The sequence below is a fragment of the Hirundo rustica genome, chromosome 5, assembly GCF_015227805.2.
Source record: "Hirundo rustica isolate bHirRus1 chromosome 5, bHirRus1.pri.v3, whole genome shotgun sequence".
Taxonomy (NCBI): Eukaryota; Metazoa; Chordata; class Aves; order Passeriformes; family Hirundinidae; genus Hirundo; species Hirundo rustica.
Window position 1 is genome coordinate 946,931 of NC_053454.1, and position 138,149 is coordinate 1,085,079.

General features: G+C 58.6%; 7 protein-coding genes across 8 annotated transcripts in view; 3 read left to right on the top strand and 4 right to left on the bottom strand.

Annotated features, from left to right (window-relative positions):
• Positions 1 to 349: 349 nt before the first annotated feature.
• Positions 350 to 7,959, top strand: SMYD5 (SMYD family member 5). The gene is made up of 13 exons (XM_040065224.1): positions 350 to 446; positions 616 to 724; positions 1,211 to 1,350; positions 1,551 to 1,672; positions 2,262 to 2,331; positions 2,484 to 2,588; positions 3,017 to 3,079; positions 3,250 to 3,320; positions 4,336 to 4,442; positions 4,661 to 4,717; positions 4,982 to 5,076; positions 5,699 to 5,769; positions 6,267 to 7,959. The coding sequence occupies exons 1-13, from the start codon at positions 381 to 383 to the stop codon at positions 6,403 to 6,405; spliced, it is 1,215 nt and encodes a 404-aa protein (XP_039921158.1). The 5' UTR covers positions 350 to 380; the 3' UTR covers positions 6,406 to 7,959.
• PRADC1 (protease associated domain containing 1) lies at positions 7,957 to 10,964 on the bottom strand. Of its 2 annotated transcripts, none has more exons than XM_040065226.1 (5): positions 10,919 to 10,964; positions 9,815 to 9,915; positions 9,418 to 9,527; positions 8,691 to 8,858; positions 7,957 to 8,480 (listed from the first exon to the last, which is right to left on the bottom strand). In XM_040065226.1, exons 1-5 carry the CDS (start codon positions 10,947 to 10,949, stop codon positions 8,360 to 8,362), a joined length of 531 nt encoding a protein of 176 aa, XP_039921160.1. In that variant the 5' UTR covers positions 10,950 to 10,964; the 3' UTR covers positions 7,957 to 8,359. The 2 variants fall into 2 exon arrangements, with proteins under 2 accessions (XP_039921160.1, XP_039921159.1); XM_040065225.2 differs by lacking the exon at positions 10,919 to 10,964 and adding an exon at positions 10,807 to 10,885.
• Positions 10,965 to 11,016: 52 nt separating this feature from the next.
• On the top strand, positions 11,017 to 28,840 carry CCT7 (chaperonin containing TCP1 subunit 7). The gene is made up of 12 exons (XM_040065222.2): positions 11,017 to 11,142; positions 13,701 to 13,854; positions 15,717 to 15,823; positions 17,734 to 17,859; positions 18,363 to 18,415; positions 19,811 to 19,982; positions 20,967 to 21,131; positions 21,885 to 22,073; positions 22,569 to 22,666; positions 23,314 to 23,446; positions 25,732 to 25,938; positions 28,090 to 28,840. Exons 1-12 carry the CDS (start codon positions 11,137 to 11,139, stop codon positions 28,309 to 28,311), a joined length of 1,632 nt encoding a protein of 543 aa, XP_039921156.1. The 5' UTR covers positions 11,017 to 11,136; the 3' UTR covers positions 28,312 to 28,840.
• Positions 28,841 to 32,804: 3,964 nt separating this feature from the next.
• On the bottom strand, positions 32,805 to 34,935 carry LOC120753196 (uncharacterized). Its single transcript, XM_040065223.2, has 2 exons — positions 34,798 to 34,935; positions 32,805 to 34,417 (listed from the first exon to the last, which is right to left on the bottom strand). Exons 1-2 carry the CDS (start codon positions 34,933 to 34,935, stop codon positions 32,936 to 32,938), a joined length of 1,620 nt encoding a protein of 539 aa, XP_039921157.1. The 3' UTR covers positions 32,805 to 32,935.
• A 1,917-nt stretch (positions 34,936 to 36,852) lies between these two features.
• Positions 36,853 to 58,457, bottom strand: FBXO41 (F-box protein 41). Its single transcript, XM_040065227.1, has 12 exons — positions 57,723 to 58,457; positions 50,819 to 51,047; positions 49,280 to 49,359; positions 48,872 to 49,177; positions 48,515 to 48,749; positions 47,329 to 47,444; positions 46,957 to 47,109; positions 44,490 to 44,585; positions 42,095 to 42,213; positions 41,023 to 41,181; positions 39,405 to 39,520; positions 36,853 to 36,987 (listed from the first exon to the last, which is right to left on the bottom strand). Exons 1-12 carry the CDS (start codon positions 58,442 to 58,444, stop codon positions 36,925 to 36,927), a joined length of 2,394 nt encoding a protein of 797 aa, XP_039921161.1. The 5' UTR covers positions 58,445 to 58,457; the 3' UTR covers positions 36,853 to 36,924.
• A 10,611-nt stretch (positions 58,458 to 69,068) lies between these two features.
• Positions 69,069 to 70,981, bottom strand: EGR4 (early growth response 4). Its single transcript, XM_040065185.2, has 2 exons — positions 70,843 to 70,981; positions 69,069 to 70,553 (listed from the first exon to the last, which is right to left on the bottom strand). The coding sequence occupies exons 1-2, from the start codon at positions 70,979 to 70,981 to the stop codon at positions 69,229 to 69,231; spliced, it is 1,464 nt and encodes a 487-aa protein (XP_039921119.1). The 3' UTR covers positions 69,069 to 69,228.
• Positions 70,982 to 116,449: 45,468 nt separating this feature from the next.
• Positions 116,450 to 138,149, top strand: part of ALMS1 (ALMS1 centrosome and basal body associated protein) — a 60,500-nt gene continuing 38,800 nt past the window's right edge. Inside the window, exons 1-2 of the mRNA XM_058420620.1 lie at positions 116,450 to 116,569; positions 137,346 to 137,529. Of these exons, the coding sequence (XP_058276603.1) occupies positions 116,519 to 116,569; positions 137,346 to 137,529 (235 nt within the window). The 5' untranslated portion in view covers positions 116,450 to 116,518. The remainder of the gene's footprint in view (positions 116,570 to 137,345; positions 137,530 to 138,149) is intronic.

A 138,149-nucleotide genomic window follows, 5' to 3' on the forward strand; every position in this document is an offset into this window, starting at 1 on the left:
CTGTGACGGCCATTCCTCTACCATTAAATAATAATAATTGTCGGGGGGGGGGGGGGGGGAGACAGCAAACTCTTGTACAGTTTGGGGCGGCAGCGGGAGCGCCCCGGCCCCGTTTTGGGGTGTTTTGGGGTGTTTGTTTTGGGGTGTTTTGGCGGTGTTGGCAGACGCGGGCGGGGGGCTGCGGAAGGGGGGCTAAGATGGCCGCCGGCCCCCCAGCCCCGCGGCTGAGGGGGGCGATGGCGAGCGCGGGGCTCTGAGGGACGCAGGGGGCCGGGGCGGAGGAGGAGGAAGAAGAGGAGAAGAAGGAGGAGGAGGAGGAGGAGGAGGAAGAGGAAGAGGCGCTGCCCGGCGGGTCAGGGCGGGGAAGTCGCCGCCCGAAGATGGCGGCCGCGGCGGGGCCACACGCCGGGGCTGCGGCGGAGGCGCGGTTCATCAGCAGCGCCAAGGTGAGCAGCCCGCGGTCTCCCCTCCGTGAGGGTCCCTCCCTTTCCACCCAGCCTGGGGGGCAGAGGGAGCAGAAGCCCGCAGGGTTCCCTCGGGATCGCGGGATTCCCTCAGCTCCCGGGTATGACTCGGCTTCGGGCGCGTCCCTGACCCGCGGTTGTCCCCCGGCAGGGAAAGGGCTTGTTCGCCACCAAAAACATCCGCAAAGGGGAAACTATCTTCGTGGAGAGGCCGGTGGTGTCATCGCAGTTCCTCTGGAATGCCCTGTACAACTACCGAGGTGAGCGGCTGGCGCTGGTGGCGTGTCCCCAGCCCTGTCGCCTGTCCCGGTGCGGTGACCGCGGGACCCCAGAGGAGCTGCCCGCTACCGAGGGAAGGGTTTGGCGTTGTCTTAGCGCTTCTGTAAAGGCGGCCCTGCCGCCTTTTCTGCCTCTGCACTGAACTGTTGATGAGTTCAGGTGACATCTGAGGGATGGTGACTTCCGTCAGCTCTGGAGCAATGCGCCAGGTGCCACCATGGAATCTTGGAATGGGTTGGGTTGGAAGGGGCCTTAAAGATGATATTCTACCTCTCCCATGGGCAAGGGCACTTTGTCCTAGCCCACACTGCTCCAAGCCCCATGCTCTTGTTCCTCTCTGGTGTTGGTACCAGCTGTTGCCTTGCTGTGGGTTCTGGCCCTTTTCACTTCCAAAGGCTTTCCTGTGGCATCCATCCATCCATCCATCCATGATCCCTCCACCCACCGCCCTTGCTGTCTCCCCACAGCCTGTGATCACTGCCTGCGGGCGCTGGAGACGGCGGAGGAGAACGCCCAGCGCCTGCTGGGGAAGAGCTCCCTGGTGCTGCCTCACCCGGAGCAGTGCAGCATCCGGAAAGACCTGCACCAGCAGTGTCCCCGCTGCCAGGTACGGCACTGCCAGGAGGCACCGTGCTCTTCTGGGCATCATCGAGCCCTTTCCATCCAGCCAGGCTCTTGTGCTGTGCGCCTTTCCATGCTGTGGCCCAAAGAGCCAGGGCTCTGCTGCTCGGGGAGGGGGCACGGCTGGATCTAGCAGCCCCTTTTCCTGCTGCCACGGCCCGTGCCAGCGCTGTCCCCTCGCTCTAGGTGACGTACTGCAGTGCAGAATGCAGGCAGGCAGCTCTGGAGCAGTACCACCAGGTCCTCTGCCTCGGCCCGTCCCGGGATGACCCCACGCACCCCCTCAACAAGCTGCAGGAGGCCTGGAGGTAGGGCCTGACCTGCCTGCTGCTCCAGGGGCAAGGGAGGGGCCTCTCCTGAGCTGGCTCCTCGCTTTACATCCCTGCACGGGGTGGATGGAGGGTGGGGATGGCCGTGGGACGCTGCCCAGCTCTTCCTCCTGGTTGGGTGTTGTGATGTTGGCAGCCCAAGGGTTTGGACACACAGCTGAGCGCTCCTTATTTTTCTCCTACTAAAGAGCTGTAAAGCGCTGAGCTGCACATCCCTGAGCTGCTCCTGCAGGTCTCCAGTCGCTGGGAGATCCTCCTCGTAGCATCCCATGGGTTCCTGCTTTAAAAAAATAGTCCTGGAGGGGATAAGCAACATCCCTGACCCAAATGTTGTCCCAAGCCCCCCAAACAGGGTGAACAGGACAGAAGGGGATTGTTTGTATGGTTGGAGCAGGAGGGTGGGTGCAGGTTTCTTTCCACTGGACCCCCACATGGCGATGCTGTGCTTCAGTGTGATGGATCAGTGCAGGCCTGACCACAGCTATGGCAGCTGCCTCTGCCTCCCTCCAGCTTTTCATTGCTGTGTCAGCTCTGACCTGCCCATCTCTTCCCTGTTTGAATCCTACAGAAACATGCATTACCCTCCAGAGACCTCCAGCATCATGCTGATGGCCAGGATGGTGGCCACCGTCAAACAGGTACAGTGGGTGGTTTTGTTATCCTGCTGTGGAAGTTATTCCCAAGGCTCTGTTTCCTTGGCCTGGCTTTCTCAGCATTTATTCTGCCAATCCTCCCTCTCTCTGGGGAGGAAAGGTGTTGGTGCAATGCCTCTGCCCCATTCTTTTGTCAGGCTAAAGACAAGGAGTGGTGGATCAAGGCCTTCTCCCAGTTCTGCAGCAAGACAGCAAATGAAGAAGAGGAGATTGTGCACAAGCTGCTGGGGGACAAATTTAAGGTAAGACCCAGCAGCTCTTGAATCTTTGAGCCTTCCTTCCCCTGCCTGTGTCTGTGAGCCCACAGATGCAAAAGCCTCATTACTGCGGGAGTAAGAAACACTGGAAACTCCATGCCTGGAGGGAGGGCAGTGAGGAAATGGTAGCTTAGAGGGTTTTGGCCTTGTGATGCTTTCATGGGATATGCTGCTCCTTCCTGTGGGGGAGATGCTCCTGCTGTGGGCTGGGACAGCGTGATATTTAGCTGCTGAGTAGGTGGCTTTTGCTGCTAAAATGAGTGGATTCCGTGGCAGCGAGGGCAGCAGCCTCCAGCCGTGCAGGGCAGGCCGGGGAGGCCGAGTCCTTCCGGAGCCTCTGGCCTGTGCTGGGCTCAGCCTCAGCCCGGGGCTGGCACCCACAGCCCCCTGAGCATGCTGCTGTGTCCTGCCAGGGCCAGCTGGAGCTGCTGCGGGTGCTCTTCACCGAAGCCCTGTATGACGAGTATCTCAGCAGGGTGAGTGGATCTGCCTCCCCGATAGCCCAGGAGCATTGCTCGGGGCTTCCCCTGGGACTCTGCTGTTCCTGGCTTCCCCCAAAGCTCCCTGTGGCCTTTGAAGCGTTGCAGGGCGAGGTGCTCCTGCAGACTGGCCTGGACTCAGTTCCTTTGTCCTCTCCCTCCTGCAGTGGTTCACTCCAGAAGGCTTTCGATCCCTCTTTGCCCTCGTGGGGACCAATGGCCAAGGCATAGGAACCAGGTAATAGGGCTGTGTGGGTGCTCCTGCAGAGCCATGCAGGTGAGGAATGTGAATGGCTGGGTTTGAGACGTGGGGAGGGAGAGGCAGACTTCAAAACTTCGTCCTGGCTGTGTCCAACCAGCCCTTTCACATCCCTCTGCCAGACCTTGGCTGCTCAGAGCCAACTTGGACCCCTCTGCGAGGTCCCACCGTGTGCTGACAGCACTGTGGGGCTGTGACAGTGTCCCACTGCCCCCTGACAGCACTGTGGGGCTGTGACAGTGTCCCACTGCCCCCTGACAGCACTGGGGGGCTGTGACAGTGTCCCACTGCCCCCCAATAGCACTGTGGGGCTGTGACAGTGTCCCACTGCCCCCTGACAGCACTGTGGGGCTGTGACAGTGTCCCACTGCCCCCTGACAGCACTGTGGGGCTGTGACAGTGTCCCACTGCCCCCTGACAGCACTGTGGGGCTGTGACAGTGTCCCACTGCCCCCTGACAGCACTGTGGGGCTGTGACAGTGTCCCACTGCCCCCTGACAGCACTGTGGGGCTGTGACAGTGTCCCACTGCTCCATAATAGCACTGTGGGGCTGTGACAGTGTCCCACTGCCCCCTGACAGCACTGTGGGGCTGTGACAGTGTCCCACTGCTCCCCAGTAGCACTGTGGGGCTGTGACAGTGTCCCACTGCTCCCCAGTAGCACTGTGGGGCTGTGACAGTGTCCCACTGCTCCCCAATAGCACTGTGGGGCTGTGACAGTGTCCCACTGCCCCCAATAGCACTGTGGGGCTGTGACAGTGTCCCACTGCTCCATAATAGCACTGTGGGGCTGTGACAGTGTCCCACTGCTCCCCAGTAGCACTGTGGGGCTGTGACAGTGTCCCACTGCTCCCCAGTAGCACTGTGGGGCTGTGACAGTGTCCCACTGCTCCCTGATAGCACTGTGGGGCTGTGAGAGTGTCCCACTGCCCCCTGACAGCCCCGTGTCCCCTGTTTCCCTGTCCCCTGTGACAGTGTCCCCGTTTCCCCCCAGCTCCCTGAGCCAGTGGGTGCACGCGTGCGATGCTCTGGATCTGCCCATGCTGCAGCGGGAGGAGCTGGACGCCTTCATCGACCAGCTCTACAAGGACATTGAGAAGGGTGAGGCTGTGTGGCGCTGCAGGGACAGCCCAGGGAGCCTCAGGGTGTGAGTCTTTGTCCTCCATCCCCTCGCAGTGGGAGGAAAAGCCTCTTGGGAAGTCACCCTGCAGCACCCGGCCCTGGAGCGGGGCTGGCTGTGGGTGTTCCGTGCTGGTGGTCATTCCTGGGTGCTCGTGTGTGGACCGTGCCAAGCTGTAACGCCTCTCTCTGTGCTGCAGAGTCGGGAGAGTTCCTCAACTGCGAGGGATCGGGGCTCTACGTGCTGCAGAGCTGCTGTAAGTAACACGGGGACTGGGAGGAAAACCGGTGAGGAAGGAAGTGTCCTGTGCTAGGCTGGCTCACCTCTTCCTCTGAAGAAAGGGGTTTCTGCTTGCCATCTGTGGGGTGGGATGGGGTGGATGTGATGGGTACTGCTCTCTCAGTGTTCCCTGGCACCTTGCCTAGCTGTGGAATGGCCAGTCCTGCCTTGGATGCACTCAAATGTGGTGTGGTCCCAGGAGCCGCTCAGGCACGCAGCAAAGAGATTGTATTGCCCGTAGGTAACCACAGCTGCATCCCCAATGCTGAGACATCCTTCCCAGAAAACAACTTCCTCCTGCATCTCACTGCCCTGGAGGACATCGAAGCAGGAGAGGTGAGACAGCAGGGCCTGGGTGGACCTGAGGTGACATCACAGCTTGGCATCATCCCTGTGTCCCCTACATCCTCCATGGACCCAAAACCTCCCATGTCCTGCCTCGTCTTGACACAGGAATTCAATTCCCATCCCATCTAGGGGCTGCCAGACCCTGTGTTTCTGCCTCATTCTCAGAGGGGCTGGGACAAATCCTGCTGCCAGAACCCATGTTTCTGCCTCATTCTCAGAGGGGCTGAGACAAATCCTGCTGCCAGACCCCATGTTTCTGCCTGATTCTGAGAGGGACTGGGACAAATGCTGCTGCCAGACCCTGTGTTTCTGCCTGATTCTGAGAGGGACTGGGACAAATGCTGCTGCCAGACCCTGTGTTTCTGCCTGATTCTGAGAGGGACTGGGACAAATCCTGCTGTCAGACCCCATGTTTCTGCCTCATTCTCAGAGGGGCTGTGACAAATCCTGCTTCCAGACCCCGTGTTTCTGCCTGATTCTGAGGGACTAGAAAAAATCCTGCTGTCAGACCCCATGTTTCTGCCTGATTCTGAGAGGGACTGGGACAAATCTACTGCTTTGGGATTGTGGGGAGCGATTCTGAGCCCAACCCATTTGTGTTTGCTCACAGGAAATCTGCATCAGTTACTTAGATTGCTGTCAGAGGGAGCGGAGCAGACACAGCCGCAACAAGATACTCAGGTAGGGGCTGCCTGGAGGGACCTGGGGGGAGCTCACACCCCTTACACCCCAAACAGTCCGTGAGAAAGCATTCCCCACCCCTGTGTGCACAGGCTGCTGTGAACTTCAGTGAGCTCGTGGCAGAGGATGTGTGCAGCACTCGGTGCTTCTGCTGATCTGAGCTCCTTTTAATGTGTTGTAGCCTCAGGGACCAAGGATTTGGGTTCCCCCCTCTTTGCAGGCTTACGCCTGCAGACCCTTCCTTTTCCTTCTCTGTCCCTCAAGGGTAGAGGTTCCTGCTGGGGGTCACTGTCCCCCTGTGGGGCTGAGAAATCCCCCTCTCCACCCGGGGTACCCCTACCCTGCCTGTGCCAGCAGGGTGGAACCCCCAAACTCCTCTGGCTCTGACACATTCGGCCCCCTCCTGGCCGCTCTCTTCCCGAGCCCCTGCGCAGCAGCAGTGTGGGATTGTACCAGCCTCCACAGCTTCCCCGTGTCTCCTGCCTGCCCCCTGCCAGGGAGAACTACTTGTTCACCTGCTCGTGTCCCAAGTGCCTCGCGCAAGCCGACGACGCCGACGTGACGTCGGACGAAGAGGAGGAGGGCGAAGGAGAGACGGACGACGCGGAGCTGGAGGATGAGATGACCGATGTGTGATCGCGGCCCCGGGCGAGAGGACAGGGAAGGGATGGGACGGGAAGGGAAGGGCCTGGAGGTTCCTCCAAGAGGCAGCAGCAGCTTTAATACTAGAACAGGGTTGTGTTGTGGGGTCGGGGAGGTGCCGGAGCGGGACAGCCGGGAGCCGGAGGCAGGCCCTGCTCCCGCCCGTCCGTGTTGTCCCTGTGTGTGCGTGTGTGTGTGTGTCAGGCTGTCCCTGTCCCCCCTGTGAGGACAAGCTGTGAGCCAGTGGCCCTCCATCATATCCCAGTTCCCAGCAGGGCTGGCTGGTGCTTGCAGGAGAGGCTGGAGCAGAGTGGGATCCAGGCAGCCCCTGGGCCACCACGCTGGTCAGCTTTGAGGTCGCTGTGCTGGGTCTGTGCAGGCTGTGGATGCAGGGGAGCTTGTCCTTCCCACCCTGCAGGGACGAGGGGAACGTGTGCGTGTGTGTCTGTGTCTGTGCACGAGGGAACTATTTAATGTCTATATTAGCACTGTCTACACACTATGGAGCTGGGGCCCTTGTATATCCTCCATTCCATGCCTTGGCCAGCAGTGAGGGGCAGGAGGATCTTGCAGGGTGATCGTCTCGGAGCGTGGCGCAGAGCTCGAGTCCAGCAGGGAGAGCAGAGCTGACCCTGCAGGCACCTTCCCAGCTCAGCCCCTCCTGCCCGTGACACAGAGCCCCGGGCAGCGACTGCAGGACCCCATGGGGATGGGGAACGGCCAGGAGCTGACGTGGGCAGCGGTGGCATCCCAAACCCAGGGGACACGTCGGGTTTTGCAGGGAGGGAGTTGTGCCTCCCTCCTCCTGTGCAGGAGCGGCCGTGCCCGAGGATGCAGCACGTGCTGGGTGGTTCCCTGCACCCAGTGTTCCCACACGGAGATGTGCCAGTGCCACAGTGGCACCACGGGATGTCCCCTTGTCATCCATCCCACGCTGCCACCCTCCAGGCCACGCCCCGCGGCGCTGTCCCTGCGTGCAGCCCGCGTGGCTGGAGGGACAGCACGGCCCCGAGTGAGGGATGGGTGACAGGTCAGGGACGCACCCGGGGTTCTTCCCTTCCTCCGTGGATTTTGGGGAGCTGTTTTCCTGCCGCCGTGTCCGTGGCAGCTGGATTGTGGGACCGAGGGTGGCACACGTGTGACGCCGCCATCGCCGCCAGCCCTGCCTCCCGCTGCTTGTCCCCGGCCGTCCCGGGGCCACATCCCCTTCAGTGTTCGTAATAAACCGAGACTGGTGACAGCTGGGGACCTGTGCTTTGTACTGCTGGGTGCTGAGTGCAGAGAGGGCTGTGACACCCCGGGGCTGGGCCTCTGGGGACACGGGTCTGGGGCTGAGGGAACCGGCACCTGTGCAAGTGTGGGCTCTCGATCTGTGACCAGCCCAGCCTTGGGGACACGTGCTGGGGGCTGTGCTGTCCCCTGAGGCTCTGACTGAGCCCTGCCCCAGCTGCAGGAGGTACTTGGAGAATTTTACTAGGAAAAATATTTGGGGATGAGATTCAACCCTTCATCCGCTGACTGCTGGAAATAAAAGAGAAACTCACCTTTCTCTAAAACTTAATCAGACTTCATTAGCTCAGACAAAAATATACAGACATCGAGTGAGCCCTGCTGGTACAGACCAAGCCTGTATCGCTCTCCCCCCCATCCCTGCCAGTCCTGCATCCCCTCAAATCAGCAGCACAAGGTCAAATGTTTCCTGGGAAGTGCTGGCCTGCCCTGGCCCTCACCTCCCTCCCACACAGTCACGGCTCAGTGCCAGGCTCAAGGTTCCCCCTGGCATTGGTGCTTGCCCTTGGCCACACACCGGTGCCAGCAGAAAGATCTCCCTGTCGCCGAATCCAGCGGGATCTCCGGAGCACGTTAGGATCCTTTCCTCAAACCTGGTCCTTAGGGCAAGACCCTGGGATGCACCAGGAAGTCCTGGATCCGCCACAGCCTTTTGTTGCTACCAGAAGGTCCAGGGGGGCTGCATCATCTCGTAGGTGGGAATGCTGGTGACGTTGACAGGAATGGAGATGACGGCCCAGGGGAGCCCGTGCTGCTCCAGGGAGCGCCTGATCATGTACCTGGAGGGATGGAGGGGTGACAGGTGTCACCAAGCCGCCAGGGCTGCGCGAGCGGAGCCAGACCGAGCGCAAACCCAGCTCCAACTCTGCCCACTGACCAGCAATGAATCCATGCAAAGCCCGGCTCCCACAGCCTGGCACCTCCCGCTGCTGTCACCGGGCTCTTCCCGTGAGCTGTCCCGCCCCTGGGGAGGCAGCCTGGGCACGTACCCGTCCCTGCCCAGCAGGAAGAGCGCGGGGATGTCGGCCGTGCGCCGGGAGCTGTCCTGGATCATCTCGATGTAGAAGCTGTCATTGTCGTAGGCGTTGTCGGCGATGATCACGGCCCGCCCGCCGTGCTCCTGGATCACTCGTGTCTTGGACAGGAAGGAGCAGCCCCTGTGGCACACAGGGACCGCACCGTCACCAACCTGTGGTGGCCACGGGTGGCTCCAAAGCCGGCACGTGCCAGAGCTTGCCCGGAGACACCCAAAGTAGGGATCGTCTCTGATTCCACACCTCCTCCAAACCCTGCTCCTCAAGCCACCCACACTCCTAAAAAAACATCAAATAAAATCTTGGAATGGTTCGGGTTGGAAGAGACTAAAGATCATCCAGTTCCACCCCCTGCTGTGGCAGGGACACTTTCCACTAACCCAGGGTGCTCCAAGCCCTGTCCAGCCTGACCTTGGAGATCTCCAGGGATATGAGGCATCCAGAATTTCTTTGGGCAGCCTCACCACTCTCACACTGTCTAATCTGAACCTACTCTCTTTCAATATGAACCCTTTAACTCAGGCTAAAAAAAACCAAGATGCAATTCTCCAGGGTAGGAACACCCTCACGTTCTCCTGGTTTATCTATGTGAGGAAAGCCACGGGAAGATTGTGGAGATGTGGCCAGGGCTCCCCTCCTGCCCAGCAGGGTCCCCCAGCAGCTCCCGTGATGCCAGACCTACCCTCTCTCCACCAAGGCGATCTGGTCCTGGATGAAGACCCCATTGTTCAGCTCTCCGCAGGCCTCCGGAGGATCCGCCGGGACCAGGTGGATCTGGTCGTACCTTGTGTTCTCCGGGGAGACAGGCAGGGGTGAGCCAGGGGGACTGGAGCTGCTGCCCCTCCCCAGCCCCCCGCTCGTCCCTGTGGGGGCTGGTCTGGGGGAGATTTTGGGCTCTCGGGGACGCTCAGAGCCAGCCCTGGGGCCAACCCCGCCTCTGGAATGCTGCTGAGGTCAAGGATGCTTGTGGAAGAGCAATGAGCTCTGTTTTAATCAAAGCCCCAAATCGCTGAGTCCCACCGAGGAGCAATATTGGGATGGAGGGACCCAAAGCGACAAATCCAGTCTTTAACACTTACAAACACGCCACCGAAATCCTTGGCTGGGGTGGCAGTGAAGATGTAGCGGATGTCCCCGGGGCTCAGCACTTGGAAGTACAAATATTCATGGATGCGTAAACCTGGGGGTGGAAGGACAGAGATGAGAGGCAAGGGAAACCAAAGGCAAAATCCCAGAAAAAAGGGGCAAAGTCTCAGTAATCACCCCTGAACCGAGGGGGAGGGAACATGCCCTTCAGCAATGCCAAATCCTGGCTGGGCCCAGCACACAAAACGCCCCCAAGGTTTTGGGGTGTTCCAAGGGCAGATGTGGCAGTTCCCAGGGGCTGAGAGGGGATGGCGGTGGGAAAAAGGGGATTGGGGTGCTCGGGGGGAAAATGCTGCTGGACCACGGAGGGGAGAGGGGCGATAGGGAACAGAGGGGAAACACACAGCATCACAAGGCACCGAGGGAAAACGCGCTCGGATTAGGATGCAGCAGGAAATGCAAGGGAGCTGGGGCGCAGTGATGCGAAATGTGCCGGGATCAAGGGTCCGGAGGGGAAATCCAAGGGGCTCAGACTGCACCGAGAGGAAACGCTGCTGGATTGGGCTGCTGGGTGGGGAAATGCAACGAGGTCGAGGTGCACCGAGGGAATTGCACCAGGATTGAGATGCAGGAGGGGAAATGCACCCACGCTGGATGCAGGAAAGGAAATGCATCCGGATTGGGGTGCAGGAGGGGAAATACACCCGGATCGGGACGTAGGAGGAGAAACGCAATTATGTGGGGGAGCACCGAGGGGAAATGCCCCCGTTCCCCGATACGGGTACAAGACGGGAAATACACCGGGATAGGGACACAGGAGGGGAACAGCAACGGGGCCGGGGTGCCGGGAGAGGAAATACACCGGGATCGCGGTGCTCCAAGCGGCCGGCCCGGGATGCCGGGGGTGTGTGCGTGGTCCGGGTGCGGGGTCCGGGTCGTTCCAGCCGCTGTCCCCGCTCCGTCCCTCCCTCCGTCCCTCACTCACCGCGGCCCGGGCAGCAGCAGACGCAGAGCCAGAGCCAGAGCCAGAGCAGCATGGCTGCGCCCCGCCCCGCCCTCCGCCCCGCCCCTCGCTCCCCATTGGCCGGTGCTCTTACCGCGCTCCTTCTTACTCGTCCGCGCCGCCATCAATCACGTGCGGGCAGCTCGCTGTCAGCTCGGCGTCCGCTGCCAAATACTGCTCTATCACATTTCCCCGCTCTGAGCGCCCTCTTCCCTCCCTGCCAGATTGTGCTCCGGCCCCCGGCCCGCCCCCGGGAAGGTTCTGGGCGTGCGCGGTGCATTGTGGGGTGGCCGGGAGCGAGCAGCCGCCGCAATGATGGTGAGTGCCCGCGGCCCCGCCGCCATCCGCCGCCATCCGCCGCCGTCCCCGCGTCCCGCCACCCTGCACGGGCCCCGGGGCTCTGCCCGACCCGCAGGGACCGCGTGTGGCGGGGTCACGGCGGGCCGGGCCGCGGGGATGGAGCCGCCCCGGCGCGCCGGCCTGGCGGTAGCCGGGCTGTGCCGGGCCGGGCTGTGCCGGGGCCGGGATGGGAGGGATGGGAGCGGGCAGCCCGGAGCTCCATCCCGCGGCCTCCGCCCGGCCCGGCACGGCTCTGGTTCCCGCGGCCGTACGGCCCCGGGTTCCCGCTCTCCCCGGCTCCGAGCCCCGCGGTGATGCGGGCGGTGGATGTGTCTCCACCCTGATTTCCCTGGGGATAGATAAGCGGTTCCTTTTGCCTTGAGATTCCCGCTCTGCTGGGTGTGGAGGAAAGCTGGACGGTTTTTTCCGTTAAAATCTTTCCAGGTTTCAGGGATCACGGAACAGGCAGGGCTGGAGATCAGTCAGCTCAATCCCCCTGCCCGGGCAGGGTCACCTGGAGCAGGTGACACAGGAACGTGTCCGGGTGGGTTTGGGATGTCTCCAGGCAAGGGGACACTCCAGGCCCTCCCTGTGCAGCTGTCCCAGGGCTCTGTCACCCTCCAGGGAAAGAAATTCTTCCTCATCTTGAGGTGGAATTTCCTGTGTTTTAATTTATGTCCTGTTACTGGGCACGACCAGAAAGAGTCTGGCACCAAACTGTCGGCACCGCCTTGGAGAGATTTGTATGGATTGATGGGATCCCCTCTCAGCCTTCCCTTCTCCAGCCTAACCAGGCACAGCTCCTGCTGTCTCTCCTCGTAGGAGAGGTGCTGCAGACCCCAACGATGTTCTTTGGACCTGTCCCTGAACCCTCTCCAGTAGCTCCTGTGACCCCTCAGTGCAGCAAGCACTGAATTTTATTGTTTCTTCAGTTATTCAGTTTATTCAGTTTAATTCTGCTCTGTGCCTGCCAGCAGCTGTTCCACACCGGCGCGTCCCAAATTTTGGCTGGGTTTGGGCTTTGCCTGTGAGAATGGTTTGGGTGGGAAGGGACCTTAAACCCCCCCCAGTGCCACCCCTGCCATGGGCAGGGACACTTCCCACTAATCCCAGGCTGCTCCTGCCCTGTCCAGCCTGGCCTTGGATGCTTCCAGGGATGGGGCAGCCACAGCTGCTCTGGTGCCATCAGCACCCAGACTGGTTTGGTTCCTCAGAGTTTCTGTAATTCCTGCGTGTTCTGGCTCCTCCAGGCCAGAATCAGAGTCAGCTCCTCGGTGGGCAGTGCTGCCCCAAAGAGCCCCCGTGGTTTTTGGGACAGTCACTGTGAGCTCCCTGAGCCCGTGGTGGGAGCAGCTGTGTGAATTCCTGGAGCAGTGGGAGGTGGAAAGCAGCCGGGCTGTGCGGAGCAGAGGATTTACCAATCTGGATATTTTACCAATTTACCAATACCAATCTGCATTTTTTACCAATTTACCAATACCAATCTGCATTTACCAGTTTACTGATACCGATCTGCATTTTTTACCAATACTAGTCTCTATTTTTTACCAATTTACCAATACCAGTCTGGATTTTTTTACCAATTTACCAATACCAAACTGCATTTTTACCAATTTACCAATACCAATCTGCATTTTTTACCTATTCACCAATGCCAATCTGTATCTTTTACAATTTCCCTATACCAATCTGCATTTTTTACCAATACCAATCTGCATTTTTTGCCAATTTACCGATACCAATCTACATTTACCAATTTACCAGTACCAATCTGTATTTTTTACCAATTTACCAATACCAATCTGCATTTACCAATTTACTGATACCGATCTGCATTTTTTACTAATACTAGTCTCCAATTTTTACCAATTTACCAATACCAGTCTGGATTTTTTTACCAATTTGCCAATACCAAACTGCATTTTTACCAATTTACCAATACCAATCTGCATTTTTTACCAATTTTCCAATACTGATCTGTATCTTTTACCAATTTACCGATAGTAATCTGTATTTACCAATTTACCGATACCAATCTGCATTTTTTACCTATTCACCAATACCAATCTGTATCTTTTACAATTTCCCTATACCAATCTGAGTTTTTTACCAATACCAATCTGCGTTTTTTACCAATTTACCGATACCAATCTGATTTTTTACCAATTTACCGATACCAACCTGCATGTTTTACCAATTTACTGATACCAATCTGCATTTTTTACCAATTTCCCAATACTAATTTGTATTTTTTACCAATTTCCTGATACTAGTCTGCATTTTTTTACCAATTTACCGATACCAATCTGATTTTTTACCAATTTACTGATACCAATCTGCATTTTTTACCAATTTCCCAATACTAATTTGTATTTTTTACCAATTTACCGATACCAGTCTGCATTTTTTTACCAATTTACTGATACCAATCTGCATTTTCGGCCTCGTTCTTGCCCCGCTCCGCCCTCCTGCTCCGTCAGGGCTTTGCTGCGGGTTCTGGTGCTGGGTCTGACGGCGCTGCTGCCCTCTCCCCGCAGCCCACTCCGGTTATCCTGCTGAAGGAGGGCACGGACACGTCGCAGGGCATCCCGCAGCTGGTCAGCAACATCAACGCGTGCCAGGTGATCGCCGAGGCCGTGCGCACCACGCTGGGCCCGCGCGGCATGGACAAGCTCATCGTGGACGATCGGGGTAATCCGGCAATAAAAACCCCGGCGGTTCCGCGCTCCGGTGCCTTCCTTGGCTCACCGGAACGGCGCCTTTCCTGCCGTGACTGTGCCCTGGGGTTCCTCCTGTGCTGCCCAGGCAGAGTGGACAGGAACGGCGCCTTTCCCAGTGTGACTGTGCCCTGGGGTTCCTCCTGTGCTGCCCTGGCAGAGTGGGCAGGAACGGCGCCTTTCCCACAGTGACTGGGCGCTGGGGTTCCTCCTGTGCTCCCCTGGCAGAGTGGGCAGGAACGGCGCCTTTCCCACAGTGACTGTGCCCTGGGGTTCCTCCTGTGCTGCCCTGGCAGAGTGGGCAGGAACGGCGCCTTTCCCAGTGTGACTGTGCCCTGGGGTTCCTCCTGTGCTGCCCTGGCAGAGTGGGCAGGAACGGCGCCTTTCCCGCAGTGACTGTGCCCTGGGGTTCCTCCTGTGCTGCCCTGGCAGAGTGGGCAGGAACGGCGCCTTTCCCAGTGTGACTGTGCCCTGGGGTTCCTCCTGTGCTGCCCTGGCAGAGTGGGCAGGAACGGCGCCTTTCCCAGTGTGACTGTGCCCTGGGGTTCCTCCTGTGCTGCCGTGGCAGAGTGGGCAGGAACGGCGCCTTTCCCACAGTGACTGTGCCCTGGGATTCCTCCTGTGCTGCCCTGGCAGAGTGGGCAGGAACGGCGCCTTTCCCAGTGTGACTGGGCGCTGGGGTTCCTCCTGTGCTGCCCTGGAGGAGTGGGTGGTTAAGATTAGAGACGGGATTAAAGGTTGGAAGAGCAAGGACTAAGTAGATACATTTTGTTTTCTAGTGGTATATGGTTCCTTACAGAAAAGTATAAAATAGTGATGAGCCCCGTGGGTTAATTTCACACAGTGAGTCAGATATCATCTGGGACTTTGGGCATCTTTTCCATAAATATAAATACAAAGCTAATACATTAGTAATAATAAAATTATAATAACGCATCACTACAACATGTTATTGACATCATTATTCTATTAATATACTAATGTAAATATAGTTAAAAATATTAATAGTAACCCAGCATTTGCGTGTAAGCGCATTTCCGCAGCCTCAGCCTGTGCCTGCCTCTCCCAGCAGCTGCTCACTTCTGTCTGGGTGTTTTTCAGCTGAACACTTCGGTGTTTTTACCCCTGTAAAGGACAATTGCCACTCCAGCCTGAGGGTTCCCTGTTTGCTCCCCTGGGCACATGCAGGATCCGTGGGGTTGGATGTATCACTGTAAGTCTGTGCCAGGCAGGAGAAGCAGAGAGTCCTGAACCTCTCCTCAAGTATTTTTGGTCATCTCTGTTGCTAAATGAGGCTCCTGCTACCTGTGGAGTTACTCAGCAGTTGTGGCTGAGCGTGAGGTCAGTGGATGTTCCTGGCTGAATTTTAATCTTTTTTTTGGAGTGTGATTTAGAGATGAGCTTTGATCTCACTCTGAAAAGACTTGTATGAAGTCACCAAACTAATTATTTATTGTTTTTGTTACTGAAAGCTTAGTATTGTCTTTTATGTAGTTTTTACAAATAGGAGCTGTAATAAATCCTTGTTCAAAAGGATTTAAATTTACCTAATAACTAATACAATTTCTAGGCTCTCTTTTCATGAGAGTCTCTGACCAGAATATGGTTCTATTTGTCCAAGGAGTATGTTGAGAAGAGGGAAATGAATTCCAAACCTTTGTTGGTGTGGGAAGTTTTTCTGCTCTCAGATGGACTTCACTGAACCTGCTCCGATGGGCTGAGAGGACTCTGGTGGAGCAGAGGAACCTGCCGAGATCTCCCGAGAGCCCCCAGAGACAGGGCTCTACCCCGGTGCTGTGCAGCTGCCCTTAACTTCCTTTTCTCCATCAACCCCAGGCAAAGCCACCATCTCCAACGACGGGGCCACCATCCTGAAGCTGCTGGACGTTGTCCATCCGGCCGCCAAGACCTTGGTGGACATCGCCAAATCCCAGGACGCAGAGGTGGGAGGGGATCCTGGGGCTGTGACACGGAGCAGCCTGCTGCCCCTGCTGCCCTGGGCTTTGTGTTAACTGCTGGCAGTCGCTCCTGGGGTGCTGGCATTTACTCTGCCTGCTCTGGAGCCAGGCTGGGAGAGCTGGGAATGTTCCCCTGGAGAAGGGAAAAATCCAGGGAATCCTCAGAGTCCCCAAAGGGGCTCCAGGAGAGCTGGAGAGGGGCTGGGGACAAGGGCTGGAGGGACAGGACACAGGGAATGGCTTCCAGTGCCAGAGAATAGGGATGGATGGGATACTGGGATACAGGAATTCCTGGCTGGGAGGGTGGGCAGGCCCTGGCACAGGGTGCCCAGAGCAGCTGTGGATCCCTGGAGTGTCCCAGGTCAGGCTGTGGATCCCTGGAGGTGTCCCAGGCCAGGCTGAGGATCCCCTGGATCCCTTAGAGGTGTCCCAGGCCAGGCTGTGGATCCCCTGGATCCCTGGAGGTGTCCCAGGCCAGGCTGTGGATCCCTGGAGGTGCCCCAGGCCAGGCTGTGGATCCCCTGGATCCCTGGAGGTGTCCCAGGCCAGGCTGTGGATCCCTGGAGGTGCCCCAGGCCAGGCTGTGGATCCCTGGAGGTGCCCCAGGCCAGGCTGTGGATCCCCTGGATCCCTGGAGGTGCCCCAGACGAGGCTGTGGATCCCTGGAGGTGTCCCAGGCCAGGCTGTGGATCCCCTGGATCCCTGGTGGTGTCCGAGGCCAGGCTCTGGATCCCTGGAGTGTCCCAGGCCAGGCTGTGGATCCCTGGAGGTGTCCCAGGCCAGGCTGTGGATCCCTGGAGGTGTCCCAGGCCAGGCTGTGGATCCCTGGAGTGTCCCAGGCCAGGCTGTGGATCCCTGGCAGTGCCCCAGGCCAGGCTGTGGATCCCTGGATCCCTGGCAGTGTCCCAGGCCAGGTTGGACACTGGGGCTGGGAGCAGCCTGGGGTGGTGGAAGGTGTCCCTGCCTGTGGCAGAGGGTGGCACTGGATGGGCTTTGAGGTCCCTTCCCACCCAAACCACTCCGAACCACTGAGGAATTCTGCTCCAAATCCGTGAGCAGAGGAAATCCCAGGCTCTGGTTTCCCTGGAAGCTCTGCAGCGGTTTTGCAGCTGCTCTCAGGTGGTGTCTGCAGTGTGGGGGTGACACACAGCGGGGGTGACACACAGCGGGGGTGACACACAGTGGGGGTGATGCAGTGGGGGTGACACAGTGGGGGTGACACACAGTGGGGTTGACACACAGTGAGGGTGACACAGTGGGGGTGACACACAGTGGGGGTGACACAGTGGGTGTTACCTGGACACGCAAAGCAATCACATGTAGACAAGAAATTTCGCAGGGCAGAGGTTCCTCAGTCCCAGCTCAATGCTGAGTCAGGGCAGAGAGAGAGCCTCCTTGTTTATTTCTTACTTTTTATACATTTGTGGGTCTGGCTGAAGATTGGCTTTTGGAGTTCTCACCCCTCAGCCTCAGTGGCCAGACCAGCTGTCAGTTACAATTGTTTTCAGGTTAGAAATGTGCAAACAAAGGACAGAGAATGAAAAACAAAGTATTTGTTTATGTTACATCTGTGAGAAAAAGGTAGAAACTGCTCCTGATATTGTACAGTAGCTAAGAGGTCTGACTCCATTTTATGAAAATTCAAAAGGCTTTAAAAATCTCAGAAAAACCAGGGTGACACACAGTGGGGGTGACACAGTGGGGGTCACACAGTGGGGGTCCGACGCAGTGGGGGTGACACACAGCAGGGGTGACACAGCGGGGGTGACACAGTGGGGGTGACACAGTGGGGGTGACACACAGTGGGGGTGACACACAGTGGGGGTGACACACAGTGGGGGTGACACAGTGGGGTTGACACACAGTGGGGGTGACGCTGTCCCCTGTCCGTGCAGGTGGGTGATGGCACCACGTCCGTGACCCTGCTGGCAGCCGAGTTCCTGAAGCAGGTGAAGCCCTACGTGGAGGAGGGGCTCCATCCCCAGATCATCATCCGCGCCTTCCGCACGGCCACGCAGCTGGTGAGGCACGGCAGGGCCCCTGGGGTGGCTCTGTGCCAGGGAATGGGCGTGGGGAGCGCCAGCAGCCACCTCCTGCTGCCTCCCTGCCAGCAGCAGTGCCTCTCCTGGGGCCAGGGCCCGCTGCTGCCAGTCCACATCTCCGCAGCGCTGTCCCTTCCTTCGGGTTTTTTCCCCAAGGAGGAATAAATGGAAAACTCGTTTTCCGTTCTCCTGTTCTCTGCTCCCCCTTAGTAAACCGTGTGTCCCTGTTGGTCCCGTGGAGCTGATTTTTGGAGGTTTGCTGCTCAGCAGCCCTTTGATTCCCAGGATCTCTGCTGAACACAAACAGCAGAGCGGCTCCTCCCACTCCTCATATATTGGTGCATTCCTTGGAATTGCTGCGCTGGCAGGGGTGGAACAACTTAACCACTTGAAACTTCAGCGCTGTCGAAGCAGAGAGCAAAAGATAAAATACAAAGAGAGAGGAGCATAAATCATTAATGCAGCTGTTGCCTTTCTGCCAGGCTGTGAACAAGATCAAGGAAATCGCTGTCTCCGTGAAGAAGGAGGATAAAGAGTGAGTTTCCCGTGGAGGTGACCTGGTTGTGTTCTGGGCTCTGGCTGAGGGGGCTGGAGCTGCAGCCCCACGCTGGGGTTATTCCCAGTTTCCCTGGAATTCCCTGCTGCTCCAGGGGCGGTGCTGTGCTCCCACCTGGCTGCAGGGGATGATGCAGGCCAGTGTCTCCCAGTGCTCATGGGGGAAGCTGGGCACCAAAATGAGTGGCCTGATTTCTTCCTTGCAGCGGTGGAGTCTTGGAGCTCTTGCTGCAGTCAGTGGCAGTGTTAAATCTCAGCACTTCCCTGAGGATCAGATCCCTTTTTAGCTGTCACACAGCAGGGTAGATAGCTCATAGCAGTGATCCCTTCAGCTGAGGTGAGAATCCCGGAGTTCCTTTTCTCCCTGGATTTTAAACATGTGTCTTCTGCACCTTGCTGATGCCTGCAGTCAGTTTGAATTATTTCAGCTGCGTAAGCATCTTGAATAAACCAAAACGGGTCCTCCGAAGCAAATGCTGGAGAAAAACCCAGATGTGGTGCTGTGATGGGAAATAGGGTGGCTCCCGTGGGGGATAGAGCCTGGCAGCTGCACCCACATCTCCCTGGTGTCTGTCCCCCGCTCTGCTGCGTGTGCAGTGCCTCAGTTAGTACTTGAGCAGATGTGCTGCCTTTCGAGGGTTTCAGGAACGTCCTCCTGCCTTGGGATGAAGGAGAGCACCTGCTCTGTTCCGCTTTTATGTGCATAAAAGCTGATCAGCCTTGTCAGTGCTGCGCTGGAGCTTGAGCTCTAAAAAGGAGACCGGGATTTGTCAGTCTGGGATTTGTGCCTTGTTCTCCCCACTGACAGGAGGGAGCTGAACTTTGCCTCTATCAGAGAGGATTTTGGACCCCTCATGACAAGACAGACCCTGAGGGGCTGGAGCATGTCCAGGGAAGGGAAGAGAGCTGGGAAAGGGGCTGGAGAATTCCTGAGGGAGCTGGGAAAGGGGCTGGAGAACTCCTGAGGGAGCTGGGAAGGGGCTGAGCCTGGAGAAAAGGAGGCTCAGTGGGACCTTGTGGCTCTGCACCAGTCCCTGACAGGAGGGGACAGCCGGGGGGAATTTGGGATCTTATCCCAGGGAACAGGGACAGGAGGAGAGGGAACGGCCTCAGCCTGGGCCAGGGGAGCTCAGGGTGGATTTTGGGAATTTCCTTCACTGCCCAGGGAGGTTTGGAGTCTCCATCCCTGGGGGGATTTCAGAGCCCTGTGCGTGTGGCACTTGGGGACAGGGGTCAGTGGTGGCCCTGGCAGTGCTGGACTCAATCTTACAGGTATTTTCCAGCCTAAACCCGTGACTAATAAAGCCACATAGGGATTTTGAAGCTTGTGAAAAATCTGGCAGGTGACCAAAGCTTTGTTTTTCCTTTCCTGCAGTGAGCAGAGGAGTCTCCTGGAAAAGTGTGCAGCCACAGCCCTGAGCTCCAAGCTCATCTCCCAGAGCAAGGAGTTCTTCTCCAAGATGGTTGTGGATGCTGTGATGATGTTGGATGACTTGCTGCAGCTCAAGATGATCGGGATAAAGAAGGTGCAAGGAGGAGCTTTGGAAGTAAGTGTTGGAGGGATGGGAGACAGGGATGCCAGCTCTGGTGGTGGCTTGGCTCTAGCAGAAGTGCAGCCTGTGGGGAATTCCCAAAGTGGAACAAAGCTGTTGGTGTGAGGAGGAAGTTTGGCAGGTAGGGCTGGGTTTCTTTTCCATAGGTCGAGTTTCTGGTTTTTGAGCTAAATTCACTCTTCACCTCACTGCAGCAAAAGCTGTAACTGATAAAATTCCATTTATCTCCCCACAGTTTTTTGTTGGTTTTTTTGTTTGTTTGTTTGGTTTTTTTTTTGTGGGATCCAAAAGTCCTGGTTGAATGTAGGATTACTGGGTTGGGAAAAATGCAAGGAAAACCTCATGAAGCTGATTTAGTGGTGGGCAGGGCGGGTGGGATGTGTGGTTTGTGCCACAGTGCTGGAAAACCTGTGTGTCTGGGAGTGCGCCTGGATATATGGTAGGGAATTGTTCCTGGCTGTGGGACAGCCCCTGTGGAGAGGGAGATTCACATCCCGATTTCAGCCAGGGAATGGTGTTGAACAGAAAATCCGGGAGGTGGTGATGGAACTTGGAAAGACAAACCAGAGCAAAAACCAGCCCCCAGTGGGGCTGTGGGTGAGAAATACCCAAAAGTTCAAAGGGAAGTAAAGGGAAAGAGATCAGGGAGTGAACTGATTGCTCCTCTCCTTGATCTTCAGGCTGCGTGAGGAGTTTTGAGGGGTAGAGAAGAAGCTGCTTTTGTGAGCTGAAAGAAATCCTTGCTGCTTATTTCCTCCAGAAGTGGGTTAATCAAAGGAGACAGTGCTGGGAAGGCTTTGTAAAGGAGACCTCTGGAAGCAGGGAGGGAAGGCTTTGTAAAGGAGGCCTCTGGAAGCAGGGAGGGAAGGCTTTGTAAAGGAGGCCTCTGGAAGCAGGGAGTGTCCCGTGGGAGTTGTTATTTTAACCCTGTGCAGAAAACCTTGGGGGCTGAGCCTGAGGCCAATCCCCGTGTTCCAGGACTCACAGCTGGTGGCTGGAGTTGCCTTTAAGAAAACCTTCTCCTACGCTGGGTTTGAGATGCAGCCCAAGAAGTACCAGTCCCCCAAAATCGCCCTGCTCAACGTGGAGCTGGAGCTCAAAGCTGAGAAGGACAACGCCGAGGTCAGAGTCAACACGGTGGAGGTGAGAGCCACAGGGGAGCCTGGCCTGCTTCCTCACCCCTGGGACACCTGGGGCTGCTCATCCCGGGCTAGGGAGGAGATGGGAGCGCTGGGCATGTTCCCCTGCAGAAGGGAAAAATCCAGGGAATCCTCCGAGTCCCTCAAGGGGCTCCAGGAGAGCTGGAGAGGGGCTGGGGACAAGGGCTGGAGGGACAGGACACAGGGAATGGCTTCCAGTGGGAAAGGGGAGATTGGGCTGGGATCTTGGGCAGGAATTCCTGTCTGGGAGGGTGGGGAGGGGCTGGGAATTCTGGAATTCCCGGATTTGCTGTGGCTGCCCCTGGATCCCTGGCAGTGCCCAAGGTGAGGTTGGATGCTGGAGCACCCTGGGGTAGTGGAAGCGTCCCTGCTCATGGCACTGGATGTCCCTTCCCACCCAAACCGTTCCCTGATCAATGAGTTTGCCTTCTGCCCGTCCTCCACCTTTGGAAAAGCCCGCTGGGTTGTGCTGCCCCGTGGGAGCGTGGCTGCGGCGGTCACGGCGGGCTCAGCGCGCGTTTGTGAGCTGTCCCTATCCCCAGCTGTGCCGAGCCAGCGGCTCTGGGCTGATTGCCTTAGGCCTAGCTGCTGCCCTGAGGCACAGCTTATCCAGCAGCGCTGCGGGAGCGGGCAGTGCCGCGGGACCCCCGGCTGCAGCGCTGGCGGCGGCTCCGTGCCAGGGCTGCACGTGGGGCATCCCCTGCCGCAGCAACACCCGTCCCCGTCTCCTGGCCAGGATTACCAGGCCATCGTGGATGCGGAGTGGAACATCCTGTACGACAAACTGGACAAAATCCACAAGTCGGGAGCCAAGGTGGTGCTGTCCAAGCTCCCCATCGGCGACGTGGCCACGCAGTACTTCGCGGACAGGGACATGTTCTGTGCCGGCCGCGTGCCGGAGGAGGATCTCAAGAGGACCATGATGGTGAGCGCCCCTGGACCTGGAGCAAAACCTTTGTGCTCAGTCCTGACACCTCAGGCTGGGCGTTCCCAAACAGCTGCTCGCTGATCTCGCTGCTCCTTGCGAGGATTTGGAAGTTCCGAGTTGGAAGTTTCCGTGTTTGAAGCTTCATCCTCGGTGGGATGAACACGCTGACAGCCCGGTGTTGCGTGTCGAGGTCTGATCAGTGCATCAGCAGGGGTTTCTTTTCCTGAGTTCTTCCCTGTTCCATCATGAGTGTTTTATTCCTTTGTGTGTCTCCTGGACTCTGAGCCTGTGAGTCAGCACCTCGACGCTGCATAATCTCATTTTGCTGCCTGGTGTCCATGAGAGGGGAGGGAAGCAGAAGGGTTTTCCTGAATCTGCAGGATGGGTTTGCGCCAGCTCAGCAGCTGGGCTGTCCCTGAGGCGTGGATCCTGCCGGGAGGTTGCTGTGGGTTGTCAGCGCTGGTAATTCCGTGTTTTCTCCCTTTCCTGCAGGCCTGTGGGGGATCCATCCAGACCAGCGTCAATGCCCTGTCCGATGATGTGCTGGGCCACTGTGAGCTCTTTGAGGAGACCCAGATTGGGGGAGAGAGGTAAAAGCACCAGCTGCAAACCTGTAGTGCTGTGCAGGCGCCCTCATAACAGGTGGGAAAGCTGGGGTCAAAGCCTTGGCAGGGTCAGCATCTCTGAAACTGTTGAAATGGAAACAAGGTTGTTACAAAATGTATATTTTATTATAGCCAGAGGCTGCTTTTTGAGGCTGAGGGAGGGGACAGGAGCAAGATTTCATTGAGGTCCTACCTCTTGTAAATGCTTTTAAAACTCCATGTTTATGTGTCCTGTAAAAAGCACGGTGGTGCTGTTGCGTTTGTAATGGAAGCCCACCACGTTTTGGGGTTGATTGTGGCACCTCTGATGTTCCAGCTTCGCACTTCCCTGTGGGTGCAGGTGAAGCTGGGGACGATGCCCCGGGGTCTTTCCTGATGCTGGAGGAGCAGTGCTGTCTGGGGCTGGCTGCTGCCCTCTGCTCCTGCCAGCTGCAGGCTGGGAGCACCAGTGCGGTGTCAATCCTTGGCACCAGGAAGGGAACGGATTTTCCTGGCTCAGCTGGAATTGTCCCTTCTGCGTTCCCTGGCTCTGCTCCTCGGCCCAGGACCCGCTGGGGTTGTGAGGGTGGGAGCAGAGCCCGTCCAGCCTGCCCAGCAGCAGCTTCTCCATCCCCACACGCTCTCTCTGGCAGGTACAACCTGTTCACGGGCTGCCCCAAGGCCAAGACGTGCACCATCATCCTGCGCGGGGGCGCGGAGCAGTTCATGGAGGAGACGGAGCGCTCCCTGCACGACGCCATCATGATCGTCAGGAGAGCCATCAAGGTGAGCCCCGGCGCTGCCAGGGCACTGCCAGGGCGCTGCCAGAGCTGCTGGGAGCCTCCTCACACACCGGGGCCCGGCTGAGGGCTCTGTGCCCATGGGCACAGCTCGTGGATTCGCCCGAGTGCGGGTGCTTGGCGTGCCTTCGGCAGCGTTTCCAGCTGCTCTGCGGGCACGCCGGGGGCTTGCTGCGCTTCTGTACCCCTGGACCTCCTGCTTGCTCCATCCTCCAGCCCTAAGGGAGCCATCTCCTGGCTGTGCTGGGTGGATCTTCAGGGGGTTGAGCAGCAGAGTGATGGCACTTGTGTGTCCATGCCCATAAAGCACTTGACCTCTCCCTTGGTGCCCATCTGAGGGTGTGACAGTCCCCTGGCTCTGAGGGCAGCCTGGGGGCGCCGAGAGCAGTCCAGGGCCTCTCTGGATGTGTGTTTGGTCCTGGGTGACGCTGCCAGGCTCTGGCTGTTTGTGGGTTACACAGAAACCTGTCACTGTAGGAATGGCTTCTGGTTCAGGGCAGCTCTGGGGCTGCACGTCCTGAGGCGCTGGGGAGAAGCACGTCAGGATTTTTGGAGCTGTTGCTTTTAGTAGGAACGTCCTGATCTCTCTCCTGAAAAAAAACAGCAGAACTGAGCTGCAAGGTGCTGCTGCCAATATCTTTAATTCTGGAGGCTTTTTGGAAGTGAGGGAAGTTTCCCTGGCCCGAGCTGGCTGTGAGCTGCCATCCCTCCCTTTGGGTGGGTGTAGTGTCCTCAAACCCCCTGGGCTCAGCTGCTGGAGCTGCCCTTGGAAGTTCTTGGCATGTCCTTGCCTTTGCCAGCTGTAGCAGTGAGCTTTTTAGGAGCGGAGCTGTCACCTAGATCCCCATAAGCAGTGGAAAAGCCCCTGGGAGGAGTTCAGGCAAAGCAGCCAAGCTCACACATGCACACACACCACGGCTGAGCTCAGCCAGGAGAGGCAGGGAGGCCCTTGGTGTGAGATCTGCTCCAGCAGCGTTTATTCCAGGCACTGAAGGGAGATCAGGAGCAAAGACCAGGCCACGTGGTGGGCACAGGGTTACATATGGGGCCAGCAGCCAGTGACGTGGGGACACGGGGACAGGACAGGGGGCAGTGACCTGGGGACACGGGGACAGGACAGGGGGCAGTGACGTGGGGACACGGGGACAGGACAGGGGGCAGTGACCTTTGGGAAGAGCAGGGACAGTATCAGGGACAGGACAGGGGTCAGTAGGACCTGTAGGAAGAGCAGGGACAGTGCTGGGGACAGGACAGGGGACATTGACCTGTGGGAAGAACAGGGACAGTTTTAGGGACAGGACAGGAGACAGTGACCTTTGGGAAGAGCAGGGACAGGACAGGGGACAGTGACCTTTGGGAAGAGCAGGGACAGGACAGGGGACAGTGACCTGTGGGAAGAACGGGATCAGCCACCCGGGGTGCCACCACCAACAAGGAAGCAAGGAGAGGAGAAACCACGGGAACCAGGGGCGTGGGGAGGGGAGAGACTGGGCAGAGCACAGTTTGCACAGCACCCTGGGGGAGGTCCTGTGTCCCAGGCTAGGCAGGGGAGGCTCCGAGACCTGTCCTTCCAAGGCCACACCCTGGGAATTGTCTCCAGGGGTTCCCGGTTCAGCAGCAGCCAGGGCAGTGGGTTGGAGGAGGGTTCCAGGGTCAGCAGCAGCAGGTTGCAGCGGGCCGGCAGCGCTGCAGCAGCCAGGACAGGGTTGCAGCGGGCTGGCAGCGCTGCAGCAGCCAGGACAGCGGGTTGCAGTGGGGGCTGGCAGCACTGCAGCAGCCAGGACAGAGGGTTGCAGCGAGCTGGCAGCGCTGCAGCAGCCAGGACAGCGGGTTGCAGCGGGCCGGCAGCACTGCAGCAGCCAGGACAGAGGGTTACAGCAGGCTGGCAGCGCTGCAGCAGCCAGGACAGCGGGTTGCAGTGGGGGCTGGCAGCACTGCAGCAGCCAGGACAGAGGGTTGCAGCGAGCTGGCAGCGCTGCAGCAGCCAGGACAGGGTTGCAGCGGGCTGGCAGCGCTGCAGCAGCCAGGACAGGGTTGCAGCAGGCTGGCAGCGCTGCAGCAGGTTGCAGTGGGCCGGCAGCGCTGCGGCAGGTTGCAGCGAGCTGGCAGCACTGCAGCAGGTTGCAGCGAGCTGGCAGCGCTGCAGCAGCCAGGACAGGGTTGCAGTGGGCTGGCAGCGCTGCAGCAGCCAGTGCAGCGGGTTACAGCGAGCTGGCAGCACTGCAGCAGGTTGCAGCGGGCCGGCAGCGCTGCAGCTCCCCGTCCCCGCAGAACGACTCGGTGGTGGCGGGCGGCGGCGCCATCGAGATGGAGCTCTCCAGGTTCCTGCGGGATTACTCCCGCACCATCCCGGGCAAGCAGCAGCTGCTGATCGGCGCCTACGCCAAGGCCCTGGAGATCATCCCCCGGCAGCTCTGCGACAACGCCGGCTTCGACGCCACCAACATCCTCAACAAGCTGCGGGCCAAGCACGCCCAGGTAGGGCCCAGGCTCCCCTTTAGGGCTCCGGTTTGGGTCCCTTTTTGGGGTCACCCCTTCGCCTCTAAAGGTTCCTTTCCAGGGCTCCTCTGTCACCGAGACACACAAAGGGGTCACACGCAGACAAGAGATTTTCGCAGGGCAGGGGTCCTTCCGATCCAGCTCAAACTGAGACTGGCGGAGAGAGAGCCTCTTTGTTTATTTCTTACTTTTTATCCATTTGTGGGTCTAGCAGAAGATTGGCTTCTGGGGTTTTTCACCCCTCAGCCAAGTGGCTAAACCAGCTGTCAGTTACAGTTGTTTTCAGGTTAGAAATATGCAAACAAAGGACAGAGAATGAAAAACAAAGGATTTGTTTATGTTACAACTGTGGGAAAAAGGTAGAACTACTCTTAGTATTGTATAGTAATTAAAAAGATCTGACTCCATTTATGAAAATCAAAAAGGCTAAAAAACTCAGAAAAACCAGGGTAACACTCCTCCTCCCCTTTTTTGGGGTCCTCCCCTCAATTTTGGGGGTCCGTTTTTGGGCTCCCTTTTATGTGTGCCGTCCTCCGAATTTGGGATCCCTTCTTTGGGTGTTCCCTCCACCAGTTTTGGGGTCCCTTCTTTGGGGTACTCCTCCCTTTTTTGGGGTCCCTTTTTTGGGGTACTCCTCCTTTTTTGGGATCCCTTCTTTGGGTGTCGTCCCCCAGATTTGGGATCCGGTTTTTTGGGTGTCTTTTCCCCAATTTTGGGGTGGTTTTTGGGGTCTCCACTCACCTTTCGGGGCCCTGGTTTGGGATCGCTTTTTATGCCCCCCCCCTTTTTCTGGGATCCCATTTTTGGGGTGTCTTCCCCCAGTTCTGGGCCCATTTTGGGGGTCGCCACTCACCTTTTGGGATCCCTTTTTAGGGTGGCACACCAGGGCAGAGCCAGTGTGGGTGATTCCTGTCTCCTGTGTGTCCTGGAGCCTGTCCCAGCTGGGGTGTCCTGGTTTAGGACAAATTTGGGAGGAAACCTCTGAACCGGGGTCCCTCTAGAAAGCAAATTCAAGCAGCTCCTCCCCCAGCTGGTCCAGGAAGAATTTCCTTAGAGACAACTGGGAAAAAAACCTGTTTATTCAACGAAGTGCCCACAAGCACAAAGAGAACAAACAGTACCAAACAAAGCCTCTCACCTTCCTGAAGAGAGATGGCAAAATGGAGAAGGTCCTTGCTGTGGGTTGTAGCTCAGCTCGCTCGGTCTGTGTCCACCAGTGCTGGGAAATGCTCTCCTGGGCCTCAGTGGGCTGCAGGGGGGAGCTCCTGGTGTTTTTCTGGGTTTTTCAGTCCAGAGCAGGTTTAAAGTTCTGACAAAAAGGAAAAAATCAGTCCAGAGAGCTTCTCTGCCTCAGCTGGCTGAAACCCAACTAAAAAGCGGAGGAGAGCTCTGTCCAGCTGTCTGTCCAGGAGCAGAATGCAGAGCAGCGAGTGCAGTTCCTGCAGACGAACCCCACGGTTCTGCTCTCCCCCTGTGTGCTCTCAGAGCCAGTCTGAAAGGTGCAGAACTCAACATCCAGCACAAACAGAGCAGGCACTGGGGGATCCAGGCATCACAGAGTCGCCCCAGGGCACGGTGGCACCCTGGGTGTCTGTTCCCCATCGCCTGGGGGCCCGGCTCGGGTTGCTGTAGGTGGAAGGGAGCTTCCACCCCTGTGTGTCCCCAGGGGTGGATGTGGCACTGATCCCTGTGTCCCCAGGGGTGGATGTGGCACTGATCCCTGTGTCCCCAGGGGTGGATGTGGCACTGATCCCTGTCCCCTGTGTGTCCCCAGGGTGGATGTGGCACTGATCCCTGTGTCCCCAGGGCGGGATGTGGCACTGATCCCTGTGTCCCCAGGGTGGATGTGGCACTGATCCCTGTGTCCTGTGTGTCCCCAGGGGTGGATGTGGCACTGATCCCTGTGTCCTGTGTGTCCCCAGGGGTGGATGTGGCACTGATCCCTGTGTCCCCAGGGGTGGATGTGGCACTGATCCCTGTGTCCCCAGGGCGGGATGTGGCACTGATCCCTGTCCCCAGGGGTGGATGTGGCACTGATCCCTGTCTCTGTGTCCCCAGGGCGGGATGTGGCACTGATCCCTGTGTCCCCAGGGCGGGATGTGGCACTGATCCCTGTCTCTGTGTCCCCAGGGCGGGATGTGGTACGGCGTGGATGTCACCAACGAGGACATCGCGGACAATTTCTCGGCGTGCGTGTGGGAGCCGGCCGTGGTGCGCATCAACGCGCTGACGGCGGCCTCGGAGGCGGCGTGCCTGATCGTGTCCGTGGACGAGACCATCCGCAACCCCCGCTCCAGCGTGGACGCCGCTCCCGCGCGGGGCCGCGCCCGCGCCCGGCCCCACAACCACTGACGGAACCCTGCCGCGATCGGCGGCTGCTCAGCGCGCGGGCCCCGGGCCGGCTTCAGTCAGAGGCGGCTCCTGGCCCTGCAGCCACGGCCCCTGCCCTGCCCTGCCCTGCCCCCTGGGCTGGCCTGGGCACTCCCTTGCCTTCCCTCCAGGGCATTCCCTTCCCTTTGGGTGGGAATTCCCTTCCCTTCGGGCTGGGATTCCCTTCTCCCCCTTCCTTCGGGATCATTCACTTCCCTCCGGGGGATTCCCTTCTCCCCCTTCCCTCGGGATCATTCCCTTCCCTTCGGGCTGGGATTCCCTTCTCCCCCTTCCTTCGGGATCATTCCCTTCCCTTCGGGCTGGGATTCCCTTCTCCCCCTTCCCTCGGGATCATTCCCTTCTCCCCCTTCCCTCGGGAGCCTCCTCCCCTCCAGGCCGGAGCCAGCGCAGGGAAGGGGTTTGTGGCCTATTTATACTGGTTTGGTTTTTGTCCTGCTGGGCACTTTGAACCCAGGCTCCAGCACAATAAAACGAGTTTGTCTCGGGGGCACGTTGGCCTTTCCTCTGTTCTCTGCTTCACTCTGCACGGTGAGAGCTCAGCTGGAACAGAAATGAACCTTCCAGGCTGGTTTTGGTGGGATCTCAGGGCTGGAACAGAAATGAACCTTCCAGGCTGGTTTTTGGTGAAATCTCAGGGCTGAAACAGAAATGAACCTTTCAGACTGGTGAGATTTCAGGACTGGAACAGAAATGAACCTCCCAGGCTGGTTTTTGGTGAGATCTCAGCTGGAACAGAAATGAACCTTCCAGCCTGGTTTTTGGTGAGAGCTCAGCCGGAACAGAAATGAACCTTCCAGGCTGGTTTTGGTGAGAGCTCAGGTGGAACAGAAATGAACCTTCCAGGCTGGTTTTGGTGAGAGCTCAGGTGGAACAGAAATGAACCTTCCAGGCTGGTTTTGGTGAGATCTCATCTGGAACAGAAATGAACCTTCCAGGCTGGTTTTGGTGAGATCTCATCTGGAACAGAAATGAACCTTCCAGGCTGGTTTTGGTGGGATCTCAGGACTGGAACAGAAAGGAACCTTCCAGGCTGGTTTTTGCCATTTCAAAGCTGCTGGAGGGCAGGGCACACTCCAGGCACAGCCCAGGAGCGATTCTAGGATGGAGAACCTCTGTGAGTGCTTGGAGCTCAGATATTGCTCAGTGACATTTTAACTGGCTTGTGCTCAATGGGGCATTTTCATTTTCCACTTTGCTTCGTGGAAGGAGGTTCAGGGCAGCAGCTGTGACAGCTCCAAGGATGCATCCAGGCGTTTGGGGGGGACTCAGACAGGAAAAGGGCCCTGGGAGAGCACGGGGAGATGCTTCTGGGGGTTACAAGGGTGGAGGGAGGACAGTGAAAGATGCAGAATCCTGGGCTGGGTTGGGTTAGAAGGAACCACCAGGATCATCCAGGGACACCTCCCGCTGTGCCAGGCTGCTCCAAACCCCAACGTCCAGCCTGGCCCTGGACACTTTGGGAACCCAGGGGCAGCCACAGCTTCTCTGGGACCCTCAGTGCTGCCCCCGGGTCCCACTCGGTCCCCGTGTCCCGCTTCGTCCCAGCGCCCCGGGATGCCAGGCCAGTGGAGCCCACGGACCCGCAGAGGGAGGCAGGAGGACGCTCCCAGTAAGCCCCGAACACCAGCTGGTCTCACTGGTGTGGGCGCAGCGAGAGTGAAAACCCAGCTCGATCTCCAGAGTCTTTATTCAACACCGAGTCATAAAATAGCTCTTTACACGCTTCGCCGCTGGGGGTTTGTTTCTCTGTAATTCTTTTAGGTACACATTGTTTACACTTGCCAAAGTTTCAAAGCAACAACATCAAAGTGCGTCTACAGGTGAGAGTTCCAACCAAAGTGCTAAAAACACGGACTCCTGGCCGGAGCTGGGCGCTGCTCCCACCGAGCCCCGGATCCTCCCCTGCCCCAGCCAGCCCCTCCCGGGACAGCATCTGCGGCAGATCCCGCTCCTGGGACAGCATCTGCGGCAGATCCCGCTCCTGGGACAGCATCTGCGGCAGATCTCACTCCTGGGACAACATCTCCAGCAGATCTCACTCCTGGGACAACATCTGCGGCAGATCCCGCTCCTGGGACAACATCTGCGGCAGATCCTGCTCCTGGGACAACATCTGCGGCAGATCCCGCTCCTGGGACAACATCTGCGGCAGATCCCGCTCCTGGGACAACATCTGCGGCAGATCTCACTCCTAGGACAACATCTGCGGCAGATCCCGCTCCTGGGACAACATCTGCAGCAGATCCCGCTCCTGGGACAACATCTCCAGCAGATCTCACTCCTAGGACAACATCTGCGGCAGATCCCGCTCCTGGGACAACATCTCCAGCAGATCTCACTCCTAGGACAACATCTGCGGCAGATCCCGCTCCTGGGACAACATCTCCAGCAGATCTCACTCCTAGGACAACATCTCCAGCAGATCCCGCTCCTGGGACAACATCTCCAGCAGATCTCACTCCTAGGACAACATCTGCGGCAGATCTCACTCCTGGGACAACATCTGCGGCAGATCCCGCTCCTGGGACAACATCTGCAGCAGATCTCACTCCTGGGACAACATCTGCGGCAGATCTCACTCCTAGGACAACATCTCCAGCAGATCTCACTCCTAGGACAACATCTCCAGCAGATCCCGCTCCTGGGACAACATCTCCAGCAGATCTCACTCCTAGGACAACATCTGCGGCAGATCCTGCTCCTGGGACAACATCTGCGGCAGATCCCGCGCCTGGGACAACATCTGCGGCAGATCCCGCTCCTGGGACAACATCTGCAGCAGATCTCACTCCTGGGACAACATCTGCGGCAGATCTCACTCCTAGGACAACATCTGCAGCAGATCTCACTCCTAGGACAACATCTGCGGCAGATCCCGCTCCTGGGACAACATCTCCAGCAGATCTCACTCCGAGCACCCGGTTTAGCATCGAGGGACCGCGGGATGGGGGGAAAAAAAAGGGATGTTTGGTTCTCCAGACACTGGCACATCGCTGCGGAAAGACTAAAATAGACCTAAATTTATATAGAGTTAAAAAAATAACTTGGGAGGCCACGGGAACCTCTGGGGAGGGGAGGTCGCTGCCCCTCGGGCTCCGCTGCCGGAGCCGCCGCCGCCCTCCAGGGCTGCAGGGAATGATTCCAGTTCCTGGATTTATATATCTCTATTCTCTGCGCTGATTATCTCCTCTGATTATCTCGAAGCAACTGTGCATCACCCCTCGGCTTCCCAAAAACTGCCCCACACCATTGCACCCACTTGTCCCCGGCCCCAACCTGCCTCGTTCCCCTCCGCGGGGGCTCAATCCCGAGGCTGAATTAGAAAATTCCTTTTTTTTTTTTTTTCCCCCCTTGCTTCTGGGCAGTTTTCCCTCCTCGCTGCCGCAGCAGCTTTTCCTCGGTGCTCTCCCACCCTCCCCAGGGGTTATTGTGCCTCCCGCTGCAGGGGAAGGTCCCTCTCCACCTCCCAACACCCTGCATTGCTTCCGTCACAACAAACCATCCCTGCTTCCCAAAATCTCCCGGCTCCCTGGGATTGGTTTTTCACCTTTTAAAGCACTTTCTCATTTGGCACCAACTCCCAAGCGCTTTTGCTCCACCCCAACCTGCAGTTTCTCACCCCAAACTGAGGCTGAAGCCTTGCTCCAGCTCCCGGGCTGGGGCCTCCCCTAAAACAAAACATTTGTTAACCACTTGAGGAGCCATTACCGACACTTCTGGGGTCATTTTTTTTGTTCTGTTTTCCCTAAATCCAGGCTCTTTGGGAAGATCCAGACAAATCCCCGCCGTGGCTGTGCCCTTGGTGGCAGCAGGGACCAGGACAGGGCAAGAAGAGGGACAAAGGTTTCAAATCCTCCAGCCAGCCTGGGGGTTCCCGTTTCCCTCAGTCCCTGAGCCCCAAGGCAGAGGGATGAGGCAGGAGCTGATCCCCAGAGCGTTCCCGGCTCCCGGAAATCCAACACGAGGGACACACAAAACCGGGGGTTTGGGATAGCTTTGGTCCCCGAGCTGGCTTTGGTGATGTTGCTCCTCCTGAAATCCCTGACCAGCACCCAAACTCAGGTGAAGGGGAACGCTGGGAATGTCGGCCACGGGGAAGCTTTGGGAAAACTCGTCAGAAAAGGAATAAACCTCCCCCAAACCGGTCCTGCAGGAGCCAGGCTCGGAAGCAGCGTCCATCCATCGCCGTGACCCCAGTCCGTGGATTTTACCGGGGATTGTCATCACAGAGCCCCCCCCGGCACTTCTCATAATGGGCTGCGGGATTTGAAGGCTTTCCCAGGAAATTTGGTGTTTCTGTGTGTTTCCATCACGTCCAGAGGAAATGGAATCCACGGCCGTGGGCAGGATCCAGCTGACATTTCACAGCCCTTAATGAGCTCGTTAATAAGCCGGGCAATTAGGAGCCACCAGGAGGGCTCTCATTCCCACCACCCCTGTCACTGTGCCAGCGCCTTCATCCCAGCTGAGGAGGAGGAGGAGGAGGAGGAGGAGGAGGAAGGGATCCGTTCAAGCCCACGCAAAACAGGGAGAAACCCCCACTTCCCACCTTCTGATCCTTGAACCCGCCCAAGGCCTTGTGTCCTCAGAGGATTTTTGTGTAAACGTGGCTGTGCCGAGCTGGATTTTTCGGGGATGCTCTCAGGGGAGGCGACGGTGTGATCTGGTCTTGGGGATGCACCGAAGCACCGAATCTGGGCGAGGATCCCGCCGTGACCTCCAAACACCGAATCCAGGTGAGGATCCCGCTGTGACCTCCAAACGCTGAATCTGGGCGAGGATCCCGCCGTGACCTCCAAACACTGAATCCAGGTGAGGATCCCACCGTGACCTCCAAACACGTGAGGATCCCACCGTGACCTCCAAACGCTGAATCCAGGTGAGGATCCCGCCGTGACCTCCAAACACTGAATCCAGGTGAGGATCCCGCCGTGACCTCCAAACACCGAATCCAGCTGAGGATCCCGCCGTGACCTCCAAACACCGAATCCAGGTGAGGATCCCGCTGTGACCTCCAAACACCGAATCCAGGCGAGGATCCCACCGTGACCTCCAAACACCGAATCCAGGTGAGGATCCTGCCGTGACCTCCAAACACCGAATCCAGGTGAGGATCCCACTGTGACCTCCAAACGCTGAATCCAGGCGAGGATCTCACCGTGACCTCCAAACGCTGAATCCAGGTGAGGATCCCACTGTGACCTCCAAACACTGAATCCAGGTGAGGATCCCCCCGTGACCTCCAAACGCCGAATCCAGGTGAGGATCCCGCCGTGACCTCCAAACGCCGGATCCAGGTGAGGATCCCGCTGTGACCTCCAAACACTGAATCCAGGTGAGGATCCTGCCGTGACCTCCAAACGCCGAATCCAGGTGAGGATCCCACCGTGACCTCCAAACGCCGAATCCAGGTGAGGATCCCACCGTGACCTCCAAACGCTGAATCCAGGTGAGGATCCTGCCGTGACCTCCAAACACCAAATCCAGGTGAGGATCCCGCCGTGACCTCCAAACACCGAATCCAGGTGAGGATCCCGCCGTGACCTCCAAACACTGAATCCAGGTGAGGATCCCGCTGTGACCTCCAAACACTGAATGCAGGTGAGGATCCCACTGTGACCTCCAAACGCTGAATCCAGGTGAGGATCCCGCCGTGACCTCCAAACACCGAATCCAGGTGAGGATCCCGCCGTGACCTCCAAACACCGAATCCAGGTGAGGATCCCGCCGTGACCTCCAAACACTGAATCCAGGTGAGGATCCCGCTGTGACCTCCAAACACTGAATGCAGGTGAGGATCCCACTGTGACCTCCAAACGCTGAATCCAGGTGAGGATCCCGCCGTGACCTCCAAACGCCGAATCCAGGTGAGGATCCCACTGTGACCTCCAAACGCCGAATCCAGGTGAGGATCCCACTGTGACCTCCAAACACTGAATCCAGGTGAGGATCCCGCTGTGACCTCCAAACGCTGAATCCAGGTGAGGATCCCACCGTGACCTCCAAACACGTGAGGATCCCACCGTGACCTCCAAACACTGAATCCAGGCGAGGATCCCACCGTGACCTCCAAACGCCGAATCCAGGTGAGGATCCCGCCGTGACCTCCAAACGCCGGATCCAGGTGAGGATCCCGCCGTGACCTCCAAACACTGAATCCAGGCGAGGATCCCACCGTGACCTCCAAACGCCGAATCCAGGTGAGGATCCCACCGTGACCTCCAAACACCGAATCCAGGTGAGGATCCCGCCATGACCTCCAAACGCCGAATCCAGGTGAGGATCCCGCTGTGACCTCCAAACACTGAATCCAGGTGAGGATCCCGCCGTGACCTCCAAACGCCGGATCCAGGTGAGGATCCCGCCGTGACCTCCAAACGCTGAATCCAGGTGAGGATCCCGCCGTGACCTCCAAACACCGAATCCAGGCGAGGATCCCGCCGTGACCTCCAAACGCCGGTGGCAGGGGAGGGGTGGGGACGTCACGGCGTCACCCGCGCTCCAACGCCGACACGCGTGGCCAGCGACCCCGCCGGTGCACAAGGCTTCTCTGAGAGTCCTCAGCACCTCCTCCTCTCTTTCCATCACCTCATCCTCGCCCTCCCCACGGCCCCGAGGAGCCGGGAGAGGATCCAGGCACCGGCAAACCCGGATCAGCCACCCCCAGGCTCGGGCCGTGACTCCGGGCCACGAGAGTCTTTAAGCGTAGAGTGTACAAACATGCTGAGTATATAATTTCCCTTTAAAATCTCATTTTTCCTTCTTCTCTTTATAGAAATAAATACGAGCTTTGTTTCTGTTCTTAGTTTCCGAGGGAATTCCGCGGGTCCCTGCGCTGCGGTGGTGACGTCTCCGCTGGGCCCGGATGCTGCTGGATGGGCCCGGGCGGTTCCCGGTGGCTTTGCTGGGTGGTTTTTTGCTGGTCGGGGCATCCCTGGCTCCTCGTGGCCCCGGATCGGGAGCGTCCCAGGCTCCCCGGGGTGGAGGTAAAGCCACGCTGGGCACGGCAGGGCGCTGCTGCCGGGGAGCTCATCCCTGGGGACGTGCTGGCAGTTTCTCGCGGGCATTTTGGGGCTCCCACGTTTTGTGCGTTCGGGGCCTTCTCCTGGAAAGCTGCGCGGGAGCTGCCCAGGGCGGCTGTGGGCACAAATCCCTGCCCCTGTTTAGAGCAGACAGCGCAGGCGGCACCGAGGGCGGGCCAAGCCGGGGTCGGAGACGCAGGAGCCGCCTCCGGAGCCCCACCGGCCTCAGGGGTGATTTTCCCTCCTCCGGGAGCAGCCCCAGTCGAGGTCAGCAGCTCCTGTGCCGTGGATGAGGGCTGTGGTGCTGGGTCCGCAGCCCGGCCCCTCCTGGGAGGACGCTCCAGGCGAGCCCCTCGCCCCGGGGACGCGCTCTGGGAGCGTCCCCTCACAGCCACGCCGGCACCAAAGCCTCCAGCGCTGGCCCAGGGAAGAGGGGAAAGCCCCAAACCCACTTCGCCAGCTGCCTCCTCTCCGCTCAGCCCCGGGGCACGGGGTGGGCTGTGGGCACGGCCGGGCTGTGCCCGCTGCTGGCAGTGCTCTGATGGGTGTCCCCAATCCCAGGGGCACCTCCGGGTGCCTTCTCCCCGGGGTGGAGACGCCTGACCCTGCCGGATGCCTTTCCAAAGCCTTTTCCTATGGAAAAAAAAAGAGGATATTTTGGGGATGATGACGTCCTTGCAGGCAGAGGGGCGCTCGGAAGAAAAATCAGGCTTAGAAAATGGTGGCTGTGGATAAAGGACAGCCAGGGCTGTTGGTTGGTGCTTTGCCCGGGATCATCTCAGGATAATCTGGCCAGGGTTTCTCCTCCAGGCTGCTCGGGGAGGCGGTGGGATGGCAATCGAGGCTGTCCCGTGGCAGTGCCTCTCTCCACACGGGACGAACCGCCCCAGATGGAGTCAGGAGCGTGACCCGTGGCTCCTGGTGGATGAGGATTTTGGAGATGGTTTATTGCCTTGGCAGGAGGGTTTTGGTGGAGGGGGAGTGAGGCTGGAGACCCCCGGAAGAGCGCCCGTCTCTCCTGGCGTCCTGCGGCTCCCGAATCCCCCGAGGTGCAGCTCTGCTCTGGGCTTGTGCTCTGGTGGCTGCTGGTTTCTGGGAGCGCTTCCCCAGGCTCTGTCAAATCCCCGACGGAAAACGAGCAGAAACCCTCGGGGAACGCCGGGCCCTGGGCAGGAACAGCCCCTTCCCACCCCACCTCCATCACGCCCCGGAGAGGCCGAGCCCAGCGCTCTGCCAGGAGCCCCACGATCCCCCAAAACGGAGTTCGACGGAAAAGCCGTCCCCAAACGCGGATCCTCGGCCAGGAGCGGCCGCGGGGGTTCGAAGCCGTCTTCCCTCCTGGGAAGGAGCTCGGCCCTGGCCCTCGGGGCAGCCAGAAAACGTCCTTGAGTAGCACCTTCTCGCCCGCCAGCGGCCCCGGGGCCGCCCCAAGGCCTGGGGAGTTTGGGGTTCCTTGTGCACGAGCGGGGATCCCGGCCCACGCCGGGTTTGGTCTCGGGGGCCTCGGCTCCGCCGGGCAGGGCAGGGAGTGTGCTTTGGGTTCCCTGAAGGGCTAACAGCCTCCTTCCACCTTGATGTGTAAAATCTTGGAGAAGCCGGGTCTTTTCCTCAGGGCCTGGAAGGGGAGAAGGTGGTGGGGCTGGGGGGGAGCCAGCAGGGCCGTGGGGAGAGGGAGGGGAAGGGGGAACGCCTCAAATCCCTGTGGGGAGAGGGAGGGGAAGGGGGAACGCCTCAAATCCCTGTGGGGAGAGGGAGGAGAAGGGGGAACGCCTCAAATCCCTGTTTGGGGAAAGAAAAGGGTGATGGAGGAACAGGGGGAACGCCTCAAATCCCTGTGGGGAGAGGGAGGAACAGGGGGAACACCTCAAATCCCTGTGGGGAGAGGGAGGAACAGGGGAATCCCTCAAATCCCTGTGGGGAGAGGGAGGAACAGGGGAATGCCTCAAATCCCTGTGGGGAGAGGGAGGGGAAGGGGGAACACCTCAAATCCTTGTCGGGAGAGGGAGGAACAGGGGAATCCCTCAAATCCCTGTGGGGAGAGGGAGGGGAAGGGGGAACGCCTCAAATCCCTGTTTGGGGAGAGGGAGGAACAGGGGGAATGCCTCAAATCCCTGTGGGGAGAGGGAGGAACAGGGGGAACGCCTCAAATCCCTGTGGGGAGAGGGAGGAACAGGGGGAACACCTCAAATCCCTGTGGGGAGAGGGAGGGGAAGGGGGAACGCCTCAAATCCCTGTGGGGAGAGGGAGGAACAGGGGAATCCCTCAAATCCCTGTGGGGAGAGGGAGGAACAGGGGAATCCCTCAAATCCCTGTGGGGAGAGGGAGGGGAACAGGGAACACCTCAAATCCCTGTTTGGGGAGAGAGAGGAACAGGGGGAACACCTCAAATCCCTGTTTGGGGAGAGGGAGGAACAGGGGGAACACCTCAAATCCCTGTGGGGAGAGGGAGGAACAGGGGGAACGCCTCAAATCCCTGTGGGGAGAGGGAGGAACAGGGGGAACGCCTCAAATCCCTGTGGGGAGAGGGAGGAACAGGGGGAACGCCTCAAATCCCTGTGGGGAGAGGGAGGAACAGGGGGAACGCCTCAAATCCCTGTGGGGAGAGGGAGGAACAGGGGAACACCTCAAATCCCAGTGGGGAGAGGGAGGGGAAGGGGGAACGCCTCAAATCCCTGTGGGGAGAGGGAGGGGAAGGGGGAACGCCTCAAATCCCTGTGGGGAGAGGGAGGAACAGGGGGAATGCCTCAAATCCCTGTTTGGGGAGAGGGAGGAACAGGGGAATCCCTCAAATCCCTGTGGGGAGAGGGAGGAACAGGGGGAACACCTCAAATCCCTGTGGGGAGAGGGAGGAACAGGGGGAACGCCTCAAATCCCTGTGGGGAGAGGGAGGGGAAGGGGGAACACCTCAAATCCCTGTGGGGAGAGGGAGGAACAGGGGGAACGCCTCAAATCCCTGTTTGGGGAGAGGGAGGGGAAGGGGGAACGCCTCAAATCCCTGTTTGGAGAAAGAAAAGGGTGAGGGAGGAACAGGGGGAACACCTCAAATCCTTGTCAGGAGAGGGAGGAACAGGGGAATCCCTCAAATCCCTGTGGGGAGAGGGAGGAACAGGGGGAACGCCTCAAATCCCTTGGGGAGAGGGAGGGGAAGGGGGAATCCTTCAAATCCCTGTTTGGGGAAAGAAAAGGGTGATGGAGGAACAGGGAGAACACCTCAAATCCCTGTGGGGAGAGGGAGGAACAGGAGAATGCCTCAAATCCCTGCCAGGGGAAAGAAAAGGGTGAGGGAGGAACAAGGGAATCCCTGCCGTGGGAAGGACATGGGGCAAGGGAAAGAGAGGGGGGAACACCTCAAACCCCTGGGAAGGGTGTGGGGTGAGGCGGGGAGAAGGGAATCCCTGCCACGGGAAGGACACAGGGCACGGGAAGGAGTTTGGTGGGGGAGGATATCTCCAATCTCCGCCTCAGGGAAGACACAGGGGGAGGAAGGGAGAAGGGGGAACATCATCCCAGATCCCTGCTCCAGGAAGGAGAGAGGCAAGGGAGGGAGAGGGAGAACATTTCCGATCCCTGCCACGGAAGGACACGGGATGGAGGGAGAGAAGGGAGAGGAGGAACATTTCTGATCCCTGCCATGGAAGGACACAGGATGGAGGGAGAGGAGGAACATTTCTGATCCCTCACATGGAAGGACACAGGATGGAGGGAGAGGAGGAACATTTCTGATCCCTCACATGGAAGGGCACAGGATGGAGGGAGAGGGGGAACATTTCTGATCCCTGCCATGGGAAGGACACAGGATGGAGGGAGAGGGGGAACATTTCTGATCCCTGCCATGGAAGGACACAGGATGGAGGGAGAGGAGGAACATTTCCGATCCCTGCCACGGAAGGACACGGGATGGAGGGAGAGAAGGAGCATTTCTGATCCCTGCAATGGAAGGACACAGGGTGGAGGGAGAGGAGGAACATTTCTGATCCCCGACACGTCACAGGGCTGGTGACACTCGTGTTAGCTGGGATTGAGGCCCCTTACCTGGAGTTTGTTCACCATTTCTTCAAACATCTTCCTGGCTTCGGGGCTGTGGGGCTCCTTGAAGTAGTCCACAATCCCCACCTGCACCACGATGGATTTCAGGTTCCGGCACACACCTGGGGGCACAGGCACCACCTGGATCTGCACACCTGGCCACACGCAGCCCCCCACGGCCGGCAGGGGCCCCAGAGCCCACCCCGTGCTGCTCAAGGCCTTCTGTGCGTGGGGCACCCGGCCAAGGCCTCTGCGGGGAGCACCAGGGGCCGTGAGGTGACCCCAGTCCCCAACTGCTGTCCTCCTGGGGAGGAGGATTCCCTCCCTAGGGAACCCCTGGCGCTGCCACCCAGAGCGGTGGGATCCCAGCGAGTGCCACCGCGGTCACCCGAGCTGTGAGCACCAGGACAGAGCCTCCCGAGGCCGTGAACCTCCTGCCCTGGCAGTGACTGCAGCAAGCCCCGGGCTCAGGTGTGTCACAAACCTCGGGTGTGTCACAAACCTCAGGTGTGCCACAAACCTCAGGTGTGTCACAAACCTCAAATGTGCCACAAACCTCAGGTGTATCACAAACCTCAGGTGTGTCACAGACCTCGGGTGTGCCACAAACCTCAAATGTGTCACCAACCTCGGGTGTGTCACAAACCTTGGGTGTATCACAAACCTCAGGTGTGCCACAAACCTCAGGTGTATCACAAACCTCAGGTGTGTCACAAACCTCAGGTGTATCACAAACCTCAGGTGTGTCACAAACCTCGGGTGTGCCACAAACCTCGGGTGTGCCACAAACCTCGGGTGTGCCACAAACCTCAAATGTGTCACCAACCTCGGGTGTGTCACCAACCTCGGGTGTGTCACAAACCTCAGGTGTGTCACAAACCTCAGGTGTGTCACAAACATCAGGTGTGTCACAAACCTCAGGTGTGTCACCAACCTCAGGTGTGTCACCAACCTCAGGTGTGTCACAAACCTCGGGTGTGTCACAAACCTCACCTGTGTCACACACCTCACCTGTGTCACACACCTCAGCTCTGTCACACACCTCAGCTCTATCACACACCTCAGGTGTCACACACCTCAGGTGTCACACACCTCAGGTGTGTCACAAACCTCGGGTGTGTCACAAACCTCAAATATGCCACAAACCTCAGGTGTGTCACACACCTCACCTGTGTCACACACATTACCTGTGTCACACACCTCAGGTGTCACACACCTCAGCTGTGTCACACACATTACCTGTGTCTGTGTCATACACATTACCTGTGTCACACACATTACCTGTGTCACACACCTCACCTGTGTCACACACCTCAGCTCTGTCACACACCTCACCTGTGTCACACACCTCACCTGTGTCACACACCTCACCTGTGTCACACACCTCAGCTCTGTCACACACCTCAGGTGTCACACCCCCATCGAGGCCCCCGGGGCACACGGAGTGAACGTCTCCATCCTCTCAAGGGCACCGAGAGCAGCCCTCCCGGCCCGTCCCTGCTGGGGGACGCTGGATCCCCCCCTGACACCCTCCCCCGAGCTCCCGCGCCGCGGCCGGGGCCGCCAGAACGTTCCGGATCGGGGCGCAGCGTGCGCGGCCGGCGGCCCCGGAGCCGTCACTCACTGTTGAAGTGCAGCAGGGCTTTGGGGGTCACCGGGGTGGACGTGAGCACCAGCATCTCCAGCCCCTTCAGCCCCTCCCGACACACCTCGGCGGCCACCTCCTGGTTGATCTCGGCCACGTGGTCCAGCTCCAGCACCTGCAGCCTCATGCAGTTCCGGGCTGCGGGGACAGCGGCTCCTGTCAGCGCCCCGGGGCCGGGCCCGGCACGGGGAGGGGGCTGGGGGCACCCAGGGGTGCGGCTGTGGGGGTCCTGGTTCGGGGACAGGGGGCTCCTCCGCGGAGATCCCCACGGAGCATCCCCCTGCCTACGGCAGGGCGTCTCCTTGTCCACGGGAGAGGGAGGGAGGGGCTGCCCGGGGAGGGCTGGGGTCCCCACCCGTCCCTGGAGGTGTCGGGGAATGCCTGGGGGTGGCACTCAGTGCTCTGGGCTGGGGACAAGGTGGGCATGGGCACAGGGTGCACTCGGGGTCCCCAGAGATCGTTCCCAAGCCCAGTGATCCCATCTGTGACCCCGAGTGCTGGTGACAGTGTGGCCATTGGTGACAGGGTGCACTCGGGGTCCCCAGAGGCCCTTCCCAGGCCCAGTGCCCTGCTCTGTGACCCTGTGACACCGTGACCCCCAAGTGCTGGTGACAATGTGACCACTGGTGACAGGGTGCACTCGGTGTCCCCAGAGATCCTTCCCAAGCCCAGTGCCCTGCTCTGTGACCCTGTGACACCGTGACCCCAAGTGCTGGTGACAGTGTGGCCATTGGGCACAGGGTGCACTCGGTGTCCCCAGAGGCCCTTCCCAAGCCCAGTGATCCCATTTGTGACCCCATGATTGGTGACAGCGCGCACTCGGTGTCCCCAGATGCCCTCCCCAGGCCCCGTGCCCGCCCCGTGCCCCCGTGGCTCTGAGTGTTGGTGACAGTGTGGCCATTGGGCACAGGGTGCACTCGGTGTCCCCAGATGCCCTCCCCAGGCCCCGTGATCCCATTTGTGACCCCATGATTGGTGACAGGGTGCACTCGGTGTCCCCAGATGCCCTCCCCAGGCCCCCTGCCCGCCCCGTGGCCCCAGCAGTGCCTACCCAGGGACGCCAGGCCCTGCACGCCGCAGCCGGCCCCTCCGACGCCCAGCGCCCGCAGGTGGGGCCAGCAGCGCCCGATCATCTGCAGGCAGCGGTTGCTGAAGCGCGTCGGCTGCTGGCTGGGGACAGCAGGGACAAGAGCTGGGGGTGGCGCGGTCCCTCGGCCCCCCAGGCGCCCCTGAGAGGGCGTGGGGCTGGAGCTCTCCCCCCCCCAGCCTGGGGACCACCCCGGGGTGTCCCCACGTGAGCAGCACCCGGCGCCGTGCTGCGCTGGGACAGCTCCGAGTGCCCGGTGCCCAAAACCTTGTCCAGAGCAGCTGGGGCTGCCCCTGGATCCCTGGCAGTGCCCCAGCTTGGACACTGGGGCTGGAGCAGCCTGGGACAGTGGGAGGTGTCCCTGCCACGGCAGGGGGGGCACTGGGTGGGGTTTAAGGTTTCTTCCAACACAAACCGTTCCAGGATTCTGTGATTCCAACCCTGGAGACCCAAATCAGGCCCTGGATCAAAGCAGCAGCAGGGCCTGGAGCTCTGGCTCAGGAGCCAGGTGCCATGTGCTGCTCCCCCAGGGCAGACAGGAGCCACCAGGCCCTGACACCGCTGGGTGACATCGCCTGGGCACTGACACCGCTGGGTGACATCCCCATGGCACTGACACTGGTCTGTCCTGCTGGGTGACATCCCCTGGGCACTGACACTGCTGGGTGACATCCCTGGGCACTGACACCAGCCTCTCCAGCTGGGTGACATCCCTGGGTACTGACACTGGTCTGTCCTGCTGGGTGACATCCCCTGGGCACTGACACCGCTGGGTGACATCCCCTGGGCACTGACACCAACATCCCCTGGGCACTGACACCAACATCCCTGGGCACTGACACCAGCCTCTCCAGCTGGGTGACATCCCTGGGCACTGACACTGCTGGGTGATATCCCCTGGGCACTGACACCAGCCTCTCCAGCTGGGTGACATCCCTGGGCACTGACACTGCTGGGTGACATCCCCATGGCACTGACACCGACATCCCCTGGGCACTGACACCAGCTGGGTGACACCCCCTGGGCACTGACACTGACATTCCCTGGGCACTGACACCAGCCCCTCCTGCTGGGTGACATCCCCGGGCACTGACACTGGTCTATCATGCAAGTGACATCCCCTGGGCACTGACACTGCTCTGTCCTGCTGGGTGACATCGCCTGGGCACTGGCACTGACATCCCCATGGCACTGACACCAACATCCCTGGGCACTGACACTGGTCTGGCATGCAAGTGACATCCCCTGGGCACTGACACCGCTGGGTGACATCCCTGGGCACTGACACCGCTGGGTGATATCCCCTGGGCACTGACACTGGTCTGTCCTGCTGGGTGACATCGCCTGGGCACTGACCCTGACACCCCTGGGCACTGACACCAGCCCCTCCAGCTGGGTGACATCCCTGGGCACTGGCACTGACATCCCTGGGCACTGACCCTGACCTCCCCTGGGCACTGACACCAACATCCCTGGGCACTGACACCCCTGGGCACTGACACCCCTGGGCACTGACATCCCTGGGCACTGACATCCCACAGACTCTGACATCCCATGAACTCTGACATCCCACGGACTCTGACATCCCATGGACTCTGACATCCCATGAACTCTGACATCCCACGGACTCTGACATCCCATGGACTCTGACATCCCATGGACTCTGACATCCCACGGACTCTGACATCCCATGAACTCTGACATCCCACGGACTCTGACATCCCACGGACTCTGCTGAGGCACGGAGCTCTCACTCCTGCTGTGTGAGCCATCAGCTCCTGAGCACCCAGACGCTGTGGGCTGGGGGTGAGACTCCACCAGCAGCTCCCCCAAAACGCCTCCCAGAACGAGAGCAGCTGCAGTGCCCCCCAAGGGGTGACACACCTTCAGCAACACCCAGCCTCCAGGGCTGCTGCTGCTGAGCGGTGAGAGCCCAGGCTGGCCTTTGGTGCCCAGTGCCACCTCCCGGGGCCAGCGCAGCTCCCTCAGGTGAGCAGCCTCCCCGGAGCACTCCCGGCCCAGCAGGGAGCTGCAGACACCCCCCAGCCCCCAGATTTCACGGGGAGGGATGGGGCTGAGCTCCTGCTCTCACGCACCGCGCTCCGGGATTGCCGCTCATCCCTCCCTGAAGCAAAAATCAGGTTCTGGCGCCCAATTCCTTTCCAGCTCAGTGGTGCCCCTCACACACAGCGGGGTCTCCTCCAAACCCAACTCCATCCCTGGCAGTGTCCCAGGCCGGGTTGGACACTGGGGTTGGAGCCCCTGGGGCAGCGGGAGGTGTCCCTGCCACGGCAGGGGTGGCACTGGTGGGATTTGGGGTCCCTTCCCACCCAGCCCGTCCGGTGGTCCCGTGCCTTACCAGGGGTGCAGGGGTGCGACCTGGAGGGAGATGATGTCCCTGCAGCCTGCTCCAAGGGCCCAGATGACTTCATGGCCCACGGGGTCCGTGGAGCTCCTGGAACAAGACAGGGGACACGGGATGGCCCCACCAGCAGCGGGGTCTGCATCCCCCGGGGAGCTCCCCGGAGCACCCAGAGGTCCCAATGTGCTCCTTATTCCCAGCAGCCAGCCCCAGCAGCAAGCTGTGAGGAAGGCTGGAGGCATTCCCCATGGAGCGGTGCCCACGGATGGGCACTGTGCAGAGGCTGAGGCTGCAGGTGAAGGGGGAGGCAGCGCTGGAGGGGAGGCTGAGGGTGGAAGGTGAGCTGGAGCTGCATGTCCCACACCCAAAAGTGACCAGAGACCGGCAGGCACCGCCAGGCCGCGTGTCCCAGTGTCCCGGGGTGACCGTGGATCCCCAATCGTCTGTTGGGCGCAAAGGGCAGGGGAAGCGCCGTTTGTTTGTTTTATCCCAGGAGAACTCCGCTCCTCGGAGTGACCTTGAGGCGGGGCAGTTGGAGCACTGCAGGACGAAAGAAGCTCTGTTGCTGTTTTTTCCCCTGCAGTTAGTTTAGTCCTAGCACAGTTAGACGCTGGAGAATAGCTGAAGCTTTTTGGCTTTTTTTTTCCTCTTTTTTTTTTCCTCTTTTTTTTTTTTTTCCCTTCTTTTTTTCCTTTTTTTGCCCTCTCCTCAGAACTGTTCCAACTTCTCCGGACTAAGGACCTGGGGAAGCACCGGGGGCCTCCACAGGGGACCCACCCCACCAAGACCAGCCCTGCACATCTCCTTTTCTCCCAGCGCCAGCGGAGACAGAGCGGTGGAGCACAGTGACGACCCTCAAGAGGAGACTTTCTTTAAGTTTGTGATCCCTCCGTAAGCAGCACGAAGCTCTTGTCATCAGGGATTGTGCTGGGAGTGCTTTGCCTGTTTAATAAACAGCTTTTTTCCACTTCTCTCTGAGGAAGCCTTTTCCCGAACCGCTTGGGGGAGGGAAGGGGGAGCCCGTGGGAGGGTTTCTCCCAAAATCTGTCTGAAACCACCACACCCAGACAGAGCCTGTCCCTGCAGGTCACTGCTGTCCCCTGGCCCGCGTGGGGACAGTGCCAGGCCGTGGGAGGGACACGTCAGGCAGTGCTCCGTGGCCTCTGTCCCCGCTGTGTGGCTGTGCCACTGTGTCCCTAGGTGGCTCCTGGCCAAGTGTCACTGCAGGGGTTGCTGTGGCTGCTCCTCCGTGTCCTTGGAGGTACCAGGTGATCCCAGAGCCCAGCTCCGTGGAGAGGTGCCACAGAGGTGCCACCACCCTGATGCCACCAGCCCAAACAGTCCCCTGGCTGTCCCACCACACCAGGAGCCTTCCAGGGACCGGGGCCGCGCTTCCCAAGTCTAAATGCCCCAGTTCAGAACTTGAGGCAAGCCTGAAAATACGGCTGGGTGTGACGTGGAGCTCTTCACACACGTGTGCCGGAGCAGGGTGCCAAGAGCAGCGGGGTAATCAGAGCGTGAGTCACAGGCACAGGCTGTGCCAGGAGCCCCCGGGCTCGCTCTGCTGCGCTTGGAGCAGCCTTGGGGTTAAACCTGGCAGCTCTGGGCTGTCCCCTGTCTCGTGGTGTGGGTCAGAGCGGGCTCCGAGCTCCCGGGGTTCACAGTGCCTGGATGTGCTTTCTCTGCCCCGGCTGCATCAGCAGCAGGTGGAGCGGACACCGAGGCTGAGGTGGTTGTGTGCAGGTGCTGCAGGGCAAGGATTGTCCTCCTGGAGGGCAGAGGGAAGGACAATCCCGTCTCCACAGGTGGCCAAAACTACGGAGTGGCCAGTGATGCCCTCCAGGGCCTGTGACCTCCTCCAGGATCATCGTGACTCTCGTGTCCTCGGCCTCAGGCGAGGTCTCCAAGCTGAATTTTGGCTGTGCCACGGCAGAGCTGTTCCTCGCTCCCAGGAGAGAGGGACCCCGAGCCTCTTGTCTCCATTGAGTCCTTCATCAGGGGCACCAGCCTGGCGGGACCTCACCGGGCACCTCCTCCTCACCCTTCTCTACCACAAAGTCTCCTTTGCCAAGCCCCCGGCCATGCCTCCAGCCGGGAGGAGATGGGTGACGGGATGATGGGAACGGAGCTGGGAGTGAGACACCGGCACGGGAACAGGCTGGAAGGGGACAGGAGCTGCGGGGACAGGAGCTGCGGGGACAGGAGCTGCGGGGACAGGAGCTGTGGGGACAGGAGCTGCGGGGACAGGAGCTGCGGGGACAGGAGCTGCGGGGACAGGAGCTGCGGGGACAGGAGCTGCAGGGACAGGAGCTGCGGGGACAGCTGGCACCGGGGACAGCGGGGACACCGGGGACACCGGCAGGTCCTTTGCACGGGGCCAGGGAACGGGGGCGAGCGCAGCAGGGCCCACGGGCGCTCCCAGCCGTGCCCCCGCACCACGCCGGGTGCCGGCGGCCGTCCTTACCGGTAGGTGACGGCCTGCAGGGCGCGGCAGTAGCAGCTGGCCAGCCAGAGCGAGCGGTCCGTGAGCACGTTGGGGCAGTGCGAGATGCGCAGGATCAGCAGGTTGCTGCCCGTGGCCTTCAGCAGCGACTCCAGCCCGGCCTCCAGGCAGCCGCTGCGGGCACGGAGCCGGCCTCAGCGCCGCGCTCGCCCTCCCCTGCTGCCGCCCCGCCGCGGTGACGCGTCCCACGGGCGCCCGGGACACCCACAGCAGGAGCCGCTGTGCGCCGGGGGCCGTGGTGGGGATGGAGGCTGGGGCTCGTGGAGCTGAGCAGCCCTGAGGAGCAGCAGCTCCGGCTGTGGGACAGGGGGACAGGGGGACACGGGGACTCACCGTGTGCTCTTCATGTAATCCTCCTTGCTCTCCTTCTTGCCCCGCTGGCGCGGCTTCAGGTTTTGGAGGGTGAGGGAATGCATCTGGGTGCACCACTGGGACAGCATGGCCAGGAACTGCGGCACGGGGGCGGCGGTCACTGCCAGGGACACCCCAGAGCGTCCCACGCCACCCACGCCCGGCGGGGAACACGCGTGGCGGGAATGCGTGAGGGTGAACGTACGAGGGCAGGGCAGAGCATGTGCCACAAAACCGTGGGCGAGGCCAAAAAATCACAGGTGTGACCACAAAATCATGGGTGTGACCACAAAATCACAGGTGTGACTACAAAATCATAGGTGTGACCATTAAACCGGGGTTGTGACCAAAAAACTCTGTGTGTGGCCAAAAAATCACAGGTGAGACCACAAAATCATGGGTGTGACCACAAAATCACAAGTATGACCACTAAACCGTGGGTGTGACCAAAAAACCGCGGGTGTGGCCAAAAAATCACAGGTTTGACCACAAAATCACAGGTGTGACTACAAAATCATGGGTGTGACCACAAAACCATGGGTGTGACCACAAAATCACAGGTGTGACCACAAAATCATAGGTATGACCACTAAACCGGGGGTGTAACCAAAAAAATGTGTGTGGCCAAAAAATTCACAAGTGTGGCCACAAAATCATGGGTGTGACCGCAAAATCACAGGTATGACCACTAAACCGTGGGTTTGACCAAAAAAACCGTGGGTGTGGCCAAAAAATCACAGGTGAGACCACAAAATCACAGGTGTGACCACAAAATCACAGGTGTGACTACAAAATCACAGGTGTGACCACTAAAACGGGGGTGTGACCAAAAAAATGTGTGTGGCCAAAAATTCACAAGTGTGGCCACAAAACCATGGGTATGACCACAAAATCACGGGCGTGGTCACAAAAATCACGGGCATGGGCATAAAACCATGGGCATGACTACCAAACCAGGGGTGTGGCCACAAAAGCACACGAAAACCCGTGCGGGTGTGAGCTCCTGGGTCGTTCCCCTGCGCACCTGCAGCCCCTCCAGCAAGTGCCCACCCGCGTCCCCCGTGACCGTGGTGGCACGAACGCTCCCGCCCAGCAGGGAGACGCTCACACAGCTTCACCCTTCACACGACAGGCCGTGCCCCAGGCAGAGCCGGACCCTCCCCGGTACCTTGGAGGAGACCCTGGCGTTCTCCAGCAGCACCCGCGTCCACACGGCCGGGTGCCGGGCCACGAACTTCCAGTCCTTGCAGACCTCGGCGGCGCGCAGCAGGGTCTTGGTGTCCAGGTAGGTGAAGATGCAGAAGAGAGCCGCGCGCATCTTGAGGATCTCGGGGCTGATGACCTCGCTGCAGTGGCCCGGGCTGCCCCGCTCCAGCCGGCACGCCTTGCCCCCGGCGCCCTCGGGCCCGGCCGCGGGACACCCGGCGTCGGTGGCCACTGGAGCGCGGGGACGACAGCGGGTGAGGGAAACTCCTCCGACCGGCCCAACCTTCCCGTCCCGGCCCCCAAAATCCCTCCGCGCTGCCTCTCACCCGTCAGGCGGCAGCCGCCGGCGAGTCGGGACGCGGCGGATCCCGGCGCCTCCGGCTCCCAGCCCTCGGCCTCCGACTCGGTGGTGCGGGAGCCCACGTCGGACACGTCGCCCTCCTCGCCCTCGGTGCTGTTGCGGTAGGGCCGGCGGTGCCAGTTCTGGATGGCCTGGCGCCGCAGCCCCGAGCCCCGCGCCGCGTAGGGGTGTCCGTCGGCGGCGTCGTCCGCGGGACACGGCTCGGCGCTGTCGCTGTCGTAGCAGCCCGAGCTCTGCGACACGGCCTTGGCCCGGCTCGAGGCCCTGGGGACAGCGACGTCCGGGCTCAGGGCCGGCCGGGGAGCGCGTCCCGTCCCCGGAACCGTCCCGTTCGAACCGCGAGCGGGGGCAGGCGGCGGCGCTCACCCGGTGCTGGAGGAGGAGCGCTGGTTGGGCACGGCGTAGGGACCGTGCACGGCCGCGCCCGGCCCCGGGAGCCGCTCTCTCTGCGGGGACAGGGGACGGGAGGAGACAACGTGGCACAACCCGGAGTGCGCACGGTGCGGCCCAGGGAGGGGACCCCGCTAACCCACCAGTGACAAACGGGACCCCCAAACACACCAGTGATAAATGGGACCCCGCTAACCCACCAGTGACAAACGGGACCCCCAAACACACCAGTGATAAATGGGACCCCGCTAACCCACCAGTGACAAACGGGACCCCCAAACACACCAGTGATAAATGGGACCCCCCAAACCCATCAGTGATAAATGGGAACCCCAAACACACCAGTGATAAATGGGACCCCGCTAACCCACCAGTGAATAAATGGGAATCCACTAACCCACCAGTGACAAACGGGACCCCCAAACCCACCAGTGATAAACGGGAACCCCAAACACACCAGTGATAAACGGAAACCCCCAAACCCATCAGTGATAAACGGGACCCTGCTAACCCACCAGTGATAAACGGGACCCCCAAACCCATCAGCGATAAACAGGAACCCCCAAACACACCAGTGATAAATGGGAACCCCACTAACCCACCAGTGATAAATGGGAACCCCCAAACCCATCAGTGATAAACAGGAACCCCAAACACACCAGTGATAAACAGGAACCCCAAACACACCACTGATAAACGGGAATCCACTAACCCATCAGTGATAAACAGGAACCCCCAAACCCACCAGTGATAAATGGGACCCTGTTAACCCACCGGTGATTAATGGGAACCCCCAAACACACCAGTGATAAACAGGAGCCCCCAAACCCACCAGTGATAAACGGGAATCCACTAACCGATCAGTGAACAAATGGGAATCCACTAACCCACCAGTGATAAAGGGAACCCTGCTAACCCATCAGTGCCAAACGGGAACCCCCAAACCCACCAGTGATAAATGGGACCCCGCTAACCCACCAGTGATAAACAGGTACCCCAAACCCACCAGTGATAAACGGGAACCTCCAAACCCACCAGTGATAAACAGGTACCCCAAACCCACCACTGATAAACAGGAACCCCCAAACCCACCAATGCCAAATGATCCTGCAAACCCACCAGTGATAAATGGGACCCCCCCAAACCATCCAGTGATAAATGGGAACCCCCAAACCCACCAGTGCCAAACGGGAACCCCCAAACCCACCAGTGCCAGCTGTTTTGGGGGTCACCCTCCCCCAGCGGGATGCAGAACAGCATCTCCAGCATCACCCAGCACCATGGGAACACCGACCCACCGGGAAACAACTTCTCAGTGGGATCCCCCACCCAGGATTCTCCATTTCCCTTGGGAAGGAGACGGGGGCCCTGCACCGCCCCGCCCGGCCCCTGGCAGAGGAGAGCCAGGGGCGCATTCCTGAAGCCAGGCTTGCGTTAAGGAAGCCCCGGGGGCGTTCCCGAAACCCCCGGAACATTCCCGAAGCCCCGGGCGCGTTCCCGCAGCCGTGCCCGTGCCTGCGCCCGCAGAGGTACCGCTCGGGCGATGGCCTTGGTGCCCGGGGTGCCGCAGCGTCCCAGGCTGCCGTTGGGAGTGGTGCCGCAGCTGCTGCTGATGATCTGCAGCTGCTTCTCGGCGCGGTCGGCGCGGTCCAGCAGCTCCTCGATGAAGTGCTGCAGCCGCACCTTGGCGTTGGCCTCGCGCGCCGCCGTCTCCTTCAGGAACTGGTCGATCTGCAGCACCTCCCTGGCACGGGGACCCCGGTGACACCCCGCGGCTCCCCCACACACCCGTCCCCTGGCCGCCTCCGTCCCCACGGCGCCGTCCTCGGCCCGATCCCGGCCTGTGCCAGCCCAGGTGGCCCCGGGGTGGGCTGGGGCAGGACGGGGATGGAGGGACGGTCCCGGCGTGCAGGGGGAGGCTGTCACCTTGGGTTTGGGGTGAGGGGACATCCCCGGCACCCCCAGGACTGGAATCAGGCTCCTGAGCACCATGGAGCGGAGGGAAGAGGATGATGACGGTGTGACAGGGGGAGGGAGGAGGATGGCAGCGACACCCCTAAACCCTGCCGCGGCTGCAGGGCCCCGGCTCCCTCATTAACGCATTAATTAGCAGGGGCTCGGGAGGAGACACAGACAGAGCACACACAGAGCACACAGAGCACACACACACAGACACACACAGACACAGAGCACACACACACAGACACACACAGACACAGAGCACCCAGAGCACACACACACACGGTGCACACACAGCACACACACACAGAGCACACACACACAGAGCACACACACACACAGAGCACACACACACACGGTGCACACACAGCACACACACACAGAGCACACACACAGAGCGCACACAGACACACACAGACACAGAGCACCCAGAGCACACACACACACGGTGCACACACAGCACACACACACAGAGCACACACACACAGAGCACACACACACACAGAGCACACACACACACGGTGCACACACAGCACACACACACAGAGCACACACACAGAGCGCACACACACACACACAGACACAGAGCACACAGAGCACACACACACACGGTGCACACACAGCACACACACACAGAGCACACAGAGCACACAGAGCACACACACACAGACACACACAGACACAGAGCACACACACACAGAGACACACAGAGCACACACACAGAGCATACACACACACATACACACACACAGAGCACACACACAGAGCACACAGAGCACACAGAGCACACACACAGAGCATACACACACACACACAGAGCACACACACAGAGCACACAGAGCACACACACACACAGAGCACACACACACACACAGACACAGAGCACACACACACAGAGCACACACACAGAGCACACACACACACACAGAGCACACACAGAGCACACAGAGCACACACACACACGGTGCACACACAGCACACACACACAGAGCACACACAGAGCACACACACACAGACACACAGAGCACACACACACACAGACACACAGAGCACACACACACACAGAGCACACACACAGAGCACACACACACACAGAGCACACACAGAGCACACACAGAGCACAAAGAGCACACACACACAGACACAGAGCACACACACACAGACACAGAGCACACACAGAGCACACAGAGCACACACACACAGACACAGAGCGCACACACACAGAGCACACACTCACAGAGCACACACACACACAGAGCACACACAGAGCACACACAGAGCACAAAGAGCACACACACACAGACACAGAGCACACACACACAGACACAGAGCACACACAGAGCACACAGAGCACACACACACAGACACAGAGCGCACACACACAGAGCACACACTCACAGAGCACACACAGAGCACACACAGAGCACACAGAGCACACACACACAGACACAGAGCACACACAGAGCACACACAGACACAGAGCACACACAGAGCACACACAGACACAGAGCACACACACAGAGCACACAGAGCACACACACAGACACAGAGCACACACAGCACACACACAGAGCACACAGACACAGAGCACACACACAGAGCACACAGAGCACACACACAGACACAGAGCACACACAGCACACACACAGAGCACACACACAGACACAGAGCACACACACAGAGCACACAGAGCACACACACAGACACAGAGCACACACAGCACACACACAGAGCACACACACAGACACAGAGCACACACACACACAGAGCACACACACAGACACAGAGCACACACACACACAGAGCACACACACAGACACAGAGCACACACACACACAGAGCACACACACACAGAGCACACACACAGAGCACACACACACACACAGAGCACACAGAGCACACACACACACACAGAGCACACACACAGAGCACACACACAGACACAGACACAGAGCGCACACACACACACAGAGCACACACACAGAGCACACACAGAGCACACACACAGACACAGAGCACACACACAGAGCACACACACAGAGCACACACACACACACAGAGCACACACACACACGGTGCACACACAGCACACACACACAGAGCACACAGAGCACACAGAGCACACACACAGACACAGAGCACACACAGAACACACACAGAGCACACACACAGAGCACACACAGAGCACACACACAGACACAGAGCACACACACACACTGAGCACACACACAGCACACACACAGAGCACACACACAGACACAGAGCACACACACAGAGCACACACACAGAGCACACACACACACACAGAGCACACACACACACGGTGCACACACAGCACACACACACAGAGCACACAGAGCACACAGAGCACACACACAGACACAGAGCACACACAGAACACACACAGAGCACACACACAGAGCACACACAGAGCACACACACAGACACAGAGCACACACACACACTGAGCACACACACAGCACACACACAGAACACACACACAGACACAGACACAGAGCGCACACACACACACAGAGCACACACACAGAGCACACACAGAGCACACACACACACAGAGCACACACACACTCAGAGCACACACACACACTCACAGAGCACACACAGAGCACACAGAGCACACACACACTCAGAGCACACACACACACTCACAGAGCACACACACACACACAGACACAGATCACACAGAGTGCACACACACACACAGAGCACACGCACACACAGACACAGATCACACAGAGCGCACACACACAGAGCACACAGAGCACACACACAGAGCATGCACACACACAGAGCATACACACACACATACACACACACACAGAGCACACACACAGAGCACACACAGAGTGTGCACACACGCAGACACAGAGCACACACACACAGAGCTCACACACAGCACACACAGACACAGAGCACACACACTATGCTCACACAGACAGCTGCTCACACCTGCTGTGCTCACTCACACACACACACACACACACAGAACTGCTCACACACACTATGCTCACACACACACAGAACTGCTCACACCTGCTGTGCTCACTCACACACACACACACACACACACACAGAACTGCTCACACCTCCCCTCAGCATCCTGCAACCCCTGAGGATGCACAGACACAGCTTTGCACGTTTGTCTGGGGCTCAGCTGACCTTGCACACCTGACCATGCACACCTAGACACCAACCTGACCACAGGAACCCAACCACACACACACGGCCTTGCACACCTGATCACACCTGAGCTCAGAGCCCTGGCTGTGCACACCTGGACACCAAACCTGACCTGATCACACCTGATCAAACACACCTGATCACACCTGAGCTCAGAGCCCTGGCCGTGCACACCTGGGCAGCAAACCTGACTGTGCACACCTGATCACACCTGATCACACACACCTGACCTTGCACACCTGATCACACCTGACCTCAGAACCATGGCTGTGCACACCTGGACACCAAACCTGATCACACACACCTGACTTTGCACACCTGGACACACCTGACCTCAGAGCCATGGCCGTGCACACCTGGACACCAAACCTGATCACACACACCTGACCTTGCACACCTGGACACAATGATCTGCTCAGAAGCACAAAGGAAAAGGAGGGGGCAGCCCTCATTGACCTGATTCCCACTGCTGCCTATCAATTACCAATTCACTACCAATTAGGTACCAATTAATTATCAATTAATTTCTCCCCAACCTGCCGATCGCAGGCAGAGCCTGGGAGCTCGGGGGGTGCTCAGGGAAGGGGCCCCGGGGGATTTGGAAGGCAAATGTGGAGCTGGGCAGCAGCTGTAAGGTGATGCTGATGGTTATCGCCCACATCTCTCTCATTCCCATGGACTGGGTGGAAAAACACTCCTGGCAAAGGAAACGGAGCCCAGGAGCCAAAGGTCTCCCGGGAGGACAGCGGCTTCGTGGTGCCGTGGAGCTGGCAGGGCTGGGAAATGTCCCCACAGCGTTTTCAGGGAAGGCTTTGCCGATTAAAGCCATCTCTGATGACTCTCCCACGTCCAGGGGAAAAGCTCCTCTCACAGCAGCGCTTCCCATCCCCTCCCTGCGGCCTCACGAGGGGTTTTGTCCCGTGGGGTGGAGGAGTTTGGGGGCTGACGGGGACAGCCGAGGGGCAGGAGGGTTTCTCTGAGGAATGGGAGGTGCAGCAGGTACTTTTGGGGCATAAACCCAGGGTTTCAGGTGGTAACATTGTCCAGGCCCCACCAAGAGATATTTGACCCTGGATTTCCCCTGTCTGGCTGTCTCCAGGCCCTGCTCCAGACTTATCCATGCTGGAGTCCTTAATTCCCGCACCACCTATCCCCAGAGTGCCCCTGGAAAACACCCACGAGGCAGCCCCCAGACCCCTCATTGCCTGAACAAAAATGTGCCCCAAACCCCTCAATGCCTGCCCCATAAATGTGCCCCCAGACCTCTCATTGCCCATCCCATAAATGTGCCCCCAGACCCCTCATTGCCTGTCCCAAAATGTGCCCCCAGACCCCTCATTGCCTGTCCCAAAATGTGCCCCCAGACCCCTCATTGCCTGTCCCAAAAGGTACCCCCAAACCCCTCATGGCCTGTCCCAAAAATGTGCCCCAAACCCCTCAGTCTGTCCCTCAAATGTGCCCCCAGACCCCTGATTGCCTGAACAAAAATGTGCCCAAAACCCCTCAATGTCTGTCCCACAGATGTGCCCAAAACCCCTCATTACCCATACCACAAATGTGCCCCCAAACCTCTCATTGCCCATCCCACAAATGTGCCCCAAACCCCCCATTGCCTGTCCCTGGAATCTGCCCCAAACCCCTCAATGCCCATCCCACAAATCTGCCCCAAACCCCTCAACATCTGTCCCTCACATGTGCCCCCAGACCCCTGATTGCCTGTCCCAAAATGTGCCCCAAACCCCTCAATGCCTGCCACACAAATGTGCCCCAAACCCCTCATTGCCCATCCCACAAATGTGCCCCAAACCCCCCAATGTCTGCCCCACAAATGTGCCCCAAACCCCCCAATGTCTGCCCCACAAATGTGCCCCAAACCCCCCAATGTCTGCCCCACAAATGTGCCCCAAACCCCCCAATGTCTGCCCCACACATGTGCCCCAAACCCCTCAATGCCTATCCCAAAATCTGCCCCAAACCCCTCAATGCCCATCCCACAGACGTGCCCCCAAACCTCTCATTGCCCATCCCATAAATGTGCCCCCAGACTCCCCATTGCCTGCCCCACAAATCTGCCCCAAACCCCTCAATGTCTGTCCCTCAAATCTGCCCCAAACCCCTCAATGCCCATCCCACAAATGTGCCCCCAGACCCCCCATTGCCTGTCCCAAAATGTGCCCCAAACCCCTCAATGCCCATCCCATAAATGTGCCCCAAATGTGCCTGTCCCTGAAATCTGTCCCAAACCCCTCAATGTCTGTCCCTCAAATCTGCCCCAAACCCCTCAATGCCTGCCCCTGAAATCTGCCCCAAACCCCTCAATGTCTGTCCCAAAATCTGCCCCAAACCCCTCAATGCCCATCCCACAGACGTGCCCCCAAACCTGGGGGTGTCCATATGGACCCCAGGGTCACCCCGCCCCTCAGCCAGGACCTCCCCCACCCTGGGAGCTCTGTTTCTGATCCAGCTCGTTATTCTGGAGTCAAACTCCTTCCCAAACGTTGGGAGGATGACGGGAATCAAAACAATCCCTTTGCGAATCCCGGCAGTGCTCCCAGCCCAGCCACCCCTGTCCCCCACAAACTCCTCCTGACTCGCTGGGCCCCCCCAGCTCTGCCCAGCCTCCCGAGGAGCAAGGTCTGGTTTGCTGGGACGGCGCCCGTGGGCAGGATCGGGGTGGAGGGAATCTCAGGAGCGGCGCTGGGGCGGGCAGGGGGTGCGGGGCGGGGAATATGGGGTGAGGGTGAGGATGGCAGCGTCACGGGGTCTAACAGCAAACGGAGGGGCCCCGCTTGGGCTGCCCCACCCTCCCTCTGGGAGAAAAACCTGGAATTCGGCACGGGGGTGGCAACGAGGTGGGATTCAAGGTTCCTTCAACCCAAAGCAGCCTGGCGGTGTCCTGGGGGCACTGGTGGCTCCGGGACGGGGTGTGGCTTGTCATGACCCAGGCGTGGAGGGGCCCGGGTCTGTGGGGACACCGCGGGGGTGGGAGAAGAGGCAGAGCCTGAAAAGGGGTGATGCTGGTGGGCGTCACCGCGGGGCTGTGCCTGAGCCCTGAGCGACTGCTGGTGGTACCGGGCTCCTCTGGACTGATGGAATTGTTCGGATTGGAAGAGACCCCAAAGGTCATCTCCTTCCACCCCTACCACGGCCAGGGACAGCTTCCAGTGTTCCCCACTGCCCCAAACCCCGTCCAGCCTGGCCTGGAGCCCCTGCAGGGATGGGGCAGGAGTCACTGCCAGGACGGGGACAAAGGACTCACTGCTGCTTCCGGGTGAGCTCCTGCTCCTTCTGCACCAGGTCCTGCTTGAGGGACGCCAGCATCTCCACGCTGACATCCACCTGGCGGGACAGCTCCGACGCCCGGTCCTCCAGCTCCTGCTTCTCCCGGCTCAGCCGCAGGCTCTCCTGCTTGGCCTTCTCCAGCTCCGAGCTCTTGCGGTCCAGCTCCACCTGGAGCCGGCCCACCTGCGAGGCGATCTTCTGCTCCACCTCCTCCGTCAGCTTCTCCAGCCTCTTGTCCACCTCCAGCTTCTCGAAGGCGCGGATCTTCAGGCGGGCCAGGCCCTCCTCGTAGGCCGCGTCCACGGCGGCCGGCGGGGCGGGCGCGGGCGCCACGGCCTTGCCCCGGGCGAAGATCTCGCTCAGCGGGATCTCGATCTCGTGGACATAGCGGGGCGAGGGCGACGACGACGGCGCCGGCTCCAGCTCCTCGGCGGGCACCAGGTCGCAGGAGAAGCGCTGGTCCTTGCCCTGGAAGGAGGTGCTCTCAAAGTAGTCCCTGCGGGCGGCCGGGGTCAGCAGGGCCCCGTCGGCGGCCAGCGGGAAGACGGCGGCGTCGCAGATGCTGTTGGTCTTGGAGAGCACGTAGAGGGTCTCGTAGGTGTGGTTGTACTCCAGGTGCGCGCGCAGCGAGGACAGGCTGCGGAAGCGCTTGTGCTCCCCGCAGCGCGGACACCGGTAGGGCAGGTCCAGCGAGGCCATCCCTCAGCTCCGCTCCCCGGGGCGCCCGCGGCCCCGCTCATGGCCCGGCGCCCGGCCCCCGGGGGCGCGCGGGGAGCGCCGGGGAGCCCCCGGCACAGGGGCGGCGGCTCCGCAGGGACATGGCGCGGGGACGGCCCGGGACGGGACGGGACGGGACGGGGGGATCCGGCAATCCTCGGAGGGTGTCAGCGGCGAGCGGTGCCGGGCGCTGGAAGAGATGGGGGTCAGTGATAGAGGGGTTGGGGGGAGGTCACCAAAAATCCCTCCTTGGTCCTTCTTCTGGGACCCCTCTGCGCGTCCATCCAACCTTCCCGTGCTCCTCCCACCCACGCGCGTCCCTTGGGAGGGCACACGGGGCTAAAGAAGGTGCAGAGCCATTGGGAATGTGCAGAGCCCTGGGAATGTGCAGAGCCCTGGGAATGTGCAGAGCCCTGGGAATGTGCAGAGCGATTCTGAATGTGCAGAACCCTTGGGAATGTGCAGAGCCATTGGGAATTTGCAGAGCCATTGGGAATAAGTTCTATAACCCTCGTGAAGACCCACAGCCCTTGGGAAGCTCCACAGCCCTCGGGAAGTTCTATAACCCTTGTTAAGACCCACAGCTTTTGGGAAGCTCCACAGCTTCTGTGAAGTTCTATAACCGTTGTGAAGAGCCACAGCTTTTGAGAAGCTCCACAGCCCTTGGGAAGCTCCACAGTCCTGGGAAGTTCTATAACCTTTGTTAAGACCCACAGCCCTTGTGAAGCTCCACAGCCCTTTTGGAAGCTCCACAGCTTTTGTGAAGTTCTATAACCTTTTGTGAAGTTCTATAACCTTTTGTGAAGTTCTATAACCTTTGTGAAGCTCCACAGCCCTTGGGAAGCTCCACAACCCTTGGGAAACTCCATAGCTTTTGGGAAGTTCCACAGCCCTTGGGAAGCTCCACAGCTCCTGGAGTCAATGATCTTAGGGGTCTTTCCCAACCGGAGTGATTCTCCATGGTTCTACGAACCCTTGGGAAGGTCCATAAGGGCTGGGAAGGTCTGCCAGCCCTTGGGAGGGGTCACAACCCTCTGGGGGAGCGCAGCCATCAGGAGGGTGCACAAGGGGGGAGCGCAGCCATCAGGAGGGTGCACAAGGGGGGAGCACAGCCATCAGGAGGGTGCACAAGCCGTGGGAATCTCGCCCCATCCACGCCGAGCCGGTCACAGGAGGTGGCAGAGGTGACCCTTTTGCTCTCCTGCCCCACCACCACCCAATGAGCCCCCGCAGTCCCAGGGGTCTCCAAGGCCCGGGACCATGCCCGTGTCCGACACCAGGAGCTGGGATCCTTCACCTTCTCCAAGCAAAGGCTGACCCATTCCTGCTGGATCGGCCCGCGGAGCCTGGAATGGGATTCATCCCCAAGAGTTCTCATCCGTCCCTGAGCGCCCGCGCTGTCCCGTGCAGGGGGCACGGTGGCCTCTCCTGCTGGGTGGGTGAGGGCCCCGTGGGACCCGGTTCATCCCCCAACTCACAAAATCCTCCACGACATCAGAAACCACCCCTGTGGAATGGGATAAGCGGTGAAAATCCAGCCCAGGACGCTGCCACGGCCCCCTCCAGCCCGGGGGGCACCAACACACCTCAGGGCACAACATTTCCATTTTTCATTCGCTTGTTGTTCAAAGATGAAAAACTGCCGTGCTTTTACCCCGCAACACCGAGGGCACCCACGGGCGGGGGCACCCACGGGCGGGAACACCCACGGGTGGGAACACCCACGGGTGGGAGCACCCACGGGTGGGAGCACCCCTCGGCTCGCCCCTCTGCAGTGTCCCACAAACCGCTCTTTCCACCCCCCTAAAAGCCCTCAGAGCCCCCCTGCAGCCCATAACCACCCGCTGGTGAGCCCTGAGCAGCCTCGGAACCTCCACCCATCCCTGCTGCTCCCCAGGGCAGCACCCCCGGTGCCTCAGCGTCCCCTCAGAGGGACAACCAGGCCACGGGGCTGGGAAACCATGTTTGCAAGGGAAAACATCATCAAAGGCGAGAAATCCACGGCAGAAATAAACCCGAGATGAGCCGGGAGGGTTCGTGGCCCGCTCGGCCGCGTTTTGGGGTCGTCACCAAAGGCACCCTCCCACATCAACCGCAGCCGGGCAATACCCGCTGGGCCCCGCCGGAGCCCGGAGCCCGGCGAGCACAAAGCGCGTCCGGCAACTTCGGCCGCTGCCGGGGGATGAGAAAGCGCTTTTCCAGCGCAGGGATGGGGAATCGCGCCCTGGTGCCTCAGGCCTGGATCCCCGCCCGCGTCTCCCGGGGCACCCGAGCAGCCTCAGCCCGAATCTCCCGGCCGAAACCACAGGCAGGATCCGGCCCAGGAGGATCGGGAAGCGCACGGAGCCCGCTCCTCGTCCTGGGCAGGTCCTACCCCGGCCGCAAAACCTCTCCTGGCTCCCATCTCCACGGCAACCGGCAGGATTGGAGGGAATTATTGCTGGAGTCATTACTACGGCGGCCACGCGAATGAAACCCACAGGCATCCGGAGCCGGGAAACGCCGCCGGGATTGCAGCATCCCCGGCCGCTCCGGCACCGCCACCTGCGATCCATCATGGAGCCTTTCTTCGCATTGTTCAACGCTTTTCCTGCCCGCCCACCGCCCCCAAAAATGCCCGTCCACAGCCCCCCAGAAATGCCGCCGGCAGGCAGCTGCCCTGCCTGGTAGAGGAGGGAAGGGGGGATGGAGATGAGGGGTGCTGGGGGTGCTGCCGGGGTGGAGGATGCTGCTCCCCATCCCTCCCCGGCGCTCCAGCGGGGAAGCAAGGCTGGGGCTGAGGCACGGGGCGCTCGGGGGAGGCGGGCATGAAAATCCGGATGCGTTTTTCGCTCCCCACCCCGGCTCCCGGAGCGGGGAGCGGCGGGTCCGTGCTCGCATCCCCGGCAGCGGCTTTGTCCCCGCTGCGTCCCCCCTGCTCCCGGGAGCCGCGGGTGAGGAGCATCCTGGGGACGAGCCGCCACCTCCCAGGGCACCGTCCCTGCTCCGGCCCGTCCCCCGTCGCTCCGTACCTGCTTCTGGCCGCCGAGCTCCCGCGCCGGGCTCCTCGGGCGAGGGCAGCATCTCCCCGGCTCGCCCGCGGGCCACCCCCGAGCCGGGGGCTGCGGGGTGGGGACGGAGCCCGCACAGCCGCTCCTCCGCACAAAGGAGGCGGCTGCCAGCGCCTCAGGGCTGTGCCGGGGCGGGGGGATGCGCGGCACGGGGGCTGCGGGGATGCGGGGCAGGAGGGATGCGGCCCGAGGGAAGCTCCCGGCTCCCTGCGGCCAGCACCTCCATGCCAGGCAGGCCCTGGGGAGGGAGGGAGGGAGGGAGGGAGGGAAGGGAGGGTGGTGGCTGCGGGGTGCGGGGAGGAGGAGGCGGAGGCGGAGGAGGAGGAGGAGGGAAGGAAGCCGAGGCTGAAGGCCCCGGCGCGCTGCTGGGAGGGTGGCGGTTCTGGGCACCCTGGGGATGGAGGGTCCCCGGGGAGCTCGGGAGGAGGGAGGGATGAAGGGATGCAGGGATGCAGGGATGCAGGGATGCAGGGATGCAGGGATGCAGGGATGGAGGAAGTCGGAGGGCGAGCGCCGGCAGCCGCCTCCCCCCGCTGCAGCCGGAGCCGGGGCTGCCTCGCTGCCGGTTCCTCCCGCGCAGCTCCCTCTGCCTGTGTCCCCAAGAACACGGCGGGCCCGGCTGCCGCGGCAGCCCCCGACCCGACCCCAGACCGCCCCCGACCCGACCCCAGACCCCGCTGTCCCCACCGCTGGAGCCCCCGGCTCCGGCAGCTCCGGGATCACCCGGGGCATCCTCCCCGGTGCGGCCCAGCCCGGGCACCTGCGCTGCTCCTGCCCCAGCCCGGGCTGGGCACAGGTGCCCGGACACGGGCTGGGTCCCAGGACAGGCCTGAGCACCCTGGCCTAATCCCTGCCTTGGTGCTGATCCAGTCCCCCTGGTTTAGTTCCCAGCCTGGTCCTGCCCCGGTCCCTGACTGTCCTGCTTTGGTCCCCAGGGCGTCCCCAAGGGCCCTGGTTTGGTCCCAGTCCTGTCACCAGTTACCCCGGGCTGGCTCCCACCTTAGTCCTGATCTGGTCCATGGCTGCCTTGGTTAATCCCTGCCTTGGTCCTGACTGAACCCCTGAGCAGCCAGTTCTGGGTCCTGGCCTGATCATGACCCTGTTCCCGAGCACTCGGGTTTAACCCTGGTCTGATCCTGACCCTGTTCCCAAGCACTCGGGTTTAACCCTGGTCTGATCCTGACCCTGTTCCCAAGCACTCAGGTTTAACCCTGGCCTGATCCTGACCCTGTTCCCGAGCACTCAGGTTTAACCCTGACCTGATCCTGACCCCATTACCAAGCACTCAGGTTTAACCCTGACCTGATCCTGACCCCATTACCAAGCACTCAGGTTTAACCCTGACCTGATCCTGACCCCATTACCAAGCACTCAGGTTTAACCCTGGCCTGATCCTGACCCCGTTCCTGAGCACTCAGGTTTAATCTTGGCCTGATCCTGACCCCGTTCCTGAGCACTCAGGTTTAATCTTGGCCTGATCCTGACCCCGTTCCTGAGCACTCAGGTTTAACCCTGGCCTGATCCTGACCCCATTACCAAGCACTCAGGTTTAACCCTGGCCTGATCCTGACCCCGTTCCTGAGCACTCGAGTTTAACCCTGGCCTGATCCTGACCCCATTCCCGAGCACTCAGGTTTAACCCTGGCCTGATCCTGACCCCATTCCCGAGCACTCGAGTTTAACCCTGGCCTGATCCTGACCCCGTTCCCGAGCACTCAGGTTTAACCCTGGCCTGATCCTGACCCAGTTCCCGAGCACTCGGGTTTAACCCTGGTCTGAACCTGACCCCGTTCCTGAGCACTCGGGTTTAATCTTGGCCTGATCCTGACCCCGTTCCCGAGCACTCAGGTTTAACCCTGGCCTGATCCTGGTCCCGTTCCCGAGCTCAGTGCCCGTGCCAGGGCTCCCACCCTGCTGTGCTTTCCTCTCCCAGGGTGGGCGCGGGCGGGTGGCAGCACCCCCGGGTGCTGTGGCACGGGGTCAGGGGTGTCCCCATCCCCTGGGATTTGGGGTGCCACCGCTGCCGCCCTCGTGCACCTGTGCCCAGCCCCTGCTTGGCCAGGGGCAGCTGCCCCACAGGCTGTGGGGTGGTTTGGGGGTGTCTGTGGGGGCACTGTGGGGTCACTGTGGTGTCACCGTGGGGTCACTGAGGGGTCACTGAGGGGTCACTGCGGTGTCACTGTGGGGTCACTGTGGGGTCACTGCGGGGTCACTGCGGGGTCACTGTGGGGTCACTTTGGGATCACTGTAGGGTGTCTGTGGGGTCACTGTGGGGTCACTGCAGGGTCACTGTGGGGTCACTGTGAGGTCACTGTAGGGTCACTGTGCTCACTGTGGGGTGTCTGTGGGGTCACTGTGGGGTCACTGCGGGGTCACTGCAGGGTCACTGCAGGGTCTCTGTGGGGTCACTGTGGGGTCACTGCAGGGTCTCTGTGGGGTCACTGTGGTCACTGTGGTCACTGCAGTGTCACCGTGGGGTCACTGCGGGGTCACTGCAGGGTCACTGTGGGGTCACTGTGGGGTCACTGTGGGGTCACTGTGGGGTCACTGCGGGGTCACTGTGGGGTCACTGTGGTCACTGTGGTCACTGCAGTGTCACCATGGGGTCACTGCAGTGTCACCGTGGGGTCACTGCGGGGTCACTGCAGGGTCACTGCAGGGTCACTGTGGTCACTGTGGGGTCACTGTGGGGTCACTGTGGGGTCACTGTGGTCACTGCAGTGTCACCGTGGGGTCACTGCGGGGTCACTGTGGGGTCACTGCAGGGTCACTGCAGGGTCACTGTGGGGTCACTGCGGGGTCACTGCAGGGTCACTGCAGTGTCACCGTGGGGTCACTGTGGGGTCACTGTGGGGTCACTGTGGGGTGTCTGTAGGGTCACTGCGGGGTCACCGTGGTCACTGCAGGGTCACTGCGGGGTCACTGTGGGGTCACTGTGGTCACTGTGGTCACTGTGGGGTCACCGTGGAGTCACTGCGGTGTCACCGCGGTCACTGCAGGGTGTGTCCCAGCCCTCCCTGGTCCCTGGCAGCGCTGGCGGGAGGAGCGGGGTGCCAGGGCTGGAGCGGTGCCTGCGCAGAGCTTCCAGGCTCCTCCTGCGTTATCGATGATCCCTGGGGAGCGTTCATCGAGGCCTCGTGCATCTTTCATGGCCAGCGGCGCGGGGAGAGCTCGGCTCTGTGCCCGGCGGGATCTGACACCCCCGGAGAGGGCCCCGAGCCAGCCCCTTCCCAGAGCACCCCTGAGCCCCCTTCCAGCCAGAAAAGCTGCGCTGTGTCTCCTCAGAAAAGGTTTTCCCGGGCTCCCGGGCTCATCTGCACCCCTTGGAGTGGTCCTGGCTCCGATTCAGGCTCCCACACACCGGGAGGGTTCACCCGAGGGTCACGAGCACCCCTGGGGGCTATGGGGGCGTGAGACTTCAGGGACACACCTGAGGGGAAATTTGGGATTTCCTTCTGCCCCCTTCCCACATCCCATCCCTGCTACCAACCCCCCATCCCCTGCCCAGCTCCACAGGGTCCCCACACCCCGCGAAAGCTCGGATTCTGCTGGGATTGCTGGGACTCTGCTGGGATTGCTGGGATTCTGCTGGGATTGCTGGGATTACTGGGACTCTGGACTCTGCTGGGATTACTGGGACATTGGGCTCTGCTGGGATTGCTGGGACACCGGGCTCTGCTGGGATTGCTGGGACACAGGGCTCTGCTGGGATTACTGGGATTCTACTGGGATTGCTGGGACACCGGGCTCTGCTGGGATTACTGGGACGCCAGACTCTGCTGGGATTGCTGGGATTCTGCTGGGATTGCTGGGACACTGGATTCTGCTGGGATAACTGGGACACTGGGCTCTGCTGGGATTACTGGGATTCTGCTGGGATTGCTGGGGTTCTGCTGGGATTGCTGGGACACTGGATTCTGCTGGGATAGCTGGGATTCTGGACTCTGATGGGATAACTGGAACACTGGGCTCTGCTGGGATTGCTGGGATTCTGCTGGGATAACTGGGACACTGGATTCTACTAGGATTGCTGGGACACAGGGCTCTGCTGGGATTGCTGGGACGCCAGACTCTGCTGGGATTACTGGGATTCTGCTGGGATTGCTGGGATTACTGGGATTCTGCTGGGATTACTGGGACACCAGGCTCTGCTGGGTTTACTGGGACATTGGACTCTGCTGGGATTGCTGGGACACGGGGCTCTGCTGGGATTACTGGGATTCTGCTGGGATAACTGAGACACTGGATTCTACTAGGATTGCTGGGACACGGGATTCTGCTGGGATTGCTGGGACACAGGGCTCTGCTGGGATTACTGGGACGCCAGACTCTGCTGGGATTGCTGGGATTCTGCTGGGATTACTGGGACACCAGGCTCTGCTGGGATTACTGGGACATTGGACTCTGCTGGGATTGCTGGGACACTGGACTCTGCTGGGATTGCTGGGACACTGGACTCTGCTGGGATTGCTGGGATTCTGCTGGGATAACTGGGACACTGGGCTCTGCTGGGATTACTGGGATTCTGCTGGGATTGCTGGGATTACTGGGACTCTGGACTCTGCTGGGATTACTGGGATTCTGCTGGGATAACTGGGACACTGGATTCTACTAGGATTGCTGGGACACTGGGCTCTGCTGGGATTACTGGGATTCTGCTGGGATTGCTGGGACACTGGATTCTGCTGGGATAACTGGGATTCTGTTGGGATTGCTGGTGTTTAGCCCCGGAATGCTCCAGTCCATTTGCTGACAAGGGGCTGAGGGGCATGAGGGAATAAAACAGGGTTTCCCCTCTCTCTCCATAATATGACTGGGGGGCAGATCCCCCCTCTCCAGGGCTGCTGGAGGGGACAAAATCCATCAGGAAAGGGAAGAGCAGGCTGCAGCTGTGCCTGCTCCCTGCCTCAGTTTGCCCCCTCCGGAAGCAAAGGCTGGGCACGGATGAGGATGGGCCTGGCCGTGGCGCCTCCATTCCCACAGGCAGGAATCTCCTGATTCACGGAGACCGAAGCTCCGCGAGCCCCAGCCGAGCACCTCCCACTGGAAGGAACGAGATTTGGGCATTTCGTGATTTTAACTGATTCTTAACCAGCAGAGGAGGGAGGTTCCTCCATGGGAGGGACATTCCTGGCTGCAGCAGCGTCTCCTGAGCCGCCCAGACCATTCTCGGAGAGGGGAACCAGCGTCCCTCTACCACCGAAAATCCCCCAAGGGGGGAGTGAACAGCTTCCCTCCGTGCAGGGGGCCCCACCCTGCCTGCCTGGGGGTGCCTGGGGGTCCCGGGATCTCTCCAATCCCGGGGGTCCCTGGATCTCCCCAATCCCGGGGGTCCCTGGATCTCTCCAATCCCGGGGGTCCCTGGATCTCTCCAGCCCTGGGGGTCCCTGGATCTCCCCAATCCCGGGGGTCCCTGGATCTCCCCAATCCCGGGGCTCCCTGGATCTCCCCAATCCCGGGGGTGCCTGGATCTCTCCAGCCCTGGGGGTCCCTGGATCTCCCCAATCCTGGGGGTGCTGGGATCTCCCCAGCCCCGGGGGTCCCTGGATCTCTCCAGCCCTGGGGGTGCCCGGATCTCTCCAGCCCTGGGGGTCCCTGGATCTCTCCAATCCCAGGGGTCCCTGGATCTCTCCATCCCTGGGGGTCCTTGGATCTCTCCAATCCCGAGGGTCCCTGGATCTCCCCAGCCCTGGGGGTCCCTGGATCTCTCCAGCCCTGGGGGTGCACCTGGATCTCTCCAATCCCGGGGGTCCCGGGATCTCTCCAGCCCTGGGGCTCCCTGGATCTCCCCAGCCCTGGGGCTCCCTGGATCTCTCCAATCCCGAGGGTCCCTGGATCTCTCCAATCCCAGGGGTCCCTGGATCTCTCCAATCCCGGGGGTCCCTGGATCTCCCCAATCCCGGGGCTCCCTGGATCTCTCCAGCCCTGGGGCTCCCTGGATCTCTCCAATCCCAGGGGTCCCTGGATCTCTCCAGCCCTGGGGGTCCCTGGATCTCTCCAATCCCAGGGGTCCCTGGATCTCTCCAGCCCTGGGGCTCCCTGGATCTCTCCAATCCCGGGGGTCCCTGGATCTCCCCAATCCCGGGGCTCCCTGGATCTCTCCAGCCCTGGGGGTCCCTGGATCTCTCCAATCCCGGGGGTCCCTGGATCTCTCCAATCCCAGGGGTCCCTGGATCTCTCCAATCCTGGGGGTCCCTGGATCTCTCCAATCCCGGGGGTCCCTGGATCTCTCCAATCCCGGGGGTCCCTGGATCTCTCCAGCCCTGGGGGTCCTTGGATCTCTCCACCCCCAGTGGTCCCTGGATCTCTCCAATCCCAGGGGTCCCTGGATCTCTCCAGCCCTGGGGGTCCCTGGATCTCTCCAATCCCAGGGGTCCCTGGATCTCTCCAGCCCTGGGGCTCCCTGGATCTCTCCAATCCCGGGGGTCCCTGGATCTCCCCAATCCCGGGGCTCCCTGGATCTCTCCAGCCCTGGGGGTCCCTGGATCTCTCCAATCCCGGGGGTCCCTGGATCTCTCCAATCCCAGGGGTCCCTGGATCTCTCCAATCCTGGGGGTCCCTGGATCTCTCCAATCCCAGGGGTCCCTGGATCTCTCCAATCCCGGGGGTCCCTGGATCTCTCCAGCCCTGGGGGTCCTTGGATCTCTCCACCCCCAGTGGTCCCTGGATCTCTCCAATCCCAGGGCTGAGCCAGGCTGGAAATGGGGAATGGGGACCTCACCCCATTTCCTGAGGGTGAAGCCAAGGCCCTGTGGGACACCCACATCCCGCCAGGATCCTGGAATGGGGCCTCTGGGCTGGGCTTTGGGGTCAGCACAGGAGAGGGGAAGGTTCCTCCAGGAGCCATCAGATCAAACCCAGAGTGCTGCGTTTGTTGGGAGATCCCTGCTGTGCCCCAGGGTCAAACCCTGCCCCCGGGACGGGACCACCCCCCACCCGGGGCCTGGGGGTGCTCAGGAGGTGTCACCAACCTCCCCGCTGCTCCGACGGATTTCTTCTCCCTGCTAATTATGGAACCACCTTTTCTTTCTCCCACAATGCAGCAGCAGAGGTCAAAACCCCAGCGGAAACAGAGGATGGAAAGACAAGAGAGCGACCTCAGCGAGGGCTTGGATCAGCTCGGATCTTTAATTAGAAAAATAGACACAAATTTGAAATATTCCTGATAGAGGCCTTTTCTTTTTACAAACAGAATGATGATGATGATGATAATAATAATATTGAAATCACCTTTCCCAAGGGCCTGGTAGCACCGGTTGCCAGAGCCCGGTTTGCGTCTCTCTCCCTGGGGAGAAAGGACCGGAGCAGCCGCGGCCCCGACCGTGCCGGCCTGGAAATCTCCAGCCAGGGGCATCCCGCGAAGCGCTGGCTCGGGAAATCACAGCCCCGGGGCGTCCAAAAAACCCACCTGGGTGGTGACTTCTGTCTGTACGCGGGTTTGCTCTCCCCTCCTCGGAACGGGAGCGATAAACGTCTCGGTCCCCGCGGTTCGGGGACGGCTCCGGGCTGCCGGCCGAGCCGCACGCCGTCCCCGCAGGGAGCGCTCCGGCCCCGCGGCATCGCCTCTCCTCCCGCGGGGCTCTGCGGGGCCCGGCTGGGCTCCTCCGCCGCCTCTCCTCTCCGGAGCCACCCAGGAGGGAATTCCCACCCCGGCTCTCCCGCGAGACGCTCGGGGGGACCTCGGGAAACGCCGCCAGCCGCGCTCAGGCGGGAGCCTCAGAGTGTCCCGAAGGAGAGCCCCACGGAGAAGAACCCCAAGCCCTTGAGCTTCTCCTCGGTCCGGGCTTTCTGCTTGAGGTGCACTTTGCTGTGGCGCTTCTTCTCGTCGCTGCGGGCGAAGCGGCGGCCGCAGGTGTCGCAGGAGAAGGGCTTCTCGCCCGTGTGGGTGCGGATGTGGGTGGTGAGGTGGTCGCTGCGGCTGAAGTTGCGCAGGCAGATGCGGCACTGGAAGGGCTTGTGGCCCGTGTGGATGCGCAGGTGCCGGTTGAGCTCGTCGGAGCGGGCGAAGCTGCGGACGCAGTTCTCCACCGGGCAGGCGAACGCCTTCTCGTGGGGCTTGGGGCAGAAGCACTTGGAGGAGCACTTGCTCCGGCGCGCCTTCTTCTTGGGCTCGGCCAGCGCCGGAGGGTCGGCGGGCAGCAGCGACGGCAGCGAGGAGGACGCGGGGCGGCCCAGAAAGTCCGCGGGGGGCACGGAAGGAGAGGGGTGAGGGTGCAGGAGCTCGGCGGAGCTCATCAGGCCCGGCAGCACCTCGGCCTGCGCCAAGGAGGCGTCGAAGTCCGGCATTAAGGGCGCGGGGACGTCGTGGAGCTTGGCGTCGGCGAAGCCCCCGCGGGCCGCGAAGCTTTGGGGCTCGCAGCCGAAGCCCAGGTGGGCTCCAAAGCAGGCGGCGTCCTCGGCCAGGCCGCCCAGCTCCGGCTGGCAGCCCGCGGGCAGGACGCTCTCCATCTTGGAGGGCAGCGGGTGGAAGAGCCCCTGGGCGCCGTCGGCGGGCGCGAAGCCCTCGGGGGAGCGGAAGGCGGCGGGCAGGTAGGCCTGGTGCTGCTGGGACACGGGCTCCCACTGCGCGCACGGGGCCTTGAACTTGTCCAGCGGCGGGGAGCCGGGCGGCAGCTTGGCGTCCTGCTTGCCGTCCAGGAGCTTGGGCTGGAAGAAGCACTGGGAGGCGTTTGCCAGCGCGGGCTGCGCCGGCAGCGGCTGAGCGCCCTCGGCCGCGGGGAAGGCGCCGTAGCCCGGCTCGGGGAAGGCGCCGGAGCCGCTCATCTCGGGCTGGCACGACGGGAAGAGCTCCAGCTGGCTCTGAGCCGCCTCGGCGCACGGGTAAAGAGCGTCCAGGTGCCGCTGGTGGCCCTCGGAGGAGGCGAAGGGGGAGATGCCCAGGATGCCCGACATCAGGTTGAAGAGGGACTCCTGGTCCTGCGGGTGCTCCGGTACCGCCTTGATGAAGAAGCTGCCGGTGTAGCTGAGGGAAGGGGAGGGCTGGCTGCCCAGCAGGGAGCAATCCACGGCCCCGCCGCTGCCGGGGGCGCCCAGCAGCTCACCTGGAAACAGAGGAGACGGCGCTGAGAGGGCTGCGGGGATTCGGGGCCGGGGGAGGGATGCGGGCAGCGGCGGGAGGCTGCGGCGTCACCGCCAGGTCTCCGTCCCTGACACCGCACCGGGAGCCCCGGGGCTCATCCCCCTCCCGCAGCGGGACCCTGGGGACCCCCGCCCTGCGCTAGCGGGGGGCTCTTGAGCGCCCAGCCCGGGGCTGGGGGCGGAGGAGGGGAAGGTTCCCGGCTCCTGCGTGCTGCGATCGCTCCCGGCGGGGTCCCTCATCCCCGCCCTTACCTCCGAGGAAATCGGCCTCTGCCAGAAGTTGCTGCTCGGGCTGCCCCAAGCCCTGCAGGTCTCCGCTTTTCATCTCGCAGCTCTCCTCGTACTTGGAGTAAAGCGGATCCGGGCAGGAGAAATCCATAACGTTGAGCATCTTCCCTGGAGACGCGGCCGGAGCGCGGGGTGGGGCGGGCCGGGAGCGGCCGGGGAGAGCCGGGGGGAGCTGGGCACCGGCCGGGGAGAGCCCGGGGAGAGCCGCTGGATGCTCAGGGGCCGGCAGGGAGCTGCCGCAGGCGAGCCCGGGGATGCTCGGGGCGAGCCCGGGAGGAGCGGGCGGCGCTCGGGGCGCCCGCAGCGATGCCGGGGACGCTCAGCGATCAGCCGGGGCCACGCTCGGGGTGACCCGAGGGACGCTCGGGGCGGTGCCGGGGACCCTGCAGGTGACGCTCGGGGGTGCTCGGGGCGATGCAGGGGGAGCCGGGGCGGGGGTCCCCGGGGTGCTGCGGGGGCAGGGCGGGGAGGGGGGGGCAGGCAGGGCCCGGCGGCGGCGCAGCCCGAGCGGACACCCGGAGCTCCCTCCCCGCCGCCCCCTTTATAGCGGGAGCGGGGCTGCTCCGACCTTCCGCCGCAGCCATTTCTGGAGTCCCCAGTGAGGCTGCCGTGACGTAAATGCCCATATATGGACTCAGGATGTAGGCTAGGGAGTCCCAATAAGGAAATCTCTCCCGTGACGCGCTGCCCCTTCCCTCCCCCTTCCCTCCTCCCCTCCCCCTTTTCTCTCCCTCTGTTTTTCATTTTTCTCCCCCCTCCCCCCCCCCCCCCCCCCCCCCCCCCCTTCTCTCTTTTTTAACTAACAATCGCGATATTTTTAACAAATCTCTGCCGCTCTGCCTGCGTGCGCGCCCAGCATCGCCTCCCGCAGCCCCGGCCCCGCACGGGTGCGCACACGCGTGTGCCAGCCCCAGGTGTGCAGGGAGCGGCCTCGCTCGCAGCTTTTGCTCTCCCCGGGGCCGGTTTTTTGGGAGGCTGCGGGGCATCCCCGCGGCTCCGGCCCTCGCTCCGCAGCCTTGGCTCCTGTCCCACCGCGGGCTCTGCTCTCCCGGATTTGCATCTCCCCACGCTCCCCTTCGCCCCGTGCTATTTTATTTTTTTCCCTCCTCCCCACCGTGAATGCTTTTTTGTCTCTCTTGTTCCTTCCAGAAGCGCCAAAGGCGCCGGGTTTGCTCTTCTCCCCCCTCCCTCCCCTTCCCTCCGTTCCCGGCCGGATTTGGCGATCCTTTCTGCGGGCATTTGGCGGCTGTTGGATGCGGAGCGGGAGGTGGATGCCGGCTCCTCCTGCGACAGAGCGAGCGGCCAGGGGGAGCCGGCAAAGGCTGTCCGCAGCTCCCTCCCTCCCTCCAGCCCTCAGCCACCCCAGCTCCGGGCTCCCAGCCGGGCTGGCGGCTCGGAGCGGGGCCGGGGAAGGCAGATGCACCCCGCAAACCCCCGCACCTTCCCGGGGGGAGGGCTTTGGGCATCGGGAGGGATCCCGGCAGCGCTTCCATCCCCGAGCATCCTCCCGGCTCCCCAGCCCCAGCCGGGCCGCGCTGCTGACCCCGCCGGGCTGTTCGGAGATTTCCAGGTCTCCAGCGCCGCTCTGGAGCGGATCCCGGGCAGGCAGGGGCGCTCCCGGGAGCGGGTTAGGTGGGCAGGGCAAGGTCTGCTCGGGGCGTTTGGGCTGCAAAGCCGCTAAAGGGGTGCTCCTGCAAAGGTTTGGGGTGTAAACCCGCTGTTGCGGGCACAAAGCAGCTCAGCAGGTGACCTCGGCGAGCAGGAGGGGGCTGAGGATGCGGAGGAGCGGCGGGAGAGGAGGGGGCTCTCCCTGCTCTCCCTCTCCTGTTTTCCCGGCCCCCTGCGCTCCCAGCCGCCGCTGGAAGGCCAGATGTGCGCTCCAGATGTGCCGGGGCCGTGCCCCCGTGCCCAGGGCCGTGCCAGAGGGTGAAGGGCCCCGCTCCCGAGCTATTCCTGGCTCCGGGATGAGTCACGGCGTCACCTTGGGCACATCCCGGGGATTTGTGTCTCGCAGCACCTCCCCTCTCCGAGGGAAGCTGCTGCCGCTGCAAACGCACCCAGAGCCCTGGCACAGGGGCGAGGAGGCAGCGAACCGCCCTGGGCGCTCGGGGAGAGCCGCGGAATGAGCCCTGAGGGTCAGGCTGGAAATAAAAGAGGGGATGGAGAGAGGCAGGCGATGATCAGAGTGCGGAAATGTTCAGCGGTATCCCGTTATTCCCCTTTCATCTCCTCACGGGAGGTGAGGGGAGCCCGGGGCAGGGACCACACCGTGGGTTTCAGTAAATCAAGGGCAAAACTTCACCCTGCAGCGCCCAGCGACCCTGGAATGTGGAGCTTCGGGACATGATGGGCACCAGGATGGTGAGCAGGTTTGAGATATTCCCCTGTGGTCACCGACCACAAACCCAGCTGCCGTGAGGGATGTGCTGGATGCTGCTGGGATCCAACCAGGGGATGGAGCTGGGGCTCCTGGAGCTCTCCTGCACCTCTCCTTGGCTGCATCACTGCACCCAGCAGGCCCGGTGATCTTACTCAGCTGTGTCAGGCTGTGCCCAGCAGGATGCCAGGCTGTGGGATGTGCAGGATCCCCAGTCCCCGGTGGAATCTGGGTCTGTGCCCAGCAGGATGCCAGGCTGTGGGATGTGCAGGATCCCAAATCCCTGCTGGAATCTGGATCTGTGCTGTAGGATGTGCAGGATCCCCAATCCCCAGTGGAATCTGGTTCTGTGCCCGCTGTGCCCAGCAGGATGTCAGGCTGTGGGATGTGCAGGATCCCAAATCCCTGCTGGAATCTTGGTCTGTGCCCATCAGGATGCCAGGCTGTGGGATGTGCAGGATCCCAAATCCCTGCTGGAATCTGGGTCTGTGCCCAGCAGGATGCCAGGCTGTGGGATGTGCAGGATCCCAATCCCCAGTGGAATCTGGCTCTGTGCCATGCACACCCTGGGACAGCTCCCTTCTCCCCAGCCATGGCAAATCCTGTCCCTCCTTTGGCACAGTGCCACGGGAGGCTCCCTGCCACAGCCACGGCTCAGGGGCCGCTCTCACAAACCCCGCTCATGCTCACAGCTGATCCTGGCAACGGTTCAGCTCCCCAGGTGAGAAAACCCAAATCAGCCATCACCGTGTGGTTCATAAACCTCCAGCTGCCCTGGCTGCAAAGGTCCTGTCTAACGTCCCCACTCCCCTGGCCGAATGCTTCCATGCTTTAAGCCTGATATAAACAGAGAATTCTGTTCAAAAGCATTTTCTGTCGTGTTTCCACGTGTGTCATGGGGTGACTGTGTATCCCCAATCGTCTGTTGGGTGCAGGGGGGAGGGCAAGCGCGGTTTGTTTTTCCCCAGGAAAACCCTGCTCCCTGAAACCACCACAACGTGGCAAAGCCCGCAGCAGTTCAGCGATGCCCCAGGACGGGCGGCAGCGGCTGTGGAGGTGACACCACGCATGAGGTAACAGAAAACGTGACCGGGGCCGAAGCCAGGCCCTGGCCCGGGCGCTGGCACCGCATCTCCCGTGCCAGAAGGGGCTCCTGCCTGCCGAGGAGGCGGGATTGCCTTCCTGGGGGGAACCGCGTCGTCACGGGGATCGGGGAGGAAAATCCGCGCCGCGTCCAGCTCGCGCGGCGCGGGGGGCCGGGGTGGCTCTGGCACCACGTTTGGGTGTTTGGGGTCCGTCCCTGGCCCCGGTCCCCGGGGTGCTGCAGGAGCCTTTGCGCAGGGTGCCCGGAGCCCCGGGGTCTCAGAGCTCCCGGGAGCCCCTGGGGCAGCTCCCAGCCAAGCGCCAGCCGGGCTCGGGGCTTTGGGCTCCTCGGTGAACCGGGAGCTCCCTGGGGCCCGGAACAGCCCCGGGGCAGGGGCTGGAGGTGCCCCAGTGCTGTGGGGGTGTCCCTGGGCTCTGTGGGGGTGTCCCTGGGCTCTGTGGGGGTGTCCCTGGGCTCTGTGGGGCCGAGGTGGCTGCGGTCATTCCATGGGCTGTGAGCCCGGGGCTGCCCCGGTCCCAGACACCTGCAGCGGTGCTGCCCGCCTGGGCTGCTGCCACAGAGCCACCAGGGTCCTGCCACAGAGCCACCAGTGTCCTGCCCTGTGCCACCAGGGTCCTGCCACACTGCCACCAGGGTCCTGCCCTGTGCCACCAGGGCCCTGCCCTGTGCCACCAGGGCCCTGCCACACTGCCACCAGGGTCCTGCCCTGTGCCACCAGGGTCCTGCCCAGTGCCACCAGGGCCCTGCCCAGTGCCACCAGGGTCCTGCCACAGAGCCACCAGGGTCCTGCCCTGTGCCACCAGAGTCCTGCCCTGTGCCACCAGAGTCCTGTCCAGTGCCACCAGGGTCCTGCCACAGTGCCACCAGGGTCCTGCCCTGTGCCACCAGGGTCCTGCCACAGAGCCACCAGGGTCCTGCCCAGTGCCACCAGGGCCCTGCCCAGTGCCACCAGGGCCCTGCCCAGTGCCACCAGGGTCCTGCCCACTGCCACCAGGGTCCTGCCCAGTGCCACCAGGGTCCTGCCCTGTGCCACCAGGGTCCTGCCCACTGCCACCAGGGTCCTGTCCATCACCAAAGTCCTGCCACACTGCCACCAGGGTCCTGCCACACTGCCACCAGGGTCCTGCCACACTGCCATCAGGGCCCTGCCCAGTGCCACCAGGGCCCTGCCCAGTGCCACCAGGGTCCTGTCCAGTGCCACCAGGGTCCTGTCCATCACCAGAGTCCTGCCACACTGCCACCAGGGCCCTGCCCAGTGCCACCAGGGTCCTGTCCAACACCAAAGTCCTGCCACACTGCCACCAGGGTCCTGTCCATCACCAGAGTCCTGTCCAGTGCCACCAGGGCCCTGCCACACTGCCACCAGGGCCCTGCCACACTGCCACCAGGGCCCTGCCCAGTGCCACCAGGGTCCTGCCACACTGCCACCAGGGTCCTGCCCACTGCCACCAGAGTCCTTCCCAGTGCCACCAGGGTCCTGCCACACTGCCACCAGGGTCCTGCCCACTGCCACCAGGGTCCTGCCCAGTGCCACCAGGGTCCTGCCCTGTGCCACCAGGGTCCTGCCCACTGCCACCAGGGTCCTGTCCATCACCAAAGTCCTGCCACACTGCCACCAGGGTCCTGCCACACTGCCACCAGGGTCCTGCCACACTGCCACCAGGGCCCTGCCCAGCGCCACCAGGGTCCTGTCCATCACCAGAGTCCTGCCCAGTGCCACCAGGGTCCTGCCCAGCACCACCAGGGTCCTGCCCAGTGCCACCAGGGCCCTGCCACACTGCCACCAGGGTCCTGTCCATCACCAGGGTCCTGTCCATCACCAAAGTCCTGCCACACTGCCACCAGGGCCCTGCCACACTGCCACCAGGGCCCTGTCACACTGCCACCAGGCCCCTGCCATCACCACCAGGCTCCTGCCCACCCGAGGCTCCTGCCTGGTGATCCCCTCGCTGCTCCACCCCTCTGATCCCCCTCACTGGGGCCAGCAGGCTGCCAGGGTCACCTCTGCCCTGCCACGCTGCCACCAACCCACTGTGCTGGCCCAGCAGCCTCCCTCCCCCCCGGCTCCCGTGCTCCTGTGGGGTTCCAGCACGGGAACACAGCCTCAGCTCCCAGCCTGGTCTGGTTCCTCCCCTGGTTCTCAGCTCTGCGGGCTCGGTTCGGCTCTGCCCTGCGCCCTGGCAGCTTTTGGCAGGGGCTTGGACGCTCCCGGGGCTCCCAGCCGTGTTTAAGGGAGAAGCTGCCACGGGAAGGAGGAGGATCATCCTCTTCCTCCCTCCTTGCCCTGCCACAGGTCAGAGAGGGACGGGGGAATGGTCTGGGAACAGCTTTTCCCCCCGAAACGCGAGCCCCAGGCAGGGGCAAGGGCAGAGGCGGGCAGCGCCGCTGCGAGATCGGAATTCATTTTTCCAAAGGGATGGGCTGAGGGTTGGTTCGTGGCAACGCTGCTTTGGCAGCCGAACCCGGGGCTGCGAGCCCGGAGCCCGCAGGCAGCTGGGGAAAGGTGAAAATTCCAGGTGGGTGCCCCAAGCCCCAGTCTCCACGGCTCCGCAGCACCCCGTGTCCCGCAGCCCGTGCTCCCCGGGGGATTTTCCACCGATTCCTCTGGAACGCTCTCCGTTTCCTGTGCCGGGAGATGATGTAAGCTTCAGGTGAAGAAATCCCTGTTTCTGTGCCTTTGGAGCGTTCCCAGCGTTTCCACGCTTGCAGGTTCCGAGCCATGGGTGTGTGCTGGATGCCAGGCCGCTCGTTCCCCTCCTCTGGGGCAGCAGAACACCCTGTGCCCATGGGCAGAGCTGGGAATTCCCTGCCGGAGGCACCGAGTCCTTCCGAGGCGTCTCCTGTGCACGAGGAAAGAGCTCTGTCGGCTCCGAGCCACTGCTCCTCAGTATTCCAGAAGGTGCTTCTGCAATTCCAGAGTGGTTTTTGAGCTGGGACGTTGAGGAAAGAGAGAAACCCCAGCAGCTCCCACCATCCCAGCAGCTCCCACCATTCCAGCAGCTCCCACTTCCCCAGCAGCTCCCACCATCCCAGCAGCTCCCACCATCCCAGCAGCTCCCACCATCCCAGCAGCTCCCACCTCCTCAGCAGCTCCCACCATTCCAGCAGCTCCCACCATTCCAGCAGCTCCCACCTCCCCAGCAGCTCCCACCTCCTCAGCAGCTCCCACCATTCCAGCAGCTCCCACCATCCCAGCAGCTCCCACCATCCCAGCAGCTCCCACCATTCCAGCAGCTCCCACCATTCCAGCAGCTCCCACCGTTCCAGCAGCTCCCACCATCCCAGCAGCTCCCACCATCCCAGCAGCTCCCACCTCCCCAGCAGCTCCCACCTCCCCAGCAGCTCCCACCATTCCAGCAGCTCCCACCATTCCAGCAGCTCCCACCACTCCAGCAGCTCCCACCATTCCAGCAGCTCCCACTTCCCCAGCAGCTCCCATCGTTCCAGCAGCTCCCACCTCCCCAGCAGCTCCCACCATCCCAGCAGCTCCCACCATCCCAGCAGCTCCCACCTTCCCAGCAGCTCCCATCATCCCAGCAGCTCCCACCATTCCAGCAGCTCCCACCATCCCAGCAGTTCCCACCTCCTCAGCAGCTCCCACCATCCCAGCAGCTCCCACCTCCCCAGCAGCTCCCACCATCCCAGCAGCTCCCACCATCCCAGCAGCTCCCACCATCCCAGCAGCTCCCACCTCCCCAGGAGCTCCCACCATCCCAGCAGCTCCCACCATTCCAGCAGCTCCCACCTCCCCAGCAGCAACCACCTCCCCAGCAGCTCCCACCGTTCCAGCAGCTCCCACCATCCCAGCAGCTCCCACCATTCCAGCAGCTCCCACCTCCCCAGGAGCTCCATCCCCCAGCATCAGCAGTGTCCCTTGGTGTCCCAGCTCTGCTCTGCAGGGGACGGAGCAGATGGAATCGGGCATTTGGAAGGAGCTGCTGATTCCCGCCGTGGCACGAGGGGCAGGGCAGGGCAGGGCAGGGCACCCCGAGGGGTCCTGCAGCACCCACAGCTCCCCAGCTGCTCTTTGGGTGCTGCACCCAGCCAGGAATTCCCTTCCCAGCTCCCAGACTCATCTCCTTTGTGCCACCCCCACCAAAGCCACACCAAAGCCAAGCCCAGAGCCCGGGCCCTTCAGAGCTCCCCGTGCCAGGGGATGGAGAAGGGAGCAGCGTCCCGAGCTCCTGGGGCTGGCACTGGATTTCCCGGGGTGACCCAGCAGCGATTCCAGCTGGGATCACAGAGGGCAGGGATGGGGCACTGGATCAGAGAACCCCAGACTGGTTTGGGCTGGGAGGGGAATTAAATCCCCCCCAGTGCCACCCCTGCCATGGCAGGGACACCTCCACTGTCCCAGGCTGCTCCAGCCCCATCCAGCCTGGCCTTGGCACTGCCAGGGATCCTGCAAATCTGGGAATTCCTGTGCCAGGGCCTGCCCTCCCTCCCAAGGAACAATTCCTGCCCCGAATCCCATCCATCCCCGGGCTGGCAGCGTGGATCTCATCTCCTCGGCCTCCCTCTCCCGCTCCCATCGCTCCATCCATCTCCCCTTCCAGGAAAACTTCCAGCAGAAGGCAGAGCTCGGCATTTCCATGGAAACCGGCGTCGGTGGCGGTTGCCGGTGCCTGCAGAGGATGCTCCGGCGGCACCGCACGCAGCCCGGAGAGGCGCAGCCGGGGCTCTCGGCCCCTCCGCTGCCCGCCAGCCCCGGGACGCTCCAGGGACCTTCCCCAGGGAGGGATTCCCTCGGGCACGGCCAGGAGCCCCAGCAGGTTCCAGCAGCACGCGAGGCTCTGTGAAAGGAGCTTTTTGTTTTTAATTACCGGGCTCCAGGCTGGAATTTCAGAGCCCGAGCCCGGCGCGGGTCAGGGCGGATGGTTTTCTCCCTCCTGGTTTCAGGTTGCTGCGCATCTCCACATCCTCCGGGCTGGCCACCGCAGCTCTCCCTGCCCCTCGAATTCACCGATTCCCACTCCTCCATCCTTGCTTTTTTACCCCAAACCCGCTGATCTGGGGTAAAAAAAAAAAAAAAAAAAAAAAAAAAAATCCTGAAACGCGGCGGCTGCCTGCAGCTCTGGAATGGCACCGAGTGCAGGAATGGCAGAGCAGCTTGGGCAAGCACCGCTCCTAAAAACAGGCAACAGCCAGAAATAATCCCTGCTGCCCCCAAATAACCAAATCCCAGCCCGTTCCCTCTCCTCCTGTCCCTGTTCCCTGGGAGCAGATCCCAAATTCCCCCCGGCTGTCCCCTCCTGTCAGGGACTGGTGCAGAGCCACAAGGTCCCACTGAGCCTCCTTTTCTCCAGGCTCAGCCCCTTCCCAGCTCCCTCAGGAATTCTCCAGCCCCTTCCCAGCTCCCTCAGGAATTCTCCAGCCCCTTTCCAGCTCCCTCAGGAATTCTCCAGCCCCTTCCCAGCTCCCTCAGGAATTCTCCAGCCCCTTCCCAGCTCCCTCAGGAATTCTCCAGCCCTTTCCCAGCTCCCTCAGGAATTCTCCAGCCCCTTCCCAGCTCCCTCAGGAATTCTCCAGCCCTTTCCCAGCTCCCTCAAGAATTCTCCAGCCCCTTCCCAGCTCTCTCAGGAATTCTCCAGCCCTTTCCCAGCTCCCTTCCCTTCCCTGGACACTCTCCAGCCCCTCCAGGGCTCTCCAGAGCTGCCCCAGCCCTGGAGGTGCCCCACCAGTGCCAGCACAGGGGACGGGCACTGCCCTGGTCCTGCTGCTGCCACCCCAGAGCTGGCACAGCCCAGGGGTCTCCAGTGGCTAATTCCGGCAGCGCTGGGAGCAGCAGTGGGGTTTCTATTCTCTCCCTCCCCATTCCCGGTATTTTTGGCGTGGTTTTGCGCACTGCAGGCAGGGCCAGGAGCAATAACCGCACTCGGGGTGAGCAGGGGCTGGGGCCAGGCCCCCCCGGAGCACCGGGGTTTGGCTCTGACAAAGGCACAAAGCCGGAGGGCACTTTCTGAAATCACCTCTTCGTCCCAAGAGCTTGTGCGCCTTGATGCAGGGACTGGGAAGCTGCAAACGTCTCCACATCCTTCGGCTTGAATGAAATGAATCACTGAGCCCCAAATAGGGCTTTCTTCATTTATCTCACGCTGCTTTTAATCACCTCTAAACAAACTGTGCATATTTTTAAATAAAGCACGTTTTCAACCAAGTTACTGGACGGCTTTATTTAGAAAAAAAAGCCTGGAGCGAAAGCGGTGAACTTTATTTTTTTCCGTTTTCAGCTGAAGCTGCCCAAGGAGCCCCGGGCATCGCTGGGCTCCTGAGGAGCTGCAGGGCACCGCAGTGCCCGGGGGGATGCTGAGGGTCCTGCCGGGCTCCCCCTGCTCGCTCCCGCCCAGCCCGGGCAGCGTCAGGGCAGCCAGAGCCTGACGGGGAACCGGGGGCTCCCAGGAGAGGAGGGCAGAAGTGACGGGGTGGCACGGGGGTGTGGGGATGGCACGGGGGTGTGGGGACAATGAGGGGTGTGGGGATGGCACGGGGGTGTGGGGATGGCACGGGGGTGTGGGGATGGCACGGGGCTGTGGGGATGGCACAGGGCTGTGGGGATGGCACGGGGGTGTGGGGACAATGAGGGGTGTGGGGACAATGAGGGGTGTGGGGATGGCACAGGAATGTGGGGATGGCACAGGAATGTGGGGATGGCACGGGGGTGTGGGGACAATGAGGGGTGTGGGGATGGCACAGGAATGTGGGGATGGCACGGGGGTGTGGGGACAATGAGGGGTGTGGGGATGGCACGGGGGTGTGGGGATGGCACGGGGGTGTGGGGATGGCACGGGGGTGTGGGGATGGCACAGGGGTGTGGGGACAATGAGGGGTGTGGGGACAATGAGGGATGTGGGGATGGCACGGGGGTGTGGGGATGGCACGGGGGTGTGGGGACAATGAGGGGTGTGGGGACAATGAGGGGTGTGGGGTGGCACAGAGCTGTGCGGATGGCACAGGAATGTGGGAATGGTACAGGGATATGGGGATGGCACAGAGGTGTGGGGACAATGAGGGGTGTGGGGACAATGAGGGGTGTGGGGACAATGAGGGGTGTGGGGTGGCACAGGTGTGCAGGGGGGGCACAGGGCTGTGGGGATGGCACAGGGCTGTGGGGACAATGAGGGCTGCGGGGATGGCACAGGAATGTGGGGATGGCACAGGGATATGGGGATGGCACAGATGTGTGGGGACAATGAGGGGTGTGGGGACAATGAGGGGTGTGGGGATGGCACAGGAATGTGGGGATGGCACAGGAATGTGGGGATGGCACAGAGGTGTGGGGATGGCACGGGGGTGTGGGGATGGCACAGGGGTGCAGGGATGGCACAGGTGTGGGGGACAGAGCTAGGCTGGGGACAATGAGATGTGTGGGGACAGGGTGTGTCAGGGTGACACAGGTGTGTGGGGACACTGAGCTGTGTGTGGGGACACTGAGCTGTGTGTGGGGACACTGAGGGGTGTGTGGGGACATGGAGCTGTGTGTGTTGGGGTGACACTGTTGTGTTGGGGACACTGAGCTGTGTGTGGGGACACTGAGCTGTGTGTGTGGGGACACTGAGCTGTGTGTGGGGACACTGAGCTGTGTGTGTGGGGACACTGAGCTGTGTGTGGGGACACTGAGCTGTGTGTGTTGGGGTGACACACGTGTGTGGGGACACTGAGCTGTGTGTGTTGGGGACACTGAGCTGTGTGTGTTGGGGTGACACCATTGTGTTGGGGACACTGAGTTGTGTGTGTTGGGGTGACACCGTTGTGTTGGGGACACTGAGCTGTGTGTGTTGGGGACACTGAGCTGTGTGTGTTGGGGACACTGAGCTGTGTGTGTTGGGGTGACACCATTGTGTTGGGGACACTGAGTTGTGTGTGTTGGGGTGACACCATTGTGTTGGGGACACTGAGCTGTGTGTGGGGACACTGGCCCAGATGACACACAAACGCCAGCCCTGCATTCAGATCAAGGTGTTCTTTAAGGAACCACAGGAATCAACTCCCTGTGAGGGACAGGGGACAGGAGTGGGGACAGGGGACAGGGGTCAGGAGCTGGGACAGGGGACAGGGGCTGGGACAGGGAACAGGAGTGGGGAGAGGGGACAGGGGACAGGAGTGGGGACAGGGGACAGGGGTCAGGAGCTGGGACAGGGCACAGGAGCTGGGACAGGGGTCAGGAGCTGGGACAGGGCACAGGAGCTGGGACAGGGGACAGGAGTGGGGACAGGGGACAGGGGTCAGGAGTGGGGACAGGGGCTGGGACAGGGGACAGGAGTGGGGACAGGGGTCAGGGGTCAGGAGCTGGGACAGGGGTCAGGAGCTGATCTGGGACAGGGAGGAGCTCTTTCCTCACCCCAGGAGCAGAGAAGCCTCCGGGTTGCTCCGTCCCCAGCCTCCCCTCCCTGCCCAGGCAGCCACCCCGTGCCCACGCCCAGTTTTCCAGTGCCCACGGGGATTACTGGGAACCGAGCTCGGCGCTGGGAAGGATCAGCGAGTTCCTGCAGAGGCTCCAGGAGGCTGTGCCAGCTCCTGCAGGACGCTCAGAACATCCCCACACAGCACTGGGGCGCTGTGACAGCGGCTGGACGGGAGCCCAGGTGTGCCCGGGTGTGCCCAGGTGTGCCCAGGTGTGCCCAGGTGGGCAAGAGGCCACTGGAGGCCCCTGGGCTGTGCCAGCTCTGGGGTGGCAGCAGGACCAGGGCAGGGCCCGTCCCCTGGTGCTGGCACGGCCGGGGCACCTCCAGGGCTGGGGCAGCTCTGGAGAGCCCTGGAGGGGCTGGAGAGTGTCCATGGAAGGGAAGGGAGCTGGGAAAGGGCTGGAGAATTCCCGAGGGAGCTGGGAAAGGGCTGGAGAATTCCTGAGGGAGCTGAGAAGGGGCTGAGCCTGGAGAAAAGGAGGCTCAGTGGGACCTTGTGGCTCTGCACCAGTCCCTGACAGGAGGGGACAGCCGGGGGGAATTTGGGATCTGCTCCCAGGGAACAGGGACAGGAGGAGAGGGAGCGGCTCAGGGTGGACAGCAGCAGGAATTTCCTCATGGGAAGGATGCTCAGTGCCCAGGGAGGTTTGGAGTGCCCACCCCTGGGGGGATTTCAGAGCCCTGTGCGTGTGACACTTGGGGACACGGGGCAGTGGTGGCCGTGGCGGTGCTGGGAGAAGAACCGGACTCGATGGACTCGGAAGGGCTTTTCCAACTAAAAGTTCTGGGATTCTGTGTTTGTGCACGCAGTGAACTGGCCCGGGATGTTGCATTAATTAGTGAGGTTTCATTGAGAGTTAATTCCATGCTCCCTGCAGCCCCTGGTGCTTTTCCAAGCCCCACCCCATCCGTGCCCATGGCTCCCTCAGCTCCTTTTCCCTCTGATCACGAGGAGGGATCACACCCCCGGCCCAGCACCGCTCTGAAGCCAATTCATCCTACAGCTTCTCCTTCGTCAGAGTTATTTGCTTCCTTGACCAGCTCATTGCTCCTTTTCAGGAAAGCTTCCAGGAACGTGGAGAGACGCTCTCCAGAGTCATTAATCAGAGCGGCAGGAAGATTTATTAACGCTGCTCTCGGTGCAACAAACCCGTCAGGCTCTGTGCCGTCGGTTCCTCCTCCTTTTTAAGGGCTGCTGGCGAGGGCAGGTCCGAGCAGCCAGCGCTGATTTACCCTTGTGGCTGCAGCGCTGTGACCCTGGCTCGGCTCCAGAGCCCGGGAGCGGGGTGAGAGCAGTCCCCTCTTTCTGGCGCTAACTGCGTTAACAGAACCCAGGGATACTCTAAAGGCTGGGAGCGCAGGGACATCCACGGAACTCCGCTGAGCTGCCGCGGTGCTGAACGCACACGAAATCTGCTCTGAGCTCGGCCACGAGAGCAGCAGGATGTCCCGGGCCTGGGGGACGGGGGAAAAGCCCGAAGTGCAAATGCCAGAGGGAGTTTTTTAGAAGTGCAAATGCCAGAGGGAGTGAGTTTTTCCCCCCAGGTAGCACGGGATGAGCAGCGCGGCCGGATCTCTCTGCAGCCGGCGCAGGGTGTGACCCCACCCCAGCGGGGCTGGAGCAAGGAGATGTCCCTGGGCTGTTCCAGCACCTCCGGCTGTGCTCACACCCTCAGCACCGCCTGGACCTTGGGGCTGGAATCATGGGAACGTCTCTGGAAAAATCCCCCAGGACCGTGGAGTCCCCCAGCACCGCCACCACCGATCGTGTCCCCAAGTGGCACACGCACAGGGCTCTGAAATCCCACCAGGGATGGGGTTTCCACCAGGCTGGGCAGCCCTTTCCAGGGAGGAATATTCCCAAAAATCCACCCTGAGGCTGGCCTGGGGCCGTTCCCTCTCCACCTGTCCCTGTTCCCTGGGATAAGATCCCAAATTCCCCCGGCTGTCCCCTCCTGTCAGGGACTGGTGCAGAGCCACAAGGTTCCACTGAGCCTCCTTTTCTCCAGGCTCAGCCCCTTCCCAGCTCCCTCAGGAATTCTCCATCCCTTTCCCAGCTCCCTCAGGAATTCTCCAGCTCTTTCCCAGCTCCCTCAGGAATTCTCCATCCCTTTCCCAGCTCCCTCAGGAATTCTCCAGCCCCTTCCCAGCTCCCTCAGGAATTCTCCAGCCCCTTCCCAGCTCCCTCAGGAATTCTCCAGCCCCTTCCCAGCTCCCTCAGGAATTCTCCAGCCCTTTCCCAGCTCCCTCAGGAATTCTCCATCCCTTTCCCAGCTCCCTCAGGAATTCTCCAGCCCCTTTCCCAGCTCCCTCAGGAATTCTCCAGCCCCTTTCCCAGCTCCCTCAGGAATTCTCCAGCCCTTTCCCAGCTCCCTCAGGAATTCTCCAGCCCCTTCCCGGCTCCCTCAGGAATTCTCCAGCCTTTCCCAGCTCCCTCAGGAATTCTCCATCCCTTTCCCAGCTCCCTCAGGAATTCTCCAGCCCCTTCCCAGCTCGCTCAGGAATTCTCCAGCCCTTTCCCAGCTCCCTCAGGAATTCTCCAGCCCCTTTCCCAGCTCCCTCAGGAATTCTCCAGCCCCTTCCCAGCTCCCTCAGGAATTCTCCAGCCCTTTCCCAGCTCCCTCAGGAATTCTCCAGCCTTTCCCAGCTCCCTCAGGAATTCTCCAGCCCTTTCCCAGCTCCCTCAGGAATTCTCCAGCCCCTTTCCCAGCTCCCTCAGGAATTCTCCAGCCCCTTCCCAGCTCCCATGGCACAGGACCAGGGCTGCTCCCAGGTGCCCTCTCTCCTCTCTGGGCACCCCTGGAGCTCCAAGCCCTGAGGAAATCCTCCAGGATCAGAAGGAAATGCTGCTGTCCCCTTGCTCTGTGCCCTGAGCTCTGCTGGGTGGATCCAGAGGGAATCCTGGGTTGTCCCACATGGACAGGGCTGGGGGCCTGCCACCCCCCCCCCCCGACAAACACAAATAGACACAAATAAACACAAATAAACACAAATAAACACAAATAAAGACAAATAAACAGAATTAGCCAGAAGCACAAAGAGCTGCCAGCACAGGGCAGTGTCCTGCTAGAACCCCTGGTGCTGATTTGGCAGCAGCGCTGGAGCCTGTTGATGCTGGAATGTTCCTTCCCTGAGCTCTCCGTGGCACCGTTTCCCCGAGTGTTATGGACAAATCAATAGCCAATTTAATATAAAGTAATTTTATTTTGCCATTTTGAAAATAATAACGATCTGAAATAGCCACAATAAAAGGGACAACCTCCACCCCGGGTTATCGAAGTTGGGTGAAGGCAGAGAGGGTCACGAATGAACCAGCTCTCCCCGTTCACGATCGCCTAGATCCAGTGGGCAGGTTTCATACAGATTTTCTCCCCCGAGGCAGTTTCATTGTTAGTTCCTATCTGCAATACATATTCATGTGTTTTCTTTCTCTGGCCGCTTGGTGCTGAGTGCTCCTTCCCACAGAGTGGAGCCTGAACGGGGTTCAATGGGGTTCCGAGAAGTCGGCATTGGGATGCTGATGGTGACATCCCGGAGTCCTCCTCTTCTGGACCGGGATCGTGTGTCCATCACCGGAGGAGGCCGGTGGCTCTTCCGTGATGGATGGGACATCTCCTGCTTGCCCATTCCTTCTGGCTGCTCATCGGGGCTTCGCCCTGCCGTGGTCTGGAGTCTCTGTGGCTGCAGATCAGTCCTGGCAAACAGGGGAGCTTCCACGGCGTGGTGCAAACCCTCTGCTTGTGATAGAGTTGATAGTTTATAACATATAGAACAGGAGTTTATCACAAAATATCTATCACAGGAGGAAGGTGGGATGTGTTCCCTGGGGATGTGACCCCTGGGGGATGTGATCCCTGGGGCTGTGATCCCTGAGGGATGTGACCCCTGGGGGATGTGATCCCTGGGGCTGTGATCCCTGGGGATGTGATCCCTGGGGATGTGATCCCTGGGGCTGTGACCCCTGGGGATGTGATCCCTGGGGATGTGATCCCTGGGGCTGTGACCCCTGGGGATGTGATCCCTGAGGGATGTGATCCCTGGGGCTGTGATCCCTGGGATGTGATCCCTGGGATGTGATCCCTGGGGATGTGATCCCTGGGGATGTGATCGCTGGGGATATGATCCCTGGGATGTGATCCCTGGGATGTGATCCCTGGGGATGTGATCCCTGGGGATGTGATCCCTGGGGATGTGATCCCTGGGATGTGATCCCTGGGGATGTGATCCCTGGGGATGTGATCCCCGGGGATGTGATCCCTGGGGATGTGATCCCTGGGATGTGATCCCTGGGGATGTGATCCCTGGGGATGTGATCCCTGGAGATGTGATCCACAGGGATGTGATCCCTGGGGCTGTGATCCCTGGGGGATGTGATCCCCGGGGATGTGACCCCTGGGATGTGATCCCTGGGTATGTGATCCCCGGGGATGTGATCCCTGGGATGTGATGTGATCCCTGGGGCTGTGATCCCTGGGGATGTGATCCCTGGGATGTGATCCCTGGGATGTGATGTGATCCCTGGGGATGTGATCCCTGGGATGTGATCCCTGGGGATGTGATCCCTGGGATGTGATCCCTGGGGATGTGATCCCTGGGATGTGATCCCCGGGGATCGATCCCTGGGATGTGATCCCTGGGATGTGATCCCTGGGGATGTGATCCCTGGGATGTGATCCCTGGGGATGTGATCCCTGGGATGTGATCCCTGGGATGTGATCCCTGGGGATGTGATCCCTGGGATGTGATCCCTGGGGATGTGATCCCTGGGATGTGATCCCTGGGGATGTGATCCCTGGGATGTGACCCCTGGGGATGTGATCCCTGGGGATGTGATCCCTGGGGATGTGATCCCCGGGGATGTGATCCCTGGGGATGTGATGTGATCCCTGGGATGTGATCCCCGGGGATGTGATCCCAGGGGCTGTGATCCCTGGGATGTGATCCCTGGGGCTGTGATCCCTGGGGCTGTGATCCCTGGGGATGTGATCCCTGGAGATGTGATCCCTGGGGATGTGATCCCTGGGGCTGTGATCCCTGGGGCTGTGATCCCTGGGGATGTGATCCCTGGAGATGTGACCCCTGGGATGTGATCCCTGGGGATGTGATCCCTGGGGCTGTGATCCCTGGGGATGTGATCCCTGGGATGTGATCCCTGGGGATGTGACCCCTGGGATGTGATCCCTGGGATGTGATCCCTGGGGCTGTGATCCCTGGGGCTGTGACCCCTGGGGATGTGATCCCTGGGATGTGATCCCTGGGATGTGATCCCCGGGGATGTGATGTGATCCCTGGGGATGTGATGTGATCCCTGGGGCTGTGATGTGATCCCTGGGAATGTGATCCCTGGGATGTGATCCCTGGGATGTGATCCCTGGGATGTGATTGCTGGGGATGTGATCCCTGGGATGTGATCCCTGGGGATGTGAACCCTGGGATGTGATCCCTGGGATGTGATGTGAACCCTGGGATGTGATCCCTGGGATGTGATGTGATCCCTGGGGATGTGATCCCTGGGATGTGATTGCTGGGGATGTGATCCCCGGGGATGTGATGTGATCCCTGGGGCTGTGACCCCTGGGGATGTGATCCCTGGGGCTGTGATCCCTGGGATGTGATCCCCGGGGATCGATCCCCGGGGATGTGATGTGATCCCTGGGGCTGTGACCCCTGGGGATGTGATCCCTGGGGCTGTGATCCCTGGGATGTGATCCCTGGGGCTGTGATCCCTGGGATGTGATCCCTGGGGATGTGATCCCTGGGATGTGATCCCCGGGGATCGATCCCTGGGGATGCTGCTGGGTGCGAGGCGGGCACGGACGCGGTGTCTGTGGGGATGTGACAGCCGGCGGTGACAGACGCAGGCTCAGCTCACACTGATCTCTCCTTCCCTGCTCCAGTTCACAGTTAAAAATAAACAGGAGAAGGAGCTGAGTCTGCTTCAAGGAATTCTGGGGCAGTAGATAAATAAAAACAAAAAAACGGTGTTCCTGCGGGGAGACGCGTCTAAAGCTTGATCACCTTTTTCAGTGCTGGCCCTTTGAATCACTGCCCTGGAAAAAAAAAATCACCAAATGGACGATTCTCTGTGAAAAACAAACATTTCTCTCCCTCGCAGACAGGAAAGCCACCCAGAAACGAGGATTCAGTCGCAGCTGTGCACCCAAAGTGCTCAGGTAACACAAAGGTGACTCCCCAGATCGCTGGGTCTGCAGAGAAAGAAAAGAATTTTATTTCCTATTTTTTTTAATTTTTTTTAACGCTCTCTGCTTTCAGGTCTCGGAGCAGCGCTCGCCCTCGGCCCTGGCTGCTGTGATTCCCAGAATCTGGGTTAGGCAGTCCCTCTGTGCCATGCACAGGCTTTATTTTCACTGGGAAACCCTCTGGAAGCGCTGGGTCGTGTGTCTCCCACGCTCTGGCTCCATCCCAGCTCCTTCTCCGGGGAATCCCAGCCAGGCACTGCCCCATCCCTCAGCTCCTGCCCATCCCCGAGCAGCAGGAGGGGCTGGGAGCTGGGGCTGGGCTGTGGGGCTGCTGGACACAAACGTGTCTGAGTAACGGGAGGAGTTCCTGGAGGTTTATGGCAGCATCAGCCGCAGCTCAGGGCGACACAATCGAAAGGTGCCAACGGCTCAGGTCCTGCTCGCTGCAGCCTGAGGAACCCTGCACAGCACAAAAACACAGACTTGTGCTGTACTGCTCTTGTTCTGCACTGTTCTTATTGTTCTGCACTGTTCTTGTGGTTCTGTGTCTGCTGGAGCCCTGGGCACTGGGAATTCCAGAGTTTCTGTGCTCACAGGCACTGACCCCCCAGCAAACACTGCATTGACCTGAGGCCATGGAACAGCTCCCAAAATGGAGTGACAGCACTGGGATTGTGGCTGTGGGGTTTGGATAGAAGTGTGTGACAGCACAGGGGGCAAAACTCAGAGCTGAAGGGTTTAGAATACAGGAATAGAGAGAAAGCAGGATGGAGGATTTAGGGCAGAGGCTGAGTCCTTCTTTTTCACCTTCTCCTCCATGGTCTGGGTGGGATTTTGTAATTGGGCAGAAAAATCCACATTGAGAACCATGGGTGGTTGGATATTGGGTTGAAAGTAAAAACAATTCAGGTGTTGTTTCATAATTTGAAAGTTTGTGCTCAAAAGACCTTTTAAAGAGTTAGAGACAGAGCAATTTTCTATTTTTCTAGCCAGAATCCATAGTTTGTGAGACTGTAACGTAGATAAAAATTAATAAACACCTGAGTCCAAACACAAACTGCATCTCTGAAGCACTTAATCCCGGCTCTAACAGAAGAAAAGATAAAAACTAACTCCATATATATTCCTAATTTCAGGCCTACATCCACACTGCCATGAGAGTTTTCTGCTTTTCCTGTTTCCCATGTGGGAGAATCAGGATCCAGGACAGGTCCAGCCAGGTCAGTTGTATATCGGAGCACTGGGAGCGGCCACCTGGAATCAGCAGCTTTTCCTACGGGGATTTCAGTTTCTGGGATTTCAGCTCCCAGGGAAATGTCTGCTCACCCCAGGTTTTGGGGATTTCAGCTCCCAGGGAAATGTCTGCTCACCCCGGGTTTCTGGGATTTCACTTCCCACTGAAATGTCTGCTCACCCCGAGTTTCTGGGATTTCAGCTCCCAGGGAATTGTCTGCTCACCCCGGGTTTCTGGGATCAGCCCTCCCCAGCAGGGCAGGCTCTGCTGATTAAATGAGGATTATCTCATGCCTGGGGTTCAGCATCCTCCCTGCAATCCCTGCTCCCCTCTGCAGAGGGAATCCAGGTGAGTGCTCCAGAGCCCTGCATTGTCCTGGCTGAGGCTCTGGAGACACCTCCCGTGAGAGCTTTGGGAGGGAATCCTGGAATGGGGAATGGGTTGGGTGGGGAGGGACCTTAAACCCATCCCACCCCTGCCGTGGGCAGGGACACTTCCAGTGTCCCAGGCTGCTCCAAGCTCCAGTGTCCAACCTGGCCTCGGGCACTGCCGGGGATCCAGGGGATCCGCAGCTGCTCTGGGCCAAACCCAGGAAGGTTTTGTGGTGCCCTGATGCAGAGGAACACAGCGAGATTTAATTCATTGATGTGTGGAAGTGTTTTGGAGGGGACTGTGGGGTGAACATCTCGGTGGGAACGGGGCTGGATGATGTTCAACATCCAGTGCAGCCCTGAGCAGCGTGGGACCGTCCCGCCCTGCCTCGACTCCACGCACACACCGACATCAGTTTTGCTTCCTCGGTGGCTGGCTGGTGGAAATTCTCCTTTCCTCTCTTCCCGATGGAAGAAATAAAGCTGATTTCTCAGGAAATACCCATTCCCTGAATTTCCTGATTGGTCCAAGGCATAATCCCTGTGTCCTCAGGCTCTGAAGATGCTCATGACTATTTACTCTTCGCTCTCAAACGGCCGCTTCTGGTACAGAATATTTAAATATTTTCTATTTTAACCTCCATGTGGCATTTTCTTCTTTTTTCACTCCATTTTTAGATTTCATCTTTAAACACCGCTGGTAAAAGCTGCAAAGCCCAGGCAGCTCTGGAAGCTCGACGATTCCCAAGGAAGATTGTCTTGGATTATGTAACCTAGAAATGTGTATTCTGTTTTTTTGGGAGATGTTTCATCCTTCTCTTGTAACTCCAGGGGCAATGGGTGCAGATGCCTCCTGATAACGTCCCAGCCATCAAACCCAGGTGGGGCCGTGTTTGTTGTCTCTGTCACCACCCTCCACCCTCCAGGGGACATCTCCTGATAACGGCCCATCAGTGCCCACCAGTGCCAGGACACATTCCATCACCCACCGGGAGATGCTGCACACACTGGGGAGGAGCCAGCTGCTCCCAGCTGGATAAAAACTGGCACTGAAGGACACGAGGGATCCGGGTTTTCCACTGGATCCCCGGAGGAAGACCGGACCCATCTCACCAGCACTGGACTTCCCACAGGACCATCTCCACTCCCCAGAACCACAGCTGTTACTGCAGGAGGATTTATCTGGGCTGCTCCCAGCACCCTGAGCACAGGGTGCCAGCTCGGATCCCTGACCCTGCCAGGGCTTTTCCAGGATCCTTGTTGGCTTCCTTGCTTGTATTTTTTGTACTACTACACTTGTATTTTCCTTTTTTAATATTCCTAGTAAAGAACTGTTACTCTTATTTCCTATATCTCTGCCTGAAAGCCCCTAATTGCAAAATTATAATTTGGAGGGAAGGGGGTTTCCATTCTCCATTCCCAGGGAGGCTCCGGCTTTCCCTGGCACACACCTGTCCCTCCAAACCAAGACAAAGACGCGTGCCGGTTTCGCAGGAGATGAAATGAGGTCACGTTTGGCTGGCACTGCTGTGACCTCCCCATGGAGCAGGGCTCGGAGGAGGAATGCTGTCAGAGGAGGTGATTCCACACTTTCTCCTCGGTGACTCCAGCCTCCCCCACTCTCAGGAATGAGCTGATGGATGACGTTTGCTGTCTCTGTGTTCCACAGAATGCTGGGCTGCACCTCAAATGCCTGGAGTGTTTGCCAGGGACTGCCAGGTTTCACCTCTCCTTTGTCATGGAAAACAGGGAATACATTCCCATTTCCAGCCTGCAATGTTTGTTAAGGACTGCCAGGTTTCATCTCTCCTTTGTCATGGTTAAATTCATGGAAAAGAGGGGACACATTTCCATTTCCAGCCTGGAATGTTTGTTAAGGACTGCCAGGTTTCACCTTCTCTTTGTCATGGAAAACAGGGAATACATTCCCATTTCCAGCCTGGAATGTTTGTTAAGGACTGCCAGGTTTCACCTTCTCTTTGTCATGGTTAAAGTCATGGAAAACAGGGAATACATTCCCAATTCCATGGAAAGGGGCCAGGCCAGTCCCTGGAGCCACCTGACACTGAGGAGCTGACTCACGGAATCGGCTGCTGGGGATTTTGCTCCCTGTGAGGGCAGAGCTGGGCTGTGGCTCCCCAGAGGTGTCCAAACCTTCTGTGCTCGGTGCCAGCACCCCGTGTCTGCTGCGCATTGCGGCTGAACCGCTGAGCCGCTGAATCATTGAATCATTGAACCATTGAATCAGTCATTGAATCATTGAATCAATCATTGAATCAGTCATTGAATCATTGAATCAATCATTGAATCATTGAATCAATCATTGAATCAGTCATTGAATCATTGAATCAATCATTGAATCAATCATTGAATCATTGAATCAATCATTGAATCAATCATTGAATCATTGAATCAATCATTGAATCGATCATTGAATCATTGAATCAATCATTGAATCAATCATTGAATCATTGAATCAATCATTGAATCAATCATTGAATCATTGAATCAATCATTGAATCATTGAATCAATCATTGAATAAATCATTGAATCATTGAATCAATCATTGAATCATTGAATCAATCATTGAATCATTGAATCAATCATTGAATCAATCATTGAATCATTGAATCAATCATTGAATCAATCATTGAATCATTGAATCAATCATTGAATCGATCATTGAATCATTGAATCAATCATTGAATCAATCATTGAATTAATCATTGAATCATTGAATCAATCATTGAATCGATCATTGAATTAATCATTGAATCATTGAATCAATCATTGAATCAATCATTGAATTAATCATTGAATCATTGAATCAATCATTGAATCGATCATTGAATTAATCATTGAATCATTGAATCAATCATTGAATCGATCATTGAATTAATCATTGAATCATTGAATCAATCATTGAATCGATCATTGAATTAATCATTGAATCATTGAATCAATCATTGAATCGATCATTGAATTAATCATTGAATCATTGAATCAATCATTGAATCAATCATTGAATTAATCATTGAATCATTGAATCAATCATTGAATCATTTAATCAATCATTGAATAAATCATTGAATTAGTGAATCAATGATTGAATCAATGATTGAATCAATCATTGAATCATTGAATCATTGAATCATTGAATCATTGAATTAATCATTGAATCATTGAATCGATCATTGAATCGATCATTGCCCTGCCAGTGCTGGGGACTAACGGGGTTGGGTTGGGTGGAGGGGACCTGAAAGCCCAACTCATCCCAACCCCTGCCGTATCCAGGGACACCTTCCACGGGACCAGGTGAGCAAGGAAATAAAGCCAGATTTTCCAAAGCTGTCCAGGTGTCTCCGCATTTTAGAGCACTCCAAAAACATTTTCTAATTTGGCCAAACAAGGTTTATTTTCTCCTCTCCACTCCTCATTCCCGAAAAACCACTGGACTCCTTTATCAGACACGTTACACAAAAGCTCAGGTGGAGAGCAACATCTGTCCCAGAAAATTCTTGTCCAGGCAGTTCCAGCTTGGCAGAAGTTCTGAGCAGCTGAAAGGAGATGCTGGGAAAGGGAAAAGCCAGGATTCCTTAATGAGCAGCTGGAGCAGACCGTCAGTGCAGGGCACAGCAAATCCGCCTCACATCCAGGAAAAGTCACTGGAAACATTTCCCTTCTGTCCCTGCGGCCTTGCAGGGCCCAAAGGGGCTCCAGGAGAGCTGGGGAGGGGCTGGGGACAGGGGCTGGAGGGACAGGACACAGGGAATGGCTTCACTGGGAAAGGGGAGATTGGGCTGGGATCTTGGGAATTGGGAATTCCTGGCTGGGAGGGTGGGGAGGGGCTGGGAATTCTGGAATTCCCAGATTTGCTGTGGATCCCTGGCAGTGCCCAAGGCCAGGTTGGAGCACTCTGGGACAGTGGAGGCGTCCCTGGCATGGCAGGGGTGGCCCTGGGTGGGATTTAAGGTCCTTCCCACCCACAGCATTCCCTGGCTCTCGGAAGGACACATCCCCGGGCATCTCCCCTGATCACTGACTGCCAGGGCAATCCTTTGGATCTTTGTGACCCTCGTGGCTCAGCTCCGTTTCAGCAGGGAAAGAACCCAAAATGCAGGGGGTTCTCTTTCCCGGGAGCTGGGATTCCAGGCTCTCCCACACCTGTGGGATCTTCAAAGGAGCTCCTAAAATCCCAGTAGGGCGCGTGACAAGGAGCTCAGCCAAGGGCATCTCCCCTCGCAGATCCCTGCGGCCAGAACTGCTGAAACCTCCCGTGCACCCACGGCACCCAGCTCCCACGGCGCCCAGCTCCCACGGCACCCAGCTCCCACGGCACCCAGCTCCCACGGCACCCAGCTCCCACGGCACCCAGCTCCCACGGCACCCAGCTCCCACGGCACCCAGCTCCCACGGCTGATTTTCCACAGGCACATTCCGGGTGATCCCGTGGCCAAAGCTGGCAGCTGGAAAATCTCCTGAGGGGACGCAATTCCTGCTGCAGCTGTGCCCAGCAGTGACGCGGGGGTGCCGGGATCCGCGGATCCGTGCTGAGCCAGCAGCAGTGACTCAGAGCTGAGCCCCGACAGATCACAGGTCAGGGCTGGCACATGGTGAGGACGTCAGGGGAAGGGAAACCCAGCAGGGAAAAGGGCAACAAGGGAGGGAAAGAGGGGCTGAGAAGGAGATGGGGGCGGAAAGGAAAACTTCCCACACAAAGAATTGTCTGGGAGAGGAATGTCAGCCCAGGCGGGTGGGGATGGACAGGAATCCTGAGTTCGACCCTCACACGGGCACTGCTGTGTTGTGTTTTATCTTCTTTTTGCCAGGGTCAGGATTAAATGCTCAAGATGGCGTTTGTTGTTCAGACTCAGATGTTTATTAATTCTTATCTATATTGCAGTCTCACAAGCTGTGAGTTCTACAGCACTTCCAGCTAATAAACTAAAAATGGCCCCATCTCTGCCCCATCTCTCTTTCTACAAGGCCTTTTAAGCACAAAATATCCAATTAAGAAATGACAGCTAAATTATTTTCACTGTTAACCCAATAACCAAACACCTGTGGTTCTCAATGTGGATTTTTCTCTCCAATTACAAAATCCCACACAGAGCCATGGAGAAGAAGGTGAAAAAGAAGGACTCAGCCTCTGCCCTAAATCCTGCATCTGGCTTTCTCTCTATTCCTGTATTCTAAACCCTTCAGCTCTGAGTTTTGCCCCCTGTGCTGTCACACACTTCTATCCACAGCCACAATCCCAGCGCTGTCACTCCATTTTGGGAGCTGTTCCACGGGCTCAGGTCAGTGCAGTGTTTGCTCAGGGGTCAGTGCCTGTGAGCACAGAAACTCTGGAATTCCCAGTGCCCGGGGTTCCAGCAGACAGGTGGGAGCCAAGTGAGTGAGCAGGAGAGCAGTGCTGGGGAATCCAGGGAAGTCTGTGGCCCCATGGAGCTGCAGCTCTCGCCTGGGTTCCCTGACACCTCCCAGGGCTCTCAGTGAGAGACTCTACAAAAACCTTCCCATGCCTGGGACATCCACAACGTTTGGGTGTGCTGGTTGTGGGTTTGTTGGCGTTTGGTGAGGAAAGGAAAACACCTGCAAAAGTAATTTTTCTAGGAAGTTACAGCAAGACCCAATCAGTGCCTAAGGTTGAATATTGAATATTGGTGAAACCACTACACTGGGTTATAAAATTATAGAAAATCCTGAGCTGTGAGAGACCCACAGGGATCATCCATCCACCCCTGGCCCTGCACAGACCCCAACAATTCCACCCTGAGCCCCCCTGGAGCGCTGCCAAAGGCTCCTGGAGCTCGGGCAGAGTTGGGAATGTGCCCATTCCCTGGGGAGCCTGGGCAGTGCCAGCACCCTCTGGGATGAACCTTTCCTGATCTCCAGCCTGAGCCTGGCACAGCTCCAGCCCTGGTCCCGTCCCTGTCCCAGAGATCTGAGCTGCCCCTGCTGAGCTCTGCCCTGGTCCCCTCTGCTCCAGCTGAGCATCCCACGTGCCCTCAGCCGCCCCTCACGTGGGCTCCCCTCCGGAACCTTCCTCATCTCCGTGGCTGGAGCTGCCCAAGGCTCCCAGCTGTTTCTTTATTCCTTTAAAACTGGGAGTGTGAAGGGAGGAGGGATGGCTGCGCAGTCACCCGAGCCTGGTTTCCAAGGAAGCCGAGCTCCCGGATGTCTGAGGCAGCCCCAGGGATGGGGAGGGGTGTTTTACACCCCCCCGGGGTCGATTCACAGCCCCCACCCCCGGGGTGACCTCCCAGACACAGGTCCCCATCACAGGTGACAGCTCTGACAGGCACTGCGAAGCTGGAACAGGCAGGAGAGAAATTAAATGCACTTTTTAGATCAATCCCCGTTTTATTTTTAAATCAATCCCCGTTTTAGATGGGTTTCTGTATCGCGGGGAGCAGGGGGAGAGCAGGAAAAGGCGGAGGCAGCCCAGCCAGAGTGACTGAGCAGGGAACAGGGAGGGGATGGACAGAGCTGGAACCCAGCTTTTTTGGGGTGTGCGACCCCTCCCAGCGCTGCACCGGGGCGTTTTGCCTTCGCAGCTAAAAAGGACCAGAAAGAACTCGCTGTGGACATTTGCTCCAGCAGCAGCCCCTGCACAGGGCAGCTACAAATTCCATTTTACGGCAGGAGATGAAGTTCTGCGCTGGTGCACACCAGCTCCGTGTCCCACGCGCGCCTGGTTTGCTCGGGTGGGGGGAAAAGAGCCCAGTGTGATAAATGTCCTAAAGTTAATTCGTGTTAAGCAATAAAATATGTAAATCGTTCGTGGCAGAATGTAATAATGTATCATATAGCATTAATCTACTTTAAATTGGGTTTAAGATCAGTAAACTAAAAGATGTGTACAGGGTTAACTGAGACGAAAGCTGCACGGAAGGGCACTGGGAATTTCTGCCGGGAATCGTTGTAAAGACAGCACAAAGGAACAGAAAAGGGAGATGGGTGCCCTGATGATCTCCTGATTGTATCAGATCACTACCTTATCTGTTCCGGCCCAATGTTACCATTTCCAAAACTTCTCCAGACGCGGCAATCATGACATTGTTCTGCTTTTGAGGAACTATTCAACGGACCCCAGACACGGACATGAATGTCTACTGAAGCTACCACGGACACAGACATGAATGTCTACTGAAGCTACCACGGACACAGACATGAATGTCTACTGAAGCTACCACGGACACGGACATGAATGTCTAATGAAGCTACCACGGACACGGACATGAATGTCTAATGAAGCTACCACGAGGCACGAGTCTCACGGTCTCAGTCGGCCCTCAGTGAGAGGCTGTATAAAAATCCGCAGTATGGGGACCCAGTTTGTGAACAGAGGGGGTGACAGGCTGGCAGAGCCGGTTACCGTGTTCACCCAGTGCCGAAACCCTGGGATTCGACGCTGTCCCTTTTAATTGTGGCTACCGGAGACTGTGTTTGAGTCTCATAATGAAATTTTAAATTTTGATTCACTGGATTTGGCTTATCGAGTTTATTACACCAGCAAAGAGGAGCACCCAGTTCAGGGCCCGTGGATACTCCTGAGGCTCCTCTGCTCCGCCCTGAGCATCTGGGAGCTGGGAGCCGCGGCGGTGGGACAGCCACGGGCTGGCCAGGACCTCTGGTCACTTGTGTGCCTGTTGGAGCCCAGGGCATTCCTTTGGTTGCTTTGGAGGGTCAGGGACCTGGGCAGGGGGGTCTGGGACCCCAGCCCAGAGCCCAGGGCTCAGAGAGACACTGGATTTGATTGCAGTCCATGGGAGAGGCTTCTTGCACTGCAGGAAACATTGCAGGCCACAAGAGTGTGAAAAATAGTAGTTTAGAATATCACAGGGTGAAAAAACAGTGGGTTTGGGATTTCTGGCATTGAAGTGAATGGGGCAAGATGGAGAATTTGGGGCGTTGTCTCCTTCTTCTTCCTTCTCCTTCCCTCACTCCATTTCTGCAGTGACGTTGGCACAAAGCAGTCAGTGAGGATTGGGTCAGAGTAAAGATGACCTTTTTAGTAATAGTGATAGACATTGGTAAGAAATAGTAAATAAAGAATACGTAGCAATTAGTATAAAAGATAAGGACAGCCCAGAGACAGGAGGAGTCACCAGATGTCCGAGCCGCAGCAAACATCTTTTGGACACTGAGAAAATTGTAAGATAAGAACTAATAAATGAAGCATGTAACCTTGAAGACTCCGTCTTTTCCTGCGTTTGGCACAGAGCTTTGCAGAGGGCCAGGACTCTAAAACCACCTGAATGCCGGGGAATTTAAGCTCCTGAAAAGGAGCCCCTGACATGTGCCTGCTCTGCTCCAGCCTGGGCTGAGACTCGGGGTGTCTGCACCCCGAAACACGAGGGGAAGCTTTTCTTTGTTAGGCCATGGCCAGATAAAACCATCCAAACCCCTAACTAACGATAATGACGATGATGACGATGACGGGGCAGCAGGGTGGGGACAGCAGTGACCACGCCAGCAGTGACCACAGCCGTGCCCTGGCTCCACACGGCCGAGCCCGGCCCCGGCACCGCTGGATGTGATTCCTGAGGGAGCAGGAGGAGCCCCAAACGCTCCCTCCTGCTCATCCCACCGAGGACAGCTCTGCCCACAGCAAGCTGAATTTCGCCCGGAGCCAGCGCTGCCAGCTTCCGTGGAACGCAGGAGCGACGGGATGTGAATTCCCATCTGCTTTAATCAGCACCTACAAACCCCTTAAACAGCCACACAGAGCAGCTGTTATGTAAGCAGGAGTCATTATTATTAATAAAAACATTACGGCGAGTTATTAGTCTGACAGATGGGATTACCAGCGGAATTGTATTTTTATCGATCATCTCGCGTTTCCTCTCCTCTCTCTTCTCTCCCCGCTCAGCCCAGCAGCCCAGCACCGGCTGTTTGGTGGCCCTCAGCGGCACAGTGAGGAACCCAGCTCTTCCCAGAGCCCGGGATGGAAAACTCTGGGGGCAGGGTTGGTTCAGAGCAAGGATGGCCGAGGTCTGAGGTCACCGTCCCCATCCCCGGTGGCTCCGGGCTGGGGCAGAGCTCCACGGGGAGCAGGGGCTGTGAGGAGGAGACCTGCCACGGGAAACATTCCCCAGCAGGAATTTCCTGCTGCGGTGGAGAAGGACGATTTCCTCTCCCATCTCCTGGAGCCATTGGAGAGCCAATGGAATTCCGGTGTTTCCCGAGGGATGCTGGGGGGTGCTGCCTCCTGGGCACAGCTCGGGCTCCAGCCCTGCCCCGGGCTCCGACCTCAGGAGAGCCCGGGCTCTGCAGTGCCCAGGGAACAGCTGGGGCTGGAATTTGGGAGGGAGAGCTGCCAGAGGGCAGGGATGGATGGGAGATGGGGCAGGAATTGTTCCCTGGGAGGTGTGAGGCCCTGGCACAGATCCCCTGGATCCCTGGCAGGGCCCCAGGCCGGGTTGGACATGGCTTGGAGCACCTGGGACAGTGGAGGTGTCCCTGCCACGGCTGGGGTGGCACTGGGTGGGATCTGGGGTCCCTCCAGCCCAGCCCATCCCCTGATGCAATAATCAGGACGAGCCCCCAGTGGCTCCCACAGGGGGAGTGGCAGAGGAAGCTGCTCCCAAAACCTTGGTTCCGTGGTGAAGAAAAACTTCCCAGGACTTTTCAACAGCCAAAGCCCCCAGAGGGGTGACTGCCCCTATCCCAGACTGGAAATGCTCCTGGTCCCAGTCTTTGGTGGAAAACTCTAAACAACAAAACTCTCTTCCTCTTCCTCTTCCTCTTCCTCTTCCTCTTCCTCTTCCTCTTCCTCTTCCTCTTCCTCTTCCTCTTCCTCTTCCTCCTCCTCTTCCTCCTCCTCCTCCTCCTCCTCCTCCTCCTCCTCCTCCTCCTCCTCCTCCTCCTCGGGCAGTGCTCAGCACTTTGCTTCTGGCTGGGACTTTTACAGCCACAAACATAACTATTGCTTTTTATTATTGGATTTCTCTGGAGTTAATCTGCATCCAAAAAGTGAAACATTTCTGGGGTATGTATCCTACAAATATGGAATAATGGAATAATGGAAAAATTGAATGGTTTGGGTTAAATCCCATCCCATTCCACCCCATCCATGGGCAGGACACCTCCCACTGTCCCAGGTGGATCCAACCCGGCCTTGGGCACTGCCAGGGATCCAGGGGCCGCCACAGCAGATCTGGGAATTCCTGTACCAGGGCCTCACCCCCTCCCATGAGGAATTCCTGCCCAAGATCCCATCTAAACCTTCCCTCCTTCAGTTTAAAGGCATTTCCCCTCCAAGAGAGAATAAAACAAATTTAGTCTACGTAGAGAACATCTACGGGTGACACAATCCGAACTCGTGGGCAAGGAAACCCCGCTTCCTTCTTTCCTGCACTGGGAGTGACCAAATGGGACAATTGGTTCCTCCAAAGCCCCTTCCTGGAGCTCTGCTGCTCTCACCCCGGTCCCCCTGCCCGCCTGTGAAACCCTTCACACGTTTGTCGTTGGCTCCATGCTCGTTTTTAATTGCTCCGTTAATTTCAGATGCAGTTCCAGACTGAAATAGATAACCTGCTCGGCAGCCCGGCTCCCTAAAATAACCAAGTTCATTAATATGATTAAGAGCAAAGTCTTTTCCTGCTGCAGGTACTCCGTGCTGAATTGGAGAAGGAGCATTGAAAGAGTTTCTCAGGCGGGTCTCATTTTTACAAGGCATAAAAACTCGGTTAATTTTAAAGGTTTCTGTCCCAAAATAGCCCAGTACTGTACTTTAATAGTAAAGCAGTAAAAAAAACCTTCCCATGAAGTAAGAAAGAATCACAATGTAAAATATTACGAGTTCCCAGACACCCAGGGCATGACTAATGCTGGGATGAGGATTTTCTGACTGGTCAGAAACCGAGAAATAACAAGAGGACGCTCGTGCAATTAACACGGGGCGACGCTTTGTGATTTGTGGGATTTTAGTTGCCAGGCTAAATTTAAACCCTTAATTTACCTAAATTAAAATCGCTCCGTCTGCTTGCAGCCTTTTCTCAGCCAAGTCTGGAAACGAGCTCCAGTTGCACGGCGCTGCTCTTACTTTGGAGGTTTATAATGATAACTTCAGCCATTTCGGGATGACACCGAGGCGGTCACTCCTTTCCCCAGGGAGGATTTGGGGAGGTCAAATCTTGTTTGAATTCAAGGCTCCTCTTCTTCCTCATGCCAGGCAAAGGCCGGGCTCCCACTCCATGAAAGGAACTCGTATTTGTGTATGTAAACGACACGAAATCGTGGTTTATTTAGTGAATTTCCTCCTCTCAGGGCCCGCTAGCCGTGCTCCCAGCCAGCCCAGGCTGCGGCTCGGCCCCAGAAATAAAAAATCTCGGCGTGTGTGTCGCGGAGGTCCGAGGAGCAGGAACAGATGGGGCCGGACAGATGGAGCAGGGAGGGGAGGCAGCTCCGCTCCCCGGGACTCTGCAGCAAAACTCGGGAGCAGGGGAGGGCAGGAGGGGCCGGGAGGAGCGCAGGGAGCCGAGCAGAGCCTGGGGCTGCTGGGATCAGGGATTCCCAAAGGAGCAGGGGCTTCCAACCCTCTGCCGGGGCAGGAGCACCTCCCACCATCCCAGCTGGATCCAAGCCCCGATGTCCAACCTGGGCTTGGGCACTGCCAGGGATCCAGGGACAGCCACAGCAAATCTGGGAATTCCGTTCCAGGCAGGAATTCCTGCCCAAGATCCCAGCCCAATCTCCCCTTTCCCAGTGGAAGCCATTCCCTGTGTCCTGTCCCTCCAGCCCTTGTCCCCAGTCCCTCTCCAGCTCTCCTGGAGCCCCTTCAGGGACTCTGAGCATTCCCTGGATTTTTCCCTTCTCCAGGGGAACATTCCCAGCTCTCCCAGAGCAGAGGGGCTCCAGATTCCTGGAAGCATTTCCATGGCCTCCTCTGGGCTCTCTCCAGCAGCTCCACGTCCTTCTGCTGCTGGCCCCAGGGCTGGGGCAGCTCTGCAGGTGGGCTCTCACCTCAGGGGCACAGGGACACAATTCCCACCTTTCCTCTGGCACCAGCCCAGGCCTGGGGGCTCGGGGTCCCAGCTCACGAGGCCAGGGCCGATCCAGTTCTGTTCCAGCTCAGGAAGGGGAGAGAAAATCCCCCAAAGTCCACGCTGAAGGCATCTCTCCTGAAGGAGCCGCTTGGGGAACAGGAATATTCCAGAGAAGGACAAGAGCTCGAGGTCAGCGTAACTCCTGGAATCGACTCACGGGCCAGGGAAGGTGAGGGTGAACCTCTGGTTCTGAGATTTAACTTTTAAAAGTTTTATTCACTTAACTTTCACAAGGGACTCTGGAACGAGCATTTCTTAGGTCTTGGAAGGGATGGGCACTGGAAGAACCCTGGACAGGCCCGGTGTGTCCATCCTTGGAGGTGTCCAGACCTTCGCAACATCCTGAGCAACCTGATCCAGGCGGATTTGCACGTCCTGGAACTCCTCAGTGCGTGTCAGCAGACGCTCAGGGGCCTTGGGGGGGAGACAGGAGGGTGGGGCAGGGATGGAGGTGTCACGGGGGGACAGAGGGGTTTGGCCACCAGAGAACCCAAGGTGTGACCACGAGGGGAAATTCCCAGTCGGGGGTGAGGTGTGGGGCAGAGCAGGGAAGGGATGAACGGGAGATCCGAGGAGACTGCGAGGGCAGGGAACACCAAGAGACTCTCGCACCAGGAGGAGAAGAGTCAGAGGCAGGGAAGCTCCAGAGGCAGGGAGGGGTCACCACATTCCTTGTCCATAAATCCCTGGGGGTTCTGGGCACGGTCCTGCCCCGGGCAAGGAGCAGGGTTGTGCGTTCCTGCGGGTTGCTGACCCCACAGGGGTGGGTCAGGCTCTGAGGGATGCCCCCAGCCCCTGGGAAATGGCCGACGGAAAACAGCCAGACGGATGATCAGAGGCGTTTGGGAAAGCAAAGAGGGTTTAATTAAAGTGAAAATAACAAACTGCACAGAACAGAAGAACAAAAACCGTGCAGGGATGTCACCGTGAAACACAAAGAAATCACACGAAGACAAGAGATTTCTGCAGAGGTTCTTCTGATCCAGCTTCCAGCTGAAAGGGCGGAGAGAAGAGACCCCTTTGTTTATTCTTTTACTTTTATACATTTGTGGGTCTAGCAGAAGATTGGCTTTTTGGGGTTTCCACCCCTCAGCCTCAGTGGCCAGACGAATTGTCAGTTACAATTGTTTTCAGGTTAGAAATGTGCAAACAAAGGACAGAGAATGAAAAACAAAGGATTTGTTTATGTTACATCTGTGAGAAAGGTAGAAAACTGCTCTAATATTCTACAGTAACTAAAAGATCTGACTCCATTTATGAAAATCAAAAGGCTAATAAAGAAACTCAGAAAAACCAGGGTAACACAGGGAGGTTCCTCACGCCTGCTCAGACACCCCGAAAATGCCCTGAGAGTCTCCGTGCTCTCTCTTAAGCATTCAGTGATCCAGGAGGGGTTTTTGCCATGCTCTCCAGTAGAAAACAGCCACATTCCTCGAGGAACAGTCGGGGGCTCCTTTTCAGGAGATTAAATTCCCCGGCATTCAGGTGGTTTGAGAGTCCTGGCCCTCTGCAAAGCTCTGAGCCAAACGCAGGAAAAGACGGAGTCTTCAAGGTTACACGCTTCGTTTATTAGTTCTTATCTTACAGTTTTCTCAGTGTCCAAAAGATGTTTGCCGTGGCTCGGACATCTGGTGACTCCCCCTGTCTCTGGGCTGTCCTTATCTTTTATACTAATTGCTACGTATTCTTTACTTACTATTTCTTACTAATGTCTATCACTATTACTAAAAAGGTCATCTTTACTCTGACCCAATCCTCACTGACTGCTTTGTGCCAACGTCACTGCAGAAATGGAGTGAGGGAAGGAGAAGGAAGAAGAAGGAGACAACGCCCCAAATTCTCCATCTTGCCCCATTCACTTCAATGCCAAAAATCCCAAACCCACTGTTTTTTCACCCTGTGATGTACTAAACTACTATTTTTCACACTCTTGTGGCCTGCAATGCTTCCTGCAGTGCAAGAAGCCTCTCCCATGGACTGAAATCAAAGCCAGTGTCTCTCTGAGCTCTGGGCTCTGGGCTGGGGTCCCAGACCCCCCTGCCCAGGTCCCTGACCCTCCAGGGCAGCCAAAGGAATGTCCTGGACTCCAACAGGATCCAACTGGGGCCTTTGCGCTGGCACTGGGGCAGTTATGGCGAGAGGAGCGTGGAAGTTCCTGGTTCTTTTTCCTTGTAAGTTCAGGGATAAAGCTTAAACTCTCCCCTGACGTGGGAACACCTGTTGGCGTGGGGGTGCGGTGCACCAGCAGAGCAAAGAGAGGGACCCTCGAGGAGCGAGCAGCGCAGCAGCCAGGCAGAGGGCTTGGGGTGGAGCGGATCCCTCAGGAGAAGGAACAGAGGATGGACGGAGTCACCCTTCCCCTTCGTTGTGCAGGCTCATCTGCCCAAAGATAGACTTCCCCTGCACAGACACCTCCATCTGAGCGAGGCGCGTTGGGCTCCCTTTGAAGTCAACAGAGAAGAACGGCAAATTTGAGGACACGCTTCATCTCCTCCCGAAATAGAGACTGAAACAGATTAGCTGACTCATGCCCTAAAAGACTCTGATTTCCCCCCCACAGATTCCAGAGAGAGCTCACACACCCGGGCTGGGATCAGTCTGCGCTGGGGGAATCGAACCCTCCGTGAGTCCAAAGCGGCCCAGGTTCCCTGCAGGGAGCTCCAGGGGCGAGCTGGGACCGGGACACCGGCACAAGGACAGAGGTGGAAAACACCAAAGAGAGGGCACGGGGTGAGGGGAGATGGCTGAGCACAGAACCGGGGCTGGCCATTGCTGGAGTCCAGGGAATTCCTTTTGCTGCCCTGGAGAGTCAGGGACCTGGGCAGGGGGGTCTGGGACCCCAGCCCAGAGCCCAGAGGGACACTGGATTTGATCTCAGTCCATGGGAGAAACTTCCTACACTGAGAGAGGGTTTACAGGCTACAAGAGTGTGAAAAATAGTAGTTTAGCTTATCACAGGGTGAAAAACCAGTAATTTTAGGTTTCTAGCATTGAGGTGAATGGGGGCAAGATGGAGGATTTGGGGCGTTGTCTCCTGCTTCTTCATTCTCCTTCCCTCACTCCATTGCTGCAGTGACGTGGGCACGAGGTAGCTCAAGGAGATTGGGTCAGAATAGAGATGACCTGTTTAGTATCAGTGATAGACATTGGCAAGTAATAGTAAATAAAAAATATGTAGCAATTAGTATAAAAGATACGGACAGCCCTGGGGCGGGAGGAGTCATCAGAAGTCCAGGCAGCTGCAAAGATCTCGTTGGACTGAGAAAATTGTAAGATAAGAAACAATAAACGAAGTATGCAACCTTGAAAAATCTAAACCTGAGGACTCCGTCTCTTTCTTCGGTTTGGCACAGAGCTGTGCAAGAGGGCAAAGGACTCTAAAACCACCTGAATGTCGGGGAAAAGCCCCGACAGGCCATGGACAAACCCTACCTGTGGGATGATGGGCAGCGAGGGAAGGGAGCAGCGGGCTCCAGGGAAAACAGCACCAGGGGTGGGCTGGGGTCCTGAGCCCCTCAGGGCCACGGGGCGCAGCTGGGACGGGCAGCACGGGAAGGGAGGGGATAAACGAGGGAAGAAGACACTGGAAACGCAACACTTCTCAATGTTTCAGGCATTAAACAGATACAGGAGACATAAAAAAGGTATAAAAGGGATATAAAAAAGGTATAAAAGGGATATAAAAAAGGTATAAAAGAGGTGCTGTGGCCTCCCCAGGCCCAGCCCCAGAGCCCTGCCGCTGCTGCAGGTTGCACCAGGGAGATGGGTCTGAGGACGTGGAGTCCTGGCACAGCTGGGTCTGAGGCACCCGAAATGCACCAGTTAAATGCACCAGTACAGTTAAAGAATCATGGAATGGTTTGGGTTGGAAGAGACTTCAAACACCGCCCAGTGCCACCCCTGCCGTGGCAGGGACACCTCCCTCTGTCCCAGGCTGCTCCAGCCCCATCCAGCCTGCCCTGGGGCACTGCCAGGGATCGAGGGAATGATCCACAGCTGCTCTGGGAACCTGTGCCAGGGCCTCACACCCTGCCAGGGCATCAGGGGCTGTGGATGTGTCTGTGGCAGCTGGGGCAGCACAGAGAGCAGGGACTGAGTGATGGAGCACAAACGATTCCACTGCTGGAGCAGCAGCAGCAGCTGATGGAATGGCACAGACAGAAAATGTTCTGCAGCAGCCGCTCTGCACCTGAGGGTGAGAGAAAATCTCCAGTTCCCAGCACTGCCATTTTTCATCTCCACGAAATTCAGTTATTTTCCTGTTTAAACTTAGCACAGAACTCAGGGAACGCAGCGTTTCAGCCTGACAAGTGGTTTATTCAGGAGCTGATTTACCAATTCAAAGGCTACTCCCTACAGACTCCTACCAGAAATGTTCACTCGTAAACCTCTGGTTTAATTAAAGACTTAGACCTTCCAACATTATCGCAGCTGGAAAATCCATAATTAGCTCCGCGTTTTCTGAAGGAACCTTCCCCTGATTTGCCTGGAAACCTGGGGAAGGGCTCCGTACATCCATCACAATTCCCCAGCACTTTCAGCTCCGGCATTAGAGACGCTGTGTGGGCAGATTTAATCGGTTCCTTCTCTCTTCCTGGGGAGGGGAGGGATTGCATAAGACGTGAGTCAAGAACCCGTCCTGAGGCTGTGCCCGTGGCAGGAGCTGCGCTGGCTGTCGGGCCAGGGAACGTTCCAGAGCAGCTCACAGCCCACTTTGGGTCCCTGGAGAAACTCAGGCGTTCCCCTTTTGTCTGGAACGGGGGCTCAGCATCACCCAGCTGACACTTCCACACTCCAGAGGGCATCCGGAGCTCGCTGACCCTCAGGGAAAAGCTTCCCCTGGGCCGTGGTGTCCCCTTGCTCCCTCTTTCAGCCCCCTGTCCATCCCCAGCCCCCTCCCGGGGGGTGTTTCCCCCCCAGCTCCTTCCCAATGCGGGGCTTTCATCACCGCACGTGGGATAAAATTCTGGGCAGCTCACGCACCGTTCACAGGCAGAAATCCCAGGTCTGCTCCAGATCGGGGCTCACCAGAGTACCCAAGGCAGGTGTGGGGCTTTCCTGGGCCCCTTGTGGGCTCACTGGCAGGAGCAGTGTCCCCTCACAGACTGTCCCCTCCTGAGCCCCCTTCCCACGGCACAGGGGCCCTGGCACAGGGTGCCCGCAGCAGCCGGGGCTGCCCCTGTGTCACTGTGACACGCAAAGCAATCACACGTAGGAATTTCGCAGGGCAGCGAGGTTCCTCCGTGCCAGCTCAAGGCTGATTTAGGGCGGAGAGAGAGCTTCTTGTTTATTTCTTACTTCTTATACATTTGTGGGTCTGGCTGAAGATTGGCTTTTGGGGTTAAACACCCCTCAGCCTCAGTGGCCAGAGCAGCCGTCAGTTACAATTGTTTTCAGGTTAGAAATATGCAAACAAAGGACAGAGAATGAAAAACAAAGGATTTTTTTATGTTACACATGTGGGAAAAAGGTAGAAACTGCTCATAATATTGTACAGTAACTAAAAGATCTGACTCCATTTTATGAAAATTCAAAAGGTTTTAAAAAACTCAGAAAACCCAGGGTAACACCCCTGGATCCCTGGAATGTCCCAGGCCGGGTCGGACAGGGCTGGGAGCAGCCTGGGACAGCGGGAGGTGTCCCTGCAATGGCAGGGGTGGCACTGGGCGCTTTTTATGGTCTTTTCCACCCCAAACCATTCCGTGATCCTGTCCCCGCCACGGCCTGCGAGGCAGCTGCCATCACCACTTAAACACCCCAGCGCGAGCTTGGGCCGAGGGAGGCTGAGCCCCTCAGATCAGTCTATCCCATTAAACTGTTTTCCCAGATTAATCCTGATTTGCTCTTTTTGGCTCCGAAACCGCAGCTAAGCCCAGATTCCCTTTATCCCTCAATCTGATTTAGGCAGAATCAGCCAATAAACCCTGCAGCCCTCCCCGCTGGGATTCCAGCAATCAGGGCACGCTGCAGGCAGCCGGGAGGAAGAGCTGATTCCAGCTTGGCTGGAACGGGAAACCTTTCCCAGCTGTGGTGCCCTGCAGGGCACCATTCCCACTGTGCCGCAATTCCCACTGTGCCACCATTCCCACTGTGTCACCACTCCCCCTGTGCCAGTCCCAGTGTCCCACCATTCCCACTGTGCCATTCCCTTTGTCCCACCATTCCCACTGTGCCACCATTCCCACTGTGCCATTCCCAGTGTGCCACCATTCCCAGTGTCCCACCATTCCCACTGTGCCATTCCCAGTGTGCCACCATTCCCAGTGTCCCACCATTCCCACTGTGCCATTCCCACTGTGCCACCATTCCCACTGTGCCACCATTCCCACTGTGCCATTCCCACTGTGTCACCACTCCCCCTGTGCCATTCCCAGTGTCCCACCATTCCCACTGTGCCATTCCCTCTGTCCCACCATTCCCAGTGTCCCACCACTCCCACTGTGCCATTCCCAGTGTCCCACCATTCCCATTGTACCATTCCCAGTGTCCCACCACTCCCACTGCGCCATTCCCAGTATCCCACCATTTCCCCTGTCCCACCATTCCCAGTGTCCCACCATTCCCAGTGTCCCACCATTCCCCCTGTCCCACCATTCCCAGTCCCACCATTCCCAGTCCCACCATTCCCAGTCCCACCATTCCCAGTGTCTTCCATTCCCCCTGTCCCACCATTCCCAGTCCCACCATTCCCAGTCCCACCATTCCCTCTGTCCCACCATTCCCAGTGTCCCACCATTCCCCCTGTCCCACCATTCCCAGTGTCCCACCATTCCCAGTCCCACCATTCCCCCTGTCCCACCAGTCCCAGTGTCCCACCATTTCCCCTGTCCCACCATTCCCAGTCCCACCATTCCCTCTGTCCCACCATTCCCAGTGTCCCACCATTCCCCCTGTCCCACCAGTCCCAGTGTCCCACCATTTCCCCTGTCCCACCATTCCCAGTCCCACCATTCCCTCTGTCCCACCATTCCCAGTGTCCCACCATTCCCCCTGTCCCACCATTCCCAGTCCCACCATTCCCAGCCCCACCATTCCCTGTCCCACCAGTCCCAGTGTCCCACCATTCCCAGTGTCCCACCAATCCCAGTCCCACCATTCCCTGTCCCACCATTCCCAGTCCCACCATTCCCAGTGTCCCACCATTCCCTCTGTCCCACCATTCCCAGTCCCACCATTCCCAGTGTCCCACCATTCCCCCTGTCCCACCATTCCCAGTCCCATCATTCCCAGTGTCCCACCATTCCCTCTGTCCCACCATTCCCAGTCCCACCAATCCCGGTGTCCCACCATTCCCAGTCCCACCATTCCCACCCTGCCTGCTCCCCGCTCCCCACTCCCACTCTCATTCCCTTCATTCTCCCGGGACTGGGCTCCCTGCTCCGCAGCTCTGCCCGTCACTCTCCTCCTTCTCCCAGCTCCTGGTTTGTGTCCTGCGGCCTCGGAGCTCTCTCCTGGCAGGAACGCCGCTCACGCCAGCTGCTCCCAGCCGGAGCTCCCGCTGCCCCTGGCCGCTGGAATGCCCTGCCCCGTCCCCTGTCCTCCTGCCTGCCCACCCTCTGCACGCTTGGTCTTCGCTCACTCGCCTGCTCCTCTCCATCTTTGTCACTGGAGCTGGCTGCAGAGATTGCCTGGATCTGTCCCATGGGATTATATCCGTTTTTTCAATCACAAGCCGGGGAAGAAAGGTGTCAGTCAGGCGTCAGTCAGGTGTCACTCAGGTGTAGGTGTTCTTGAGTTACCCGATGTCACCGAGACACACAGAGCAGTCACACGCAGACAAGAGATTTTCGCAGAGGTTCTTCCGACCCAGCTCACAGCTGAGAGAGCGGAGAGAAGAGGAGACCCCTTTGTTTATTTCTTACTTTTTATCCATTTGTGGGTCCAGCAGAAGATTGGCTTTTTGGGGTTTCCACCCCTCAGCCTCAGTGGCCAGACCAATTGTCAGTTACAATTGTTTTCAGGTTAGAAATGTGCAAACAAAGGACAGAGAATGAAAAACAAAGGGTTTGTTTATATTACTTCTGTGGGAAAAGGTAGAAACTGCTCTTAATATTGTACAATAACTAAAAAGATCTGACTCCATTTAAGAAAATCAAAAGGCTCAGAAAAACCAGGGTAACACCCCGACACTGAAATACAGACACCAAACCAGCAGAGATTTATTCTCCAGAGCAGCTGAGCCATCCTGTTGATCAGACCCCGGCAATGATGAGTTTCCGAGCACCTCGGAGCACAGGAATCCTTCCTCCGGTTGAAAACTTGGCAATTAGCACGTCACTGGCACCAGCCACGGCCTGATGTTCAAACATTCCTTTTTTTCCAGGGTATTAGTAGTCACGATCGTATCTGATATTCTGCCCTGCAATTAGCACATTAATCAATCCCTGCGTTTGAATACATCACATGTCGCCTTTAAAAGCCCCCGGGGCTGACACAGTTTTGGGGGAAGGCAGGTTCTTCTCTCTCCAAGAATCTCCCCCCAGCCACGGCCTTTCTAAAAATTCCTCTGCCATTTTCATTCCGAGTGACATTTCACCGGGAAGGATTTGAGCACATTCCATCCCAGCCTGAGTAATTCCCTGGATATTGTCAGTCAATTAATAGAAATGCGAACAGCTTCCCGTGCCACGCGTGAGCCACAAGCGCTCAGCAACGCCTCCCTCCTCCCGCCCCTGCCCGTGAGCCGCTCTGCTGAAACTACAGGCGGTGGCAGAATTTGGGGCTCGGGTGGCCGGAGCAGCGCCGGGCAGGTTCCAGCTCCCTCCGCATCACCCGGAGCTGTTCCCGGCACCGCAACCGCGCCGGTGCCGCTGGGACCGGGGCGAGCGGCGCTGAAGGCAGGCAGGCTGCTCCCCGGGTTCCAGGGAAATAAAGCCTGGAACTGCCGCTCCTTCCAGCGGGATTTGCTTTCTGGCTGCTGCCTCTGCTCCCCACTCACCCCCGCCACGGGTGCTGTTCTCTTCCGCCCCTCTCGGAAAGCGTGAGGCGAGGGTTTTTAAGGATGTGGATAAACAAGCACCGAGACATTTAACTGGATTGTTAGCAGGAGATGGGTTTGAATACCGAGCTGCATTTTCCTGCCGGCATCTCCGTCATTTTAAGGAAGGTTTGCCTCGCCGTACCTTGAGCGTTCACATTTATCTAGCGCCGAGAAATGACACCCAAATCACTGCGGAGCCTTTGGGGAGGTGTTCTGCTGGATCCACGGCAGACAACTGCTCCGAGCACAATAAATAACTCAGGAGACAGGAAACGTCATGGAAGTGCCTTTATTTCCCAGTCACTCCATCTTCCCTGCCCGTGGAGGATGAGAGGGAGTGCAGTTATTTATTGTCTGGGCTGCAAGGAGCTGGGCAGCCTGGAGCTCATCCACGGGGACAGCCGGAGACACTGCTGGAACCTCACAGGAAACTCGAATTGCTGCTGACACGGAGCTCAGTGGCACGGGGAGATGAAATGAAACGGGAGATTAAATGAGCTCCTGCCACTGGAACCTGGCTCGGGAGGGACTTCAGTCCCCAAGGGCAGGGCTGGCAGTGTCACAGCCCATGGCACAGGGCTGGCAGTGTCACAGCCTATGGCACAGCACTCCTGTCCCTGTCCCTGTCCCTGTCCCCTGGCAGTGTCACAGCCCATGGCACATCATTCCTGTCCCTGTCCCTGTCCCTGTCCTCCGGCAGTGTCACAGCCCAGGGCACAGCACTGGCAGTGTCACAGCCCATGGCACAGCACTCCTGTCCCTGTCCCTGTCCCTGTCCCCTGGCAGTGTCACAGCCCATGGCACAGCACTCCCGTCCCTGTCCCTGTCCTCCGGCAGTGTCACAGCCCATGGCACAGCACTGGCAGTGTCACAGCCCATGGCACATCATTCCTGTCCCTGTCCCTGTCCCCTGGCAGTGTCACAGCCCATGGCACATCATTCCTGTCCCTGTCCCTGTCCCCCGCAGTGTCACAGCCCATGGCACATCATTCCTGTCCCTGTCCCTGTCCCCTGGCAGTGTCACAGCCCATGGCACATCATTCCTGTCCCTGTCCCTGTCCCCCGCAGTGTCACAGCCCATGGCACATCATTCCTGTCCCTGTCCCTGTCCCTGTCCCTGTCCCCCGGCAGTGTCACAGCCCATGGCACAGCACTCCTGTCCCTGTCCCTGTCCCTCACTGGCAGTGCCAGGTCACAGAGCTGCACCTGCTGCCTTGGCTGTCACCGGCTGTGCAGCTTCAGGGGAGCCAAATGCCAAAGGATAATAAATAAAAATCCTGGATTTAACGGGAAATTCCTCCTTTGCCCTCGCTGACACCAGCTGAAATATGGAATGTCAATCCAGGCTGGTGCTGAGTGCCTCAGGGAGAGCTTTATCACAGAATCAGGGAATTGCTGGGGTTGGAAGGGACCTTAAAAACCTCCAGTTCCATCATCCTTGCCATGGGCAGGGACTGGACCAGGGCAGGGCTGTGCCAGGGAAAGCAGAGCTCCTCCCTCCCTATGGCACCTGACGGGAACCCATGCAGCATTTCATGGATCAGGAGCCGTGCAGGATTGCAGGGATCAGGAGCCGTGCAGGATTGCAGGGATCAGGAGCCGTGCAGGATTGCAGGGATCAGGAGCCGTGCAGGATTGCAGGGATCAGGAGCCGTGCAGGATTGCAGGGATCAGGAGCCGTGCAGGATTTCATGGATCAGGAGCCGTGCAGGATTGCAGGGATCAGGAGCCGTGCAGGATTGCAGGGATCAGGAGCCGTGCAGGATTGCAGGGATCAGGAGCCGTGCAGGATTGCAGGGATCAGGAGCCGTGCAGGATTGCAGGGATCAGGAGCCGTGCAGGATTGCAGGGATCAGGAGCCGTGCAGGATTGCAGGGATCAGGAGCCGTGCAGGATTTCATGGATCAGGAGCCGTGCAGGATTGCAGGGATCAGGAGCCGTGCAGGATTGCAGGGATCAGGAGCTGTGCAGGATTGCAGGGATCAGGAGCCGTGCAGGATTTCATGGATCAGGAGCCGTGCAGGATTTCATGGATCAGGAGCCGTGCAGGATTGCAGGGATCAGGAGCTGTGCAGGATTGCAGGGATCAGGAGCCGTGCAGGATTGCAGGGATCAGGAGCCGTGCAGGATTGCAGGGATCAGGAGCCGTGCAGGATTGCAGGGATCAGGAGCCGTGCAGGATTGCAGGGATCAGGAGCCGTGCAGGATTGCAGGGATCAGGAGCCGTGCAGGATTTCATGGATCAGGAGCCGTGCAGGATTGCAGGGATCAGGAGCCGTGCAGGCTTGCAGGGATCAGGAGCCGTGCAGGATTGCAGGGATCAGGAGCCGTGCAGGATTGCAGGGATCAGGAGCCGTGCAGGATTGCAGGGATCAGGAGCCGTGCAGGATTGCAGGGATCAGGAGCCGTGCAGGATTGCAGGGATCAGGAGCCGTGCAGGATTTCATGGATCAGGAGCCGTGCAGGATTGCAGGGATCAGGAGCCGTGCAGGGTTTCATGGATCAGGAGCCGTGCAGGATTGCAGGGATCAGGAGCCGTGCAGGATTGCAGGGATCAGGAGCCGTGCAGGGTTTCATGGATCAGGAGCCGTGCAGGATTGCAGGGATCAGGAGCCGTGCAGGATTGCAGGGATCAGGAGCCGTGCAGGATTGCAGGGATCAGGAGCCGTGCAGGATTGCAGGGATCAGGAGCTGTGCAGGATTGCAGGGATCAGGAGCCGTGCAGGGTTTCATGGATCAGGAGCCGTGCAGGATTGCAGGGATCAGGAGCCATGCAGGATTGCAGGGATCAGGAGCCATGCAGGATTTCACGAATCAGGAGCCGTGCAGGATTGCAGGGATCAGGAGCCGTGCAGGATTGCAGGGATCAGGAGCTGTGCAGGATTGCAGGGATCAGGAGCCGTGCAGGATTTCATGGATCAGGAGCCGTGCAGGATTGCATGGATCAGGAGCCGTGCAGGGTTTCATGGATCAGGAGCCGTGCAGGATTGCAGGGATCAGGAGCCGTGCAGGATTGCAGGGATCAGGAGCTGTGCAGGATTTTATGGATCAGGAGCCGTGCAGGATTGCAGGGATCAGGAGCCATGCAGGATTTCATGGATCAGGAGCCGTGCAGGATTGCAGGGATCAGGAGCCGTGCAGGATTGCAGGGATCAGGAGCCGTGCAGGATTTCATGGATCAGGAGCCGTGCAGGGTTTCATGGATCAGGAGCCGTGCAGGACTGACACCCAGATCTAAGGTGTCCCTGGACAGGTTCATCTCTTCTCCACCTGCCCAGACTATGGAGCATCTCCCCGAAGTTTGGGTGTGTCCTTTCAACCCAGCTGGGATCATGGCTCCTGCCAGCCCCCCGAGCCCCCACTCCTGCTGGAGAGCTTGGGGGTGAGCTGAACGGAATTCCCACGTGGGAAAACCCCACCTCTCTCCCTGCTAACACCAGGACCGTCTCAAAATGCCTGGTGTGCGATTCCAATGGCCATCCATCACCACGGGGCTGCAGGAGAGCTGCAGAGGGATGGGGACACGGGCTGGAGGGGCAGGACACAGGGAATGGCTCCCAGTGCCAGGGGCAGGGTTAGGGCAAGGGGACAAGCATCAGGAAGGTTTTATTCACAGCAGTGAGTGGATATCGGCAGGGGCTGCCCAGGGAGGCTGGGAGTGCCCATCCCAGGAGGCGCCCAAGGAATTCCTGGAGGTGGCACTCAGGGCTCCGGGCTGGGGACAGGGTGTGGATGGGGCACAGCTGGCACTGGATGGGCCGGGAGGGATTTTCCAGCCCCAGCGGTTCTGTGGTCCTGTTAGACGGGATGTTGTTAACCAGCGCCTTTTCCCGGCACGGGCCACCAGCTGCGCCTGCCCCGGGGTCGCTGGCCGTGTCCCGGGCCAGGCTGCGCGGAGCACCCCGGGTGGCGGAAGGTGTCCGTGCCCCGGCAGCTCGGGCCGGGCCGGGCCGGTCCCGCCGCACGCCCCGTGGTCACTGCCGGTCACTGTCCATCCCTGCCGGTCACCGCCGGTCACTCCCGGCCCCTGTCGGTCAGTCCCTGTCGGTCCCTGCCGGTCACTCCCTGTCGGTCACTCCCCACTGGTCACTCCCGGTCACTCCCGGTCCCTGTCGGCCACTCCCGGCCCCTGTCGGGTCCCGGTTCCTGTCGGTCACTCCCCACTGGTCACTCCCTGTCGGTCACTCCCGGCCCCTGTCGGCCACTCCCTGTCGGTCACTCCCCCCCACTGGTCACTCCCCACCGGTCACTCCCGGTCCCTCTCGGTCACTCCCCACCGGTCACTCCCTGTCGGTCACTCCTTGTCGGTCACTCCCGGCCCCTCTCGGTCCCTCCCCACTGGTCACTCCCGGTCCCTCTCGGTCACTCCCCACCGGTCACTCCCGGTCCCTCTCGGTCCCTCCCCACTGGTCACTCTCGGTCCCTCTCGGTCACTCCCGGTCCCTCTCGGTCACTCCCCACTGGTCACTCCCGGTCCCTCTCGGTCACTCCCTCTCGGTCACTCCCGGTCGCTCTCGGTCCCTCCCCACCGGTCACTCTCGGCCCCGCCCCCCCCGGTTCCATCCGGGCATTTCCCTGCCCGCCAAAACCCCCGCGCGCGCGCTCCCGCGGCCCCGCCCCGCCGCTCGCCGCCCGCCAATCACCGCCAGGGAGGCGGAGCGCGAGCCCCGGCCCCGCCCCCCTCAGCCACCAATGGCCGCGCGGGGCGGGGGCGGGGCCGGCGCGCGCGGCGCGTGCGCGAGTCCCTGGCGACGGGGCGGGCCCGGCTGAGAGCGGGACGGGGCGCGGGGGTACGCGGGGATAGGCGGGAATACACGGGAATACACGGGGACACCGGGACACACCGGGACACACCGGGGACACAGGGACACACCGGGACATTGGGCCACGGCGGCCCCGTCCCGCCCCGCCGCCATGGAGCACGGCCAGCAGCAGCAGCAGCAGGAGGCGGAGGAGCGCGTTCAGGTGAGCAGGGCTTCGGGCGGGCGGGAGCAGCCGCTCACCGTCCGGAGCGGTTCTGTGTGTGTGTGCGTGTCCCTGTGTGTGTCCCTGTGTGTCCGCGTGTGTCCCTGTGTGTCCGCGTGTGTCCCTGTGTGTGTGCGTGTCCCTGTGTGTGTCCCTGTGTGTCCGCGTGTGTCCCTGTGTCCGCGTCTGTCTGTGTGTCCCTGTGTGTGTGCGCCTGTGTCCGCGTGTGTCCCTGTATCTGTTTGTGTGTCTCTGTGTCTCTGCGTGTATGTGTCCGTGTGTCCCTGTGTCCCTCTGTGTCTCTGTGTGTATGTGTCCCTTTGTCCCTGTTTGTGTGTGTCCCTATGTCCCCGGTGTCCCTCTGTGTGTGTGGGTGCGGGCACTCCTGCTCCTTACCCCCTGGCACTGCTGTCCCGGTGTCCCTCTGTGTGTGTGTCTCTGTGTGTGCGGGCACTCCTGCTCCTTACCCCCTGGCACTGCTGTCCCGGTGTCCCTCTGTGTGTGTGTCTCTGTGTGTGCGGGCACTCCTGCTCCTTACCCCCTGGCGCTGGCACAGCGGTCCCTGTGTCTCCCGTGTCCCGTGAAAGGCTTTGAGCAGTCCCTGCTCCCCGAGTTGGCCCGAGCCCTTCTGGGCACCCTGCTCCCTCTCCATGCTCTGTGTGCCCTGGAGAAGGGTGGCAGTGACTTTGGGCTCCTCGGTCCCTCTCGATGGTTAATGATCGTGCCCTGGAGAAGGGTGGCAGTGACTCTGCGCTCCTCCTCCTCTCCCGGTGGAAGGCTGTGTGTTCTTTTGTTGTGCTAACGATGGTTAGTGATTGTGAATTACTCTCTTCTCCTCGGGCCCTGCAGTCAGGGGGGTGCAGCTGCCTGAGTCACTGACCACGGAGGGGCTGGACTCATGGAAGCACAGCATGGACTCATGGAAGCACAGCATGGTTTGGCTTGGAAGGGACCTTAAAAATCACCCAGTGCCCCCCCCTGCCGTGGCAGGGACACCTTCCACCATCCCAGGCTGCTCCAGCCCCAGTGTCCAGCCTGGCCTTGGCGCTGCCAGGGATCCAGGGGATCCACAGCTGCTCTGGGAATTCCAGCCCAGGACCTTGCACCCTCCCAGGGAAGGATTTATTCCCAATATCCCGGCTAAATCTCTCAGCTTTCAATTTAAAGCCGTTCTCCCTTGTCCTTCCAGTATCTGCCAGTGTAGAAAGTTGTTGTTCTTTTTTGAAAGCCACCTCTAAGTGCTGGCGGGTGCTGGAGATCTCCCTGGAGCTTTCTTTTCTCCATGGAGGGCTCATACACAGCTCAGAGCGCCTGGCTGTGCTCATATCCCTGCTGGACACTGGGAGGAGATCCCTGGAGCTGGAGCCCCGTCACACCCGTGCAGGAATCAGTGTCCAGCTGAGCTGGCACCTGGAGAGAGCACTGGGCAGCTTCTGGCACCTGGGGACAGCTGTCCCCCTGTTCCCAGAGGGAAATGTCCCAAGGTGGTGACGGCTCCAGAGGCAGGAGGGAGCTCGCAGGAGCAGCAGCCACGGGGAGAGCAGAGGCAGGTGCCTTATCAGCTTTTAGGAGCACTCCCTGGGAGGAAGGACAGGCTGGTGCAGCTTCAGCCTGCCCGGGACAGGTAATCAAAGCTGGGACAAAGGATGGAAACAGCCATGGGGATAATTAGGGCACCCTAGTGGCAGGTCTGGCTGTGATGGGCAGGGGAACTCAGCGCAGCAATTCCATAAACATAACATTCCATAGTGCAATTTCCACAGACATGCAGAGGGACCTTCCCGGCGTGTTTTCAGGAAGGATAGCTTGCCCCAGGGCAGCAGGGCTGGATCTCGCACTGCTGCTTGTTCTTACGTGGATTGAGATAGGAATGCCATCCCTTTGAGTGCTGATCTGGGTGAGTTTCCCAGCCCCTTTGAGTCCAGGCTGGGATGCTGCAAAGCAGTGAATTTCCCTCCTGTTTCTCGTGCCACCCCCGTTCTGCTCAGCGCTTCCTTTGGGTCCCTTTTGGGTGTCAGGCCTTGCTGTTTCCTGGTGGCCGTTGCTTTCCCCTCTGTTTGTGTTGCCCTGGGCTGTGAGTGCTGCTCTGACAACCCGAGCTGAGCGCTGGGAATCCCAGCTGGAGCTGAGCCCAGCTCCGTGCTGCTGCTCCCCTGGCGCTGCAGGTGCAGACACCGCAGCCAGGAGCAGCTTCTGCTGCCCCAGGAGTGCCCAGGCACCTTTGCTGTTCCATTCTGAGATGGTTTGAGCTCATTTCAGCAGACCTGTGCTGTGTCCTGTCCCATTCTGAGATGATTTCAGCTCATTTCAGCAGACCTGTGCTGTGTCCTGTTCCATTCTGAGGTGATTTCAGCAGATCTCTGCTGTGTCCTGTCTCATTCTGGGATGATTTCAGCAGACCTCTGCTGTGTCCTGTTCCATTCTGAGATGATTTCAGCTCATTTCAGCAGACCTCTGCTGAGTCCTGTCCCATTCTGGGATGATTTCAGCTCATTTCAGCAGACCTGTGCTGTGTCCTGTTCCATTCTGAGGTGATTTCAGCAGATCTCTGCTGTGTCCTGTCCCATTCTGAGATGATTTCACCTCATTTCAGCAGACCTCTGCTGTGTCCTGTTCCATTCTGGGATGATTTCAACTCATTTCAGCAGACCTCTGCTGTGTCCTGTCCCATTCTGAGATGATTTCACCTCATTTCAGCAGACCTCTGCTGTGTCCTGTCCCATTCTGAGATGGTTTCAGCTCATTTCAGCAGATCTCTGCTGTGTCCTCCTGTTCCATTCTGAGATGATTTCAGCAGATCTCTGCTGCATCCTGTCCCATTCTGGGATGATTTCAGCTCATTTCAGCAGACCTCTGCTGTGTCCTGTTCCATTCTGGGATGATTTCAGCTCATTTCAGCAGACCTCTGCTGTGTCCTGTCCCATTCTGGGATGGTTTCAGCTCATTTCAGCAGACCTCTGCTGTGTCCTGTCCCATTCTGAGATGATTTCAGCTCATTTCAGCAGACCTCTGCTGTGTCCTGTTCCATTCTGGGATGATTTCAGCTCGTTTCAGCAGATCTCTGCTGTGTCCTGTCCCATTCTGAGATGATTTCAGCTCGTTTCAGCAGATCTCTGCTGTGTCCTGTCCCATTCTGGGATGATTTCAGCAGATCTCTGCTGTGTCCTGTCCCATTCTGGGATGATTTCAGCAGATCTCTGCTGTGTCCTGTCCCATTCTGGGATGATTTCAGCAGATCTCTGCTGTGTCCTGTTCCATTCTGGGATGATTTCAGCTCATTTCAGCAGATCTCTGCTGTGTCCTGTTCCATTCTGAGATGATTTCAGCAGACCTCTGCTGTGTCCTGTCCCATTCTGGGATGATTTCAGCTCATTTCAGCAGATCTCTGCTGTGTCCTGTTCCATTCTGGGATGATTTCAGCTCATTTCAGCAGATCTCTGCTGTGTCCTGTTCCATTCTGGGATGATTTCAGCTCATTTCAGCAGACCTCTGCTGTGTCCTGTTCCATTCTGGGATGATTTCAGCTCATTTCAGCAGATCTCTGCTGTGTCCTGTTCCATTCTGGGATGATTTCAGCTCATTTCAGCAGATCTCTGCTGTGTCCTGTTCCATTCTGAGATGGTTTCAGCTCATTTCAGGAAATCACCTCTGTTGTGGCTTCCAGCAGGCAGGGCTGGAGTTTCCCAGGGGTATCCGAGGGATCGAGCCCAGCAGGAGCAGGAGTCGCTGTGCTGCTGTGCCCTGCTCGCCCGTGCTGGCCTCTCTGGTGGCTTGTCACACCTCGGGACAGAAACCAGCGCAGGTTTGCAGCGGACTGGGGTTCAAATTGACTTAAAACCCCTTCTGTTCAGCACTTCCCTCGGGTTTCTGCTCGCTGAGGAGAGGCTGGGGGTGATGTCCCAGTTCACGGTCATTTAAAGGTGTTGTGGCATCAGAGGAATTCTGTAACCCACAGAACGAGCTTACTGCTGTCTGTGCCACTTGTAGCTTTAGCAACTCCGTCCATTTCCCCTTTCCGTTCACTTTTGAGGATCATTTAAGCCCTGCCCCACCAAGTTTTGGATTCTACATTTAGCTAAACTCGAGTGTGACAGGTGAGACCCAGAAGGATCAGGTTTCTGGTGTTCATCCTTAAGTGCTGCAAGGTGATGGCAGAATGTCTGTAATTCCTTGAAATTCTGCTCCCTGCCTTTTCTCTTTTAGAGGTGAGTAGGAATAGCAGACTAAGGTACCTGCTGACAGAGTGTCATGGTTTAATTAACCCATGACACAGAGGTACCTTTGATTTCAGTGGTGGAAAAGGTACAGGAATGAGCGTTTTCCTAAAAACTGGAGGACAGTGGGGTGCAAAGTGCAGCTCTTGTATGATTTAAATAAATAATAAATGGAAAATCGGGGGATAGTCAGTGCTTTTTCAGTGGCCCAGAGCTGAGGATGTGAAGGAGTGGTAGCTTCTCGTTCAGAAATTAAATGTTAAATGTGTTGGAGGTGGGATTTGGGCTGCAGGCAGTTAAGGGGGCTTTGCACAGGAATGGAGATCTGATGGCAAAGCTACCCTGGGTGACTCTGGATTTTCTTTGCAGTGAGGCAGGAAGAGGCTGATGTTGGAGGGAAGTTCTGGGTTTGGTTATCAGCCGTGGGTGCTGCAGCACTGTGAGCTCTTGTCTTGGTTTGGAAGGACAGGGAAAGCCAGAGCCTCCCTGGGAATGGAGAATGGAAACCCCTTTCCCTCCAAATTATTATAATTTTGCAATTAGGGGCTCTCAGGCAGAGATATGGGAAATAGGAGTAACAGTTCTTTACTAGGAATATTATAAATAAAAAATACCAATGTAGTAGTACAAAAAACAAGCAAGGAAGCCAACAAGGATCCTGGAAAAGCCCTGTCAGGGTCAGGGATCCGAGCTGGCACCCTGTGCTCAGGGTGCTGGGAGCAGCCCAGATAAATCCTCCTGCAGTAACAGCTGTGGTTCTGGGGAGTGGAGATGGTCCTGTGGAAAATCCAGTGCTGGTGAGATGGGTCCGGTCTTCCTGCGGGGATCCCGTGGAAAACCCGGATCCCTCGTGTCCTTCAGTGCCAGTTTTTATCCAGCTGGGAGCAGCTGGCTCCTCCCCAGTGTGTGCAGCATCTCCCGGTGGGTGATGGAATGTGTCCTGGCACTGGTGGGCACTGATGGGCCGTTATCAGGAGATGTCCCCGGGAGGGTGGAGGGTGGTGACAGAGACAACAAACACGGCCCCACCTGGGTTTGATGGCTGGGACATTATCAGAAGATATCCTTCTCCTTCCCCCCCAGGAAGGAGGGTAACACCTCTCCCAAAAACCAGCTTTCAGCAGATGGAACAGAATGCACATTTTTAGGTTGTGTAATCCAACACAGCTCTGCTGTGTGCTTTCATTTGGAACCTGGGCTCCCTTTCCCACAAGAGGCTGAAGCATCTGATCTTTCAAGGTCCCTTCTGAGCTGCTCCCTGAAACCCAAATGAATCAGTTCAGAATTAACAGAAAGAGCAATCCAGCTTCAGCTGGGCAGAAGCAAGATAACCCCAGAGTGCTTCGAAATGTTCCTCCCTGCCCTGAGTGCAGGAGAAGAGTTTGGGGGTGAGAGAGTACCTGGGGAGCTGGAGGCTCAGGAGAGGAGCTGCTGGGATAAACTGGGCAGAGCCCAGGGCTGGACAGGGACAGGGAGAGAGCCCAGGGCTGGACAGGGACAGAGCGGGACAGGGACAGAGCCCAGGGCTGGACAGGGACAGGGACAGAGCCCAGGGCTGGACAGGGACAGAGCCCAGGGCTGGACAGGGACACAGCTCAGGGCTGGACAGGAGCAGAGCCCGGAGCCGGACAGGGACAGAGCCCAGGGCTGGACAGGGACAGAGCCCAGGGCTGGACAGGGACAGAGCCCAGGGCTGGACAGGGACAGAGCCCAGAGCCGGACAGGGACAGAGCCCAGGGCTGGACAGGGACAGAGCACAGAGCCGGACAGGGACAGAGCCCAGGGCTGGACAGGGACAGAGCCCAGAGCCGGACAGGGACAGAGCCCAGGGCTGGACAGGGACAGAGCCCAGAGCCGGACAGGGACAGAGCCCAGGGCTGGACAGGGACAGAGCCCAGAGCCGGACAGGGACAGAGCCCAGGGCTGGACAGGGACAGAGCCCAGGGCGGGACAGGGACAGAGCCCAGAGCCCAGGGCTGCACAGGGACAGAGCCCAGAGCCCAGGGCTGCACAGGGACAGAGCCCAGAGCCCAGGGCTGCACAGGGACAGGGACAGAGCCCAGGGCTGGACAGGGACAGGGACAGGGACAGAGCCCAGGGCTGGACAGAGACAGGGACAGAGCCCAGGGCTGGACAGAGACAGAGCCCAGGGCTGAACAGGGACAGGGACAGAGCTGAACAGGGACAGGGACAGAGCCCAGGGCTGAACAGGGACAGGGACAGAGCTGGACAGGGACAGAGCCCAGGGCTGCACAGGGACAGGGACAGGGAGCCCAGGGCTGCACAGGGACAGGGACAGAGCCCAGGGCTGCACAGGGACAGGGACAGAGCTGCACAGGGACAGGGACAGAGCCCAGGGCTGGACAGGGACAGGGACAGAGCTGAACAGGGACAGGGACACAGCCCAGGGCTGGACAGGGACAGAGCCCAGAGCTGCACAGGGACAGAGTCCAGAGCCCAGAGCTGCACAGGGACACAACTGTTCTCCTTGGAGCTTTGCTTTCCTGGCACAAACAGGAGCCTTGGTCTCAGGGCAGCAGGGTTGAGTCTCCCCCTTGGTTTTGGCCACTCCATGAATCTGTTGGTGTCAGGAACCCGATAACTTCTGTTCCTGTGGGGTCCCAAACCATGCGCTGGCAGTCCCTCGGGGGCAGTGACGTTGTGGGAACATCCATGTTCACCTTCCTGGGATTCTGGCAGCACTCCCTGGCAGTTTGTTGTGTCAGGAGCCGCAGCTGCCATCTGCTGTGCCGGGTCTCATCTCCTGTGGACCTGGAAAGCGCAGAGGTCGCTGCACGCAGAAAGCAGTTCAGAATTCACCAGATGTGCTGTGGGTGTGTGTCACCGAGACACACAGAGCAGTCACACGCAGAGAAGAGATTTTCGCAGAGCTTCTTCTGATCCAGCTCCCAGCTGAAAGAGCGGAGAGAAGAGGAGACCCCTTTGTTTATTTTTTACTTTTTATACATTTGTGGGTCTAGCAGAAGATTGGCTTTTTGGGGTTTCCACCCCTCAGCCTCAGTGGCCAGACCAATTGTCAGTTCCAACTGTTTTCAGGTTAGAAATGTGCAAACAAAGGACAGAGAATGAAAAACAAAGGATTTGTTTATGTTACATCTGTGAGAAAGGTAGAAAACTGCTCTTAATATTGTACAATAACTAAAAAGATCTGACTCCATTTAAGAAAATCAAAAGGCTCAGAAAAGCCAGGGTAACGTGTGCCTTCGTGGCAGGACGGAAGGGTTTGGGTGTGCAAAGCGCTGCTGTCACACCAGTCCTGGCTGGAGACACGAGCCACAGCTCCAAGGATTTGTGTTTCTCATACCCAGCAGCGCCAAAGCACTGTTACATTTCTCTGACTCTTTGGAACCTGCATTATTTGTTGGCACGTTCACAGATGAACCTCTGGTGCTGAGCTGTGTGCAGACAGTGGGAATTTTAATTCATTTCAGCAGCTGGGCTTAAATGCTAATGATTTTTATTTAATTTGTGCCACTGGGCTTCTGGCCAAAAAAAAAAAAAAAAAAGATGTTAGAGTTGATTCTTTGGTTTAATGAGGCTTTGATTTTTTTATGAACATTTTTTTGCACATGTAACAGGGTCGATGTGGACTATAAAGCTGTAAATGGATGAATGACACATGAAATTGTCGGGTTGTTGTGGATTGCAGTCGCATCTGCTGGCGCTGAGGGAATTGTCCGTCTGTGCGTGTTCTCTGAGGAGCTTTTGCTGGAGCTGCTCTGCTTTTCCTCCTGCTCATTCCGGGCTGGAAGCTGCTCCTGGAGGAGCAGGTTGGAGTCAGACAGCGTCACCCACCTCCGTGTGTCTGCCGGGGGATTCCTGCAGCCCCGGGGCGCAGCAGCTGATCCCTGGTTTTTCCAGGTGAATCCCTGTTTTTTCAGGTGAATCCCTGTTTTTCTGGGTGAATCCCTGTGTGGATCTCTGGTTTTCCATGTGGATCCCTGTTTCTCCAGGTGCAATCTCTGGTTTTCCATGTGGATCCCTGTTTCTCCCGGTGCAATCCCTGGTTTCCCAAGTGGATCCCTGTTTCTCCAGGTGCAATCCTTGTTTTTCCAAGTGGATCCCTGTTTCTCCAGGTGCAGTCCCTGGTTTCCCAAGTGGATCCCTGTTTCTCCCGGTGCAATCCCTGGTTTCCCAAGTGGATCCCTGTTTCTCCCGGTGCAATCCCTGGTTTCCCAAGTGGATCCCTGTTTCTCCTGGTGCAGTCCCTGTTTCTCCAGGTGCAATCCCTGGTTTCCCAAGTGGATCCCTGTTTCTCCCGGTGCAATCCCTGGTTTCCCAAGTGGATCCCTGTTTCTCCTGGTGCAGTCCCTGTTTCTCCAGGTGCAATCCCTGGTTTCCCAAGTGGATCCCTGTTTCTCCAGGTGCAGTCCCTGGTTTCCCAAGTGGATCCCTGTTTCTCCAGGTGCAGTCCCTGTTTGTCCAGGTGCAATCCTTGTTTTTCCAAGCGGATCCCTGTTTCTCCAGGTGCAGTCCCTGGTTTCCCAAGCGGATCCCTGGTTTCCCAGGTGGATCCCTGTTTATCCAGGTGCAGTCCCTGTTTGTCCAGGTGCAATCCTTGTTTTTCCGTGTGGATCCCTGTTTCTCCAGGAGCATTCCCGTGTGTCCCTGCCCTGCAGCAGTGGCTGCTGACTCCCAGTGGCACCGGGCTCTCACTGCACTGCAGGCCGGGGCAGGCTGGAATTCACTCAGCTCCTATGTGCGACAGCTTTTAGTTTTAAACCACTGCCACGGTCAGTTTGAACATTCAATAATGCACAAACGTAAACCAGAGCAGCTTTAAACGACTGCCATGGTCAGTTTGAACATTCAATAATGCACAAACACAGAGCAGAGCAACTTTAAACGACTGCCACGGTCAGTTTGAACATAGAATAATGCACAAACACAAACTGGAGCAGCTTTAAACCACTGCCACGGTCAGTTTGAACATAGAATAATGCACAAACACAAACCAGAGCAGCTTTAAACGACTGCCACGGTCAGTTTGAACATAGAATAATGCACAAATATAAAACAAAACAGCTTTAAACGATTGCCACGGTCAGTTTGAACATAGAATAATGCACAAACACAAACTGGAGCAGCTTTAAACCACTGCCACGGTCAGTTTGAACATTCAGTAATGCACAAACACAAACCAGAGCAGCTTTAAACGACTGCCACGGTCAGTTTGAACATTCAATAATGCACAAACGTAAACCAGAGCAGATTTAAACCACTGCCACGGTCAGTTTGAACATTCAATAATGCACAAATGCAAACCAGAGCAGGTTTAAACGACTGCCACGGTCAGTTTGAACATTCAATAATGCACAAATATAAAACAGAACAGCTTTAAACGACTGCCACGGTCAGTTTGAACATTCAATAATGCACAAACACAGAGCAGAGCCTTTTTGAGCGTCCCACATAAACATCAGGGCTAGAGGTTGTGCCAGGGGAGGTTTAGATGGATATTAAGGAAAATGTCCAATGTCAATCCCAGGAAGATTGACAGCGTGGGACAGGCTGCACAGGGAGCGCTGGAATCCCTGGAGGTGTTCAATACACGTGTGGTTCAGTGGTGGCTCTGGCAGTGCTGGGTTGTGGTGGGGCGCCGTGTGTTGGGAGAGATGGGAGAGCGTTGGGAGAAATGGGAGCGTGTCTGGAGAAATGGGAGAGCGTTGGAGAAATGGGAGAGCATTGGAGAAATGGGAGAGAGCGTTGGAGAAAGGGGAGAGGATCAGGAGAAATGGGAGCGTGTCTGGAGAAATGGGAGAGCATTGGAGAAATGGGAGAGCATTGGAGAAATGGGAGAGCGTTTGGAGAAATGGGAGAGAGCGTTGGAGAAATGGGAGAGCGTTGGAGAAATGGGAGAGCGTTGGAGAAATGGGAGAGCGTTGGAGAAATGGGAGAGCGTTTGGAGAAATGGAAGAGCGTCAGGGGAAATGGGAGAGAGCGTTTGGAGAAATGGGAGAGAGCGTTGGAGAAATGGGAGAGCATTGGAGAAATGGGAGAGAGCGTTGGAGAAATGGGAGAGAGCGTTGGAGAAATGGGAGAGCGTTGGAGAAATGGGAGAGCATTGGAGAAATGGGAGAGCATTGGAGAAATGGGAGAGGATCAGGAGAAATGGGAGAGCATTGGAGAAATGGGAGAGAGCGTTGGAGAAATGGGAGAGAGCGTTGGAGAAATGGGAGAGCGTTGGAGAAATGGGAGAGCATTGGAGAAATGGGAGAGCATTGGAGAAATGGGAGAGGATCAGGAGAAATGGGAGAGCATTGGAGAAATGGGAGAGAGCGTTGGAGAAATGGGAGAGAGCGTTGGAGAAATGGGAGAGCGTTGGAGAAATGGGAGAGAGCGTTGGAGAAATGGGAGAGAGCGTTGGAGAAATGGGAGAGCGTTGGAGAAATGGGAGAGAGCGTTGGAGAAATGGGAGAGAGCGTTGGAGAAATGGGAGAGAGCGTTGGAGAAATGGGAGAGAGCGTTGGAGAAATGGGAGAGAGCGTTGGAGAAATGGGAGAGAGCGTTGGAGAAATGGGAGAGCGTTGGAGAAATGGGAGAGAGCGTTGGAAAAATGGGAGAGCGTTGGAAAAATGGGAGAGCGTTGGGAGAAATGGGAGAGAGCGTTGGGGGAAATGGGAGAGCGTTGGGGGAAATGGGAGAGAGCGTTGGAGAAATGGGAGAGCCTTTGGAGAAATGGGAGAGCGTTTGGAGAAATGGGAGAGCATTGGAGAAATGGGAGAGGATCAGGAGAAATGGGAGCGTGACTGGAGGAATGGCAGAGCGTTGGAGAAATGGGAGAGCGTTGGAGAAATGGGAGAGGATCAGGAGAAATGGGAGAGCATTGGAGAAATGGGAGAGCCGTTGGAGAAATGGGAGAGCATTGGAGAAATGGGAGAGCATTTGGAGAAATGGGAGAGCGTCGGGGGAAATGGGAGAGAGCGTTGGAGAAATGGGAGAGCATTGGAGAAATGGGAGAGCGTTGGAGAAATGGGAGAGCATTGGAGAAATGGGAGAGCGTTGGAGAAATGGGAGAGAGCATTGGAGAAATGGGAGAGCGTTGGGGGAAATGGGAGAGAGCGTTTGGAGAAATGGGAGAGCATTGGAGAAATGGGAGAGCGTTGGAGAAATGGGAGAGCATTTGGAGAAATGGGAGAGGATCAGGAGAAATGGGAGAGCGTTGGAGAAATGGGAGAGCATTGGAGAAATGGGAGAGCGTTGGGAGAAATGGGAGAGCGTTGGAGAAATGGAAGAGAGCGTTTGGAGAAATGGGAGAGCGTTGGAGAAATGGGAGAGCATTTGGAGAAATCAGGGTGCATTTGGAGAAATCAGGGCACGTTTCTGATGTCCTGGGGAGAGCAGATAGCTGCCATTAGTCATCCAGGGAGATCCCTTTCCCTCATCTCCCTGGATTTTTACTTTCTTCTCCTGCATGCAGTTGTTGGGTATTTTCTGTGGGGCAGAATAACACAAGGAGAGCTCACCTGGATGTTGAAAGCGGTCCAGCAGTGGGTAACATCGATTTCTCTGTCCCTGAACTGCAGCAGGGGTTCAGAGCTGCTGTTCCAGCTTTTTAATTCACGGCGCTGTGTGCTGTGGGGGCGGCTGTAGTTGTGCAGCTTTATTTCTGTCTTTACCCCTCGTTATGGATTTAGCAGCAGAACCCCGTGTATTGAACTTCACGAAGGAAAACGTCGTTCAGTTTTCTTCATTTGACTGAAATCGCACGGGAGCCCTCGGGGATGATCGCACCCATTTAGTAAATCTCCTGCTGCCTGCGCACGTTCTGTGCCCTGGTACACCCGGTGCTGACGTGGGGCAATTTCTTCCCGGGGTCCTTTCCTCGGTGGCGCTCTCTGGAGCAGGGATTGGAGCTGGAGCGATGCAGCGGAGCGCGCTGCTGCCCGCTCGCCCCGCTGCAGCCGCTCCCCTGCAGCGGAGGGGTGTCTTGGTTTGAAAAGACAGGTGTCTGCTAGGGAGAGGCAGGCCTCTCCAGGAAAGGAGGAATTCAAATCCTTCCCTCCATGTTATTATAATTTGGAAGATTAAAAAAAAAAACTTTTCAGTCAGAGCTATGGGGAAAAGGAATAACAGTCCTTTACTAGTAAATATAACAGGACAGACAAACAACAACAGCAATTATAACAATAGTAGAACAGAACCAAGAACCCCGAGGGCACACGGTGGAAGCTCCGGCGCTGATGGCTGGAAGCCGGGCGCGGTGGACTGTCCTCCGCAGGCACGGGGTGTCCTCGGCAGGCAGAGGTGGCAGTGCCGGAGAAGCCGCAGCGGTGGGACCCGGGCTCACCCAAAATCCAGCAGGACAGCGAAGAAACTCCGAATTCCTGGGCACTCCAACAGATGGTAGAATTCCCAGGACCAGACTCCTCCGTTAACCGTGGAATCCAGCAGCCAGCAGTCCCCGATCCGTGCTCCCCGGAAGACTGAGAGCCGTGAGCCCACCACCCTCAGCTCTCCGGGAGCTTTCTCCCTCCCCCAAAACTGAGTGATCAGCTTCCTTTGTCCAGGTTAAGCACTCTCTAACTATCAGCATTTAGTCTCCTAGCAACTTGGGGGGGGAAAATATTCTACAGGAAACGTAACCCTCAACAAGGGGTCACGCACTGGGGTTTATCCTTGATAACCCCGTCCCTGTCCCTCCTGCCTGGAGGGGATGTGTTACCCTGGTTTTTCTGAGCTTTTTATAGCCTTTTGAATTTTCACAAAATGGAGTCAGATCTTTAGTTACTGCACAACATTAAGAGCAGTTTTCTACCTTTTTCCCGCAGATGTAACATAAACAAATCCTTTGGTTTTCATTCTCTGTCCTTTGTTTGCACATTTCTAACCTGAAAACAATTTTAACTGACAGCTGGTTTGACCATTCGGCTGGGGGGTGAGAACTCCAAGAAGCCAATCCACAGCCAGACCCACAAATGGATAAAAAGTAAGAAATAAACAAAGAGGCTCTCTCTCCGCCCCGGACTCAGCTTTGAGCTGGCACGGAGGAACCTCTGCCCTGCGAAACCTCTCTCCGTGTGACTGCTTTGCGAATCACGGTAATAGGGATGGGCTCTTGTTACCCTGGTTTTTCTGAGTTTTTCTGAGCCTTTTGATTTTCTTAAATGGAGTCAGATCTTTTTAGTTATTGTACAATATTAAGAGCAGTTTTCTACCTTTTTCCCACAGGTGTAACATAAACAAATCCTTTGTTTTTCATTCTCTGTCCTTTGTTTGCACATTTCTAACCTGAAAACAATTGTAACTGACAATTGGTCTGGCCGCTGAGGCTGAGGGGTGGAAACCCCAAAAAGCCAATCTTCTGCTGGACCCACAAATGGATAAAAAGTAAAAAATAAACAAAGGGGCTCTCTTCTCTCCGCTCTCTCAGCTGGGAGCTGGGATCGGAAGGACCTCTGTGAAAATCTCTTGTCTGCGTGTGACTGCTCTGTGTGTCTCGGTGACAGGCTCTCCCTGAGCTCGTGCTGCAGTGCCCATCGCTGCAGGTGTCCCAGGTGGCACTGGAGGTGGCACTCAGGGCTCCGGGCCGGGCACAAGGTGGGGACCGGGCACAGCTGGGACTCCACGGGCTGGGAGAGCTTTTCCAGCCTCAGGGATTCCAGGATTCTCTGACTTCGGTGTCCCGAGCGTGGTTGGCTTTGGATCCTTGGCAGAGCATCGCGTCTGGGTGAATGCACTCGTGTGAAACTCGGCCTTTTGCTTCCTTTGAAGGGAGTTTTGAAAGAGTGAACTCCAGAGGAGTCTTGGCTTTTTCCTGGGGTGATTTTATGGAGTGTGTTGGTGCTGCAGAATCCCAGAATGGGTTGGGTGGAAGGGACCTCAACAGCCACCCGGTGCCAGGCCTGCCCTGGCAGGGTGTGGTGGGAAAAGCGTGGCTGGGTGCTGATTTTCCAGGATTGCTGCCTTCCTGGGGGAACCCGTCACTGCTGCTGATGTTTTCTTTCACGTGCAGTTTTGGGGTGCAATGCTACAGGTGTTTTCTGTGGACTGTGGCACGGGGGAGAATCCCTGACTGATTATAAATATATTCCTTTCTCCTCATCTCCCTTCCACCACCCACCCCCAAACCAAACGAAACCAAACCCTCTGTCAGCCCCCAGGAGCATTGCAGGCAGTTCTGGAGTTTAGGGGCATTTGGATAAGCGATGGTGACGAGCTGAGGTGGAAAGGGGAATTAACAGACCTGGGTGGGATTGGAGCGTTCTGTGGTATTCCCTGTCACCCTACGTGTTTTCTCCTTCCTGAAACAAAACAAGCAGGATGTTCCCTGCCTAGATCTGTGAGGTGCACGCTGCAAACCCTTCTGGATTGTGTTTGAACAGGAACTAACTGCATAAATCCCTGTGCCTGCAGTTGTGTGCAGACCCTTCCATGATCGCGGGGCTTCAGCAGCGCCGTGCCAGCGACAGCCCCTGCTGAGATCGGATCCTGCAGCTGCAGGAATGACCTGACTGTGGTTTTAGGGGTTTTATTCCATCATCAGTGTCCTGGAAGGGTGAGAGGCAGGAGATGTAGAACTCCACGCCCTTCTGTCAGAAGCCAGTCTGTTTCTCTGTTAGAATCCTTATAAATGTTCGTCAGCCCATCAGCTTTAACCACACACCGCTGCCAATACCTCTGACACCAATCGCCGATTGTTTTACCCCACAATTCATCCTTCACTGTTCTAATTCTCCAAAATATCTGGAGATATTCCCAAAGCCGTCGTTCGAAACTCGTCTCCAGCTCAGTTTCTCCCTCGACATCTTCTCTATCTCGCCTGTTCTCTGTTCTGGCTCGGCACACCTCATCTCAGAGTTTGCACACAGGTGTGCAGGGCTGCCTGAGCCTTCTGCCGGGCTTTGAGAATCCTCCACGAGCCCATTTCTCACATCTCCCCCTCTTTCTGGAGCTGTAAAATCTCCTTTGGTGGCCTTGTTCATCGTTTGCTGCACGCAGTGAGGCGCACAGGGCGCCGTCACCGATGCTGCCACTACAGCCACCAATAAATACGTTTTGCAAAGCTCCTTTAGCCGAGGTGCAAAGTTCCATCCTCTGCAAATCCATCTCTGAGGCGCCCGGAGCTGCTCTGGTGCTGCCTCATCCCTCTCCCTGCTCGTCCTGCCGCTGCGGCCGCGGAGCCTCTGGAGCTCTGCGCAGGGGTTCGCTGTGGGGAGAGGCGCTCGTTGATTTAATTAGCGTTTCCTCAGCACTCCCTCCTGGAGAAATCTGCCTTCCACGTTCTGGTGGGAGCTCAGTGGCTTTGGGAAACCAAAGCAAAGGGAGCGTTTGGGGAAGAAATTGCCTTAAAGTGGAAGCTGAGCTCTTTATTCTTCTGTAATCTCCTTTGGTCCCCGTTTGCCCAAGACTTGTTCCAGTGAAATTCCCTCTCCCAGGAATATTCTTGCGGTTGAATAGTGAATTGTCGCTAGTGCTTTTTCATTCTATAATGAAATATTTTGGTAAAAGGTTAAAATATGACTCCGTGGGCAGAAGAAACCTGGGGTTTGTGATATTTTACAGCACCAGGTGCATTGAACCATGCAGAGAAAGGCACAAGGGAGATGGGTGAAGATTCCTTTCTGATGGCTGTAGCTTCTTTTTTTTTAGATGTCACGTGTTGAAAAACAAAAAAACTGCGTGAGTAAATGGTGGAGAGTGAACTCACCTTGCTGAGGTTCCAGCAGGGATGAGCAGCTTTGTGATAGGTTTTGAAACATTTCAGCTTTTCTCCACGTGCCCCCAGCTTTGTGGTGCCCAGGGAGGAAGCAGAATCGGGGTGACAGCTTGGGGAATATTCACATGGCAGGAGAGCCGAGTTTGAATTTCCCTTCCCTTGGAGCAGCTCCGTGTTCTGGGCTTTCCTCATTCACTCTGGGAGGTCCTTGCTGTCTGTGACCCTTTGTTGCTGCTGTCCCTGATGCTCTCCAGGGCCTGTCTCCGGGTGTTTTAGGCTGGCAGCTCCGCTCCTGCAGCATTCCCGTGTCCCAGAGCTGCTGCTCCCCAGGGAGAATCCCGTGTGAGAGTCTGGGTGGGAACAGCTCTCGGTGTCCTGGGGCACGGGGGCTGGAGAGAAGGAATTTCCCTTTCCCCTGGTAGCTGGTGGGGAGGAGGTGTTCCAGCTGCTTTTCCAGGCAGGAATCCACTTCCACTTCGCTTCCTGCCCTCAGAGTGTGGCAGATGTCGCCACATTATGATGGAGAAATCAGCCTGGGCTTGCTTGGGGATATTTGCATGAGATGCCTTTTAAAATATAGTTTGAAACATTAATATTAGCTTTAAATCCTGCTTTAATGGAATAATAAATGAACATTAAATTTAGGAAAAGCTGCTGGAAACCCCGGCAAGCAGTGGGTGTAAACCAGGCAGGATCAGTGCCGGGAGCTGACCCTGACCGAGGTGCTGAATTTCCAGGTTTTTATACCAGCACTGAGCTTCACGTGGATTTGGGAATGGGAAATTGGTGTCCCTCACCGGGGATCGGCTGCTGTGCCCAGAGTGATGCTGGCAGGTTTTTGGGAGCTGAAGCTGGGGAGGAGTTTAGGGATGCAGTTCAGTCCCAGCCCAGGATGTGGGGTGCAGAGCTCTGGATGCAGTTAATCGCTGCCCAGGATGTGGGGTGCAGAGCTCTGGATGCAGTTAATCCCTGCCCAGGATGTGGGGTGCAGAGCTCTGGATGCAGTTCAGTCCCTGCCCAGGATGTGGGGTGCAGAGCTCTGGATACAGTTCAGTCTCTGCCCAGGATGTGGGGTGCAGAGCTCTGGATGCAGTTAATCCCTGCCCAGGATGTGGGGTGCAGAGCCCTGGATGCAGTTAATCCCTGCCCAGGATGTGGGGTGCAGAGCTCTGGATGCAGTTAATCCCTGCCCAGGATGTGGGGTGCAGAGCCCTGGATGCAGTTAATCCCTGCCCAGGATGTGGGGTGCAGAGCCCTGGATGCAGTTAATCCCTGCCCAGGATGTGGGGTGCAGAGCTCTGGATGCAGTTAATCCCTGCCCAGGATGTGGGGTGCAGAGCCCTGGATGCAGTTAATCCCTGCCCAGGATGTGGGGTGCAGAGCCCTGGATGCAGTTAATCCCTGCCCAGGATGTGGGGTGCAGAGCTCTGGATGCAGTTAATCCCTGCCCAGGATGTGGGGTGCAGAGCTCTGGATGCAGTTAATCCCTGCCCAGGATGTGGGGTGCAGAGCCCTGGATGCAGTTAATCCCTGCCCAGGATGTGGGGTGCAGAGCCCTGGATGCAGTTAATCCCTGCCCAGGATGTGGGGTGCAGAGCTCTGGATGCAGTTAATCCCTGCCCAGGATGTGGGGTGCAGAGCCCTGGATGCAGTTAATCCCTGCCCAGGATGTGGGGTGCAGAGCCCTGGATGCAGTTAATCCCTGCCCAGGATGTGGGGTGCAGAGCTCTGGATGCAGTTAATCCCTGCCCAGGATGTGGGGTGCAGAGCCCTGGATGCAGTTAATCCCTGCCCAGGATGTGGGGTGCAGAGCCCTGGATGCAGTTAATCCCTGCCCAGGATGTGGGGTGCAGAGCTCTGGATGCAGTTAATCCCTGCCCAGGATGTGGGGTGCAGAGCCCTGGATGCAGTTAATCCCTGCCCAGGATGTGGGGTGCAGAGCTCTGGATGCAGTTAATCCCTGCCCAGGATGTGGGGTGCAGAGCCCTGGATGCAGTTAATCCCTGCCCAGGATGTGGGGTGCAGAGCTCTGGATGCAGTTAATCCCTGCCCAGGATGTGGGGTGCAGAGCCCAGCTGCCCCCCGTGGGCACGGCCACGGTGTTCTGTGGGTTTTGTTGTGCGTGGGGCAGAGCGGCACACGCTGGGGTACAGAGCCACCACCTGGGGGTCCCGGCAGGGAATGGTCCCTCCGGCCACTGCCACCACCTCCTGCGCTGCGAGGGGCGAGGGGCCGCAGCACCGGGGCCCGGGAGCGCTGGGGTGTCCCTGGGAGCGCTGGGGTGTCACTGGGGTGTCCCTGGGGTGTCACTGGGGTGTCCCTGGGAGCACTGGGGTGTCACTGGGGTGTCCCTGGGGTGTCCCTGGGGTGTCACTGGGGTGTCACTGGGGTGTCCCTGGGAGCGCTGGGGTGTCACTGGGGTGTCCCTGGGGTGTCCCTGGGAGCGCTGGGGTGTCACTGGGGTGTCCCTGGGGTGTCCCTGGGGTGTCACTGGGGTGTCACTGGGGTGTCCCTGGGAGCGCTGGGGTGTCACTGGGGTGTCCCTGGGGTGTCCCTGGGAGCACTGGGGTATCCCTGGGGTGTCCCTGGGAGCGCTGGGGTGTCCCTGGGGTGTCACTGGGGTATCACTGGGGTGTCCCCGGGGTGTCCCTGGGGTGTCCCTGGGGTGTCACTGGGGTATCACTGGGGTGTCCCTGGGAGCGCTGGGGTGTTGCTGGGGTGTCCCTGGGAGCACTGGGGCGTCCCTGGGAGCGCTGGGGTGTCCCTGGGGTGTCACTGGGGTGTCCCTGGGGTGTCTCTGGGAGCACTGGGATGTCCCTGGGTGTGCTGGGGTGTCCCTGGGAGCACTGGGGTGTCCCTGGGGTGTCCCTGGGCGTGCTGGGGTGTCCCTGGGGTGTCACTGGGGTGTCCCTGGGAGTGCTGGGGTGTCACTGGGAGCGCTGGGATGTCCCTGGGGTGTCACTAGGAACAGTGAGGTGTTCCTGGGATCAATGGGGTGTCCCTGGGGTGTCCCTGGGGTGTCCCTGGGATCAATGGGGTGTTCCTGGGAGCAGTGGGCTGTCCCTGGGATGTCCCTGGGAGCAGTGAGGTGTCCCTCAGATGTCCCTGGGATCAGTGGGCTGTCCCTAGTGTGTCCCTGGGATCAATGGGATGTCCCTGAGATGTTCCTGGGATCAATGGGGTATCCCTGGGATGTACCTGGGGTACAATGGGGTGTCTGTGGGAAGAGTGGGGTGTCTCTGGGATCAGTGGGCTGTCCCTGGGGTGTCCCTGGGAGCAGTGGGGTATCCCTGGGGTGTCCCTGGGGTGTTCCTGGGGTGTCCCTGGGATCAATGGGATGTCCCTGAGGTGTTCCTGGGATCAATGGGGTATCCCTGGGATGTACCTGGGGTACAATGGGGTGTCCGTGGGAAGAGTGGGGTGTCTCTGGGATCAGTGGGCTGTCCCTTGGGTGTTCCTGGGAGCAGTGGGGTATCCCTGGGGTGTCCCTGGGATCAGTGGGGTGTCCCTTGGGTGTCCCTGGGAGCAGTGGGGTATCCCTGGGGTGTCCCTGGGATCAGTGGGGTATCCCTGGGATGTCCCTGGGATCATCCAGCCCTCAGGAAACTGCTGCTGCCAGTGTGCTGAGCTGGTCTGGCTCGGGGTGAGGGTTAATTAGGTGATTGCAATTAGCAGGAGGTGCTTTACGTGGCATCCGGACCTTGCGCTGTGCTCGGTCGCAGCAGATCTGCTGGATGTGCTGCCAAATGGCAGATTTGGCTCTGAGGATTCCCTCAGCTCAAAAGGCTGAGCCTTATCAGCCTGGTCTAATTTAAAAAAAATGGATTTCCAAATGGTTTTGTAAAGATCCTGGCTCATACAGCAAAATGCTGCTGTGGAGAGGAGCTTTAACACCTCGGTGGTGTCTCCAAAGGCTGAAGAGCTCCAGCTGGGCTTTCACTGGGAGACTTCCCTACTTTGATTAATGCCTCGTGGTTCTTTCACCTTCCAAGCTGGGTATCTGTATGGGAAATAGAATTTTCCCTGCTTTTATTAATGCCTCGTGGTTCTTTTGCATCCCAGGCTGAGTATTTATATGAGAAATAGAATTTTCCCTGCTTTTATTAATGCCTCATGGTTCTTTTGCATCCCAAGCTGGGTTATCTGTATGGGAAATAGAATTTTCCCTGTTTTTATTAATGAATCATGGTTCTTTCACATCCCAGGCTGAGTATCTGTATGGGAAATACAACTTTCCCCTGCTTTTATTAATGCCTCATGGTTCTTTCACTGTCCAAGCTGGGTGTCTGTATGAGAATCACAGGCGAGGAGCAGCAGTTGCTCTGTCTCACTGTGGTGATGCTGCAGTGGTGCTGTGGCGATGTTTCTGGTGATGCTGTGGTGATGTTTCTGGTGATGCTGTGGTGATGTTTCTGCTGAAGCCGTGGTGAAGCCGTGGTGATGCTGCAGTGGTGCTGTGGCAATGTTTCTGGTGATGCTGTGGTGATGTTTCTGGTGAAGCCGTGGCGATGTTTCTGGTGAAGCCGTGGTGAAGTTGCAGTGATGCTGTGGTGATGTTTCTGGTGAAGCTGTGGTGATGTTTCTGGTGAAGCTGTGATGATGTTTCTGGTGAAGCTGTGGCGATGTTTCTGGTGAAGCCGTGGCGATGTTTCTGGTGATGCTGTGGTGATGTTTCTGGTGAAGCTGTGGTGATGTTTCTGGTGAAGCTGTGGTGATGTTTCTGGTGAAGCCGTGGCGATGTTTCTGGTGATGCTGTGGTGATGTTTCTGGTGAAGCTGTGGTGAAGCTGTGGTGTGGTGAAGCTATGGTGAAGTTGCAGTGAAGCCGTGGCGATGTTTCTGCTGAAGCCGCGGTGACGCCGCAGCCGCGTTTCCTCCCGCAGGACACGGAGCCGTGGTTCCAGCTGGCAGCGGCGGCGGAGAGCGGCTGTTCCAGCGCTGCCCTGCGCACAGAGCCGGGCCCGAGCTGCGCCTCCAGGGACCTGTGGGAGTTCCCCGCGCTGGAGGAAGGGCTGCTGCCCTCGGCGGAGGCGTCTCCTGGAGCTCCAGCCCCCGTGTCCCCGCTGGGTACGTTCAGTGACTGCTGCACCGTCCGTGTTCCGCTGCCGCTCCCTCGCCTGGGGCTGAGCAGTGAGGCTCACGCCGTGTGTTCGCTGTGGTTCTGTTCTCAAAGCCCCCCTCGAGGGGAGGTGAAGGGTTTGTGGGGTTCCCTGCATCTCCCTTTGTCCCAGGTACAGCTTCGCTCTCGTTTTCCCGTGAAATTAAGGATACAGCTGAGTGCAGCTTCCAGCCCTGGCGGTGCCCAGGCCCGGGCTGGAGCAGCCTGGGGCAGTGGAAATGCCCCTGCCCATGGCAGGGGAGGAATGAAACACCTTTAAAATCCATTGCACTGCTTTAATTGCTGTTATTGTGGCACCCCTGGGGTTTGGATGCGGTTCCTGCCGCTGGGACTTTGCAGTTCTGACACAGCTGCAGCCAGGTTCGCTGCCTCTGTTGCTCCTTTTCACACCTGACCCCAGCAGCTCAGTCAGAGGTGGCTTTGGGAGGTTCCAAGGCCTGATTTCACCTCTGTGCTTGCTCGGTTCCACTCACTGTCACCCTGGGTCAGAGTATCCCGGGGAGGCTCCCCCTCTCTGGAAGCACGGCTGTGAAATGCTGTTCCTGTGCCCAGGGTGGTTCTTCCTGCG

Coding starts and splice junctions, on each gene's coding strand:
- LOC120753196 (XM_040065223.2), bottom strand. CDS start 34,935: ATGGAAAGAGAGGAGGAGGTGCTGAGGACTCTCAGAGAAGCCTTGTGC. Junction 34,418..34,797: donor CCTGCCACCGGCGTTTGGAG/GTCACGGCGGGA, acceptor CGGCGTTTGGAG/GTCACGGTGGGATCCTCGCC.
- PRADC1 (XM_040065225.2), bottom strand. CDS start 10,858: ATGCTGCTCTGGCTCTGGCTCTGGCTCTGCGTCTGCTGCTGCCCGGGC. Junction 9,528..9,814: donor AGGATTTCGGTGGCGTGTTT/GTAAGTGTTAAA, acceptor GTCTCCCCGGAG/AACACAAGGTACGACCAGAT. Junction 8,859..9,417: donor ATCGCCTTGGTGGAGAGAGG/GTAGGTCTGGCA, acceptor TGTGTGCCACAG/GGGCTGCTCCTTCCTGTCCA.
- FBXO41 (XM_040065227.1), bottom strand. CDS start 58,444: ATGGCCTCGCTGGACCTGCCCTACCGGTGTCCGCGCTGCGGGGAGCAC. Junction 49,178..49,279: donor CGCTCCTCCTCCAGCACCGG/GTGAGCGCCGCC, acceptor CGCTGTCCCCAG/GGCCTCGAGCCGGGCCAAGG. Junction 42,214..44,489: donor GTCGCACCCCTGCACCCCTG/GTAAGGCACGGG, acceptor TGCTGTCCCCAG/CCAGCAGCCGACGCGCTTCA.
- SMYD5 (XM_040065224.1), top strand. CDS start 381: ATGGCGGCCGCGGCGGGGCCACACGCCGGGGCTGCGGCGGAGGCGCGG. Junction 3,321..4,335: donor GGCCAAGGCATAGGAACCAG/GTAATAGGGCTG, acceptor GTTTCCCCCCAG/CTCCCTGAGCCAGTGGGTGC. Junction 4,718..4,981: donor CTACGTGCTGCAGAGCTGCT/GTAAGTAACACG, acceptor TATTGCCCGTAG/GTAACCACAGCTGCATCCCC.
- CCT7 (XM_040065222.2), top strand. Junction 13,855..15,716: donor GCTCATCGTGGACGATCGGG/GTAATCCGGCAA, acceptor CATCAACCCCAG/GCAAAGCCACCATCTCCAAC. Junction 22,074..22,568: donor ATCTCAAGAGGACCATGATG/GTGAGCGCCCCT, acceptor CCTTTCCTGCAG/GCCTGTGGGGGATCCATCCA.
- EGR4 (XM_040065185.2), bottom strand. CDS start 70,981: ATGCTCAACGTTATGGATTTCTCCTGCCCGGATCCGCTTTACTCCAAG. Junction 70,554..70,842: donor AGAGGCCGATTTCCTCGGAG/GTAAGGGCGGGG, acceptor CTCTGTTTCCAG/GTGAGCTGCTGGGCGCCCCC.